This window comes from Glycine max, chromosome 12 (genome assembly GCF_000004515.6).
Source record: "Glycine max cultivar Williams 82 chromosome 12, Glycine_max_v4.0, whole genome shotgun sequence".
In the NCBI taxonomy this organism is placed as follows: Eukaryota; Viridiplantae; Streptophyta; class Magnoliopsida; order Fabales; family Fabaceae; genus Glycine; species Glycine max.
Window position 1 is genome coordinate 10,500,720 of NC_038248.2, and position 144,179 is coordinate 10,644,898.

At 31.2% G+C, this 144,179-nt stretch overlaps 8 protein-coding genes, 2 long non-coding RNA genes and 3 pseudogenes across 19 annotated transcripts; 6 read left to right on the forward strand and 7 right to left on the reverse strand.

Annotated features, from left to right (window-relative positions):
* The first annotated feature begins 8,544 nt into the window (after positions 1-8,544).
* LOC100801882 (ethylene-responsive transcription factor ERF054) lies at positions 8,545-19,801 on the forward strand. 8 transcript variants are annotated; one of them, XM_041007498.1, is made up of 10 exons: positions 8,545-10,626; positions 15,032-15,168; positions 15,274-15,363; positions 15,449-15,608; positions 16,328-16,376; positions 16,906-16,987; positions 18,498-18,640; positions 18,792-18,964; positions 19,215-19,327; positions 19,680-19,801. In XM_041007498.1, exons 1-2 carry the CDS (start codon positions 9,447-9,449, stop codon positions 15,073-15,075), a joined length of 1,224 nt encoding a protein of 407 aa, XP_040863432.1. In that variant the 5' UTR covers positions 8,545-9,446; the 3' UTR covers positions 15,076-15,168; positions 15,274-15,363; positions 15,449-15,608; positions 16,328-16,376; positions 16,906-16,987; positions 18,498-18,640; positions 18,792-18,964; positions 19,215-19,327; positions 19,680-19,801. The 8 variants fall into 8 exon arrangements, with proteins under 8 accessions (XP_040863432.1, XP_040863431.1, XP_040863433.1 ...); XM_041007497.1 differs by having other exon boundaries at positions 18,792-19,327; XM_041007499.1 differs by lacking the exon at positions 18,792-18,964.
* Positions 18,883-19,792, reverse strand: LOC102662848 (uncharacterized). Its single transcript, XM_006592361.4, has 3 exons — positions 19,681-19,792; positions 19,150-19,328; positions 18,883-18,987 (listed from the first exon to the last, which is right to left on the reverse strand). Exons 1-3 carry the CDS (start codon positions 19,790-19,792, stop codon positions 18,883-18,885), a joined length of 396 nt encoding a protein of 131 aa, XP_006592424.2.
* Positions 19,802-35,403: 15,602 nt separating the features above from the next.
* On the reverse strand, positions 35,404-40,212 carry LOC121173196 (uncharacterized). The gene is made up of 4 exons (XR_005887606.1): positions 38,443-40,212; positions 38,260-38,357; positions 36,224-36,654; positions 35,404-36,142 (listed from the first exon to the last, which is right to left on the reverse strand). It is a non-coding gene; the product is annotated as an uncharacterized lncRNA (long non-coding RNA).
* Positions 40,213-43,070: 2,858 nt separating this feature from the next.
* On the forward strand, positions 43,071-46,403 carry LOC100802411 (probable polyol transporter 4). The gene is made up of 2 exons (XM_003539860.5): positions 43,071-44,052; positions 44,606-46,403. The coding sequence occupies exons 1-2, from the start codon at positions 43,839-43,841 to the stop codon at positions 45,982-45,984; spliced, it is 1,593 nt and encodes a 530-aa protein (XP_003539908.1). The 5' UTR covers positions 43,071-43,838; the 3' UTR covers positions 45,985-46,403.
* Positions 46,404-51,203: 4,800 nt separating this feature from the next.
* LOC100802931 (bifunctional epoxide hydrolase 2) lies at positions 51,204-54,534 on the forward strand. 3 transcript variants are annotated; one of them, XM_041007503.1, is made up of 6 exons: positions 51,204-51,400; positions 51,496-51,710; positions 52,082-52,255; positions 52,636-52,871; positions 53,417-53,687; positions 54,242-54,534. In XM_041007503.1, the coding sequence occupies exons 1-5, from the start codon at positions 51,256-51,258 to the stop codon at positions 53,664-53,666; spliced, it is 1,020 nt and encodes a 339-aa protein (XP_040863437.1). In that variant the 5' UTR covers positions 51,204-51,255; the 3' UTR covers positions 53,667-53,687; positions 54,242-54,534. The 3 variants fall into 3 exon arrangements, with proteins under 3 accessions (XP_040863437.1, XP_040863438.1, XP_006592426.1); XM_041007504.1 differs by having other exon boundaries at positions 53,417-53,621; XM_006592363.4 differs by lacking the exon at positions 54,242-54,534 and having other exon boundaries at positions 51,206-51,400; positions 53,417-53,929.
* Positions 54,535-60,431: 5,897 nt separating this feature from the next.
* On the forward strand, positions 60,432-61,320 carry LOC121173197 (uncharacterized). Its single transcript, XR_005887607.1, has 5 exons — positions 60,432-60,490; positions 60,563-60,667; positions 60,748-60,801; positions 60,966-61,061; positions 61,143-61,320. It is a non-coding gene; the product is annotated as an uncharacterized lncRNA (long non-coding RNA).
* Positions 61,321-63,086: 1,766 nt separating this feature from the next.
* LOC100800813 (epoxide hydrolase A-like) lies at positions 63,087-64,801 on the forward strand (annotated as a pseudogene).
* Positions 64,802-64,950: 149 nt separating this feature from the next.
* Positions 64,951-73,621, forward strand: LOC100801354 (epoxide hydrolase A-like; annotated as a pseudogene).
* An 11,744-nt stretch (positions 73,622-85,365) lies between these two features.
* LOC100803464 (lanC-like protein GCL2) lies at positions 85,366-88,657 on the reverse strand. Its single transcript, XM_003539862.5, has 6 exons — positions 88,252-88,657; positions 87,562-87,740; positions 87,351-87,462; positions 86,708-86,824; positions 86,284-86,601; positions 85,366-85,854 (listed from the first exon to the last, which is right to left on the reverse strand). The coding sequence occupies exons 1-6, from the start codon at positions 88,429-88,431 to the stop codon at positions 85,516-85,518; spliced, it is 1,245 nt and encodes a 414-aa protein (XP_003539910.1). The 5' UTR covers positions 88,432-88,657; the 3' UTR covers positions 85,366-85,515.
* Positions 88,658-90,859: 2,202 nt separating this feature from the next.
* Positions 90,860-93,018, reverse strand: LOC100804002 (expansin-A20). The gene is made up of 3 exons (XM_003539863.5): positions 92,784-93,018; positions 92,370-92,688; positions 90,860-92,051 (listed from the first exon to the last, which is right to left on the reverse strand). The coding sequence occupies exons 1-3, from the start codon at positions 92,914-92,916 to the stop codon at positions 91,739-91,741; spliced, it is 765 nt and encodes a 254-aa protein (XP_003539911.1). The 5' UTR covers positions 92,917-93,018; the 3' UTR covers positions 90,860-91,738.
* Positions 93,019-101,727: 8,709 nt separating this feature from the next.
* LOC102669136 (uncharacterized) lies at positions 101,728-104,207 on the reverse strand. The gene is made up of 2 exons (XM_006593005.1): positions 103,674-104,207; positions 101,728-102,186 (listed from the first exon to the last, which is right to left on the reverse strand). The coding sequence occupies exons 1-2, from the start codon at positions 104,205-104,207 to the stop codon at positions 101,728-101,730; spliced, it is 993 nt and encodes a 330-aa protein (XP_006593068.1).
* A 13,717-nt stretch (positions 104,208-117,924) lies between these two features.
* EXPB7 (expansin-B3-like) lies at positions 117,925-122,859 on the reverse strand. Its single transcript, NM_001267069.1, has 4 exons — positions 122,682-122,859; positions 121,756-122,056; positions 119,279-119,408; positions 117,925-118,119 (listed from the first exon to the last, which is right to left on the reverse strand). Exons 1-4 carry the CDS (start codon positions 122,857-122,859, stop codon positions 117,925-117,927), a joined length of 804 nt encoding a protein of 267 aa, NP_001253998.1.
* Positions 122,860-135,033: 12,174 nt separating this feature from the next.
* Positions 135,034-139,284, reverse strand: LOC106795267 (ATP-dependent DNA helicase PIF1-like; annotated as a pseudogene).
* Positions 139,285-144,179: the final 4,895 nt, after the last annotated feature.

Below are 144,179 nucleotides of genomic sequence, written 5' to 3' on the forward strand. Positions count from 1 at the left end.
TGATATAAAAGAATAAATAGATCGATAGTAATTTGTATATTTTTCTTCATAAAATTATTGTATGCATATAATTAAATATTTACAATTTATTTTTTTAAGGAAATATTTACAATTCATAGTAATAATTGCATAAGCTTTCAGACAAAGATTAATCCACATACCAGAAACTTCAAGAAGTTTATAAGCCATACTCAACCACAGTTTCTGTTTGTAAAGTTAAGAACCTAGACTTTTTTTTATGTCTCTGATAGTGGAATATAATGAACTTTAATTAAAATAATTCGTATATTTTTTTTTTACAGAATAATTTGTATATTTTCTTAATCATATATATCCTCAACTGTAAAGAAGATCGATGTTGTTCATATTTAATTTATGCATAATTAATTACATTCTGACTCTTCCATGAAATCAAGTGAAACAGTTTTTAAACAGGTCCTCGTAGGGCTGGAAGAGCTAAGAAAGTCTGGTTTTGACATTTGTGTACAATGTTTATGGAATTTAGGAGTAATATATAGTAAACTTATCATACATGCATGGCTGATTGTAATTAAAATGATAGGATAAAAAATCTTTATATTATCCATACATATATTAATTCTATTCTAATACAATGGATTGAATTTTTTACATCAAGTTGATTGATAATATTTTATCATAAAACATTAATTTTCAACTGAAAATTAACGTTCCCATCTAAGTTTACGGAACAAGACTTTAACTCGGACCTGGAAAAATAATATTATTACAATAGTATGATTATACTTGAAGAACAAAATGATAGAGATTCAGTGTGGACCCCCACACGTGCGGATTTTCGCCGACATGTTTTGGGGACACCCTTGTGGTGGTTACTTTGTTACGACAAAGCATATCCGAGCTTGAAACCCTTTGCATTGCACCGAAAGTGAAAAGAGGGAGCATTACATGGATCCTTTACCAGACGCAAATTTGCACTGCTTACCTCACACAATTTATCATTAACCCACTTCAACAATTGTTACTCTCAAAAAATAAAAAATAAATGATATTCTTCATGTTTCTTGGGTAGTTTATTGTTCAGTCATTTAGTACTATAGCAAAGGAATTACCGGGACCAACCATTCTTCATGCATTTGTTTGACTTTCTTCATCAATTCAAAATACCTCGTGGTTCCATAGCTCTTTCTTTCTTTATTTTTTCCTTTTTAAACTTAAATTAATGCACGCAGGATTTAGTACATAAGTTTAGAGATTTGGGTCTTTATTGTTTGTCGTCTTGAAAGTTGTTTGAAAGAAACAGCCGTAATGAAGTTTTTAATTAGTTTAGTAAATTTGATGAAGTATGTGATCTCAATCAGGAGAAATATATATAATTGATCAGAGTATAGTAATTAATCATCTACAATGAGGAGTATTATATTGATACGATTATAGTAAATCATCTAATTGATTGGAGTGCTAGCCGACCTTTCGTACTATATTTTTCTTCTTATTTTCTATCTACCATTTGTTCCTACGGGAAGATATATCATTTGATTGGAGGGAACATAATTGCGTTAACTTTTGAAGATACGAAAAATTTGGACTATTAACAAAGTTAGTGACATAAAAATATATGAAATTAGACCTTTTTTCTCAAAATGGGTTAAAAATGAAAATTAATTATCATAATGAGTTGATCAATAAAATATTGATTAAAATGAGTGATTTTTGTCACATAAAATATAAGAAGTGTTAAATACCTGATAGAAAGAATCACATTAAGATGTCTCCTGCTACAAAACAAACAAAAAATATAAGATATCACTTAGGATGATGTTTTCTATGTTCTTACCTGATAAAAATCATTCATTTTAGTAAATATTTTGTTGATCAATCTATTACACTAATTAGTTTTAGTTTTTAATCTATTTTAATAAAAAAAATTCAATGAAATTGTGTAAGTATTATATATGATCATAACAAAGACAGATAAGGACGGAATGTAATCACATACTATAGTATCTTGTAAGAATGTGGGAGGTGAAGTAATTTTGAGGATCAAGCACCTCTGAAGTGAGTTATAAACTAAATAAAGTTCGGTAAAAAAAAATGAACTGAATTCAAACTCTTTTAATTAATTTTATTTTATATCAAAATAGTTAAACTGATTTGAAAATCAATTTAAAACTACATTGATTTTTAACCTTAACCTTTAAACTGGTTCTAATAACTGGACTAGTTTTGAATTATTTTTCAAATAAAAAAATTCAAGTATTTCTTAGTTTAAGAAAAAATTAATTTGATTTAGATTCGATTACAATTTAGTTTAATCAGAAGTGGTTTTTTTGCACACCTCTAGCTGCATCCACGTTGCATTTGACAAGATCAGGAGGCGGAGGGGACCATGGTCATCTTGAATGAGACGCAACAGTTGGAGAAGGAGAAAGTGTCCGCTTGCCATGTTGAATGAATTTCCAGTCTTGGACAAATTGAACAGATGTTTACATACATGTAGTAATAGGCTTTTAAACATCATCCCATACTTTGTCATTTCTATATCTCCACATGCTCCACAATACTGAAGTAAATTTGTCAAGCTGAGCTTGCGGTAGTTTATGAAGTGCAACAAATAAGGTCTTGGACCATGAAAGATAATCAAAATTTCCTAAAATGCACCATGGAAGATTTGTGTCAATAGAAAGGGACTAAATAAATCCCATGAATCCTTCCTTCTCCTTCTATTTGGAAATCCATAAAACCCTGTAAGACGCCAAAAAAATTTGTTTTGATAGTGAATCTCCATATTAATAAAATTTTGGGAAAAGTATATTAAGCGACAATCCTATGACTTTCTCCAAAATAAAGCCAAACCACCACTTCAATCGAAACAATCAACACAGAAACAATAATCAAAATTCTGCTTCAATTTTATTTCATCAATTTGTTTGGCATGAATCAAAGTTTGGCAAAGAAAAATAAGTCCAACTTATGAGCCCAAATGAGGTCACAAAGGGAATTAACTGCTGGTGGGTTGCCTAAACCTTGGTAGTTCCAGCTTAAACAACTCATTGACCTTGGTAGGCTTGGCTGCCAGGTCCTGCCATTAAAAAATGATCATCATTTCTAGATTTGCCTTGCACTTCGAGGTCAACTATGGTGGTTGTTTCGTTGATAACTGTTGCCATCTTGCTTGATGTCCCAGCAATCAATTTCTTCATTTTTTTGTCCCCCACATAAGTCTGTGTCCATATCATCATCAGTTTCAGCACCACCATTGGGATTGGCATTATTTGGTATTAATGCACGGTTGGTAGGCTGTGGCAAGAGAATATTAGGCTCTTTAAATGCTGCAATCAAGAGATCCTCACGTTTTTATTTTCCAGAATTATAGCCTCGTTATTGGTAGGTTTTGAATTCTCATTAATTGCTAATGAATTTGAAATCCCCCAATTATGAGTTGCCACGATGGACTACTGCCCTCCTTCTCTGAGATATTGTGATCTGCCGGCCATGGCTGAAGATCTAGGATCGGCAGGAATTTTTGGACCCCAAGCACGTTCACCGTCATCCTTGTCTAGCTTGAAAAGTTTGCTACAAAATTCATCCGTATGACCAATGAAACCGCAAAAGTAGCAGAAGAGACCCAAACTGTCATACTTAAAACTGATAATTTTTGCATCTCGTCCCTCCTTTCTTATCTTCTTTGTTCTCTTGAGTGGTTTGTTGACGTCCACAAGAACCCTAATTTGCATAAAATCCATCCATGGAGTCGAGTTATATATGCTTGTTGTCATAGTCCAAGAAGGTACCCCAAAAGTTACCTATATTCTGACCCACAGATATTGTTGCAAAACCCAATGGAATATTGTGCACTTGAACCCATATTGGAATTTTAGTTAAGGGGCACCTGGCTTAGGATCTCCCCCTCCTTGATAATACTTAGAATCAAGAGGTGTTTATCAAAAGTCTAGGGTTTCCCTTCACGACTCTTTGCATATCCTTGTGATTGGTAGAATTGAAACGTAAAACTCCATTGCTCGCCTCCATGATTGAAATCCCTTCAACCGGACTCCAAACTTCTGCCATAAACTCCTTCATGACATTTACTCTAATGGATTTTTATTTTTTTTGTAAAAGACCTCCCCACCAAGCACAGAGAGTAATTCAAACCCTTCGTGGTAACAGCTTCCTTCGAGAACAACATCTCCTCCTCATCTTCCAATGATAGACTTTGAATATCTGGTTGCTCCATGATAGTGCAGAGACGACAAAAACAACTCCAGAAACAAACAAGAAAATAGAAAACTCCTCACTAGAAAGGTAACCCTGGCAAGGACAGAACCAATTCACAGGGAGAAACCTTTTACATTTGGTAGATTGAAATAAATTCTGTAAATAATCAATTGTCAATGTTATATAAACGTGCATAACAAATTATGGGTGCATTAGCATTTAATTAATCGTTGGTTTTTTTTTTGGTACATAATTAATCGTTGGTTTGGTTTCACTAACAACTAAACTTAGAAATTCCAATTAAGATTATTTAATCTTTCATTAGCTGTCAAGATTATATAAAAAGTTAATTAATTGTGGAGGAACAATTAAAATATATCAAGCATGCTTAAGCATGCCGATTTAGGATTAATATTGTAAGCATGCTTAGTGAGAACACTCAATCAAAACACTAAGCATGCTCATGTTTAGTTATAATTTTCCAATAACTGAAATCTAGTTTATCATCTAATTCAAGACCCGATCAAATAATATTGTAATTGGTTATGATATTTTCCTCTAAAAAAATTAATCAATTCTATAACTTTTTTGGACAAAGGAACAAAACTTTTATTCCTGCCCATTTAAAAAATATTTTTCACTTGTACAATTAAGCTCTCATACCAATTTGTTATCCGTGGGACTTCAAAATAAAAACCCACACTCACGCACATAGAAGAAACATAAGAGAGAAGAGAAAGCATATATATATATATATATATATATATATATATATATATATATATATATATATATATATATATATATATATATATATATATATATATATATATATTCAGTTCAAATAGATGCCGGAATAAAGTTGTGTAAGAAGGATTAATATTAATTTTTTAAGAGAAAAGACTTAATTCATTTCATTCAAGATAAGATTGAGGATACAATTTGGCTACTAGTGTAAAATCTTGATATCCTAGTTAAATTAAGTGTGAGTAACATGATATTACTATTAACTTAATATACAACAAATAAAAAGTTTATTTCATTAGGCAAGATCGACTACATGGATCACATCTCGTCATTTGACAGGATTATAAATCAAAGTTTCAAAAATATTATTAAGTGTTAAGTCTCCTTTAATTTGATGAGATCCTCTAATATACTTTTAGATCTTCCTCTTTCCTTTTTTCTGGGCTAAAGATCACATCATGCATTCTTCTAATTGGAAGCTAGGCACCACTTGTGACCTTTTTTTTACATGTCCAAATTATCTTAATCAATTTTTTTGTCATTTTTTTTTCAATGGGTATTACATCAATCTTCTCTCATAATGTCATTCTATATTTTATCTTGTCTTGTATAATTACATATTTATCTTAACATTCTCATTAACTTAATGATAAATGCTAGCGACATTTTTTCTAACATCATCTTTCTAAAACTCTGTCAATTATTGATCAAAAATTATTGAAAATCATCATTTTTGATAGATTTCACTTCTCATATTATGATTTTCTTTCTTGATTTTATTTAAAAAAATAAAATCTATTAAAAATAATGATTTTCAATAAATTATAATCAATCATAAAAATAACTTTTAAGAGTGAATATATGAGAGAATGTTGCTAAAATTCATCTTAACGTAATATAGAAACAATCTTAAAGTTATCATAGTCTTGCATTTACTGTTGACATACACACAGCTATTCTAGAAATAACTCTCGATAAAGTTATTCATATCAATATTTTTCTTATACATATTAAAACTTATTGACTAATTATTGAACATGTCGATGTACTATGTATATCAAATTTTAGATAAAAAAAAATTGATATGAAATCTATTATTTACTTATATTTTAAAAAGTATATATTATATGTTAAATTAAGAGGGTGAGTCTGACATAAAGATAGATTATCAATTAATAAAATTTGATATATGGACAAAAAGTTATTGAATAAAGAAATAACTTGAACCCTCTTTTTTTATATATTTTTTATTTTACCAAAAATTAAAAATTATCCTAGCGATATACTGGAAACTTTGCTGGTTGAAGTTTATGGTCGATAATTTAGTGGAAAACAAAAATGCCCGAATTGAATGGTTACTTTCTATGCCGGAAATAAGTAAGGGTATCAATTGAAAGGTGATCTAAAAGCTGTTCCCGACACAGCCTTTGGGCCATTGTTTCCCTGTCTACGTACCTTGAAGACCCTTTGAGGCATAACTCATATATGCATAGATACATAGCATAAAAGCAGCCAAACAAAACATATGGATGTTTTCTACCTTGCATCACAAACACAGGCACGGGGAGAGAGAGAAGGAAATCAATGAAACTATATATTAAAATTAATTCAATTAATAAGGTCGTGTATATGGATCGAGTGGTTGGGAGAGAAAATTTGACAGAAGGAGCACCAAGACACATGCCATGTGATCAGCGATAAACATAAAACTCATGTTGGAGACATAACATAAATTAGATGGTTAAAAAAATTAAGAATTTTGATCTCTGTTAAAAAAATTAACATTTTAACAGACTAATATTTATCAATGAAAAAAAACAATACAAAATTCATGTGATTTAATAAGGCTCAACTTAAAATTTACTTAAGTAAAATCACACATAATTTTTTTATTTATAAAAATCAAAGTGAAGTATCACCAAGTTTACAACAACATACTGAAGTGACGTGCATTGAATTTAGACCCCTTGATATATAAAGTTATCAATGTCTTTTTGGTAAAAATATAAAATCATAAATATGTCACAAAATTAAGAAGTAAAAAGAGTTTTTATAAAATTAAAGAATAAAATAACCCACGATCAGATTCCCTCATTTTCAAAAAACAGCCAAACAAGTTTTGAAAGACAAAATCACATTCACAACCAAGTATACCATTATTAGTATCTGACCCCATGAACCACCTCACTTAAGCACTCGACTTCCACCAACCATAGCAAGTCATTGCCTCAGGAAAGGGTATGGTAGAAGTTTACAATCTGTCACCAAAAATAGCTACTGGATTTTTTATCCTTTATAATTATTTTAGCACAGTGAATTATCATATTAGTATGTTTCCCCTGTTTTTCGTCAAGTGCGAGTGAGCTGCCACATTAACATGTCTTTCCTTAACGCAGAAGTCTCTTCAAATAAACGAGTCAATAGGATTTTTAGCAAAGAGAAGTATTTACAACGTGCTCCACAAACATGCGTTTGGTTCCCATCTCATGTCACCTGACGCGTGTATTTTCTGAAACAATGAAGAATTGTTTTATGTTTTTATCATGTGAATTTTAGCATAAAGGTAATCAACGATCAACTTTATATAGGTTTAAATGTAAGAGGGTTCAAATTCTTAAAAAACGTTTTAAACTTAAGTCTTCTAGAAAAAAATGATTAAAAAAATTTCTCTAAATGGTAAGTCATATTCTAAAAAAAAATAATCATTCATAAAATTTTTAAATTTGTCACATTTATTTTATTTTAATCGACAAAATGATACTTTATGCAGATCTAGTTATAAGTAAATTAGACTCATGAATTAAAGTATTCAGTTAATAACATTTAATTCAAAAAATCTTCATAAAATATTAGTGCTTGTAGAATAAAAATAAATAATTCACTGGAAACAAGATTTTATTAAATGAAAACATATAATAAAAATATTATCATTGAGATAAAAGTTAGTTGACATTTATTTATATTTAAGTCCAAAATTATTATTATTTTACCTATATTAAGGTCCTAAGAGAGTATATATACAGGCACAATGAGTACCAAAAGTCATTTACAAAGGCAGCAAACCCGCTAAGATGCTACTATGAACATATGGTTACACAATATTAACATGGTAGCATATAAATATAACCAAGGCAAAGCTCCCAATACATGACCATATGTGCACACAATATGCTAATTATCACTTCAATATGCTAATATTTTAAGCTCTTTAGGTAAACAAGAAGCTATATTCACCTTGGTGAAATATTAACATTTGGACATGCTAGGAAGAAGCAGAACACTCTTGAATGAACCAAGTATAGGCCATTTTTTATTTTTTAAATTGATAGTATTTCTTGACTAGAACATATATCTATAAGAAGTTGGAAGAATCCAAAAGAAGACATGCATCAATAATCAATCAACAAATAGATTATAAGAATAAAAGTAACAGAATATAAATTTATTTTATCATATTATCTTCATTAAATTCATTTTCAACTAATGCTGCAAGATCTGAAACTCAAATTTTAATCTCGACTCATACTTATGCTTCAAGATAGGAAATTGAATGCAACAGTGCATACAATACACCAGAGAGGTGCATTAGATTGGAGAAGTCAATCGAAGAAAAAAGAAATCCCTGTTTGCCGCTCCATCCCACTGACACAAACAGTTAATAACTGTTTTTTCCCTCCAACCTCTGTTTGTGATGTGCAACAGTTGGAAAGGCTAATAAGAGGGAAAAAGATATATTCCCAAAGCGAAAGGGATAGAGTGTGAGTGAGTGAAACGTAACCACACAGGTGACTCAGCCCAATTGAGAGAAAAAAAAAAATGATGTTCAAGCAATAGATGGAGCGCGTGGGACCCACGCTAGCCAACCAGTGACGAGACTTGTTCCAACTCTTGCTGCATTAACTCGAAAAAGTTTGATTTTAACACCTTTCTGCCCTCTCTCATATAAACCCCTCCACTCGCACACCCTTTTGCTCGCATAGTTCTAAATTTCCCCTGGTTTCACCACTTGTGAGTTGTGAGTCTCTGAATACACACGTTGACACCCCCAAAAGCAAAAACCCACCATAAACCTTCACGTATGCATATACCACTCTCCCCTTTGATTACACAAAACAAATTTTGAGATGGGTCCTTCCAAATTTACAAGCTTTGCCATCCGATTCTGTTTTTTATTCTGATCGGATCAGCTTTGAAATTAATCACAACCCACACTCCAAAATTCTGTTTTTTTTTTTTTCCCACCTTTTCAACTACCTATCTCAAGATCAATCGGTAAAAATTATTCCAATTTAATTAGTAGTCTTCAATTCGAATCTTGAATAACATCAAATACTGACGAGACAAACTCTTACTCAAAATGGCCCTACTTGATTCGAGTAAGCTTGTTTTTCATGAAAGATACTTATAGTTTGTATCAAAATTATCTATCTCAATTTGGCTTTTGAGATAGTGAGTGGAAGAAGGGTCAGTTTTTGATTTTGGTATTGGTGGTGGTGGTGGTCATGGCAAACAACAGTGGAAAATCCAACAAGGAGGGTGTTGAAGGGACTCAACTCAAGGTGATTGGTGAAAGTGAAGGCCAAGATTGGGAGAAAGAGAAGGGAAAGCGTCTTGATTTGAGCTCAGGGAGGAGACAATGGAAGCCAGTTTTTGATGATGCTTCCGTGTCACATAGGCCTCTCAAGAAAATCCGCAGCCCCGAACCCGAAAACCCGAATCAACAACAACAACAACAGCCATCCTCTATGCTGTCTCTTCAACCTCCTTCATCAAGAATAGTGTTTCCTTTTGCTTTTGAAGGCTCTCAACATCCAATGCCATTCCCACACCCTTTTGGAACCACAAACTTGCCTCTTTTTCGTCCACCTCTTCATCCAACTCAACAAATGATATCTTTTTTGCCCTCACAGAACATGGGGTATCCACCATTCCTAGCCCCAGAATCCACCATGCCACACGAACACCAACAACACCATCATCAACAGCTTCTTCAGTATTGGAGTGATGCACTGAATTTGAGTCCAAGAGGGAGGATGATGATGATGAATAGGACTGAAGGGAGACAAATGTTAAGGCCCCAAGCACAGCCTTTGAATGCTACCAAGCTCTATAGGGGAGTGAGGCAACGCCATTGGGGCAAATGGGTCGCTGAGATTCGTCTTCCTCGCAATCGAACTCGCCTTTGGCTTGGAACCTTTGACACTGCTGAAGATGCTGCTATGGCTTATGATCGAGAGGCCTTTAAGCTTAGAGGGGAAAATGCAAAGCTCAATTTCCCTGAACTCTTTCTCAACAAGGATAAAGCAGAACAATCCACAACTGCTCCTGCATCTTCTTCTAATGAAGGTTCAACATCGAGCCAGAACACAAAGCAACCTGAACCAATACCAGAAGGGACGACTAACACTGAGAGTGAGGACATGCCACCAACAGAGACATTTGCAGTAGAAAACGCTGTAACCGAAGAAGGAATTTCACAGCCTCAGGAATTGGTTTGGGGTGAATGGTTCAATGCAATTCCTGCAGGTTGGGGACCTGGAAGTCCTGTGTGGGATGACTTGGACCCCAACAACAATCTTCTTTTGCATTCACAACTTCCCTTTGTGAATCCAAATCAGCAAGAGTTCCATGATGCTGGTGCTTCTTCTCGGACACAACAAGAAGATAACAACACAGAACCAGGTTCTTCTTCTCCCTCTTGTCCCATGAGGCCCTTCTTCTGAATGGTTAAGATTAAAATCATGTCTAAAATTAGCATCTTTTAGTCTTTCTCTTTGGTTAGTATAAGAGAATTATGAAGTCTCTCATTGGATAAAGAAAGACACTTTTTGGACAATACGCGTCTTCTGCTTGATACAGTTTTAGTTTAAATGGATTTCCTCAATGAATCAGTCATTGGCTCTCAGCAGAGGAATAATCTAAATTTACTATAAAAAAATTCAGCCCACTCCTCACTCATTTCTTATTGAGCCTGTGCAAAAATTCAAAGTGTTGAGAGATTCCTCTTAGTTTTCTTTCTTCTCCTGAATTGATAACTATCTTGGTCGGATACTGAAGCTTCCACACGTTCACATATCAGGACAAGAGTGATAACCACACCCCACCAATTTTATTTTGTTCTCAATGGTTGCAGATATTTTCAACAACAACAACCTGTGAATCATGGATGTTTGAAGTATATAATAATTTTCATTTCCTGAAAAATTCTGCTGCAACAAGGCTACATATTTTAACAGGCCTTTCAGCATCTGGCTCATACTTGGTGGGCCTTACCTTAATTTGTTCCTAGTGATAATAGTTTAGTTTTCTAAATTTTTGGGTAATTTATTTTAATAATAGTATTATTCTCTTTGCTCTCTTGTACTATATGTTGTTTTTAATTAAATTATGCAGCGGTGGCTGTAGTTTAGCATGACCAAGAAGGAAACGTTTTTGTGATTTCCTTTTTAATGGTCCATAATGATAATGTTCCGTTATGAGCTTCCTTTTTCAGGTCAACGGCTGTATTATATTATTATTATTATTATTATTATTATTATTATTATTATTATTATCATTATTATTATTATTATTCCGTTTGTAGTTTGTTATGCACATTGTTTAAACTCATATTATCTATTTGGTAACAATTCCAGTAGAATATGATATTAAATTCATATTAGTATTTTTCTATCTTGAAATGTGTATAGCAAATTATATTTTAATTGTAGTTTTATGTTTCTTTAATTCTATAATTTATTATATATAATATCAAGATTGATTTATTATGTTAAAAAATCAGGTTAATAAAAATAAACATAATCATATACAACTGGGACTTAATCAAGCCAAGTTTAAATTCAAGTATCCTATCAAAATTATGAGTCACATTAATTAGAATAGAAGTAAACTCATGCCAAGTCTTCCTATGATCACCCCTAATAATATTATTCTGGTTTTGATTTGCCTCCACTGTCATTCATAAATAAAAATATTGATAAAATAAAAGTTGATTTTTTTTAAAGCATCGTGTAGGCACCATTTGGACACCATTTAATTAGGCATTACTTGGGCACCATTTAGGCATCATGTAGGCATATTTGGGCATCACTCAGGAATCACACATAGAAAGTAGACATTAACATACGACTTAGGCACCACACCGACCTAGGCATTAATATTACATTGGAAACAGTGAATAATTATACATAAACTCGTGTGTTATGTGATACTTTGAGAGAAAAAGAGAAAAGTATAATAAGTTTGATGAGTGATATGATTTGAGTGAAAGAAAGATATAATAGAAGAAAAAACAAAAGGGTCAATTAGGTGTTTATAATTTGTGGGTGTCTAAATATAAGCACTTGGAAACAAATTTCATATTTTGCCACTTAGACATCACAGAGTCATCCCACCACTTAGGTGTCAAACTGACTTGACGCATGTTTGAAAATCCTATAGAAAAGTATGTTTGAGGCAAAACTACTTTTACAAAAGCATTACAACTTACATTCAATGATCTGTGACAAAAGATTCATAAATACAATCATAAAAGTGCTATAAAAAACTGTCAACAAAATGCTATCAAAACTAAAAGGTATTAGATGTCAATTAGGGCAAAATATTTAGATTATTGGATTCTGATTGGAGGCATAGTCATTGTGCTCTAGTGAGAAAGAAACATTGGCTTTCAATTAATTGATTCTCCTTCGTTAAAAACAAAGTCAACACCACCTTTGGTTTATTTTTAACTCATCTCATCTTAGCTGATCAAACTGAAATATAATTTTTTTATAACTAAGATCGTCTTTCAAGAGCAACCGACCCACATTATATACCCATTTGTTAATTAATTGAAAAAACTACACAATTCTGATAAATAAAAAAAATGATAGAAAGTACTATTTCTAAATCGTGTATTCTGATTTATTTATTTTTCACTCTTGTCCAAGTAGACACATTGAAACAATCATTCTCATGAAAGAGAATTCAACTAGAACAATTTGTCAATGCTCATGGGATGTAAGATATATGCAAGTTAGCATGTGCTAATCATATTTGTTTCTTTAATTACATATTAAGCATAAAAATAAGTCAAAATTGTATAAGATCATTAAAACAATTTTAATTTCATTCATTATTTTTTACAGATTTCTTGTGATGGTGCATGGTACACAAAATATGTTGTTTTTTATGAGATTTGTTAACTGAAGTGATTGTAAAATCATATTTTATTGAAATTCAACTACAACAAGAGGTTAAATACATTGACACATGAGAAGTCGTTCACTATTTATATGATTAAAGAGATGAGAATCTGGTCCTTATGAAATATTATTTAAGTTAATTTCAACATCTAAGTTCTTTATTTTCATTGTTAAATTGCTTAGTTAACATATTCTCTCGGCTGAAATTGAATATTTCATTATTCTTTTGGACTAAGATTTTATAATATCTGAAAGTCTAATGTAATCTTTGTACATTCATTGAATGCCTTTAATTGCTAGCTAGAGTCTATATATACTACTAAAAAAAATAAGTTTTAAGATCGCCTTATTAACATCGATTATTTGAAAATCGATGTCGTTAAGTACTTACAACATCGATTTTCAAATAACCGATGTTAACAACTCGATTTAATGCAATTTTAACATCGATTATTTTAAAACCGATGTTGTAAGTGCTTGACGACATCGATTTTCAAATAATCGATGTTAACCGCTCGATTTAGTGCGATTTTAACATCGGTTATTTTAAAATCGATATCGTCTCAGCACTTACAACATTGGTTTTAAAATAACCGATGTTAATATATAAGCTCTTTTTCTTTAATTATTTATATATTTTTTAAAAAATCATATATTGAGTTATTAATTATATTTTAATTAAAAAATATAATAACTAATAAACAATAACAAATTCAAAAGGTAAGCATTTAAAAATTAAACTAAATTTTTAAAATAAATTTTATAATTTTAATTTTATTATTTCATGATTATCATTTAAATAAAACACACATTTATATTAATTATTGCATATTAGTACATTTGAAAATAAAATAAAAAACTATTTTTAATAGTAGAACTTAACTTTTATAGAATTTTTATAGAATGTTGGTAAAAAAAATTATATCATCAAACAATTAAAATTTATTATTAATATATTTTATTTAATTATTATAAAAAAAAAAATTATCATACAAAAACATTTATACAGACAATGTATATATTATTTATTATCAAAATGTCTAATAAATATTTAAAAAGTATATTTTATGAGATATTTGTCACCATTCAATAAATAAATATTAAATCATCATTATATTTTAAAATCTCTACAAACTTATACCTATGAGTACTTTTACTTATGGATATAATTAACTATAAATTAAATATATATAATTTATTATTTTAAAAAATTATATTTTTTATTGATGTAAATATGTTTTGATTTTAATTTTAACATGTATAAATAATTATTAAGATTATTTATTTAATTTATTATTTTATAGAAAAATATAAAATTTGTAACTTAGTTATAATATTTTATTTATTTAAATAATTTATTTCAATGAAAAAAACAAATTCCATAAAAACATTTTCAAAAACATATGCTAACTAACCCCTCTATGTGTAGCCTCATTTCATATTTTAAATTTTATTTATTATATGAAAATGAAAAAAGGATAAGTTATACTTTGGTAAATCCCTAATGAGCCAAAATCATTCTAATTATGCGGTGACGTTGTTCAGACTTCGAATTAATTAGGGAAATGGATAAATTTTTTTAAAAAATTATCATAAATGATATTTTTTTAAATTACAAAAATAGATAAGTTATACTTTGGTATACAATTTCATAATAAAGAAATCATATATCTAAATACGTTTTTGCTTTTTATTTGCTTAAAATGTTTTTCTTCTTCTAAAAACTGAAATAGTATGTTAAATTATGATTTTAGTTTTTTTTTTTATTTTTTCTAATGAAATATATATTAAAATATGATACTTAAATAATTATAAAAAATATTATTTGCTAATATATAGTTAATATTAAGAGAATAGTTAATTTTGGGCCCGACCAGTTTTGATTGAAGACATGATAATAGGTGCCTGCAGTAACATTTCCATTTCATTTGGAGAGATAGAGTAGTTAGTAGTGAGTAATGAGAGGGAGGAAGCAAAAGTGAAGCGATGAATGCTCCAAATCATTACGAGCGTTTCGTCGTCCTGAAGGCACCAAAAAGTAACTATCTATTCTCTCAATCTTCAATTCTTCTCTTCTCTTTCTTTCATTTTTTTCACTTTCTCATTCTCTTTTTTCCTTTCAATTTCGGGAAAAAAAAAACAGGGTTTCTTATGAAAGGGACACGAAGATCATCAATGCGACATCCTTCACCATCGAGAGATAGGAGCACACTATCGGCAACATCCTCCGCATGTACCCCCGTTCTACTTCCTCCTTGCTCTCACTTCCCAGTGTCACCGCGAAACCCTAACTTTTCTTTGTTTTTTATGTTCTTCAGGCAGCTGCACAGAGACCCCAATGTCTTATTTGCCGAATACAAGCTTCTTCATCCTCTTCAATACAAAATTATTGTCAGGGTTTGCGATATGGATGCTATGTTATCTTCTGTGTTTTCTGGATATTGTGCACCTTATAGCCCCGCTAAGTTTTTTATACAGGTCTGTATATGGTGATGGCTTGATTTGGTTTATACAACAAATTATTTTCTGGATAAATTCAAGTCTTCCATCCTTCCTTGCTTAACATTTGTTTTGTAGTTTTTGTCTAACTTCAGTGGAAGCTGTTGTGGCTTCTTTGTGTCTTTCACTCAAAATTTTAACTAGTGTTTATTTTTGTGTATTTTAATCATGGTTCATAGGGCTAAGGTACTATCTTTTAAAAAATATAGGGAATATTAGAACACGTGTCTTTTTGTCCTCTTATTGCCGTCAAGGAACTTCTTTGATGACCGAAATCTATGTTTACCTAACTCGATCCCATTTTGTAGGCAAAAACTTACTGTATGGCTTAGTTGTTATGAGAGAAGATGCTGATAGTGATCTCTATGGTAGTGGGCATAATAGTATTTTTTATATTTTTTTTCTTAATTATATAATAACTAACTTAAAACTCATTATAGCATGACTTATGATTAGTTCAATATATAAAATTAATATATAGCTGCCTTAGTTAGATTAAATTAGTGAAAATTTATAGTTTCTGTTAATTACATAGTGCATTAGTAGTCCCTTTTAAAAAGTTTCAAGATAGGTGGAACGTGATCCCTTTTGATGGAATGAATCTTGAACTGTTTTAACACTTAAACATATTGAGTTGTTGGCTTGTTTCATAAAGTGGTGTGCTACTCATGTTAATCTTTTCTCTCCCACTTGGACAGTCGTTCTAGATGTGACCCTGACTTGGAAAGCACAATGGAGTATGTCACTGTATGTTAAGTTAAGATACATTCTAAAAGTTGTTTCAGCTGTAGCATGAATTATTGGTACTTTCATATTAGTTCATATTTTCTGAGAAAATTTTGTAAGTGTTGAGTGAAGCTATTGGCTACATCCATTTCCTTCACCAACAAATTCATGTGAATATTTAGACATTATTATAGATCAATTGTTATTAATATAGCTGGTAATTAAGCTGCGCTGTTTTAAGTGTCGTACGAACCTTGGGCTTGTTAACTAAAGGCCCTTTAACTATATTTCTTCCACAAATATAGAAAGAAATAAATTCACAAATTACGATGATATATTTCTTTCACACTTACTCACAATATTCTCTTTGTTCACTGCAGACTTTGAGCATCCCTTACATTAAATAAGGAGCAAGACTTTTGTAATTTTTAATAAATTTCGGCAAGTATTAGAGAGTGTTATATAGAATATTTTGTTAGTATTTCTCTTGTTTGTAGTTTTCTTCTGATATGTATGGCTGAAACTGAATTGTGATTTTGAGTTGTTGCAGGTATCAGAGAGAAGAAGCAAAAATACAAGCTTCGGTAAACCTCCAAAATGCTAAAGCAGAGTCCAGGCCAAGAAAGCTTGAGGTATTTCATTGCCATTCATAGATTATATTCTGTATAACAAATTTGTACAGTTTCTTGCACAATAAGAGAAATAGGTAGAAATGTGAAACAAAATAAGTGTAATAAAAGAAGATAAAGAGAAAAAATACTATAAAAAGTGTGTTACCTATAATATACTCAAAATGCTAGTATCAAAATGTTATTCTAAGCCATAGATGTAATGGCATAATATAACTAGTATTAAAATGCTATTCTAACTTCTAAGTCATAATAGTTGTAATAGCTGTAATTGTTGAATGTTTATTCAAATGGTAGTTGTTTAATCCCTTCTCTTAAATTAAATATTCAATATCAAGACAAGTTAATCTCCAATCTCGAGATTGATTCCACTTAAAAGATTTATTTGGAGTCAAGTAATTTTTTTAGTTTTTATCTCTCTAAAATCTAAAACAATATTTTTAGATTTATACTAATAATCATATGAAATCGGTTAAAGGAATGTAAAAAAAAAAAAAAAAAGAGTTACTGAAACTAAAATTAACTTATTTTACAAAGACCAATAATGATAATTTCAAATTTTAAGGAAATGAAAATTAAATAAAAATATTTTAGAGACTAAAGATAAAACTTGTTCATTTTACAATACCAAAACATATAGTATAATCCAATATTTTTTAATTTTAATATTTTAACATATAAAGGCTGTTTTCCCGCTGGTTGTATGTCTGACCCTCCATTTGTTTGGTACTTGACTTGTTGGTTTTGAGTTTTGGCATTGAAATTAAGCATTTTTTCCTGCATGTTAAAATTCTAATATTATATTTTAATGGGCGAGCATTTGAGTAATTGCAATCATATAGCATCAACAAGTAATTTTAACATATGGTAGAGAAGTTTACTTTTAGCTGTCCGGGAAATGGAAACTAAGAGCAATCATTTAAATAAGGAGTATGTCATCCCTGTGTACTTTACTATTTTCTTATTCACCATTTGGTTCTGCAATCATGGAAGACTAGCTTTTTTTGGTATTTTTGTGTATTTATTCCTCCTGCTTGCCACTTGTTACTTCTATGTTATAGTCACAATTTAATAATTTACATGTTTTTCTTTAGCTTTAGAATCTTGCAGAGTCACTATATGCCTTTAGAGTTTGGATCTAATTTATTGCTTATCATGCATATGAACTTGAAGTATAAAAGTTTATAAAGTACGGCAGGTTGGTTATGCTAGCCAGAGTTGATTCTTGCTATGCTATCTATGCCCAAGTGCATGCTTGACCTCAAGAGTTAATCTCATTGTTGTAAATTTATCATATTTATCAAGTTTTCCTGTTTGGAAATCATTTCCTGACAACAAATAAACCTGTTAACACAAAAATTGTGAAGTGCTTTTTAATTTTTTTTTGAATTTTTAGCAATTTCAACAATGTGACCAGGCATTCTGGTGCCTGATTTCCTGTGTAAAATAAATTAGCTTGTGTCTTTTCTTTTTAGTTTTAAACATTTTTGACATTTAGGACTTTTGTTTTAAGGGAATGCCTGGAGTAATTGGAGTAGTGATGTGGGATAGTGGAGTTGTACTAGGAAAGTTTCTAGAGCATGTTGTTGACTCAGGGATGCTTGTCCTTCATGGAAAGAAGATTGTTGAATTGGGTTCTAGTTATGGATTGGTTGGGTAAGTTCAATTGCAATCTCATTCTATTCGACTTGTTCATGCTAAATGGCTATACTTTGTCCATAATTTCTTGAATAGCTCTAAGTTGTCTAGCAAATGACGAGGAATTATGTTGAAGTTTGTTCTTACTCATTCTATGATACACCTGCAGCCCTTTTGGGTAGTGAGGTCATTGTTACTGATCTGCCAGATAGGCTTAGGCTATTGAGAAAGAACATTGAGATCAATATGGAAATGTTTCTCTACGGGGTTCTGTAACAGCAACTGAACTCACGTGGGGAGATGATCCAAACCCAGAACTCATTGACCCCACACCCAATTTTGGTAATATTTCTCTCCCTCAACTCCTTCAAGTGAGAAGGAGCAAACAACATTCAATTATTGGCATCAGAAACTTTTGACGTTTTGCTATGAACTATGATTATTGTAATCATTCTAATCATAGGTTTGTAGTCAATTGTATCTTTTTCTTCCTTTGACTTGCATGCCTTGTCAAATATTTGAATTACCTGCATCTCATATGATATTTTGCTAGCCTTCCTTATTGATTCAATACTTGACTTCTTGTTTTCAGTGATAGGATTTGATGTAGTGTACACTGAGGGGGTAGTTGTGCATCTACTGGAGACACTTATGCAACTCTCTGGACCTAATACAACAATATTTTTGGCTAGAGAATCCGAAATGGTAAAGAATACCATTCCTTTTTCTTTTCTTTTGGGAGCACAATTTATACGATTTCAAAGAAGTAATTGCATAATGCAAATGCAGCGTGTTGTAATCATTTGTCATAGTAATGTAAATTATTATGCATGTTTCTCGGGAAAGGTTGTCTTGAAAGTATTGAATGAGCAATTATTTTTTCTATTCTTAAACATTTATTTCTTATTCTTCATTTTTAATGTGATTTATACACTGAAGATGAATGTTCCTTGTCTTTCTGTTTGTACAGTCATGATAATGATGCTAGAGATACACTTGGACTGAAATCCCTCCTCTCTAATTTTCTTTAATTTAGATGTAGTTTTTTTCATTGCAGGGCTCACATATTACAGGCTTCCTTAGCTGATATACTGACCCTAAGAAAAATATTGAATTGCTACAAAATGTTGTTATTGCTACTACTCTCTTAGGAAGCATAATCATGTTCATCCATTTATCGATTTACCAATCAATTATGGCAGCAAATCTATAAATACGAAGATGTGCACAGTTTAAAATTGTGTAATTTGAAGGACTTTGCAATACTTAAGAGACTAGTATTTATACAATTACTTTGTTATCTTAAAATTTCTAATACTTAGGAACTATTCATATAATTTCCCATACTTTTGGCACTGTTTATAAAAAAGTAATAGTTTAGGGACCAAATTGATGGTCATTCAGATTATCATTGTATAATGGTTTTTGAGTAGTTTAATTACTCTATTGCAATATTATTATTAGTCAGTGTTGGCATGTGTTTCTAGAATATAGTGTGACATCTTTGCATGTCTAGTTTTTTGTTAAGAAAAATATTAGAATAACATTAATATATTTTTTGTAAGTTAGTTATGGTTAGTTCATTGTAAAAATAAATAAAATATTTTAAAATTTTGCAAAAAAATAACATCGGTTGGTTTATAACCGATGCAAAGAGTGCATTTACAACATTGATTATGATCAAAATCGATGTTGTAAAGACACTTTCTGCATCGAATCTGTATAAGCACATTCAACATCAGTTTTTACAAAACCAATGTAGAAAGTATTTCAGAATATCCAATTCAACATCGGTTTTTTGAAGAAAAAAAACAAATGTTATTTTTTGCAATACAACATCGGTTTTTTCTAAAAACCGGTGTTTTTTTGCATGATAACATTGGTTTTAAAAAAAATAGATGTCATATAGTGTATTTTAACATCGGTTTTTATAACCGATGTTAATGTTTATACTTTTAGCATTAATACTTTCAACATCGATCCCAAACCAATGTTGAATTTCTAAAATAATCGATGTTAAAAGTGTTTTTTTTCTAGTAGTGATAGTAAGAGAGTGGAAGTAGAGGATTTTCACTCAATAAGTTGGATGATTTATTTCTTTCATAAAATGTATATCACTTTTGCAATCTCAAATCATGTTTACAAGATAAATGTTAGTAACTTACTTTTTTGAAAATATTTTTTTATTTGATGAAATTTATTTAAAATGATAAAATTTTATAGGTTTCATATCATATTTAATAATTTTTCTTTTGATTCTATAGTTTTCAACAAATATTATCACATATAGTGTGTTAGAAGGAGTGTCTTAAATAATATGTTCCTCACACTTTTCTCTTTGTAATCATTCAAAGTTGATGCACTAGTCTTTAGTCTTCCTTTTGGAAAGAATGTGTTTTATGAAATGTGTAGACAGGATGATGTGAGAAGGAAGAAATATATGTTTATTTATCTCTTATAATATTTTTATATTTGTTTACTGCACTGGTATGAATTGAATTGTGAATTTTGTGGAAAAAAAATTATAAAATTATATTTCATAGTTGCAAGTGGAAGAAGGAGAACAACATATGTTCAAAATATATTTATTTTGGAAAATTTTAAGCATTTTGAGAGGAATGACTATTTTATCTCTTATAAATCTATATATATATATATATATATATATATATATATATATATATATATATATATATATATATATATATAATTTGAAGAAGAGCATGCTTAATAATTTAATGTTTTGTAAGTTAAATGTTTGATTGTTGGCTAAATAAATTTTTTTTGTAACGAGTAAATTAAAAAACAAAAAATAAACTTATGATAAGTTAAGTTAAACTCCACTAAATTGGAAGAAAAAAAAAAGTGTTGGGTGCTTAAAAATTCAAAATTCAAAGGATATGAAAAAGACATCTACTAATAGTTGCAAATGGAATGCCTAATCACCAGATGGTTAGTTGTCAATCTAATTTTAAAGTTGTGGGATCTATATATTTTTATATATCATTCAAAGTGCATGATAGGATATATATCTAGAAGATATACACACACTCAATTTATATAACTATTGTCATAGTAAAGTTTAGTCCCTCCTCGACATGTGCATGCAAATTATCTTTTTGTTTTTCACAAAACAAAAGTTTTTTTATGAAAAAAAGTTTTTTTTTGTTGATCTTAGTATTTAAACCAATTCCTATTGACACATAAATACACATGTATATACAACCAATACTTTAATTTATAAAAAAAGGACGTTAGGCCTATATATTTTGTACTAACTAGTTTTAAATTTATTAGTAGGTTTCTAATTATTTGGAAACTTTTAATTAGTTTCCTTAACTATTTTTTTTTATTGAGTCTTGAACTTGTATTTTTTTATTTAGGTCTTTTCGCCTCATTGTTGTCACCGGAAATAACCACAAGTATCTAATTAGTCCAAAAATTCAATATTATCACTTCTACAATTTTGTATTGACTATTCTCACCACTTTAGATCATTATTATTGCCTCTTCTTATGAGTATTTTCATCTTTGTAGGTTTTGAATCAAATATTTTCAACTAGGTTCTTTGATTAGTATTTCTTAACTCTATAGGTGTACTCAGGGAGTTAATTTTCATAATGATAGTTAGACAAAAAAGACCAATTATATAACTGAACCCATGTTTGTATATATCTTTTGGTTACTAATCTATGTTTATTTTTCATTATTAAATCTTCTCTTTTATGTATTAATGTTTGCTTTGGCTTGACCACCATTTGCTTGATGTTGTGATTTGAATTGTCATTGTAAAATGAATTTGAACCTAGAAATGGAGAGAAAGACCTAATAGATTTTGTGTCTAGGGATGGAGTAAGACTTGTTAGTCATCTTTTAAACTTATTTTCTTAAAGTAAGTCATTTTGTTAGACTAGTCAAGGGATTGATAGTTTGGTCATGAGGTTTAGATTCTTTCCATCTAAGGGATCAAGGTTTGAGTATTTTTCCAAGTTAATGATAATAATTGGGTTTGAACAAGATAAGTGCTCACTACTAGAAAATAGGATTTTAGCATCGATTTTTTTTACTTTCAACATCGGTTGTTAACTGATATTGAAACCACCGACATTAATGAACTCAATGTTAACATTAGTTTTTTGAAAATTGATGTTAACATACAATACATAACATCATTTTTTTTTAAAAAAAAAATTGATGTCATATAATAAGCAATAAACCAAAAAAATATAAAATATGCAACAAATAACATCAGTTTTCCTAAAAACCGATGTTGTGTTGCACATGACAACATCGATTTTTTGGAAAACGGATGTTGTCAAGTGTACCACAACATCAGTTGTTATGAAAAACCAATGTTGTGATGCATTGACAACATCGGTTTTTTATTTATACACGACAACATCGATTTTTATATAACAATGTTTTTTTTGTAATTTTTTAATATTCTGTATGTTTTTTTAATATTACCTAAACCTGCAAATTAAAAAATATACCAATCCAAATAGTTTGACGGTACAAATTTTTATATTATTAATGAATAATTACTATCAATTATAAGAAATAGTTAAAGAAAAAAATAATATGAATCCAAAAAATCATCTACTATAGTCAAATCTAATTAAACTATCTATACAATTATAAAATTCCTTAGACACTTAGTGTTTCATTTTTAACTTTGAGATAACATCTTGCCTACTAAATGCAAATTGTCTTTAATCTCTTGGTGTGAATGATCTTAGATCAGTAAAATACCACATAATATAATAAAACATAACTTAATCAATATAAATAATAACAAGTATAACAAATGAAATTAGTTTAGAAATAAACAATTACCATTTCTCAATTATCCTTGAAACCTCCTAGGACTATCGTTAACATCCAACGCATCACATAATAGTCACACTTAGTGCTTTCTCTTTGCTTATTACACTAAATTCAATAAGATATTGAAAGTTAACCGAAAATCTATTAACACAATAATAAAATGCAATTTTTAAGACATCAATCATTGTTTAAATGACTTACTTTAACTGGAATTCACTTAGCAGTAGCCTTGGATTTACTTCCTTGAATATCATTGAATCCCTTTAAAGCACTGGTTAAGAGAAACATGCATACATATTACACAATTAAAATGCTGATGTCTTACAAATGATAAACTAAATGTCTTACAAATTACAACTATCCTGTTAATAATTCCTTTCAATTAGTTGTCAGGCTTATTATGCAAAGAACAAAACCGGACAACAACATTGTCCTTAGGACATATAGCGACCAATGACTAATGCGCACTGCATTGGAGAACATTAAGTTATTATAGTGCATATATTATTTAAATTGATTTGTTCGGTTTTACTTACTCATTCAAGTAGGCTCCTATTATAGACATCTCTTTGTGAATTATGCATATATTTCTTAATATAATCCTCATATTCAAACTGTGATTGTCCATATCTCTGTATGGACTGTAGCTCAAGGAATCCATACACAGAGGAATTCTCCAATCACATACTTAACTCATTCATATGCCTATTATTGTTAAAATAAAGTACATTATGCATCAATTTAAAACAATCAGTTATGTAGTGGATTGTAATGCAAAGTGACTTACAGAATCCATATTTTTATAACAAAGATGTTAAGACATTGACCACCATGTGCCATTTCAAAAAGATCTTCATGCTTTATGTACAAGGGGACATTATCATTATACACCCCGAACATAGTTAAATCCCACGACACTTGCATAACCTTGAGGAAAAGCTCTGGGATCGTCAACATCATCGGGTATAGGGGATCGTCATCAGGTTCTAGGATCGTCAATGTGATCAGGTATAAGGGATCATCAATGTTTCAGTTGTATGTAACTTGTGTCTTCTTCACAGATAGGGCACGCACGATGACTCTTAACACTGTATCCACTCAAATTCTCATATGTTGGAAAGTCATTAATGGTACAAAATAGCATTACACGCAACTTGAATGTCTCATTTTGATACCCATCAAACACGGCAATCCCTTCGTCCCATAACTTTGTCAAGTCTTCAGTCAAGGGACCGAGATAAACATTGATGTCATTTCCTGGTTGTCTTGGGTACGATATCATCATAGACAACATCATGTATTTTCTCTTCATTCACATCCAATGAGGCAAGTTGTAAATTACTAGCAAAACATGTCACGAATTATGCTGAGTGCTTAAACTGCCATAGGGATTCATTTCAACAGTGGAAAGTCCAAGCCTAAGATTTTTTACCTCTTTGCTGAAATCTAGATACAAACCATTAATATTTTTCCACTGGGAGGAATTGACTGGATGACGAAGCATTCGATCATAGTTTCTCCCATCTGCATGCAATGTAAGGTCTTTTGCGTTATCTCCATTCGCAAACAAACGCTTAAACCTTGGAATGATCAGAAGATACCATAACACTTTCATAGGGGGGATTTCTTTGTGCTTTCGTCACTGCTACACTCGTCATCATCCTTCACTTTGTACCATGATACCCCACACTTGAGGTATTTCTGCATTTTTTCAAACTCATGTCTGTACAATATGCAATCATTAGGGCATGCATGAATTTTTTGATACTTCATACCCATCGGACATAGTATCTGCTTCGCCTGATAGTAACTTGTTGACAACATATTTTCCTATGGAAGCATATCCTGCACTACCTAAATCAGGGAATTAAAGATTTTGTCACTCCACCCATATATGGCCTTAACATTAACCAGACCTAACACTGCTGACAACAACGTTAAAGACTTCTTGCACCCTAGATACAAAGGCATCTTCGAATAATTTTCCAATGTATGATACATAGGGGCATGTGCTTGTTGAAAAGACTCTTGTCCATGATCACGAATCATATCCTCTAATCAATCTCCTATTTCTACATCAACTGGTTCCGTTTGAGACCCATTCTGCATGTTTGTCAATTCACCATGTCATATCCATGTCGTATAATTTTTCTTAATCCCATCACAGAGAAAATTTTCTAGTATGTTGTCTAGTACTTTTCATCTCCGATTCAAACAATTTATACAAGGACATAAATATTTTCCATCCTTATTCGATCAACTTCTTTTGGAGGCAAATTGTAAGAATTGTTCAACGTCTTCCTCATATGCAAGGCTCAAGCAACTTGCATTCATCCAACTTCGGTCCATCTATTTAATAACTCTATGAAACTCACAAAGTTATTCCATGCATGAAAATCTCACTTTTTTCATTAAAGGTGTGGCCTTATCCCATTCAAGAAGACATCTTTTTTTAATAGATTTATACGTAAAGGTTAAGTCTCTTTTATTAAATTTGACGAAATTTTGGCAGCATTTGGCATTGATCTCCAAGTACATGACATGAAAGCGGTGACATGAATTTCACCACAATCAAGTATGCACTCAGAGAATAAAATGAAATGCATTGTACCGAAATTTCATCAAATTTAAGAAAAGAAAGTTAACCTAAACGTATGAATCTACTATAAAAAAATGATTCTTCCTAAACTGTCCAAACGAACAATTTAAGATTCAATACAATGATTAATCCAAACTATTCGAAAGAATCACTGTATTGAATTTCAAATGAAAAACTAAGGTTCACTCATAATGAACATAACTTATACATAAAACAATAGTCATTAATCACATAACACAAGTTATAAAAGTATTCATAACAAAAAAGACCGTGAAAGACATTCCTACCTCTGAAGATGGTCACTAACAATAATAATCAATGTCTTGATGACAATGCAAACAACAAAAGGAAAAGTGCCTACAAATTATAATTACAACTACAAAATGTTATTTAAGGGACTTAAAAAAAAACAAAAAATTTAAAGGACTAAAATAAAAAAAACTCTTATTTTATAGGGACCAAAATAAAAAATAAATTACAAAACTATAAAATATTTTCATAAGGTCAAGTGAATTTTATATAATTATTTTGATAATGATAAAGAATTCAAATAATTTGTATGAATTCTAAAATTTAAATTAATTATTTTTATACGCTAAAAAATGTATTTGAAGGGGGGGAAATAGAGAAATTATCGCAATGCCAATTGAATATGGGGAATAATTATGTTCTTTCGTCAAATTTCATACACTAAAAAATTTATTTGAAGGAAAATGTATATTGATAGTATTATAGAGTTGGTGCAGTTTGAGTCACACATAAATATTGCATGAAGTGAATTGTCACTAGGCAAATTAGGTAAGTACCTAAGTGTCTAACAAACTTTCTTGTCAAAACTTAAGGTATTTAAGCAAAGTCATCATTAGGTACACATCATCAATGATAATTCATTACTTTCACTCTTTCACATACGGATTAATTATCAAATTCTCCATAGGTAATCACCATTGGAATGTCGAGTCACTGTATATATCATTGTTAAAGTCCATATCTCTATTATCAAATCATATGTTTCAACCAACACTGTTTTTATATCATTATTTAAACCAACACTATTTTTATTTGTTCATATGTTTCAACCACAACCTTTTTTTTATTCAATGTGAAGGATCAAATGCAATCTTGTATTTTTTTCATAGCTAGCTACAACAATGTGGAATAGTTATAGCACAAAGTTTTCAATGGTAAAAAGAAGGCAAAAATTACTATTAATTCTCACTAAATAACGAGAAGCACCAAAACTTAAGAAAAAAAAAAGGTAAAAGAAAGACAGTGTTGCCAAAATCCAATGTAGCTAACCAAAATCCAATAAATAAAACTTAATTACAAATTACTGAACATTAAAGAAGGGGGACCCTAACATAGCATTGAAATCGAAGTTGTCAAAGGTAAGAGAAAGGCATACCTCGTTGTCGAGACCGCCAGTAAGATCAACAACTCTCCTTTTGTACACTCGTCGCCGCCTCAGAGAGGTGGCCATTGAGAGCTAGAGCACAATTGAGACCAAGAGTGGCTGCAAGTGGGAGTGAGAGTGGCTGCGAGCTTCATACCGAGAGAGAGTACGAGTGCGAGTGCTGAGACGGAGGAGACTGAGAGTGTGAGTGTGAGTTGCAGTGCCGCAAAAGTGACAAGGTCAAAGTGAGAGTGAGTAGACCGAGAGTGGGTGCGAGAAGAGGGCCAAATTCAATTGTGTGTGTGTGTGTGTGTGTGTGTGTGTATATATATATATATATATATATATATAAACAACGCCAATTTTTATGAAAACCAATATTGGTTTTTTAAAAAAATGATGTTAACATCCATTTTCCAATAGTAGATCTTAAAGGTCTTTTTTAGTAGTAGATCTTTGTTTGTATGAGAAGCTGATTTAGTAAAATCTATCTTAACTCTTTTATTATTTGTTATTTTTCTTATTTTTATCGCATTCTATATTTATAAAAATACAAAAAACATTTTTTGTTTATTTATGCTATTGATTACATTTTCGTATTTCAATTAAAATCACTATCATCCCAATATTTTAAGAACCAGGTCAATCATCGAATCAATCACAACATTAGATTAGTAGGCCACTAGACCGGTGAATTACATATCAAACTAATTTTACTCTATATATATTAAAAAAATAAAATATAATATAATTGATATTATTTAATCCTTCCATATTCCAAATTTAACTTTTGAGGTTTTCTACGTCTCCCGCTAAATAATTTACTATGATAATTTTAACTTTTAATTTTAGTTATGTTAGTGACAGATTGCCTCAATATTAACAGTTAAGGGCAAATTTTTCCATCTGGGATAGTTTTACAAACTATTTCCCCAGATGGGGCTGTTTTCAAACATTTTCCAGCATGGGGCAGTTTTGGACGTGTTTTGCATGCATGCAGCACCCAAACCGCCAGAACCACTGGCGAGTTTGGTGTCGGTGAGCAAATCGTCATTCACACTGGCGATACGTGCATGCATAGTGAAGGAACCGCCAGCACTACTGGCGATATCAGTATCCATGGGAACCGCCAGTCAAACTGGCGAGTTCCAAGTGGCTGAAAACCAGGCTTTTTCCAGGCGCGTACAGGCTTTTTTCATGTGCTTTTTCAGGTAGGGTAGCTTTTTCTGAGTAAGGGAAGTTGCAACTGCCATTGGCGATTTAAGGGCAAGTTGCAACTCCAACTGGCGAGTTAGGGCAGAAGGAATAGCCATTCCAGATGGCGATTTAGGGCCTTTATATACGCGAAAATTGTTTCAGTGTTCCTGTGTGTTCACAAGTAAGTTTGAGTTTCAAAACTGTAAGCGTTTAGGGTTTATTCAAATTTGCTTCTTGAGGCTTCAATATCTGAATCAGGTTCGTAGGAATAATTTGTTTTAAGTCATTTTTTATAGCAGTTTGAATGCATAGTTTTTATTAATTTTTTAATTAAATTAGTTTTATAATTTTAATTAAATTAGTTTTATATTTTATATTTTATACTGTGTGGTTGCTATTCTTCATACGTGCTTTGTATTATAATTTTTTTAAGTAATTTTTTGTAGAAGTTTGAATGTATAGTTTTTATGAAATTTGTAATTAAATTAGTTTTATATTTTATATGGTTATTTATGTATAAAATAGAAGAAATTTGTCATCAAATTTTTAATTAAATTACTTCAGTGTTGGTGTGTGTTCAAAAGTATATTTAAAAACTAGATTTAAGCTTTAAAAAACTGTGAGTGTTCTTGAGATATAAATTTGTCCGCATAAGGTTTGAAATTTGCTTCTTGAGTGTTATGAATGAGGTTCGTAATTTTTAGCCAAATAATTTGTATTATAAAATATTTTATAAGTAATTTTTTAGAGCAGTTTGAATTTATAGTTTTTAATAATTTTTTAATTAAATTAGTTTTATATTTTATATGCTTGTTTGTGTGTATAAAATAGAAGAAATTTGTCATGATATTTTTTTAAAGAAATTATTTGAGTCCCGAAAATATTTGGTAAATATGAAATTTTTAGTATATTTTTAATTAGATTAGGTTGGTGTTGATACTTTGTTAGTGTGTTAAAAATTGATCAAGCGTGTATTGTCAAAAGTGTGTGAAAGTAAAAAAAATTGTAACATCATAATTATTTGAAGTAAGTATTTTGAGTGTGGAAATTTATTTTAATATAAAGTTATAGTAATTTTTTAATTAGATAAGGTTGATGTTCATGATTTGTTGGTGTGTGTTAAAAATTTATGAGCATTCAACTTGAATAGTATTTAAAAATAATTTTTTTCCCATTATATTTATTTGAAGTACGTATGTTGAAGTTATTATTGTGAAAATGAATTATTTATAAATAATATTAAGTTTGTTTATGGTTTATTTGGGCTTTAAAATTACTACCTTGGAATCGTTTATTTTTTTAAGTGTTTACCATAAAAAATATTTAAAGTTAATAATTTTTTTATAGAATAAAGTTTTAATGTCAAATTGTGTTAAAGAGACTTTTTGTGATTACATTTTACTATTTTGAATTTATTATGATTAATTAATTAAAATATTATTTTTGTAGGTACACGATGAATTCGGTTATAACAGTGTTGTATTTCAATGGACGGGTATATGAAGATAATGATGGTGTAATATTTGAAGGCAGTAAAAAAGTGATTTAGATTAAACGTGGAATTAGTTTCAATGCTTTGAAGAAAAAAATTGGAGACAATGCAAAGTTAGAAAATAATGAAATTATTTCTGCTATCAGTTGTAGATTTTTAGTGTCAGGAAAATATATTGCCTTGCAAATTTGTGATGACGAAGACGTTGAAACGATGTTGGAAAGTTTTAAACAACAACAAGAAATGTCAGTTCTAGAATTGTACATAGAAAAGGATGTGGCTGGTGGTTCAATGTTTCATTCTGCAAATTCGCTTACATCATGTGGAAATTATTTATCTAATGATGAGACACAACCGCCAACAAATATGAGCAATTTACATCTTGACGAAGATGATGATGATGATTATCTTGTTTCTAACTCATACGTTGAAGAGTCTTTAGACGAAGATGACAGTGTTGACGGTATATCTGATACAGACAATAAAGTCACCGAGATGATTCCACCAGTAGGAATTGTTCACCCAGCAGAAGGTATAATTTCCTCTTAAAAAATATGTCAATACATTTATTATTTCACGACAATTGTATTTAATGCCAAATAAGTATGATTTGAATTTATTTTTTTTGGACTATAAGGTGTACAAGGAATTCAAAATCCATTTTGGAATGATGTTTTGCATTATAATAATATCAACTGGAGTCATCATCATGAGGAGGACATTTGTGGTTTGGAGATGCCATCCAGTTTTAATGTTGGCCAAGAATTATATGTTGGCATGGATTTTGATAGTAAAGATGTGGTCAAGAATGCAGTCAAACAATATGTTATGAAGGTGCATCAAAGTTTCAAAGTGGTTGAAAGCAAATGGGACAAGTATGTCGTTTGTTGCTTGAATAAAAATGCATATCGTCCTTGCCCTTTCTATATGAGGGCAATTCTATCTAAAAAAACTTATTCATGGAAAGTCACTCAATGGGGTGGACCACACACATGTCTCAATATGACCATGACCCAAGATCACGAGAAACTTGATTCAGATTTAATTGCCACTCGTGTAGTAGGTACGTATTTTATGTTCATATTATGTTATTGTTTAGCCTTAATTGTCATTTAAATTTTGTTATTCTATTGACAGGCATGATCAGAGAAGATCCATCGATAAAAATTTCATTGATTCAAGAGAGGATTAACAGTCAATTTGCGTACAAGGTGTCGTACAAAAAAGCTTGGTTGGCGAAACAGAAAGCCATTGCTATTGAATATGGCGATTGGGATGAGTCATATGCGAAACTTTCGTCGTGGCTAACACACATGCAAAATCATTCTCCTGGATCGTATTTTCAAATACTACATGACGATTTTATCGTTGGGAATACGGTTAGTCACGAACACCGCCAATTTCATAGAGTTTTTTGGACTTTTGGCCAATGTAAAGAGGCTTTCAAGTACTGTAAGCCAATCATACAAGTTGGCGGCACACATTTGTACGGCAAATACCGTGGGACCCTCTTAATGCCCACATCACAAGATGGAAATGGTGGTGTCCTTCCTCTAGCATTTGCGGTGGTCCAAGGTGATGTAAATCATGAAGATTTTGATGATGTCAAGAAGAATTAAGAATTTGCTTGAGAAAGGGGGAGAATGTAAATCATGCAAACTTTGATGGTGTTGAGAAGAAATCACATGTTTGTCATCATCAAAAAGGGGGAGAATGTGAATGTATGTATACATGATTTTGATGATGTCAAAAGAAGAATTAAACAAGGCTCATTTTGCTTCAAGATTAATACAAGATTGTTTCAACAAACAAAGCCTTGATTCAAGATTTCTTCAAGATCAAGCCTTGCCTCACAATGAAAGGTTTCAAGTCATTTAAGGCACATGTAATCGATTACCAATACATGTAATCGATTACCAATGGTTTGAAAGTGTGTAATCGATTACACATCATATGTAATCGATTACCAGAGACTCTGAACGTTAGGAATTCAAATTTTAAATGAAGGGTCACAACTGTTCAAGAAAAACAACTGTGTAATCGATTACACTAATTCTGTAATCGATTACCAGAGAGGATTTTCAAGGAATATCGCCAACAGTCACATCTTTTCATTAGATTTGTGAATGGCCATCAAAGGCCTATAAATAGGTGACTTGGGCACGAATTTTATAGAGAGAGTTTTGCTTGGCAAAAATGTCTTATCCTCTCAAAAGACAATGAGAGAGATTCCAAAAGAACTTCATTGTCAAATGCTCTCTCAAAAGAAATCCTTGGCCAAACACTTGCCAAATCTATAAGGATTCCTACATGATCTTTATTGTAATATTCTTCTCTTGAAAAGAGAATTCTTCTTATTCAATGAGATTGGTTAAGAGACTGTGAGTCTCTTGTTGTAAAGGATTCCTGAACACAAGGGATGGGTTGTCCCTGTGTGGTTCAGACTTTGTAATGGATTTTACAAAGATAGTGGAAATCTCAAGTGGGTTGCTTGAGTACTGGACGTAGGCACAGGTTGTGGCCGAACCAGTATAAAACTGTGTTTGCATTCTCTCTTCCCTTATCTCATTTATGTTATTGCAATCAATTTTGTCTTGCATGTTTATAGAACATTATTAAATTGATTGTTGTTGCTTCTTCTGCATTCTAAGCCTATCCCTCTTAAGATTATTGAGGCCACAAGGTCCAACAGGTGAGACGTTGACAGCGTGGTCATGGTTTTTGGCACACTTGCGTGAACATGTGACAGATAAAAATTGTATTTGTCTGATATCTGATCGACACGCGAGTATAAAGTCCGTTGTCGCTAACGAAGCACTTGGTTGGCAACCTCCCCACGATTATCATGTCTACTGCGTGCGACACATAGCAAGCAACTTCAATCGAAAATTCAATAATGCCAAACAAAAAGAAATGTTGAAGAAATTGGGTAAGATATAATAAATTGATGGTCACGTTTATTTAACTTTCATATATACTTAAAATTGTTATTCATAACTAATTTTATGCAGCCTACACTCCTTGCAAGCACATTTTTGATCAAAATTTAGAAAAATTTCGTCAACTGAGTCCAGCCATAGCAACATGGATTGATCGCATTTCAAAGGAAAAATGGACGAAGGCTTATGATAGAGAAGGACGTCGATATGGCCACATGACAACCAACCTCTCGAAAGTACTTTGTTGAGCGTGGCCGCCAAGCCCAAAGACAGTTAAATGAAGGACAAGTATATTGTTCAAAGCTTGTTAAAGAACTGAGGAAAAATCAAGAACAAGCTTGTACGCACATCGTTCGCGTGTATGATATCCACTCCACAAGGTTTGAAGTAGAGGAGAGCTTTAACCCTATAACGCAACGTGGCGGACAAAAGTGGGCAGTTAACTTGAATGATCATCATTGTCAATGCGGAAGGTATTATGCGCTTTACTATCAAAGACAGTTAAATGAAGGACAGGTATATTGTTCAAAGCTTGTTAAAGAACTGAGGAAAAATCAAGAACAAGCTTGTACGCACATCGTTCGCGTGTATGATATCCACTCCACAAGGTTTGAAGTAGAGGAGAGCTTCAACCCTATAACACAACGTGGCGGACAAAAGTGGGCAGTTAACTTGAATGATCATCATTGTCAATGCGGAAGGTATTATGCGCTTCACTATCCATGTTCACACATTATTGTAGCTTATGGTTATGTGAGCATGAACTACTACCAATATATATATGTTGTTTATACAAACGAGCACATCTTAAAAGCTTACTCCGCACAATGGTGGCCTCTTGGGAATGAAGCGGCTATTCCTCTTTTGATGACGCATGGACACTTATCCCTGACCCAACTACAATTCGTGCGAAAAGTCGGCCAAAATCAACAAGGATAAGAAATGAGATGGATTGGGTCAAACCATCTAAGCACCGACAAAAATGTAGTAGATGTGGAGCCGAAGGGCATAATAGGCGTCGCTGTCCAATGCAATCTGAGCGTGGAGTTGTTCAAATCGTTGATTTATGTATGTTAGTCGAGTGACTTGTATTTGTTTAAGTTCTGTTCAATGTATTGAATTTTTGGGGTTCAATGAATTCGGTAGTTAAAAAACATTTTGGCTTCTGTACATTACTTATTTGTGGGGTTCAATGAATTCGTTAGTTAAAAACATAAACATAAACCTTAACCCTAAACTCAACCTAAACCAAACCTAATCACTAACACTAAACCCTAAACCATAAAACCAAACCCAAAACCTTAAACCCCAAACCCTAACCCCTAAACCCTAAACCTTAAGGCGATTGATGAACTAACGGGTATTCAAATGATGTCCAATGCTGTAGTTAAGGGTATTCAAATTGATACTAAAGGAGAACTATCTACAATGATGAACTATGGACTTAGTTAAAAACATAAACATCAACCCAAACCCTAAACCCTAACCCTAAACCATAACCCCTAAACCCTAAACCTAACTCCTAAATCCTAAGTCCTAAACCTAACTCATAACCCTAACCCATAACTCATAAACCCTAAACCTAATTCATAAACCATAAGTCATAAACCTAAACCTAACTCATAAACCTAGCCCATAACCCCTAAACCCTAAACCCTAAACCTAACTCCTAAACCCTAAGTCACAAAACATAACCCTAAAAAAAAAAAACTCCTAAACCTAAACCTAACCCTAAACCAACTAACTCCAAACCCTAAACTAACCATAACCCTAACCCCTAAACCTAATATAACCTAACCCATAACCCCTAAATCCTAAACCTAACTCATACCCTAACCCATAACCCATAAACCCTAAACCTAACTCCTAAACCCTAAACCTAACCCATAACCCCTAAACCCTAAACCCTAAACCTAACTCATAAACCCTAAGTCCTAAACCTAACTCCTAAACCCTAAACCTAACTCATAACCCTAACCCATAACCCATAAACCCTAAACCTACCTCATAAACCATAAGTCCTAAACCTAACTCCTAAACCCTAAACGTAACTCATAACCCTAACCCATAACCCCTACACCCTAAACCCTACTTATTTTAATTTGTCTACTTTAATTTTTCATTTAGAAGTTGAAATTGGTGTTTGTCGTTAGTTAGTACCATTACTTATTTTCATTTGTCTACTTTAATTTTTCTTTATGACTTTATTTATTATTCTAGTTTGATGTGCGACATAAAAATAGTCATTATGGTGTCCGCGATGGTGATTCCATAACAAGTAGTCATTGAAAATGAAATTCCATAACAAATTCCATAACAAGTAGTATGAGATACCATAAATTAAGTCTGAAATTAAAATTACAAAGATACAACACAAATTTTAAATAGAGACATCAAAATCAGTCATTATGGTGTCCGTGATGGCATGAGGATGTACCACATGGTCGATCCCACCTTCGGGCTTGACGATCTGGATTTCTTCTTGCGCGCTGTCTCCGCCCTTGTTGCTCAGCCTCTGCAGAAAACTCGTGACACAAATCAACACCTAATAAGTCACCCATATCAGGTATTGCTCCGGGTACATTCCATTGCGAAGCTAATGGGGCATTAGGTGTTGCCATTGGGGCATCATGTTGCTGCGAATGGGTCATGGTCGGCCATGAAAAATGAGGATGTGTTTCTGCAACACCACCAAACGAATGTTCGCTTGCAGACATATCAGTGTCATGACCTTCAAATGGATACTGATACATTTGCGAAGGATACTGAGAAAATGTTGATGGCGTGTAATACATTCCATGGCCACGCTGCTCCATTTGTTGGGAAAAATCTTCCGCTTGAACAGTCTCCCTTCGTCAAAACCTTGAGTTTCAACACTTGACTGAAGCATGTGAAACTGTTGTAGGAGAAATCGATGCTCTAATGCTGGACCATGTGCCACAGGCTCAATGATCCTCTCTTGCTCTTGGGATAAAATCGCTAACTTTTCCACATAAGGCACGAGATCATCAACTGTCCATGTGTTTCGCCCTTGTGGTGACACCATATACTGCAATGTCTCCGCAACTTCACCCTGCAATTATTAGGGTAAGCAAATTAATGTCGATGCTTTAAAAAATAAATTGAAGTTAAATAATTAAAAAGAAATAAATACCAATGTAGCCGTGTTTGCATTGTTTGGGTCGATAAACATTTTTGGTGTCCCCTCAGTACGAAGACCCTAACAAGACTGACACATCTTGAAGAGTAATCGTAGCCTCTCCGCATCTTAAGTGAAACGTGTGTGTCTCGGGCCTCCATCTTTCAATCAAGGCTGTAATTAATGAAGAATTAATTTTTAGGTACCTCATCTTCATCATCCAATAAAATCCAGATTGGCGAAGTAGATGAATAATTTCCTCTGGTATTTCTTCTTGTCCTTGATAGATGGGGACAGCTCGTCTGATATGTAGTTTTCTGTCTGGTTCCCCATTCCAAACATGTTCTGAAACATGTTTAGGTTGCATCCATAAAACGTCTCCATCTATTGGACCAGACTTAATTTGTATACTTGATGAAGATGACGATGAAGATGTCATTGATACTCTGCAATAAAATATAATACAAAAAATTGACAACAAAAATTTAACATAAAAAAAATTAATTTTACTTACAACAAATTAAGTAAAATCTCAATAAATAACAAAATACATAAATTTGAACAACAAAATACTATACAAATAACAAAATTATAAATTAAATTACATAAAAACAATAAAAACATAAAATACTAACTAAAATACTATACAAATAACAAATTTAAAAATTTAAATACATACATAAAATTAAATAAATACATCAATTTAAATAAATTACCAAGTTTTTTCCGATTAATAAAATTTAAATTAAATTACATATATTACACAAATAAATTAAAATAAATCTAAAAAATACTATGGAAATAAAAATTTAAACAATATATATATATATATATATATATATATATATATATATATATATATAATTAACAACGTATCAAATATTCAAATAAAAATTAAAAATAAGTAAACTAAATAATATTAACATTCTAACAAAATTATAAATTATATTACATAAAAAACATAAAATACCAACTAAAATTCTATACAAATAACAAAATTAAAAATTTAAATACATACAGAAATTTAAATAAATTACCAAAGTTTTTTCCAATTAATAAATTTTAAATTAAATTACATATATTAGACAAATAAATTAAAATAAATACAAAAAATACTATGGAAACAAAAATTTAAACTATATATATATATATATATATATATATATATATATATATATATATATATATATAATTAACAACACATCATATATTCCAATAAAAAAAATAAGTAAACTAAATAATATTAATATTCTAACAAAATTATAAATTGTATTACATAAAAAACATAAAATACTAACTAAAATTCTATACAAATAACAAAATTAAAAATTTAAATACATACAAAAATTTAAATATATTACCAATTTTTTTTCCGATTAATAAAATTTTAATGAAATTACATATATTACACAAATAAATTCAAATAAATCCAAAAAATACTATCAAAACAAAAATTTAAATATATATAATTAACAACGTATCATATATTCCAATAAAAAAATTAAGTAAACTAAATAATATTAACATTCTAACTAAATCTAACATATCATATATATAACATAAATAATACCATACAAATCTAAAAAATCTAAACCAAATAATAATAACATACCAATTTAAAAAACTTCAACAAATTCATATTAACAAATTAACTACAACTAATGTACCGTATAACACAAATAATTAGATACCAACTAAAATTATAAAATACACATATAACACAAATCATTTTCTTATTTTAAGGTATTACTTAAAATTTGAAATTACCACCTAAACTAAACAAATGTAACATTTGTATACTAATCAACATCTACACATATATAAAACAAATAATACCATACTAATTTATAAAATCTAAACAAAATAATATTATCAAAAAACTAACCGAAAGCACAATTAATACTAACTTAACATATGTATACTAACCTAACTAATATTCTTAAAATAATATTTATAAATCAACTAAAACTAACCTAACATAAACCTAACCTAACCTAAATAATATTAATATGTCAACTGAAATTATTTTAACACATGTATATATAACTTACCCGAAGCGCGTATTAAAAATAGCAACCCAAAGCACGTATGAAGAATAGCAACCACACAATGTAGTGTAGGACAACGCAAATAGGATTCAAAACTTTACCTAGAACACATAAAAAATTTCTCAATTAACTTAACATATATATAACACAAAAAAAATTAAAATTTTCAGTTAACACAATACTTACAAGAACACGTAGTACCAAGAGAAGAAAGAATGCAATGGAAGCAGGAATATGAGAAGAAACGAATGCAGTGAGGGAGATACAAACAGAAGAAAGGAATACACACACACGGGAGCCACATATGTTGCGTTTTATAAAAAAAAATTTGAACTTCAACTCGCCAATCAAATTGGCGAGTTCTTCTTGCATCTCGCCTGCACCAATGACGATTCGTGCTTCCCTGCTGTGTCAAGCCTGCATTCCTACACGTAGCCTTGCACGTAACCCTGCAACTAGCTGCCCTCTCCTGCCATGAACTCGCTAGTTTGATTGACGATTCCTCCATGCATGGCAAAATCGCCAATGGGGATGACGACTTCTTCACTGCCAGCGAATTTGCCAGTTTGACTGGCAGTTTGCTTGGAACTTACATGTAATTTACGTGTAAAATACTCCCCTAGAGAAAAATGTTTGCAAATAACCCCATCTAAAAAAAAGTTTATAAAAGTGCGCCGACAATTTGCCAACAGTTAAGATGTGTTAACGTCTTGCCTCAATGTTAAAAATCTCTAGCTTTTTTGGTAATAAAAAGGTATATTAGTAATATGACTAGGCAAAAAAGAAAGAGAGAAAGTATGACATAGGATAGTGTGAAATTATGGTGTTGTATAGAGAGAAAGTGACAAAGAAGCAACAGGGACTTTGGGCAGTGTGCATAGCAAGTGAAGAGATTTTGAACCGTACAAATGGAATGATGACTAACAAAGCAAATTTTTTATACTTAAAAACCGGTTCAACCAATGGATGAGTCTAACGATTTTAACTGGTTTAGAGCCGAGTCCACCAGTTTTAAGCGGTTCAAATGCATTTTTGATCTGATTACAGAAGAGACCGGCCACTAATCCGGTTTCCGATTGAACCGGTCGGATCGGTCTGTTCGATCAGGTTTTTAAAATATGCTATCCCCTACCACTACACTAAATGATTAATTATTGTCCACGAGAACAAATATACACAGCATAAGACTCAACTAAACATGTTTTCACAGAGAAACCCAATCAATCTTGTAAGAAGGAACTTGAGTAGAATAAAATGTGTTTGAGCATCTTCCCATTACGACTCAGTGGTGTCAAAGGTAAAGATTAGGCAGTGGAGAAGAACCAACAGAACCCTCACTTACAGTCATAAAAAACAACAAACGCTGAAGGTTCAAACTTGCGAGAAAGGTCTAGGTTCGGATTTGGAGCGAATTAGACAGAAGACAATCATTTTAGAGTTCCTGAAACGTCATACCATAACCCTGTTGCGTGGAAACGAGAAAAGAATAATCCATTCCAAGTTATCAAAGCGAATTGGTCGTAACGTAAGTTAGGTACTAAGTTGAAATCATATGACCTGGTATTCCACGAACACCATGGTTGAAAATGAAACCAAAAATCCCGAGTAAGAGCCAAGAAAAAATTATAATAAAATGTCTGTGCTTGAATTTTTATTTAATTACGGCTTGCCCATTAAACAAATATTCCGAGCATGTAAAAGTTCGAGCTTTTTAGCCTTCGATTTCCTAGGTTTGTTTTGAAATATGCGAACTTTAGTCGATTTTTTTTGCCAAAAAAAAAATCAAATTTTGTGTCTAAAAACCAAAGAAATTTAAATTTTTTTAATCAAAAAGTCAATTTTGATGCAACGAAGAAAAACAAATTTGTAACTTTACTCTTTTCCAAATCATACCAATAAAACATACCCACTCCATTTTTGTTTTAAATAAAATATCTCTCACTTTGGAATCAGACACCGTCTCAATGTGCGGGAATGACTTATCTATAGTTATTTATTAAAATGGAAATATTAGTTTTAATTTATAAGAAATATTATATTCTCTCTGCTCACAAATATATATATATATATATATATATATATATATATATATATATATATATATATATATATATATATATATATGTATGTATTATGTTATAACATCTATGCTAAATATTTGATAATAAAAAATATATGATAAATATTTTCATTAAATAGATATTTTTTATTTTATTAATTAATATTTATTTTTTATTAGCATTAAATATAGTAAAATGTTTATAAACCACTAGTAAAATATTTTTTATTAAGCATAATTTTTTATATTTATAAATTTTAAATATCTATACTATGTATTTATACTTCTAAAAAGATTATATTTACTATCATTGAAATATGTTTTTACCTATTACATTAATTTAAAATATTTTATTGAATTTTTATTAAATAACTTAATTGATAATTTTTAGTAGAGTTTCTCTTGATAATCATTCTTTTTATTTAGAAGTGTCGAATTTGAAATCTTATTTAGAAAAATTGAGTATGCTACCTCTCATATTATTGACTTGTTAATTTGTTATCATTGAAATAATTATTTATTAATAAAATTAATTTAATATTTTACATTTTATCAATGTATGCGTGCAACACTTATTAATATTATTTTCATTCTTGCCCTTTCTCTACATGACGGGACATGTTTTCATGGCAGACAACTCATCTAATTTTATATTTTTTTTTTATGAGGATGCCATTATTTATATATGGTCATACTTGATGTCTTCTTTAATTAGATCCAAAGCCACGTCATGTGCGTACCAATTTCAATAGCATTTGTGCGTATCTTAGATTAACTACTTATTAGTCAAATTTGGACCTAAAATAAATTAAATTTCAATACATAAAATAGTTTTAGATCCAAATGTAAGAGAAACTAGTTTTTTTAATAAGGTTTAAGTTTATTGCATACAAAAAATTGTAACGTGCTTCAATTAGTAAACCTCGTTAAATTTAATTCCATATTAAAAAGGTTTAATTTAATTGCACACAAAAATTATAACATGTTTTAAAAGAGTATTAATTAATAATATGTAAAATATATATTTTTAAATTAACCATATACTGTTTTTGTCTTGTGAGGATCCGAAACATCAAATTTAAGCTTAAGCTGATTTACCACATCAGGTACACATTTAAACTCAAACAATAAAACACAATTTTTTTTTTACATTTAACCACGTGATATTATTCATATTTTTAATTATTATATAGCGGCAAAATTAATTGTATTATAGGTTTTATAAGTTTGATTAAATAAATAAATTTATTTTTTAATATTATCATTCATGTTCGATGCATGGATTTTGATTGTTATGATCAACCTTTGGTTATAACTTTTTTTAAAAAAAATTAAATATATTAGTTGGCAGTTTGTAGTAGTGTTAAGGCCCAGCTAGAGGACAATAAAATTGTCGGTGCCCATTGTTGATGTGAAGGAATGAATCACAAATTCCAGAAAAGAAAAAAGCAAGATTCCATTAGATTACAGTTAGCCGACAACACGGTATATATATGCTTATTTCTTTAACAAAGCTTAATAACGTTTTTAATTTTTAAATTTCAATTTATGTACTATTTTAATTCCTGAAATATTTTTCTTTTACAGAAATTCCTGAAATCTTAATTATATATCTTTAGTTTTTATAATATTTTAATTATTAAAAATGAGTCTCACATTCTATATATAATTTAATGACTAAAATGTAAGTGAAATAAAACATGACATTAATTTATATAGATTGACAAAGAAAAATATTTTTTAAAAAAAATGAAATTTTTAATCAATATTTTTTTTTTATCATTTTACGTAAATTAATATCGCATCAAGAACTTAGATTTAATGATTGTAAAATTATAAAAATTACAATAATAGACTCACTAGATGAAAGCTAAAATTATAGGAATTAGATACAAAATTAAAATTAAGATGATTAAAGTCACGCACAAACTAAAATATGAATATAAAGGTAAAATTAAAATTTTATATTATAATATCAATAATATTTAACTTTATTTAATAACAATGTAAAAGTTAAATAGTTTTATATAATTATCTAGTCGTAACATTTTGATATATTATTAAATGAATTTAAAAATTCAAATTATTATTGGAAACAATTGACATTTTTAATAATATAAACATATTGCCAAATGATATTTTAAAAACCTTTAACATACATGTAAATACAGTGTTTCTACCCGATTTGGATAGAATTGCTTCTAATAATGGATATATATGTGGTAAAGAGAACAAAAAAATTATAAATTTGTTTACCCGAGGAATGAAATGCCAATAATTAAACAATATATGTAAATTATGTTGCCGAGTAAAGTCAACAAGACATTGTTTATGCTAATTGCCTAATTTTATATTTTCAGATGTCTACAACTCACCAACCATCTTAAATTAATATAGACTTTAAAAATAAATGAATTTACAAAATATTACAGTCATTAAAGCAATACAAGAAGCTGGCCAAATAATTAAGAATGTGGTCTCCATCATTAAATTTGAACCTTAACTGCCCATTTAAATAATTTCTTTAGACGTGAAAATTGACCAGAAAAATTGTATAAGTCCTGAGCTCTCACAATTTAGAATTATCATCACCATTATATATTCAAAGCAATAAGTCAACTATCATTCATCGAGACTGAGAAGCCGAGAAACTTATCTTGAGAAATAAAAAAGATATTTTTTTCCTGTTGAATTTGTTAGAAAAACAGTTTATATAAAACCACGCATGTTTGGTTAAGGAAAGTCCCTTCACAACTAAATCGACAATTATAACACTAATACAGAATAAATTACTCAATCTTTCACATCAAATTTTCTCCTTGAAAGCTGTTTTATTTCTAATGAATAGAGTCCGCGTCAGCTTCTAAATTAAGGTGATTTCTTTTTTCCCTTCCCCAGCACATTCGACTAGGCGATTATCACGAAATAATTCAAGTTACCATTGCGCCCTCTAATTATGAATTTTAATTTTCTCTTTTTTTTTTACTATAATGTTTTGTATAGATAAAAACATAGTTTGTAGTATATTTTTCTCAAATAACAATAAACAATAGTGCTATAGTTTAGAAAGTTACAATCATATTTGTTGCGCTGAAAGCGCCATTTAAGCTTAATAAAGTGGGGGGTCAAATCCTCAAATCTTGTGAATTGTGAATTTGTGATGCATGAAATGAAATAAAAATATTGAAGAAAGATTTCAACTTGGGTTGCTTGAGCTTTTAATTTGCTTGCGTGACAAAAAGGGGTTGGTCCCTCTTGTTGCCTAGTCCCACCCTTTAATTTCGGGAGGTTATTCTTTCATTCTTTTAGTTTCAGTTTCAGACTTTCAGATCCAAAGGCCAAATCTTAGGGTCATGATTTTGGTGTTGGTGAGTCTTGGATATGTCATGTGATAGTCCAACCAAACCAAACAACAAACAAAAGAACAGCACCCTTCTGACTCAAAGGTAGCAACTTGAGACAGTTTCTCAGGTTTGAACATCAAAGAGCACACAAGGGTCCAATTGGATTCCTAAGCAGAGAGATGGGGTTCCAAGAAAACGGGAATGGGGAAATGGGGTTGTCTGGAATCCCCTTGGGAGTAAAGAACAAGTACAAGAGGATGAACTCTGAGCTTCCTGAGGACAACGATGATGTGTTGCACCAACAGCAAGTGGATGAAAGGAGGAGCAGTACCAGGAAATATGTTCTTGCCTGTGCCATCTTTGCTTCTCTCAACAATGTCCTTCTTGGCTATGGTATGTTTGAAAAAGCCTCTGATTTTTTTTTTTTTTCAGTTTTGTGGAAACCATCTGCAGCTACCTCTTTGATTTCGTTGCTGCATTTTCCATTGACTATTCTATTTAATTAGAATCAGATTGTGTTGGTGTGATGGTTTTTAACAATCCATTCATTTCCCACCTTGTCGTTTGTTCTGTGGTTCATCTAGATCAACTTTGTTCATATGTGATTTATCTTTTCATTTCTAGTATCTATGAAACAGATCTACCAAACTTTGGGTTCAGGGCTGGCAAGCTGAGAGAAGTCAACTGTATATGTATTTATCAGTGAGTTTAATTTCTAAAAAAAAAAAAAATTACATTACACTAATCATTGGTATAACTTTTAAAGTAGTTATTGTATAAATCAACAAACATTGGGGATTGAATGACAGAGTGTCAGTACATAGATTATTTACTCTTTATCTATTATGGGGATTTTAGTGTGGAGATTGTTTTGATCTTGAATTTTAATTCCGGAGCCATTTGGAATGAGTCAAAGTTGACATGATTTGTTCTGTGGATTTTGCAGATGTAGGTGTCATGAGTGGAGCTGTTATATTTATCAAAGAAGATCTGAAGATATCTGAGGTTCAGGTAGAGTTTTTGATTGGTATTCTTAGCATTATTTCTCTATTTGGTAGCCTTGGTGGTGGAAGAACATCAGATATTATTGGTAGAAAATGGACAATGGCCTTAGCTGCAGTTGTCTTCCAAGTGGGTGGACTCACAATGACTCTTGCCCCTTCATATGCAATACTAATGGTTGGAAGATTTCTAGCTGGAATTGGAATAGGATTTGGAGTTATGATATCCCCTATATATATTGCTGAGATATCACCAAATCTAAATAGAGGCTCTCTCACTGCCTTCCCGGAGATTTTTATAAATGTAGGAATTATGCTTGGTTATGTGTCAAATTATGCGTTTTCTGGCCTTTCAGCACACATAAGTTGGAGAGTGATGTTAGCAGTGGGAATTTTGCCCTCAGTGTTAATTGGCTTTGCGCTTTTCATTATTCCTGAGTCCCCAAGGTGGTTGGTAATGCAGAACCGCATAGAAGAAGCAAGATCAGTGCTGTTGAAGACAAATGAAGATGAGAAAGAAGTGGAGGAGAGGCTTGCAGAAATACAGCAAGCTGCTGGATGTGCCAATTCTGATAAGTATGATGAGATACCGGTGTGGCGCGAGCTGCTATTTCCTCCTCCTCCTCTTCGCCGAATGCTGATCACTGGCCTTGGAATTCAGTGTTTCCAACAGATCTCAGGAATTGATGCAACTGTGTATTACAGTCCTGAAATTTTCCAAGCAGCTGGTATTGAGGACAATTCAAAACTTCTAGCTGCTACTGTTGCTGTAGGCGTAGCAAAGACTATTTTTATTTTGGTAGCAATCATTCTCATTGATAAACTAGGTAGGAAGCCCCTTCTCATGATAAGCACAATTGGGATGACAGTTTGTTTGTTCTGTATGGGGGCTACTCTTGCTTTACTTGGAAAAGGGTCATTTGCAATTGCATTGGCTATTCTGTTTGTTTGTGGGAATGTAGCATTCTTCTCAGTTGGATTAGGACCAGTGTGCTGGGTTTTGACATCTGAAATCTTTCCTTTGCGTGTGCGTGCTCAAGCATCTGCACTTGGAGCTGTGGCTAATAGGGTCTGCAGTGGCCTTGTGGCCATGTCTTTTCTTTCTGTGTCTGAGGCTATTAGTGTTGCTGGAACGTTCTTTGTGTTTGCTGCTATTTCTGCTCTTGCCATTGCCTTTGTTGTCACATTAGTTCCTGAAACTAAAGGGAAGTCGTTGGAGCAGATAGAGATGATGTTTCAGAATGAGTATGAGATTCAAGGGAAAGAAATGGAGCTTGGAGATGTTGAACAACTTGTGCAGAACAAAACTGGTTTAACAAATTAATTGATTAATTAGCCCCTGCCTTTATGTGACTCTTATGGATTTGTTATTCCATGGTTACACATCTTCCACTTGTTATGTCTAAGGCTCTATGCATGCTACTACTCGTGATTCTGTAGAGGACATTCCTGGCATGGATATATGATCTTCTGCACCAGAAAATTTGAGATATGTGAGTTGGGGACACAAGGAAACATGAAGATAAAATGCACTCTAAACTTTTCCTAGTTGTACAATTATTCTTTTATTTTTATTTTTTTATCTACATTAAAGTCAATTATAGCATTGTATATGGAAGGACATTTTTGGTGGAGATGATCATGTGTCCACATGGTCCTTTCGGATGTCCTGAGACAGATTATAGTTCCATTATTACAATGTATTCATGAGGAATGTATGTAATTCAGATGAAAATTCTTTAACAGGTTATATTCTTTTCAACTCCGGTATCTGAATTGTGATCATCTTGAGATATAAAAGCATACATAAGTTTCAGTTTATAATGTGATTGGCACCAAGCTCTCGTTTTTCTTTTATCAAACAATTTAAGTGAACAAATAGTATTCAGTATGGCTTCGTCTTGTAAGTACAGATTTTTTAATCTGTAAGAATCGAAAACATGTACTAAGAAATTTACAAAAATTAATGCATTTTGCTCAGTCGACTGAATCAGATTCCTTTATCTTGTAAGTACAGTTTGAAAGTTACAATCGAATTATTAAGTAAAAACTATCCAATAAGAAATCTTTGTAAATTCAGAGGTTGATTTACAAGAGAACTGCAGACCCTGTTTTGTCACTGCTGCTAACTCCTAAAAGTTGTATAAATGAACGTCCAGAATGTACAAATGAACTTACAGCTCCAACACTTATGCAGATATTAGTACTATTATATATCTACTCTAGAGACTTTTTTACAGGTACAGATGAAACTCTCTTTTTTATTGGAAGGTTCCCGTGATGGACATGAATATCCTCTTACCTGTCATGGTAGTTGCGATATGAAAAGAATGGTTGATGACTTCAATTGCTGTCATATGTTTTTATTCTTCAGTTGTTGCTGAATCAGATTTGTGGTCCTATTAGACACTCCGAATAATGTTTTGATAGGCGTTGACAAAATTAATTTTAAATGTAATTGATTTTGTAAAATTGATTTTAAAGTGACATGATTTATGTTTGAATGTTTTATTATAAAATCAAGTTAGGAGTAAAATGTATTATAAAATGTAGTTGCTTCAAATCAAAATCAATTATGATTTCTTCACCAACGTGAAATTAAATACGTGAAAATATATTCAAAATCAATTCTTGACTTGGAATCAATTTTTCAACGTCAAACCAAACACACACTAAAATATAAAAGGAGAAAGAATATATAAGGTGAGTTAGATAATTAAAGAAGAGAAGACCACCGTTCGATTTTTTTGTCAACAACAAACCTGATATTTTAACCATTAACATTGATAAATAAAAAAAAAACTGTATCCATTGCAATTAGAGATTCTAAGGTGATACCCACATAAAGTTCTGTTTTAGTCAGATTATATAAATATAAAAATATATATGAAAGCATATTAAATTTTAAATCTTAACAGTATATATCTAAAAGACTAAAAACATATATAAAAATGAAAATTTTACATAAAATATGTTCATATATCATGGAAGAAGAATATAGAATCTATGTTATGAGTGTAATATTTACAGCAAATGGTGATACCGATCATCTTTACTTGAAATAATATTAATATCCAAATTAGAAGAATAAATATAGAAAACAATAAAGCTAAATAAAATTCGATAATTACTATTAACAATAAAACTAATTAATATACACATGATGTTTATCAAGATAAAATAATGGGGTCGTTTCAAATTGTGGGAAACACTATTACTTATGGTTTGGTAATTGAGCATAATTCTAATTCTTTGCAATTGGACAAAATCACAGGTAAGTGCTATGATATATATAGGTAATTCTTGTATCTCAAAAATAATTATCATTTTAAATTATTTTATAGTAATAAAAAACAATAAATAAATAAAAAAGTAAAAATTTTATAAAAAATTAACTTTATATCATTATTAATTCATTTATAGATTCTATTGTCATGATTAACATTATATTTTTAAAAAATTAATATTACATCAAAAATTAAATTGACAATTATTTTAAAACAATATCTTTTTTATCCGATAATTATAATAGAATGACAAAAGGGATCATGCAATCAAGAGTTGTGGCATGACATTTAGCTAAGCCTAGCAAGAAATTATCAGAAGAAAATTTACTATAAGAAGCTAACAAATGAGTGTAGAGTCAGGAACTACATGATAGTATCAGATAGATGGTACGTAACGATGATCTCCAACTCTAGGGAATCACCAATCTTGTTAAAGCAGGAATAAACCACATTAATTGTGTGAATCTATCTCAACGTCCACGCTATCCACATGTACCGTGCTATATAAAGAATTACAGATTGAAGACGCCACACCTCAATATGCCACTTCAACTGTGTCAGGAAATTAATGTTTCTTTTTTATCTAAAAAAATCAAACTAAGTATAAGAAATTTACAAGAGTCACAAGATGTTTCAATACACAGAGAATAAATACAATATGGTGAAAATGAGAAAAAGTTAGATTAAAGATTACGTGTATAGCCGTTCAAAAAAAAATATTACGTGTATATATGTTATTTAAATAATAGGTTTAAGAATGTTCGACTTAATTACTTGATATACTAATTTTTTTAAGGTTCAATTATATCTTTTTAAAAGTTTATATGACTTTTGAAAATAATAAGTTTTAAAATTAAATTATGTTTTTTTTTTCTTTACTCAAAAGAATAAAAGTTGGATTGGCCTGAAAAAAATTCTTTGAATAAGTCTATAAACTTACTCTAAATATGCTCTAATAAAAGGCATATAATCTCATAATATTTTTTTAATTATAATCATAATAATATAATATATTAATAAAAATATGTGCAAAAACAGTAGACTTTTCCTTTATTTTTCTTTTCTTTTTGCACCCAAGTTAATCTTCTTGTGAGTCTATAAGATATGACTTACTAAATTATATGACTGAATCAACAAATAACGAACTATATAGATTACCACATGAATGTGCACTAATATTACTACATTAGACATTTTCTTTTTTTGGAATCAAGTTATTTCTATAGTTGAGAGTCACAAGATTAAATCATCAACACATAAAAAGATCACTAAACTAAATTTTATCTTTTCAAATAAAATCTTTTTTATATACGCAATCAGAAAATGAAAACTCTATCAATATGTTTAAAGAAACTAACCATCTACCAATCGGAGTTGACCTCGTTACTGCATCAATTAGACTTATAATTAACTTGAAATTATGAAAAGTTCCCGTCATGCTTATAATGTTTTATAATTATTTTGCAATGCTTTATACTTAATTATCTTAAAAGTGTTTTAATTGAATTATAGTTATATTTATAATAATTGTTTTTATTTAATTAAATTACTATTAAAAAATGCATACATAAACACTTAGTACTAGCCCAACAAGTAAAAGTACAACTACTAAAACAACTATTTCATTAAAAAAAAACTACCGTTTTAAAAAAAAACAACTATTAAAACTATTACCCACTCAAAAGTATGTCTAGGTGTAGTATTTATATAGACGGATAGAATAGTATCCAACCCATGCATAGCTATTGCCATCCCAATTAGTTGACCGTCCACTAAATTTTTATACATTAAATACTTAGGGTTGTTGTATACTAATTAATAATTTTTGGTATACTTCCATAAATTATGTCCTTGCATTTCGGACTTCTTCGTCTTGGAACTAATTTTACATGTCCTTGCTTGAAAGTTATGCAAAAGAAAGTTATTAATTGACGAGAGGATCAATTTCTTCTCCGAATATAGCTTATGTGATGTGACGTATAATTTTGTTTTTTTCTTAATCTTTCCATTCATCATAAAAAATAAAGTTTATTCGAAAAGTAAATAGAATCTGATTACTGAATTTTTTAGGTGCATAATTAAATACCTGTTTGAAATTTTTTAAGTTTTAACTTCTTAATGCCTCCCGTTATAAAAATTAAAAATACTTAATGCCAACTTTTTTTTTTTGACTTCTGATAGGAGAGAAATGTGCATGAAATAGTTTAATGATAAAAAAAGTAAATAGGCACCATTATTCATATCAAAATAAATAAAAATAATAGTTTATATATGATATTTTATAATTAAAATAATTATTGATTCAATATGAAAATGTATGTTTTAACAATTTTTAAAATATTTTTTTCATTTTTAACAATTTTATTAAAAAGTTTAGTCGAAAAAAGTGGCTATTTTCTGAAAACAAATTAATAAATTCAAATAGGACAGAGAACATTAATTTTAAAAAAAAAATGTTTTATTTTGAAAAAAGTTACTACTACAACATGGGCCGACCTAATTGATGGTAGGGGATTCGATAATAGCTTGCACAAGTTATTATAATCTTGTTGCTATCATTGTAAAAAAAAAAAGTTATTAACATGAGTTACAAAATGCAAATAAAAAGTGATAATCAAAATATATAATATGTTTTAAAGTATTCAATAATATTAAATCTATAGTTATTAAAAATTAAAAAGAAGGGGTGAATCATAAATAATTTTATGAACACCCAAGTTTTCTTTTTAAGTATTTAACATATTTATAAATCTAAATATTATATTTAAGATCACTGTTAAATTAAAATAATCCTGAATCAGTTCATCTCATGTCGAATGATTGTAATCTGTCTAATTTATCAATAAGATGCATTAAAAAAACAAAATACATATAATATTAAGTCAATAATTAACTTATATATAATTTTATAAATAATATGGAATAATTATAATCGTACATATACTTCCTTCATGTAATTTTCATTCTACTTTTTTATTCACAACTTGTTATATTTATTATCTCTTTCAATTTTTTTTTCTTCTTTTTCCTATCTTTTCCCCTCCACTCCACTCTATTTGGGTTGGATTGATACTTCTACAAATTACAAAATAGAAAATGATGATGAGTAGGCCTTATTTTTGGGAAAAGATAGAAGAGAAGAGATAGATAAAAAATAATAAATATAAAATGATGTAATAGGATAAAATGAGATATAAATAAGATGAATGAGAAAGTAAATGTAAAATAATAATAACTCACAAAATTTCCTCAACCACACCACACTGCCACATTACAAGATCTTTATATTTGACAGTCTAGTGTTCCTTATGTTCTCGGTTCTCACCCATTTCCTTACTCTTTCACTCTACTTTTCAGACAACACTCTTACCCCTCCTTGTATGATGGAGAAGATCCAGCACAGTGAGGTGGAAGTAAAGGGACTGAAGCTGCACGTGGCAGAGATTGGAAGTGGTCATTTTCTGAGTGCATATTGGAACACACTTCAAAACAGTTAGTTAATACTCATTTGCATCAAATTCAGGTTAATGATCCTTTTGTTTGTGCAGGCTCCAAGGCAGTGGTGTTCTTGCATGGATTCCCAGAGATCTGGTACACATGGAGGCACCAAATGATTGCTGTGGCAAATGCTGGTTATAGGGCAATTGCCTTTGATTTCAGAGGCTATGGACTCTCTGAGCAACCAGCAGAGCCTGAAAAGGAAACCATGTTTGATCTGGTTCATGAAATAGTGGGTCTTTTGGATGCTTTAAGCATCAGCAAGGTAAGAAGAAGCTAGATATGCAACAGTGCATGTCTCATGATGAATTTGTCAAATTTTATAATTATATATATGTGGATCAGTTCTAGAAATTTTAGTTAGATGTTACAGTACACGTGCCTCTAATGTACCTCCATCATGCATGTAACTTAAATTGAAGAAATATTTTAAAGATAATCCAATTCTTATGCAAGTATGAATAAGGCTGGGTAGTATAATTTCTATACCTGCACATTTACTTGCAAATTTTATAAATAAACTTGTACTCAGACCAAGATTCATTTAATAAGGAAATACCTTAACAACTAAGTTTGAGTCTAATAGAAATATTCATCCTTCCTAATTGCATATGCAATTTTGCTTGTTTATATCAGGCTTTCCTTGTTGGCAAGGATTTTGGTGCCATCCCAGGACATCTTACTACTGCAGTACACCCAGAAAGAGTAGCTGGTATCATAACTTTAGGCATTCCTTTCATGCTCCCGGGTCCCTCTGCAGTGGAGAGCCACCTTCTGCTCCCCAAAGGGTTTTATATTACTAGGTGGCGGGTACAAATTCCATCTTGCACTATAGATTTTATTTTTCACTGGAATGTTTTAGTAGTAGTTATTGACTAGTAAAGCATCGATTTCATCCTTAAATTATTACCTTCTTTCCTAAATGATCCTTAAAGTAAAAAATACAACTTAAGTAGTCTCGTAAGTATAGAAAATTATGCTAAGTAGTTCTCCAAATATTGAAACCTCCCTCAAATTAGTCCTTAAACTTTACTAAACTAAACCAACTTAAGGACTAAAATGATGAATATTCAGTACTTCAGGAATTACTTAAATGGTTTTATAGCTTTCGGGACTACTTAGGAAAAAGGATAATACTTTGAGGACTAAATTGATGATTTATTCAATTATTGACTGATTTCAATTTTCAGGAGCCTGGGAGGGCAGAAGCAGATTTTGGCCGCTTTCCTGTGAAATCAGTGATAAGGAACATCTACATTCTCTTCTCTAGAAGTGAGGTTCCAATAGCAGCTGATGATCAAGAAATCATGGACTTGTTTGACCCATCTACTGCCCTACCTCCATGGTTCTCTGAGGAAGACCTTGCAACATATGCATCATTATATGAAAAATCTGGATTCAAATATGCATTGCAGGTTCCTTACAGGTAAATAGAAAAAATTCTCACTTCCCCCCTTTTAAATTGAAATGCTACTCCAAATGTTTTTATTTTCCCTCAACTTAGGTTATTTCTAGACTATAATATCAATTTATCCTTCCAGTTAGTTTTATTCCTAAATCCTAATATCACAAAATGGTAAATTTAGTGTCTGATCTATATTCCTAAATCCCTAAAGTTAACATCATCGGTCGGTATGGTCCATAATTTGGTACCTACCATAATGTTAGGTACCTCATAAAAAATATTAGGTACCAAATTAACTTATACACATTAGAATTTTGAAAAAAATTGGTTGATAATAGACTGATAGTTAAAATCAAGGATTAGTTGCTTTCGACTAAATTAACTTATTATTGTCAAAGATTAAATTTGCTTTTTCAAATTGTCAAAGACAAATTTGAAGGATGGAGATTGATGTTTGTGAAAGCTGGCATTTTCCCAACTCTTTAAAATAAAACAAAATGTTATAAATAGTCTTGAGGGTACAGATTTCTCCAACATTACATTTGAAATGTTTATGATGCATGCAGGAGTATTAATGTGGATGCTGGCTTAAGTGATGTAAAAGTTACTATTCCATCACTTCTGATCATGGGTGAGAAAGATTATGTGTTCAAGTTTCCAGGCATGGAGGACTATATTCGAAGTGGGGCAGTGAAAAATTTTGTGCCGGACTTGGAAATCGTGTATATTCCAGAAGGAAGCCATTTTGTGCATGAACAAATGCCAGAGAAGGTGAACCAGTTCATCATTGAGTTCCTTGACAAACAAAATATATGAACGTTTGCTTTCAGGCTAAAGGTTTGGTGTAATAAAGTTTGATTCACGTTATTTTTCTTTATAACCCTTACAGCTTGTATTATGTCAAATTATTTGACATGGAGAGATGAGAGAGTATGTATATTTGATAATTGGCGTAAGCAAATCTAAATGATGTGGAAAATTCAGGACTCTTTCGATGCTGCTTAATCTGCCCTAGTTGTAATGTCTGGTTCTAAAACTTTAAGCTTATTAATGGAATAATAGAAAGATTTGTAAGGGTATAACATTACTCATTTTGCATATACAATACAAAATTCACATTTTATTGTCAACAAAAAATTGACAGTAAAACACAAAATGGACGATAAATAGACATTATCATAGGCTTTGCATCTACCTTAGCTCCAACGCTACAAATCCGGAAGTTGTGTACATGTTTCTAGCCAACACTACCGAATGTTGGCCAAAACATGAATGCTAACTTGAAAGTAAAAAATAAAAAAAAAAAAACAGGTTGAGTCTACTTTTTTATCGGCCATATTAGTGTCATCAATTACATGGCTATTACTAATGGTTTTTTTTTTTTTTAACAGGAAAGATATGTATATATAAATTAACTTTCTAGAAGGCCTATCAACCACACAAGGTGTACAGAGATGTCTATACAAAATATGGGACCAGCAAAAAATGAAGCTTTTGTTAATTGGGGATAATCTTTTTTGGAAATTATCAAATGGAGGTGCATTTTGAAAAATTATCCGAAGGGTAAGTTGCACATGGTGTCTACGACTTTGTGATCATAGATGGATTTTAGACTTGAAGTTTTGATTTTTTTTTTTTTTCAAACAGAAGTTGTAAGTCTTGTTGCGACTTATTAATTCTTTTTTTAATTGTTCATGTTAGAAGTCATAAAACATGCATCGACTTCATGATTGTCTTAAAATAAGAATTAATTTGTTTTCTAGTTGCAAAGAAATTCTGATTTTATCACTATTATAAAAAGCAATTTTAACATCGGCTTATTAACATTGGTTTGTCCAAAACCGATGTTAAGCATTAACATCGGTTTTTTGAAAAACCGATGACGTGTATGCATTAACATCGGTTTTTTGAAAAATCGATGTTAATATAAACTTTTTTGTAATTATTTATATATTTTTAAAAAAAATCATATATTGCGTTATTAATTATATTTTAATTAAAAAATAAAAAAATTAATAAAAAATAATAAATTCAAAAGGTAAACATTTAAAAATTTAACTAAATTTTTAAAATGAATTTTGTAATTTTAATTTTATTATTTCATGATTATCATTTAAATATAACATACATTTATATAAATTATTTGATATTAGTTAATTTGAAAATATAAAAAAACTTTTTTTTAATAATAGAATTTAACTTTAATAGAATTTTTATAGAATGTTGGTAAAAATAATTATATCATAAAAAAAATTAAAATCTTTTATTAATATATTTTTATTTAATTATTATAAAAATAAAAAATTAGTTTTTTTCTACAGAGTCAGCGTCAGCATCATTAAAATTTTTAGAAGTCATCTATTAGGGTTTTATTTTTCTGCAAAAATAAAGCCAAATACTGTTTATTAAGATATGTAGTAATAATTATATAATACATATTTATTCACTGACGCACAAGACTATAAAATTACCATTTTTTTGGAATTTAATTAGATTAGAAATTGACTCCCTCCAAAAATAAAAGGGCTTAAATACAAAATACATGGGTTCCTGCAATTTAATATTTTATTTTTATGTTTAATTTTTTTTGTTTTAGTTTTTAAAAATGTGTTTGTTTTATTTTTGGTTTTTAAAATATTTTAAATAATATTTTTTTAATGTTTAAAGTGTTATTTAAAATATTTTAAAGATAAAAATAAACAAATAAATTTGATAAGAGAAAAAAAATGTATTTTAAGGTAAAAGAAAATATCACTTGGTAATCATATCTTCATTTAAAATCCAAATGTTCAAATGTAAAAAACGCCTCTACAGTCCAAATGTTCTAAGAAAATTCAAATTCCAAATATAAATAAATAAAAAAAGTCAAAACGAGGTCGTTTTTCGGTATGTGAGCTTTATTTTTAAGTGTGTGAGTGGTAAAGTGCGTTTTTGTGAACTCAAAATTCCCAAAAGCAAAGAACACAACGCCACGAAGAAAACGCCACAAAGTGGTAAAGTGCTAGTTTTGTGAACACAACATCATTTTACTTAATTTATTTTTTTTCTTCTATAAAATAGATCCAACTTATATTTAACTTTAGTTTTTTTTTCTTTTATCTTTAGGATCGAACAAGATATAAAAACTCTTTTGCTGGTTTTGGAGGCTTTGACACCTTTAGACCTCTCTGGATGGATTGCTAGTGTAGGTGAGTTTCCATTCTGCTACTTGAGGATTATGTAGGTTCATCATTGATATTTATATATGGTGAATGATGATTTTTCTATAGACTCTGTGAGAAAAATGCCTCAAGTTAGGGTTTGCGTTTTTATGCTGATTTTATTGACTCTGTGAGGAAGAAAATAATATATTAAAAAATGATACTATGAGATTTATATCTTTTATATTTTATTTTGATCTAAAAGTTTATCTTGTATTTTATTTTTCTTCTCTGATTCTCTTGTGTAAATCAAACACACCTAAATGGACCATTTATATTTATTTATTTATTCACATTTTGATACGGCATGGCGCATGTACATGGAATTAATTTATAGCATTTACTAAACCAAGCACTATCCATGGCGATGGTGGGTCTCTTTTTATTAATAATAATAAAATCGTACAAAGCTGGATGGGAAGCACCTTGGCATGCACACCATAGAAACGTAACCACAAGGCACACACACAAGCATTAGGAAATTGACAACTTTTGTTCCTTGTATATCAATTAGTTAAAAATAGTTCCCAGATTCACGTTGCAAGTATATATACATATAGTAATAAAGCAGTATTTTCATTCCATGCCTAAGCAATGTTGGCATGGCAACCACCTCATGTTGTTGCCTCACGTGTCTCACGGCACACCACTTTCATGGATAAGATCTCATTGTTGCCTCATATTGCTCTTTCATTTTCTAATTGACAGCTACTACCAACCCTGTTTTTAAATTCATATGAAAATCTCCTTAAAAAAATTGAGATGAAAACTATAAACAAGAGGTACCCATGTCACCCAATAAGCAAAAAGTTACATTAATGATTAAAATGATAAATATAAAAATGTAACTTTTTTACTGAGAATTAGATAAATTATTAAACTACTTCGAAGTAAATTTATTTTAATTTAATAATTAATAATTTAATTGATTGAATTGCCTAATTTTTGTGATTGAACATTAAATTTATGCTGGGGAAAAAAAGACGTCTCATATTTTGATAGATAATTTGTGTAATTAATGTTTTGAAACATTATATTATCAAGATTTTATATAAAAATTTATATATATATATATGTTTAGACAAATTTTTGTTTACATATTCCGTTTTCTTGACATTGAATACTGGTTTCGTCCCTTTATTATGTACTTATCTTTTCTGAGTTGGTTGGATTTCACTCCATGCAATTTTCAACTCACTCTTATGAATATATATATATATATATATATATATATATATATATATATATATATATATATATATATATATATATTACCTGTTGATTTGTCTTCCAACAAAATGATAACATTAAAAATGATAATAAACATTCAATTTAATTTATTAAAGTTTGGTATTGGAATGTGTGATTCTATAGCGTTCTAGTCCTCTGTCCTTGTGTGTGCTCCATATGTATAAGTCTCATCTCTCTCAGAATCCAGTGCCTACTACTATCTACCGACTCTACCGTCAATCATCACTAACACTTGTATATTCTCCCTTGGCTTCCTTACTATTTCCATAGCCAGGTGTGCCAATGCTTTTCATTTTTCTTTCAACGCATTATCATCCTATGCCATCTTTACATCACATACATATCACTAGTGGAGCTCCCATCTATACTACAGAGCAAATAGTCACTCCGTGAGAAAAATGCCTCAAGTTAGACATATAGTAGCATCATATGATTCACATCCCTTCTCTTCTCTATGTAGCTTGTAATGGACTCAACATTTTCGTGAAACTTCCGTATATTGAATTACTAAGTGAGTAAAGATAAATTTACACTCAAAATAATATTTACCAAACATGTACTAAATATCAAGCTACAAAAACTTATATATTTGAATTACTAAGCTTCTTATTATTAAAATTTGTATCCTACATAAAATACAATTATTTAATGCTAATAAAAATTTACTATCATGAGGCTTATATTTTTGTTAAGATTACATTTTTCTTGTCATTTGGTTTTTCAATTTAGGTACCTATTATGTTTTATTTCATGACAATTTCCATAGTTGCCATGATGCAGGGAATATGAGCCTGTACTTTTTCTAATTCTTCCACAGGGAAGAACCCTATTTTGTTCATTGTTATTATTTTTTCATCTCATTTTTTTTTCTTTTTACAAATTTTAGGAAGTGCAGTATTAGATTGTACATGTGGTAGAGTAGATATATTAAATTGAAAACGACCATATTAGTGAGATCTAAATAGGATGTCTTTTGTTGAGACAATTGGTTTTCAGTGTGATGGTTTAAAACTGTTGACCATTTTCTTTTAGTCTAATTCCCTAGTAGTGGCGAGAGTAGCCACTGTTGACCAATGGTGTCTTATGCTCGCAAGGTAGCCATTGCTTATGGAATGTCTTAATCATCAATCACTTATTTAGTCTGCTTGAAATGATTGCATGAAGCATGGAGGGACCTAGTTAGTTAGGTAATCTCACCCCAGCACTTCGCGCTAGGTAGGGATCTTATTGAGCATGAATGGATATTCTAATGTGTCATGTGAACAATGTATATATCTATTTTTCGTCATTAATTAAGTGAGATATAATCTAAATTTATATAAAAAAATTAAAAGTAAATGCAAAACATTCACGTGAGAAAATAGATGAAAAGGTCAAGTCTTGTATAAAGCATATGCCTATTGACAATTCTAATTATGTGCTCAAAGTAGCGTATGACTCACAAAGAAAGTTTATTGCACTCCATTTTAGTCAATGTCTAATGTGGTTGTTCCTATGATGATGAATCTATCAACACGCGCGTAATTTGGGTACAAAAAAAGAAAAATAAAATTAAAGTATAGTGATTTTTTTAGATCTCCCTTGACTTGTTTATATGTTGATGCAAGAAGAATTTGGGAACGTGCCACGTGCTACCATTTATATTCTCTAACGCTGACAAGAATAAAAAGTTAATTAGCATGTGCTCTCTGCGTGAGTTTGTTCAAGATTTGAGAACTGTATCTGATTAATTAATTTGAATATCGTATCCATACAAGAACAAAGGGTTAATCATATCATATATATGCTCAAGTGCAATGATGCAAGTTGAAACAAAATAATAAATACGTGCAAAAGTAAATATCATTTACTTGCACGTATTTATTATTTTGTAGCTTACTTTCAGAGCTATTCGAGTTTATGTTTATACTTGATTAATGTTAAGAATCCATTTTTATTACTTTTGTAGCTTACTTCAAATAATTTGGGGAGGAAAGAGACAAAGGACCACACTTGTCCTTTTTCCATATACGCCTCTCATTCTTTTGTTAGGTAAATGTTTGTCTCCAGTTTTATAGTTAATAAAGATGTTTAGTTTCATTTTACAAAATAAAAATAGTTTCTATGCAAAATTATAGAAATATATATATATATATATATATATATATATATATATATATTTCATATTTATTTGTTAATTCATTTATTAATTATTTATAATCTAATTAAGTTTCTTAATTAATAATAGTAATATATTACTTTTTATGCATTAACATTCTTCACCTGTATGGTAATTGTCTTAGATACTATGTTCAAATGAATGCTGGCTCGTAACATCCAAAAATGTTTATGCATGTATTGAATATGAATTTTTTATTGGGTTTGGAAATAAATCGAATATGAATTGTCTTAGACACTCTATTTTTTTTTCAAATGTAACACTCACTTTCTATTTGTTTTTTTTATTGCACTCAATTTCTATTTGTATTAATGGATAATTTTAAACCTTCCCTTCCTATATATAACCTAAGGCAATTTATAGCTTCTTGACAAATTCATAGCACCGGCAGGGACAGATAAAGGGGATAAGCAGGGCTTCAGCCCCCTCCCTCAAAAGCTTTTTATGTCTATTTTTCCATGTGAAGTTAGTGGCATTTGAATTTGGAAATAATAGCCTGGATGGGGATGGGGAGATTGCAGGAGGTGGCATTATTGTGATACAACCAAATGTGACTTTTTGATGATACTTCATAGCATAGGATCTCCATCATTCAATGTGGCCATAATTAGCAATTTGGATGGAGCACTTTCTACTCAAATAGAGAGGGAATTTTTTTCTGAGTGGCAATTAAACTAACTTTGAGTAGCAATTACATGAGTCGATACTATAGAGTTTTGCTTCTGAGTGTAGCATTCATATTGATATTTGTTTTTCGGAATGATGATTGATGTAGGTGTTCATTCAGTCATTTTAGATTACTATTAATTACCAAAGTAATTGTTTTAAATTCATACATAATTAACTTTGACTTAACAACACAGCCATCTGACTGAGACAAGTGTGCGAGCGGGGAATTCTGATGTGTATGGATTCCTCGAGCGACAGTCCATTCAGAGATCTGGGCAATCACAATTTGAATCTGAAAGTTACATCAAGAGTTGGATACAGAGTTCAAAACGAGATGTTTACCTTGGAGCCTACCTGAATGGGTAAGTCAAACACAATAATTGAATTTAAATAATCTATACTACTACAATAACCCATATTCGTCTCTACTGCAGCGGACACTGGCAAATGGTTGTCATTCTGCCTAAGGAAAACCTAGTTGTCTGATTTTGTTCTTTACATAACAGGTCAAACAACTACCTTAAGGGAATAATTAACAGGTCAGTATTGTTTTCAATACATTTTCATTGACATAACTCAAGAACATCAATATTTTAATGTTCCTCATATTCAACACTAGTGCTTTGAAGGGACTTGATGATGCTCCACAACCAAAATCCAAGGCTGCTGCTAGGTGGATTGTTGTTAAGATACGTGATTTAAATAAAAGTTCTACTTATATATATATATATATATATATATATATATATATATATATATATATATATATATATTATGTGTGTGTACACTAATTGTAGTTAACGTTTAATTAATATCCAAATTTCATTATGTATTTAGTGTAATAGACAAAAAGGAATCACTGAATGTGGCTACTACGTGATGCACTGAATGTTCATGATAATCTTAGGATCTTTCAGGAATAATTGGGAGACGGTAATTGTTTATTTCAAACAAAGTTGGTTTTCTTATAATTGTTATTACATTATTAATTTATTTTTTTATTTGATCATGCAGTATTTTAATGAAGTTAGACCATTGGAAGCAGAGAGATTCAAGGCGTTTCGCATCCAGTGAGCACAGTATTATCTAAAAGTTAGAAATCAAACATAGGATGTTAGGCAACTATGTAACTTTAGGTTACTTAATTAGTTTACATACTTTGCATTACATTTTTTATAATTGTTGTTTCATCTTAACATTGAATAACCTTTGTTGATAGCTAGTTTTTTGCTAAAACCTATTTGAAACAGAATGCAAATGATATATGTTGTGTGCTGTGTGGTCTGATTTTAAATTTACAGGTTAAATTTTGGTTTTTTTTGTAAAAAAGAGACATTATTTAAAAAAAATTCCTGAAAACAACATCAGTTTTTTATAACATTAGTTAACATCGGTTTTTTGAAAAAACTGATGTTAATTGTCAATAGTAACACATTCGTTAACATCGGTTTTTTATAAAAAAAACTGATGTTAACTGTCAATAGGAACACATTCGTTAACATCAATTTTTTACAGAAAACCGATGTTAACTGTCAATAATAGCACATTCGTTAACATTTACAGAAAACCAATGTTAACTGTCAATAGTAACACATTCGTTAACATCGGTTTTTTACAAACAACCAATGTTAACTGTCAACATTAACAAATTTGTTAACATCGGTTTTTTTACAAAAAATCGATGTTAACTAATGTTAACATTGGTTTTTTAAAAAAACTGATGTTAAATGTCAATAGTAACACATTCGTTAACATCGGTTTTTTACAAACAACCGATGTTAACTGTCAACATTAACAAATTCGTTAACATCGGTTTTTTTTTTTACAGAAAACCGATGTTAACTAATGTTAACATCAGTTTTTTAAAAAACCGATGTTAACTTTCAACATTAATATACATTTTTTAGGTGTAATTCATATTAGCAACATCGGTTATTTATATAACCGATGTTGATAATTTTACGTTAACATCGGTTTTTAAAAAACTGATATTAACGATAATACTATCAACGTCAGTACTTTCAACATCGGTTCAAAAACCGATGTTGAAAGTAAAAAATAACCGATGTAGAAAGCATATTTTTTTAATAGTGTATCCACTACGTTTGTGTTTTCTACTCTTTTTCTTTTCATTTTGACGTAAGTTTTAGTTTAATTTTTTTGTTTAATATTTGTAAAATTTATATTCTGTCTTTAAAATAAGTATTATAAAAGTTAAATTATTAAATTTATTTAATAAATTGATTTTAATATTAAGGATAAGAAATTATTTACTAATAAAATAACTTCTTAAAATCAAAACAACATAATACGTTAATATTTTTGAAATAAATAATAATTCATAATATTAAAAATAAAATAAAAATTCACCACTTTTTAATATAAATTAAAAATATCACCATAAAGAAAATTTTAAAACAAAATGTTTTAAAATAACCAAACAACTCCTCCACAATAAAAAAAAATTGTAAGAAAAATAGTATTTTTTTTATAAAAAAAGCGTAACAATGTTCACGACTTTGCTTAGGAATATATATATATATATATTTATATATATATATATATATATATATATATATATATATATATATATATATATAAACAAATTCATGTAAATTTCAGAAACAGTAAAATAATGTTCGACTTCATGCACAAAGTTGTGTTTGACATCCATGACGCCTCTACTAAAAAATCACAGGACACCATGAACACCAACCAGTTCAGGAATAAAGACACTAAATTGGGTTCATACACCATCCTCTGGATCCTATATCCAGTTTTGGACCTTTCCTATACAAGAACCATTGCCATGAAATGACCTTAATACAATATAAAAGTTGTCCAATTTCTACAAACCCTCCTCTAAAAGCTATTCTATTCCTCAAATTCCATAAACACCAACTCGTAACATGTCAAAACAACAACCTCCATCTGCTCATTCGAACCCTCTAAAGAAATATGTCACCTGTTGATACAGCTATGTAATATGTTGTGGTAACACGGTGATGAACCTAAGCCATTTGAAAACTTGATACCAAACAAAGTTAGAAACCGGACATAGCAAGAATAAATGGTTATTATCTTCCGGGAACCTTCTACAGAAGTAGCATGATTGCTCAAAATTAATGATCTGGATACTAATAGTTGATGACACTAGTAGGTGCTAAACCGATGCTAATAGCGTCATCAACTATGTGACCAATACTAATAGTGTTGGCTACCTAATCGACGCTAAAAGTGTCAGGACTTAAATTAACCCAACTCAAATCTTTTGCCACAACTTGAATTCCTGCCTATGCTGACCATTACCAAATCATCGCATTAAACTCATACAGGTTAACAGTTTAGCCATGGTGGAAGAAAATGAAGAACACAATAATAAACTATTGTAGCACTTCTGATTTACACTAGTGGAAAAATAGCACTTTAGGACTCTTTCAATATGCTGCTTAATCTGACAAACGTTGTAATATCCGGTTCTAAAACGTCCAGCTCGTGAAAGAAGTATATTATATACTAAAATCTGCAACTGCACATCGAATAACTCTACCTTTGGTCCAAACAGAAGAGGGGACAAAGTACATATTAAATTCATCGTTATTTTAACAGAGAAAATATATAGTGCCAATGGGGACATGGGATCCCTAAGTATCACAAATGTGTGATTTTAGTCCTCTAAATTCTAATTGTTACAATTGAATCTCATAATCACAATTTTGTAATTTTAATCCCTAGGAATATATATTATATCATATATATGTGTATATATATTAACAAGAATGATGTCAGTCTGTTAAACGAAAGGATTAAAATTGTACAATTATGATAAGTAGAACTTAATTGGCTCAATTGAAACTTGAGAGACTAAAATTGCTTAATTACAATATGTGGACATGATTGGTACAATTGAAATTTGAAAGACTAAAATCACATAATTATTATGCAATTAAGCCATAACTATTTTAAAAGTCATACTAAACATGATTTCTGATTGGTGGCAGTGGAAAACATTTTTTATACCCCTTCCATGTTGACAATTTTCGGGAACCAGGCAGAGTAGAAGCAGATTTTGACCGCTTTCCTGTGAAATCAATGATAAGAAACATCTACACTATCTTCTCTAGAAGTGAGATTCCAATAGCAGCAGATGATCAAGAAATCATGGACTTGTTTGACCCATCTACTCCCCTACCACCATGGTTCTCAGAGGAAGACCCTGAAACCTATGCATCATAATATGAAAAATCTGGATTTAGATATGCATTGCAGGTTCCTTACAAGTAAACAGACCTGGCATTTTCCTAGTTCCTTAGAAATTAAAATTAGAAATGTTATTATTTATAAATAATCTTTAGACTACAGATTTCTATAACATTATATATGGTCATATGGACTATTTATGCAGGACTTCTAAGGTGGAAACTGGCTTAAGTGACGTGAAAGTTACTGTTCCTGCACTTCCTTATCATGGGTGAGAAAGATTATTTCTTAATGTTTCTAGGCATGGAGGACTATATCCGAAATGGGGCAGTGACAAATTTTGTTCCTGACTTGGAAACCGTATATATTCCAGAAGGAAGCCATTTTGTGCATGAACAAATTCCAGAGAAGGTGAACCAGCAAATCATTGAGTTCCTTGACAAACAAAGTATCTGATTCTGTTCTACAATCGAAAGCTTGTTTGTTTTAAGGTCTGGGTAAATTCTACTAGACAAACGTTGTAATAAACAGGCACAATTCTGAAAATTCCATTTCATGAAGTGGTATATTCCGTAAGGGTGTATGGAGTTACATATCAAATAAAAGTTGAAACTATGTAGCAATGCTTTTAAAATTGGACAGGTAATTGATCCAGTGAAAGCATTAGTTCACAATTTATTGGTTTAACTGTTGTTAAATCATAGTCGAATAGGTAATAACTAAAAATTAGTAATAATATTCACAATGTCAGTTTGAAAAATCATTTTATAATTTTTAAGTATATTGCGTGAGCATTACATGTTATTCTTATAATATTTATTTATTATTAAGTGTTTACAATGAAACTGGTATTAGAAGTCCTTGATTTTATTATCAAGCACCAGAGAACAAAGCACATTATAGGCCTCTTGTGTAGGATGGAAATTGTCCCAGAATATGTAGTTTAAACATATGTGCAAGATGAAACGGTTGCACAATAAGCTTACTTCAAAATTTCCTGTGCCACAGCATCCTTGGTCTATTACTTCAAAACCTAAACCACTAAATACCATTAAAATGGGCAATGAATGAATCAGACAAACAAAAATCTACTAATCAAATTTTAGGCCTTAACTAGTCAAGTCTCTGAATCCTATTCATTGTTGCTTTATGGACATTTTCATGCTTAAGGTGTAGATATCATGGGAAGAGGATGATGAACCTAAGCTAAAAGTTTAAGACAAACAACCCAACTATTATATGAACGTGCAAATGAATTTTCTAGTTATTACTATTTTTCTTTTGAAAGAAAAATCTCTGAATATAATGTGTGTTGAATCATTGCTGTAACATCGCATTTTTTCGTAAAATAAATTAAAAAAAAAATTATTTTAAAATAAATAAAGTTTTAAGAAAATAATGAGATTTTTGTAATTAAATAAATAAGGAGAAATAGTTTTATTAATTAAAATAATGGTTTTAAGGTAAATAAAATAAATAAATGTTCTTAAAAAATAAAAATAATATTTTATTTATTCATTTGATAGACAGCAAAATAAAATTCTCTTTTATAAAATAATAAAATAAAGAAAAATTAGTGTAAATAATATATCAAGGGTACCGTAGTTATAAATAGAGACATATTAGATCAGTTTTTACATTTATGATACGTCTCTATCTCTTCTCTCAAATTCGTTTTCTCTTCCCCCTCTCTTATAACCTACTCTTTTTTCCGCATACACTTAAACTTATCACAATAAAACTACGATCACAGACTCGTTAACCGTTGGATTATCGTGAAATTTCAACACCAAGTTCGAAACTCATTTTCTCGCATCCCCACCATTGCTATTTGGGAAATAATGTTTGTGGTGAGAGAAATGTCCCTTGCACATAGCTCTTTTTCTCCTGCATACACTCAAACATGTCTCAGTAAAACTACGATCTCGGACTCGTTAACTGTTGCATCATCGTGAAATTTGAACACCGAGTTTGGAACTCATTTTTGAACATTCTCACTATAGGGATTTGCGAAATAATGTCTGTGGTGAGAGAAATGTCCCTCACACGGAGATAGTGAAATAGAGGTTTCAATTTTTTCTCCTTCTCTCTAACGCTTGGAAACCCTAGCAGAGCAAACAGATGAAAAGCTTGATGAATTTTAAGGAATTGCTAGAGATGTTACTATCACTGTCGGACTACACACGTGAATCCGCTTAATGGTAAGGGATGGTTTTATCGCAATTGAGGTTAGAATGAACATTAGTAGGGATTCTTAGAGGATCAAATTGGGATTTATTTTGAGATGTTTACTATATTGTAATTCTCCCTTTATGATTATAATTATGAGATTGTTGTGTTTGACAGACCAATTGATACCTTGATGCGAATTGGTTGATAAAATTGAGTGCTTTTGGTGTTTTCATGTTTTTAACCTATGATTTTGATTCCTTTGATTTTATATGGTTATGTGAAATTGTTTGAGGGTTTTAATTGTATGAACATAACATATTAATAATATTATTGTAAGACATGTATATAATGCCTGAGGTATGATAACATGTTGTCTTAGGATTATGGAAGTGAGATGAACTATGTGTAAGTGACAAGTTGAGTATGTGTTAAATTGTGAGATCACACATATGTATTGAGATGTTGTGTGTATTGAGTTGTGAGCTATGAACCGTACAATCAAACGACTGTAAGAGCCTTTAAGAGCTATGAGTTAATGCGCGACGAGTATTGTGATGGGTTTCATTGTGGGAACTCGACGAGTTTAATCACTTTGAGACATGACGAGTTAAAATATTTTGAGAACAATTGAGGAGTTTTATGTTTTGTACAGTTCATAGATAGAGTCTGTGTGCTAAAATATTTTTTGGGTTGGAGTTGAATCAATAGGGAGAGGCCCTGACGAACTCTTCAGAATGTAGGCCTTGGGGGTAAATACACTCGATTTGAATATTCCTTGAAGATTATGTTGATCTCATATAGTTTGAGCGTTCTCGCAAAATAGAGTAACCCTGACTGGTCTTCCTATGGTTTTACCGAGTGAAAGTGACTTGACTTACCAATGTGTAGTTTGTCCTGTCATGTACTCTTGGGCGCTCGACGAGGTTTTTCATTGACATGGTACCACATTACATATAGGATTGAGTCTTAGTATATTTGTTGCATAACACTTGTGTATTGATCGATATTGATTGGTTGAGTGATATTGTGTTTTGATCTTGAGTATGTGAATGATGTGAAAATGTGTGAGACGTGTAGTGTTGAGATGTGATGTTACACAATAAGTGATGAAATGACGTGAGTTGTGTTAAAGTAAGTTGTATTTCATTTATATGATATGTATATCTATGTTGTCTCGTTTCTCTCTATTATTTAGGAATGTGATAACTCACTCCCTGTGTGTTTTTTATGTTTGAATCTTGTGATGATCTCAAACTTTGTATTTATGGGAGCAGATGATTAGGTGTATGACTATGGAGAACCTCATGCTAGAGGACGCTATAACACAATGGTCTAATAGGATGTGGCATTGGGACATGAGATTCTGTATTAATTGCATGAAGTTCTGGACATGTAGTTTGTATCTTTTTGTTTCGCATGCTTAAGTTTTTAGTTCATTCTTTGGAGTTTTGGACGACCTTGTTTTGAGCCGGAGATGTTTATAATAAGTTTTATTTAGTAACAGTGAAGTGAATGTAACCCTGTTACCTATGTGAATTTATTTAAGTGATTTGAATAAAATTGATTTAATTAAATTCCATATTTTTATATGTTTTTCTTAAGTATATGTATGTCAGGGTAGAGGGTGTTACAATTGGCATCAAACAATTGGTGTATATAGGCTAAATATTCAAAAGGTATAACTATAAATTGAGCTAGCTAATTGTAAATGGTATACAATGGTAATAGATATGTTTGATTACCATATTTAGTAGGGTTTTGAATCATATAGAATAATGGGTTGTAAATATCAAGGTAGACAAATCTAGCCTCTGGAAACTGTTTTTAAAGGGAATTCATTAGGGATGAGAGCTTGTTGTTGAAGAGCATTGTAGCTTGGTTTTCAAAATCTGAAACATGCTTTGTATATGCCTCCATGAATTGTTCTCTATGAGGGCATGCACCCTAGTAGCCGCAAACCAATTACTCTAATTCGTCTAGCTCCTAGTCCATAAAGTTCCTGCATTGATAATTTTTATGCAAAGATATATGATATGAAATAAGTTCTAAGAAACGATGCTCTAATACAAAAGTCTAAACCAAACTGATCATTTGTGCATGTGGTTCACATAAATACACACATCAATGTTTATTAGGATTTTTCCACTTTAGTGCTTAAGTAGGCCTCACAGTTAGTCGTGATTAAGGGAATAGATGGCCTTGTGGCCCACATGTGTATGGCCTAGGTCTTCCTTCTAGAGTCAATGTTTTAACATCAAGTCTATTATGGTCATCGCAATTAAGATAATTTTCGCTTTGGTGTTCATGTAAGCCTCACAGTTTGGTCCTTCAAAGGTGTTTTGATGGCTTAAGGGAGGAAGGTGTTTATAAATTACCCTTAGCCTCAAATTTCTAAACAACTTTTTGGTGTTAAAGTAGAATTGTCATGTCATGAGTTTTGACTCAATAAAAAAATGGTACAATTGGTTGTTTAACAACCTTTCAACATAAAAAGCCAATTGCCAACTACAACTAAGGACTAACAACAATGTCATTTGTCTTTGAGCTCTGTGTTGGGGTAACAACTGCATGTGCTATGATTGAAAAGTTATCACTTAGACCGTATATTAGTTCTTTTAAGTCGGTCAACTTCAAAATTTATAGGAAAATGCACACATGATGATGCTCAGCAAAGAAATATGCATGTTTCTAAGTTCTAACTTTATCTTTTGGTCCTTTAATAGAGCATACCTGCAAGAAGGCACACATGTCAACCAATGGGAATAAAAGCAAGCACTTCCTTTTTGCACCTTATTTTTCTTTATACTACTTTTTCTAAAAAAATAAATACCCAAAATATCTTTCCCTCTCCCTTCACTTTCAACCCAACACCTCCCCCTTTTTCCCTATTACCAGAACCCATTATCTACCCATCTATCGTTTCCTTCTTCCTCCCACGCAACCTTCTCTTTCTTTGGTGTTTCCTTCACCCATCGTCTTCATTGAATTTAACCTTTATTTTCATCCATCAAACAATACAAAAACTAGTTTATGTAATATAATTATGTTTTAATGCATTCTAAAAACTATTTTTGTAATGTATTAAAACATAACTTTATTATGAAAATTGTTTTTAGTAGTGTTGAAGCAGTGTTGGTCACAATTTTTTATAAATACATTATGAAAAATTGTTTTCAAAAATGTTAAAATATATTTTCCTTTCTCATAAATATAAAAACGCTTAGAATTCCTTTCTCATGAAATTGAATGGAAGCATGTAGAAATTGAACATAAGCAGAAAAAAGTTATGTGAGGAAGAAGAAAGAGAATTTGGGATAGACAATCAACTTTTATTCAATGAATTATTGCTTCAATTTAGTCTAATTGTTAGTACAAGCTTTTATACATAGAGGAAGTTAGTTACAAGTTTAACTAACTACCAACAACCATAACCAACTACCAACTACTTTCTAACCATAGTTGACTCTTTAATGATTGTCTTCTAACATGGCTAATACTTTATTTTCATCGGTCAAACATTACAAAAACTAGTTTATGTAATATAATTATGTTTTAATGCATTCTAAAAACTATTTTTTGTAATGTATTCAAACATAACTTTATTATGAAAAATATTTTTAGTAGTGTTGAAGCATTGCCCATGCTTTTTATAAATACAATATGAAATTTTTTTTTCAAAAAGGCTAAAATGTTTTTCTTTCTCATAAATATAAAAATGTTTAGAATTTGTTTCTGTAAAATTTTTAATATGTTTTTCGTCCTCAATAAATTAAAATGTGTCACATTTTTGCTAAGACGTAGATTCGGATAACTTTAAATTTATAATGATAGTTGTTTACTATGAAGAGTGATTTGTATATGATTACTCTTTTTATATTTATGAAGACAAAATAAATATTTTAGCCTTTCAAAAAAATATTTTTGTTAAAAGATACATATGAAGGGTGCAAAAAGAAAAAGGTAAAGTGCAAATAGAATTCACCTTAAAAACATTCAGATGTACTGAAGGGAAAATAGTGAACTATAAGCCAATCATCCTCAAGACAAGTTAGATCGAGAGTATAAACAAAATGCATAGTGGAGCCAGGTTCAAACTAACATTGATAAATTTATTGGGAATAGATAAAAAAAAAACAAGGACAACTTCAAAGTGAATAAATTATTAATTTAATCCATTGATAATATTGGTTAAATGAATTCTTGATATTGTGGAAATATATAATTTGATTGCTATAATAGCAATCAATTTGGTTCTTAACATTACAACAAGAAGTAAATCCTCGAGAAACTGAAATGGCATTCATAATGAGACAAATTAATTAAGATTCAGGGCATGGTCCAACGGTAACGAAGTCTAAAGCAAATTTAAAAAAAAAACATATTTTTTTAAATAAAACAATTATATGTTGTGTATTTTTTTCTTTTTTTCCTTATATATGGTATGTGAGAGAGAGGCTTTTTGGCTGTAAATAATCACAACAATGGGATGGAAATGAGCGGAGTTGCTTGTCAAGGGTCTATGACTCGACCTATTTAAGACTTGGCTTGGCTCGGCTCGGCTAGGCTTGTTTATTATAAAGACTAAATTCAAACTTTTTTAAAAGTTTTTTTTAGATAAAAAGACCAAAGTCAAATTATAAAAAAAAGCGTGTTAAGCTTGACAAACCAGCTTGTTTAAATAATAATAATAAGAAGAAGAAGAATAATAATTATTATTATCTATACCATTTTTATGGCATTATGAATGACAGTATGAAGTAGCATAATGTGCTTAGAGAGTTCACTTGCATTGGAAAATTTTCAAAAAGAAAAAGACTTAAGTTAAAAGGATAATGCAACCAGATTAATACTTCCAAAGAAAAAAATGTTTTGTAAAGACATTTTCAGATAATTTAAATACTTTTATTTGGTTATATTAGTATAAATCATCTCTAATCCATATATTTTTTAATATTATGTTCTTTTTTTTTTCATTTTCTTTTGATATACTTTGTTTTTTAATAACTTGAATTCAATATGATTTTGTTTATCAATTATTTTTGGATTTGTACATTACTTATACGAAATTTTATAAGTTCTTTCTTTTGGTTAGTATTTCACGAGGTTTTAAAATATTTAATTGGTTAAAGACGTCTTTAAGCAGACTTTTAAATAGGTTCGTAGGCCTATAAGCCGAGCCGAACCTTTAAAAAAAGCCTATGACAGATAATGAGTCAAACTCAAATCTTACGTATTTAACTCGATCAAGCCTAATAAAATTTGACTTGACTTAATTCATTTCCACCCGTCACCTATTATATATCACTAAATATTATTACCACTCTAGACTTATGAAATATTTTAGCACTGCAGATTAGCAGAATCTTGATTCGTATGTTTGGGTCGGTGAAGTATATATGATCCCTTGATCATACTACTTTGTCGTTACAATGCATTGCCTTGCTCCTTGCATAATGTGTTGATTGGTCTCGTGTCATGTGATTGTATTTTGCGGTGATTGAATTGATTTACATGTTGTAATTTCACGTTTAAAATCAATGTATTTTATATCTAAATCCTATAATTAGCTGCCCATGTGTAGCGAAAAGATTCTTACCTCATAAAAATTTCTATTTGTTCTCTTTTCCTTTCTCTTTTAGTTAGTGTAATTCATTATAATATATTTAATAAACATAATATTTGTTTCATGCATTAAAATATTTACTATTTTTAATGTTGAAAATAATTACTTGATAAAAACATATTTTAAAGTAGAAAAATTTGAATATATATTGATAAAATTTGAATAAATTGATAAACATATATAATATTTTATTTCATAATATTTTTATAATGTCCAAGATATCTCTTAGCTGAGACCTAGAGACTAATCTCTTAACTTATAGACATTTATTTAATAGACTAACCTCTGCCATCACAGGGTTTATACACATGGACGTCATGATCTAGTCCATCTTAACATACTTAACTATGTGATAATTTTTTATATATATTATTTTGTTATTTTTTATAAATATATTGAAATTACTATCTTGTATCGTGACTCCTTTTTTATGTTTAAATTAAATGTAACATGTGATTATGAAGTGTATTTGTAACATATCATTTTTCGTAGACTAAATTAAAAAATATTATTATTTATAAATAAATAGAGTTTATTTTGGACAAATAGAAAGTGAGTGTTACATTTGAAAAAAAAATAGAGTGTCTAAGACAATTCATATTCGATTTATTTCCAAACCCAATAAAAAATTCATATTCAATACATGCATAAACATTTTTGGATGTTACGAGCCAGCATTCATTTGAACATAGTATCTAAGACAATTACAATATGTGGACATGATTGGTACAATTGAAATTTGAAAGACTAAAATCACATAATTATTATGCAATTAAGCCATAACTATTTTAAAAGTCATACTAAACATGATTTCTGATTGGTGGCAGTGGAAAACATTTTTTATACCCCTTCCATGTTGACAATTTTCGGGAACCAGGCAGAGTAGAAGCAGATTTTGACCGCTTTCCTGTGAAATCAATGATAAGAAACATCTACACTATCTTCTCTAGAAGTGAGATTCCAATAGCAGCAGATGATCAAGAAATCATGGACTTGTTTGACCCATCTACTCCCCTACCACCATGGTTCTCAGAGGAAGACCCTGAAACCTATGCATCATAATATGAAAAATCTGGATTTAGATATGCATTGCAGGTTCCTTACAAGTAAACAGACCTGGCATTTTCCTAGTTCCTTAGAAATTAAAATTAGAAATGTTATTATTTATAAATAATCTTTAGACTACAGATTTCTATAACATTATATATGGTCATATGGACTATTTATGCAGGACTTCTAAGGTGGAAACTGGCTTAAGTGACGTGAAAGTTACTGTTCCTGCACTTCTTATCATGGGTGAGAAAGATTATTTCTTAATGTTTCTAGGCATGGAGGACTATATCCGAAATGGGGCAGTGACAAATTTTGTTCCTGACTTGGAAACCGTATATATTCCAGAAGGAAGCCATTTTGTGCATGAACAAATTCCAGAGAAGGTGAACCAGCAAATCATTGAGTTCCTTGACAAACAAAGTATCTGATTCTGTTCTACAATCGAAAGCTTGTTTGTTTTAAGGTCTGGGTAAATTCTACTAGACAAACGTTGTAATAAACAGGCACAATTCTGAAAATTCCATTTCATGAAGTGGTATATTCTGTAAGGGTGTATGCAGTTACATATCAAATAAAAGTTGAAACTATGTAGCAATGCTTTTAAAATTGGACAGGTAATTGATCCAGTGAAAGCATTAGTTTAACTGTTGTTAAATCATAGTCAAATAGGTAATAACTAAAAATTAGTAATAATATTCACAATGTCAGTTTGAAAAATCATTTTATAATTTTTAAGTATATTGCGTGAGCATTACATGTTATTATTATAATATTTATTTATTATTGAGTGTTTACAATGAAACTGGTATTAGAAGTCCTTGATTTTATTATCAAGCACCAGAGAACAAAGCACATTATAGGCCTCTTGTGTCGAATGGAAACTGTCCTAGAATATGTAGTTTAAACATATGTGCAAGATGAAACGGTTGCACAGTAAGCTTACTACAAAATTTCCTGTGCCACAACATCCTTGGTCTATTACTTCAAAACCTAAACCACTAAATACCATTAAAATGGGCAATGAATGAATCAGACAAACAAAAATCTACTAATCAAATTTTAGGCCTTAACTAGTCAAGTCTCTAAATCCTATTCATTGTTGCTTTATGGACATTTTCATGCTTAACGTGTAGATATCATGGGAAGAGGATGATGAACCTAAGCTAAAAGTTTAAGACAAACAACCCGACTATTATATGAACGTGCAAATGAATTTTCTAGTTATTACTATTTTTCTTTTGAAAGAAAAATCTCTGAATATAATGTGTGTTGAATCATTGTTGTAACATCGCATTTTTTCGTAAAATAAATTAAAAAGAATTTTATTTTAAAATAAATAAAGTTTTAAGAAAATAATGAGATTTTTGTAATTAAATAAATAAAGAGAAATAATTTTATTAATTAAAATAATGGTTTTAAGGTAAATAAAATAAATATATGTTCTTAAAAAATAAAAATAATATTTTATTTATTCATTTGATAGACAGCAAAATAGAATTCTCTTTTATAAAATAATAAAATAAAGAAAAAGTAGAGTAAATAATAGATCGAGAGTACCCTAGTTATAAATAGAGACATGTTAGATCAGTTTTTACATTTATGATACGTCTCTATCTCTTCTCTCAAATTTGTTTTCTCTTCCCCCTCTCTCATAACCTACTCTTTTTTCCGCATACACTTAAACCTATCACAATAAAACTACGATCACAGACTTGTTAACCGTTGGATTATGGTGAAATTTCAACACCAAGTTTGAAACTCATTTTCTCGCATCCCCACCATTGCTATTTGTGAAATAATGTTTGTGGTGAGAGAAATGTCCCTTGCACGTAGCTCTTTTTCTCCTGCATACACCCAAACATGTCTCAGTAAAACTACGATCTCAGACTCGTTAACCGTTGCATCATCGTGAAATTTGAACACCGAGTTTGGAACTCATTTTTGAACATTCTCACTATAGGGATTTGCAAAATAATGTCTGTGGTGAGAGAAATGTCCCTCACACGGAGATAGTGAAATAGAGGTTTCATTTTTTTCTCTTTCTCTCTAACGCTTGGAAACCCTAGCAGAGCAAACAGATGAAAAGCTTGATGAATTTTAGGGAATTGCTAGAGACGTTACTATCACTGTCGGACTACACACGTGAACCCGCTTAAAGGTAAGGGATGGTTTTATCGCAATTGAGGTTACAATGAACATGTGTAGGGATCCTTAGAGGATCAAATTGGGATTTATTTTGAGATGTTTACTATATTGTAATTCTCCCTTTATGATTATAATTATGAGATTGTTGTGTTTGACAGACCAATTGATACCTTGATGCGAATTGGTTGATAAAATTGAGTGTTTTTGGTGTTTTCATGTTTTTAACCTATGATTTTGATTCCTTTGATTTTATATGGTTATGTGAAATTGTTTGAGGGTTTTAATTGTATGAACATAACATAATAATATTATTATTGTAAGACATGTATATAATGCCTGAGGTATGATAACATGTTGTCTTAGGATTATGGAAGTGAGATGAACTATGTGTAAGTGACAAGTTGAGTATGTGTTAAATTGTGAGATCACACATATGTATTGAGATGTTGTGAGCTATGAACCGTACAATCAAACGACTGTAAGAGCCTTTAAGAGCTATGAGTTAATGCGTGACGAGTATTGTGATGAGATTCACTGTGGGAACTCGACGAGTTTAATCACTTTAAGACACGACGAGTTAAAATATTTTGAGAACAATTGAGGAGTTGTATGTTTTGTATAGTTCATAGATAGAGTCTGTGTGCTAAAATATTTTTTGGGTTGGAGTTGAATCAATAGGGAGAGGCCGTGACGAACTCTTCAGAATGTAGGCCTTGGGGGTAAATACACTCGATTTGAATATTCCTTGAAGATTATGTTGATCTCATATAGTTTGAGCGTTCTCGCAAAATAGAGTAACCCTGACTGGTCTTCCTATGGTTTTACCGAGTGAAAGTGACTTCACTTACCAATGTGTAGTTTGTCCTGTCATGTACTCTTGGGCGCTCGACGAGGTTTTTCATTGATATGATATCACATTACATATAGGATTGAGTCTTAGTATATTTGTTGCATAACACTTGTGTATTGATCGATATTGATTGGTTGAGTGATATTGTGTTTTGATCTTGAGTATGTGAATGATGTGAAAATGTGTGAGACGTGTAGTGTTGAGATGTGATGTTACGCAATAAGTGATGAAATGACGTGAGTTGTGTTAAAGTAAGTTGTATTTCATTTATATGATATGTATATCTATATTGTCTCGTTTCTCTCTATTATTTAGGAATGTGATAACTCACTCCCTGTGTGTTTTTTGTGTTTGAATCTTGTGATGATCTCAAACTTTGTGTTTATGTGAGCAGATGATTAGGTGGATGACTATGGAGAACCTCATGCTAAAGGACGCTATAACACAATGGTCTAATAGGATGTGGCATTGGGACATGAGATTCTGTATTAATTGCATGAAGTTCTGGACATGTAGTTTGTATCTTTTTGTTTCACATGCTTAAGTTTTTAGTTCATTCTTTGGAGTTTTGGACGACCTTGTTTTGAGCCGGAGATGTTTATAATAAGTTTTATTTGGTAACAGTGAAGTGAATGTAACCCTGTTACCTATGTGAATTTATTTAAGTGATTTGAATAAAATTGATTTAATTAAATTCCATATTTTTATATGTTTTTCTTAAGTATATGTATGTCAGGGTAGAGGGTGTTACAATTGGCATCAAACAATTGGTGTATATAGGCTAAATATTCTAAAGGTATAACTATAAATTGAGCTAGCTAATTGTAAATGGTATACAATGGTAATAGATATGTTTGATTACCATATTTAGTAGGGTTTTGAATCATATAGGATAATGGGTTGTAAATATCAAGGTAGACAAATCTAGCCTCTGAAAACTGTTTTTAAAGGGAATTCATTAGGGATGAGAGCTTGCTGTTGAAGAGCATTGTAGCCTGGTTTTCAAAATCTGAAACATGCTTTGTATATGCCTCCATGAATTGTTCTCTGTGAGGGCATGCACCCTAGTAGCCGCAAACCAATTACTCTAATTCGTCTAGCTCCTAGTCCATAAAGTTCCTGCATTGATAATTTTTATGCAAAGATATATGATATGAAATAAATTCTAAGAAACAATGCTCTAATACAAAAGTCTAAACCAAATTGATCATTTGTGCATGTGGTTCACATAAATACACACATCAATGTTTATTAGGATTTTTCCACTTTAGTGCTTAAGTAGGCCTCACAGTTAGTCGTGATTAAGGGAATAGATGGCCTTGTGGCCCACATGTGTATGGCCTAGGTCTTCCTTCTAGAGTCAATGTTTTAACATCAAGTCTATTATGGTCATCGCAATTAAGATAATTTTCGCTTTGGTGTTCATGTAAGCCTCACAATTTGGTCCTTCAAAGGTGTTTTGATGGCTTAAGGGAGGAGGGTGTTTATAAATTACCCTTAGCCTCAAATTTCTAAACAACTTTTTGGTGTTAAAGTAGAATTGCCATGTCATGAGTTTTGACTCAATAAAAAAATGGTACAATTGGTTGTTTAACAACCTTTCAACATAAAAAGCCAATTGCCAACTACAACTAAGGACTAACAACAATGTCATTTGTCTTTGAGCTCTGTGTTGGGGTAACAACTGCATGTGCTATGATTGAAAAGTTATCACTTAGACCGTATTTTAGTTCTTTTAAGTCGGTCAACTTCAAAATTTATAGGAAAATGCACACATGATGATGCTCAGCAAAGAAATATGCATGTTTCTAAGTTCTAACTTTATCTTTTGGTCCTTTAATAGAGCATACCTGCAAGAAGGCACACATGTCAACCAATGGGAATAAAAGCAAGCACTTCCTTTTTGCACCTTATTTTTCTTTATACTACTTTTTTTAAAAAAAATAAATACCCAAAATATCTTTCCCTCTCCCTTCACTTTCAACCCAACACCTCCCTCTTTTTCCCTATTACCAGAACCCATTATCTACCCATCTATCGTTTCCTTCTTCCTCCCACGCAACCTTCTCTTTCTTTGGTGTTTCCTTCACCCATCGTCTTCATTGAATTTAACCTTTATTTTCATCCGTCAAACAATACAAAAACTAGTTTATGTAATATAATTATGTTTTAATGCATTCTAAAAACTATTTTTGTAATGTATTAAAACATAACTTTATTATGAAAATTGTTTTTAGTAGTGTTGAAGCAGTGTTGGTCACAATTTTTTATAAATACATTATGAAAAATTGTTTTCAAAAATGTTAAAATATATTTTCCTTTCTCATAAATATAAAAACGCTTAGAATTCCTTTCTCATGAAATTGAATGGAAGCATGTAGAAATTGAACATAAGCATAAAAAAGTTGTGAGGAAGAAGAAAGAGAATTTGGGATAGACAATCAACTTTTATTCAATGAATTATTGCTTCAATTTAGTCTAATTGTTAGTACAAGCTTTTATACATAGAGGAAGTTAGTTACAAGTTTAACTAACTATCAACAACCATAACCAACTACCAACTACCAACTACTTTCTAACCATAGTTGACTCTTTAATGATTGTCTTCTAACATGGCTAATACTTTATTTTCATCGGTCAAACATTACAAAAACTAGTTTATGTAATATAATTATGTTTTAATGCATTCTAAAAACTATTTTTTGTAATGTATTCAAACATAACTTTATTATGAAAAATATTTTTAGTAGTGTTGAAGCATTGCCCATGCTTTTTATAAATACAATATGAAATTTTTTTTTCAAAAAGGCTAAAATGTTTTTCTTTCTCATAAATATAAAAATGTTTAGAATTCGTTTCTGTAAAATTTTTAATATGTTTTTCGTCCTCAATAAATTAAAATGTGTCACATTTTTGCTAAGACGTAGATTCGGATAAATTTAAATTTATAATGATAGTTGTTTACTATGAAGAGTGATTTGTATATGATTACTCTTTTTATATTTATGAAGACAAAATAAATATTTTAGCCTTTCAAAAAAATATTTTTGTTAAAAGATAATATGAAGGGTGCAAAAAGAAAAAGGTAAAGTGCAAATAGAATTCACCTTAAAAACATTCAGATGTACTGAAGGGAAAATAGTGAACTATAAGTCAATCATCCTCAAGACAAGTTAGATCGAGAGTATAAACAAAATGCATAGTGGAGCCAGGTTCAAACTAACATTGATAAATTTATTGGGAATAGATAAAAAAAAAAAAACAAGGACAACTTCAAAGTGAATAAATTATTAATTTAATCCATTGATAATATTGGTTAAATGAATTCTTGATATTGTGGAAATATATAATTTGATTGCTATATTAGCAATCAATTTGGTTCTTAACATTACAACAAGAAGGAAATCCTCGAGAAACTGAAATGGCATTCATTATGAGACAAATTAATTAAGATTCAGGGCATGGTCCAACGGTAACGAAGTCTAAAGCAAATTTAAAAAAAAAACATATTTTTTTAAATAAAACAATTATAAGTTGTGAATTTTTTTCTTTTTTTTCCTTATATATGGTATGTGAGAGAGAGGTTTTTTTGGTGTAAATAATCACAACAATGGGATGGAAATGAACCGAGTCGCTTGTCAAGGGCCTATGACTCGGCCTATTTAAGACTTGGTTCGGCTCGGCTCGGTTTGCCTTGTTTACTATAAAGACCAAGTTCAAACTTTTTAAAAAGTTTTTTTTAGATAAAAAGACCAAAGTCAAATTATAAAAAAAGCGTGTTAAGCTTGACAAACTAGCTTGTTTAAATAATAATAATAATAATAAGAATAATTATTATTATCTATACCATTTTTATGGCATTATGAATGACAGTATGAAGTAGCATAATGTGCTTAGAGAGTTCACTTGCATTGGAAAATTTTCAAAAAGAAAAAAACTTAAGTTAAAAGGATAATGCAACCAGATTAATACTTCCAAAGAAAAAAATGTTTTGTAAAAACATTTTCAGACAATTTAAATATTTTTATTTGACTATATTAGTATAAATCATCTCTAATCCATATATTTTTAATATTATGTTCTTTTTTTTTCATTTTCTTTTGATATACTTTGTGTTTTAATAACTTGAATTCAATATGATTTTGTTTATCAATTATTTTTGGATTTGTGCATTACTTATACGAAATTTTATAAGTTTCTTCTTTTGGTTAGTATGTTAGTATTTCACGAGGTTTTAAAATAATTAATTGATTAAAGACGTCTTTAAGCAGACTTTTAAATAGGTTCGTAGGCCGATAAGCCGAGTCGAGCCTTTAAAAAAAGTCTATGACAGATAATGAGTCGAACTCAAATCTTACGTAGTTAACTTAAGTCAAACTCAAATCTAATAAAATTTGGCTTGACTTAACTCATTTCCACCCGTCACGAACCTATTATATATCACTAAATATTATTACCACTCTAGACTTATGAAATATTTTAGCACGGTAGATTAGCAGAATCTTGATTCGTATGTTTGGGTCGGTGAAGTATATATGATCCCTTGATCATACTACTTTGTCGTTACAATGCATTACCTTGCTCCTTGCATAATGTGTTGATTGGTCTCGTGTCATGTGATTGTATTTTGCGGTGATTGAATTGATTTACATGTTGTAATTTCACGTTTAAAATCAATGTATTTTATATCTAAATCCTATAATTAGCTGCCCATGTGTAGCGAAAAGATTCTTACCTCATAAAAATTTCTATTTGTTCTCTTTTCCTTTCTCTTTTAGTTAGTGTAATTCATTATAATATATTTAATAAACATAATATTTGTTTCATGCATTAAAATATTTACTATTTTTAATGTTGAAAATAATTACTTGATAAAAACATATTTTAAAGTAGAAAAATTTGAATATATATTGATAAAATTTGAATAAATTGATAAACATATATAATATTTTATTTCATAATATTTTTATAATGTCCAAGATATCTCTTAGCTGCGACCTAGAGACTAATCTCTCAACTTATAGACATTTATTTAAAAGACTAACCTCTGGACGACATGGACGTCAAGATCTAGTCCATCTTAACATACTTAACTGTGTGATAATTTTTTATATATATTATTTTGTTATCTTTTATAAATATATTGAAATTACTATCTTGTATCGTGACTCCTTTTTTTATGTCTAAATTAAATGTAACATGTGATTATGAAGTGTATTTGTAACATTATTTTTCGTAGACTAAATTAAAAAAGATTATTATTTATAAATAAATAGAGTTTTATAAAATGATAAAGTTTTTTTATAATTAAATAAATAAGGAGAAATAACTTTATTAATTAAAATAATGATTTTAAAGAAAATAAAGAATGTATTTTATTTATTCATTTGATAGAGAATAAAATATAGCTTGTTTTTATAAAGTTATAAAAATAATTAAATAGAGTAAATAATAAGTTATGAGTACCTAACTGTAACTAACGATGTTAGGTCAGTTTTCATACCAACGATATCTTCTCTTCTCATTCTCGTTTTTTCCCTTCTCTTCTCAAAACTCTTTCTTCTTCTCGGAGACCACCAAACCTGTCTAAACAAATATGATGATCTCGGACTCATTTGCCGTTGGATCGTCATGAAATTTAAGCACCAGGCTTACAACTCAATTCCGAGTCTTTTGACCGTTGAGAATTATGAGAAAATGTCGGATCTGAGAGAAATATAATTCTCATTGTAGCCTTTTCTTTTCTCACAAAAATCTAAAATTGTCTTGGTAAAATTACGATCCCGGATTCTTTAACCGTTGGATTATTGTAACATTTTGATATGTTGTTCAAGATTCAATTACCCACACCTTCACCGTTGGAATTTGCAAGATAATATTCAGGGAGGGAGATAACGGAATCGTACGAAGATAGTACAAATGGAGTCTTCAATCCCTTCTCCTTCTCTCTAACGTTTGTGAACCCTATCAGAGTAATAAGAGAAAAAAAATTGAGGAATCTCAGGAAATTGCTAGAGATGCCGCTATCGCTATTGAAAGACATGTGAGCTCGCTTAGAGGTAATGGATGAGTTATTCACAATTGGGGATTAGTGAGAACATGTATAGGGATACTTAGAGGATTAAATTGAGATTTATTTTGGGGTGTTTATTAAATTATAATTTTTCCTTTACAATTATAAATACAATATTATTTTCCTTACGTATCAATTGATATTCTGATAAGAATTAATTGATAAACTTGAGTACTCTTAATGTTTTGTGTTTTGACCCATGATTTTGATATAATTGTGTGAAATTATTTGAGGGGTTTTACTACCCATGTTATGATAAACCTTTTGTATAAATTATTATAGTGAGATTATGAAATGGTGATTTAAATTGTGAGTATATAATGAATTAAACCTGTGATGAATGGTGAAATAAATGTGTATTGAGATGTGTATATTGAGTTGTGAGCTATGAACTGTGCAATCACACAATTGTAAGACCTTTTAAGGGCGACGAGTATTGTGATGGGATCCACTGTGGGAACCCGACGAGATAAAATGATTTTGAAAAATAATTGAGTAGTTGTGTGTATTGCATAGTTCATAGGTAAAGTGTATATGGTTCATGAGGTGTGATAATGTGTTAATTTGAGATTATACCATTGTGATTGAGATCGAATATAAGTGATAAATTGAGTATGTATATGATTGAGATATATATGTGCGTTGAGATGTTGTGTGCATTGAGTTGTGAACTATGAATTTTACAATCACATGACCATAAGACCCTTTAAGGGCGACGAGTTAATGGTAAGACCCTTTAAGGGCGACGAGTTAATGCTAAGTCCCTTTTAGGGCGACGAGTTAATGCTAAGACCCTTTAAAGGCGACGAGTTAATGCTAAGACCCTTAAAGGGCAACGAGTTAAAACTATTTTGAGAACAACTGAGGAGTCGTGTGTTTTGTACAGTTCATAGATAGAGCCTGTGTGCTAAAATGTTTTCTGGGTTGGACTTGAATCAGGAGGGAGAAGCCCTGACAGACTCTTCGGAGTGTAGGCCTTGGAGGTCACCCGGTTTGAGTGCTCCTTTAAGCCTATGTTGATCCCATATGGTTAGAGCATTCTCGCAAAACACTGTGACCATGACTAGTCTCCCTATGATTTTACCTAGTGAGAGTAATCTGACGTGCTAGTGTGTGGTTTGTCTTGTCATGTACTCCTAGGTGTCCGACGAGATTTTTCACTGACATGGTACCACATTGCATATAAGATTGAGTCTTAGTGTATATGTTGCATAACGCTTATGTATTGATCGATATTGATTGACTTGGTGATATTGTGTGTTGATCCTTGAGTAAGTGAATGTTGTGAAAATGAATGAAATGAGACGTGTTGTGTTATGATGTGATGTTGGGTGACAAAGTGGTGAAATGATGTGAGCTATGTTTAAGTAAGTTTTATTTTGTTTTTATGATATTTATACCTACATGTTGTCTCGTTATTCTTCATTAGTTAGGAATGTGATAACTTACTCTCGGTGTGCTATTTGTATTTGGATCCTGTGATGATCTCGAACCTTGTATTTGTGGGAGCAGATGAATAGGTGGATGACTATGAAGAACCTGATGCTAGAGGACACAAGAACACAATGCTCTGATAGGATGTGACATTAGGGTATAGGTTCTATATTAATTGTATGAAGTTTTATACGACATTGTTTTGAGCCAAAGTGAATTTATTATTTATTTAGACAAGTTTTATTATGATGCTAGAAAGATGAATGCGAGCCTTCTACCCTCTTGAAAGGCTTGTATTTAAATGTGTTTTAAAAACTTTTAATTAAGTTTAATTTCTTATTTTTTTTTATTATTAGTACATATATGTATGGTATAGAGGATGTCACAGTATTTGCTTGATTTTTTTTTCTAATGTGTTGCATGCATAAATTCTTGTTAAAGAATTTCAAATAAAAAGTTTGTGTTAAAAAAAATATAACTTATTGTGACATTTCAACATGTAATGATCATATGATAATAGATAGATTAAAATATTTTGTTTTCCAATAATATAAGTAACACAAACTTGGATTAAAAAAAATACAAACTAAAAAATAATTATAATTATAAATTAAAATCTTTCAATCATCTCATACTATCTATGTCAAAATAGTGTTACTAATACTCTTAATCAATTTAATGTTTGAGGTTAATGTACAACATAAGTCAATTTTGTCCCTATTCTCACTACTCTCTCTATTCCACTCAAATGTTAAGGTTGTTAAAGTGAGTGTTTAAATTAATTTTGTGGGTTTTATAATGGTTAAAAAATATTATTTATAATAATGTTGTTAAACAATGGTTGCTTATATAAGCAACTATGCTCATATAAATAACTCCAAATTTGCTCTAATGGAAGAAAAAAATTAAATAACTCATAAGTATTTGACCGAAGATGTTTTAATTGGTTGATTTAAATGCTTCTTTTAACGCCTTAAATAAGGATAATTAGTTTCTATTTTAATTCATATCAAGTACTCCAGGTGCTATTGATTTAAAAAAAAAAAAAAAGACTATGTACTTAGAAACAATTGTCATTGGTTTAGTATTACATATTTATAAAAATTAATAGCAGATGAATTCCATTGTTTTGAAGAAAAATACCTCGCACCTTAATACGGAGTATTACTTATAACTCCTTTATTTTATTTTTTAATAAAAATTCTAAGTTTCTATACATGCTTTATTTCCCAGTTTCAATATTTTTTTATACTAAGGATATTACTTTAATTATGATGTTTTAGCCCTTTTATTCATTTAGTAGTAAATATGATTGTCGACTTAATTAAAACTATTATTGGCAATCAAAAAACATATTTTTATCCATTAGATCGTTTTTCCCGTCTTAATCATTTAATAATTATGTTTATCCATGACATGAACGAAGTTGCTTATCCAACAATCTTTTGTCCAATGCCCATGTCTGAGCTCCGCATATCATTGTGCCCTATGGCTGTGACATCATATAAGTACACGAACCTGAAACTCAACCCAAATTCTAAGAACCCAACTCCGCTTTAATAAGACTCCAAACATTTTCCACTAAATAAACAGTAGTATTCTGTACAACTGTCTGTTAAGAGGAAAGGCATGCAAAACAAGTATATGCAAACGACAAGCAAAATATAGAGGAAATTGACACAATTGCTTAAAAAGCACAAGGTTCTCACATAACTCAAACTTCATAAAAAGTATATATATATCCCTACCAAGACTGACTCATTTTATTTTGACAACATTTACATTGGTCATATGAGATACGGTTATACATAGTCTCCTTTCCAAAACATGTAGATTCTCAGAGTTCATAAGCTGGAAATTTAGACAAGGAAGGATCACTCATATCCAAAAAGAGGTAAGCCATGCCCCCTAGCCCTTCAAACATTGAATATGGTCTATCACCCCCATGCATTTCCCCTCGAGATATCAGCTTATGAGCTCTGTCAAGCAAAAAGCAAGCAAAAGCTTTGGCCCTGTATAAGTACTTCACATCCCCGGTAAGTTGGTACAGTGACAGAAAGACATATGCATTCCCACTAATACCATGGCATATCCCAACTTTCTTAAGCAGACCACGATTCCAAACCACTTCTGCTGCTTCTATAGCTGCATCCAGGAATTCTTTATCTCCAAAAACCTATGCATTTTTTTTCCAAATGAAAAAAGAAACAAGTGGTCCACAATAGCAAAAACATTTATCAAAATTCAATTTGGGAAAAATATATCTAATTCTGTTATATGATACACAAATCATGCATTCGTCCTGAGACAACATTGGCATCCGGTGTATGTACAATTGTATATGACAATGCTCAACATGAAAAACAGATGACATTTGTAATGGCATAGACATCACTCAAAAGTGCTTCTACAATGCTGCCATCTTACAAAAGCAAGACGCAAAATTGATCAAGAAAAGGAATAAATTAATCAATGCCATAAAAGTTATTCTTTCAAGGATCATTGATCCATAAGTAAATATATAAATTTTGCAACTCCCAAAATGATCATAAAGATTTCATATGAGAAAACATATGTTACCAAGTGAGTGAAAGTTATCTATCACCTTAGCTGCTTTGACAAGTGTGAGTGCCATTCCAGGAGCTCCATGACACCAATGCACAAGAGCATCGCTCTTCCTATCATCTTCACTAACAGGATAGTTTCCACTGCGAAAGCGGTTGCTTATCATGTACTTGAGAGTTCCCCTGACGTCCTCAAGCTCATCTGGCTTCAACTCCATATCCATCAGCACATGCATAATCCCAGCCAATCCATGCGCAGCACCCCAGTACTTCTCTCCATACCATTCAAACATCAACGGGCATCTTCCCTTCCTACCCAATGCCCTTCCATTTTTAATGACTTCATCGACAACCACAGCCTGAAAAAAATTCACAAACACAACCCCATTGTATTTGTTGACTCCTCTCCCAATTCAAAACACAACAAAGTCAAAAATCACATGAATAGTTGGAGACCAAACCCACAGTATAATTGGAAGGAACTGTCCCCAGACCAAGATGCTTGTTTAAGAACAAACACGCCCATAGAAAACCAACCCTTCCATATAACAACTCGTCAGGAAGATCTTTTGACAGCTTAATCTGCACCACACAAGGCTTAGTCATCAGTTACAGTTGCTAAAGCTTTGGTTAATCAAGATTCAACTTCCCTAAAGTGAATAACTCACATTATGTTGATATTATGTACACATTCCAAACAAATCATGGATCTGTTTAGAATATCAACCTTCAATTTTTTTTTTCTCCAACTACTAAAATTATTTACTTTATCCTTACTCACTTTAGAAGATCTAAATCTGGTTAACAAAGTTATTTGACATAAAAAAAATCAATACACTACAGTTAAAAACAGTCAAGTAGTGATGATCTTTCACTACTCAGCTGTAAATTACCACTCATACACCTGTAATCACATGTATTATTATATTCTGATTCTGAACTAAGTTAATAAATAAACGATCCCAACTCATTTTAGAGGGTAAAATAAGTAATTCCGATTGTTTGATAAAAAAACCAATACAATGATTACTTACTTTAATCAACCCAAATCACCAAAACGATAACTTCAAAAACAAATAAATGCAATTCTAGATAAATAAAGTAGTACCTTTTTGAACTGAGCCAAGTAATACTTTAGGGACTCGTCATCACCAGCGTGTTTCGCAGCGACAGCTCCGAGAGAGCACACACCAGCACGCCCACAAATGAACGTGACGTCCCTGTCAACAGTTCATTCATTCAAAGTCTGAAACTCTACACTTAACCATTACGCAGAAACACGAAAAAGAGTAAACGGTAATAGCGAAACAAGAGAGAACCTGGAACGAGCCGAAGCGGCATCGCAAGCCTTTACAATCTCGGAGCAGAGAGACAGGTCGTTCCCGTTGCCGGTCACTCGGTAAGACTTGAAGAGCAGAAACGCGGTGCCCAGAACGCCGCAATAGAGAGTGAAGTCGCGCACCTGCTGCCCGGACAGCCCCCACGTTTCTATCACTATCTGACTCGAAACCACACACGTGTGAGAATGTAGATGCGTGCGTTAGAAGGAGAAGAAAAGAAAAACTGTAAGTTCAAATTTTTCATTATTAAAAAATTAATAATTAATATTTATTAACAAAAATTAGACTTAAATATATTTTTTATTTTTAATAAATATTTAATTTTATATTTATTTTATTATTGCCTCTAATAAAATAATAATTTTATTTTTAATCCATAATTCTTATTTTTAGTTCTAATAAATTAATAAATTTTATATTTATTCTGTAATAAATATTTTTCATTTATTTTGATGTTAATACAAATTAAAATAAAATTTACTAATTTATTAAAAATAAATATAAATTTTTTAATTTATCAAAAAAGATAAAAATAAAATATTAAAAATAAAAATATTATTTTATTATGAATTCCACAAACATAAAAATCAAATATTTATTAAAAATAAAAAATATATTAAAGTCCGAATATAAGTTAAAAATAACGAAATAATGGGTAGGAATCGGTACGGTTTCTTTGAGGTCGAGAGCGGCGCGTTTGAGACGCTCCAAGAGTGGCGCGTGGGGCATGGCGAGGAGCTTCGGGAGCGAGTCGCCCACTGTGAGGGCTTCTTCTTCTTCCTGAGGAGTGGACGGCGTCGTTTCGGGTACGAACTCGGGCATCGGGTTGGGGAAGAACCGATCCGCCATGGCTTCGGTTCTGAAGTGAAGATTCTAGAAAGCTTAGAAGAAGAATGAAGAGAAGAAATGTGGCGAGGTTTGGTTTATTTCAAAGCGACGCTGTTTCGGTTGTCGTTGGGTTGCTAACGCTGTGATTTTGATCTCTGAGTTTCACATGTCAAGCTATCATCCTTACACCTCATCGCCATCTGTGCGTTCGTGGCACTCAAAAGTTTTAGAATGTTTATCGGTTGTTCTTCTGTAAGGAAATAAAAAATAAAATAATTTCAAGTTTACAGGTAGTATTTTTTAAAAATAAAATAATTTCAAGTTTACAGGTAGTATTTTTTAAAAATAAAATAAAAATATTAAATATAGTAAACGTTTGTTTATTTAAAATTTTTTTTAATTTTCTATGCTGTGTAATTATATATGATTCGGGATTTTGTTAAAATTTAAATTCAACTTTCAAAAGATATTTAAATTATAGGCTAAGATATTGGAAGAGTTCCTTATCTTATTATTTTTTAAGAGACCCTTAATTTTAAAAAAATTTAAAATGATGTTCCTATTTATTTAATTTATGACAAGTTAATTCTTTTAAAAAATTAATCATTTTTTACTTGTAACACGATTTTAAATCTTTTTTTTTATGGATTTAATATATAATTTTTTTCATTAGATTAGATTTACCTATATGAAAATTATAGAAATTAACTAATGTTCAAAACCAAAAAAATTATAAATATAGTAAAAATCGTATGAAAAAGAGTTTGATAAATAATAAAAAAAAATGTAATACTAGATTTTTATATTTTTATTAATCATTAAACTTACTTCTCATACATTTTTATTTTCTTTATGTCTCTTTTTAGTTCTAACATTAGTTATTTTGTTATTTTCATAATCTTTATGTAAATGAATCTAATGAAATAAATTTATTATCTTAAATCAATAAAAAAAATGTTTAAAATTATGTCCAAAAATTGAAAATGAACAATTTTTAAAAAGGACTCATTTATCATAAATTAAATAAGTTAAGTGACTATTTTGAAATTTTTTAAAGTTAGGGACCAATTTAGAAGAAAAAAATAAGTCAAGGGACCATTAGTATATATTAGTCTAAATTACATTAATTTTTATTTTTAAAAGATGTTTTGTTTTATTAAACTAATATATATTAGATTTTAATTTATTTAATATAATTACTACGGGATTACTCCCATATAGTTTCCTCTTATGTACTTTGGTTATCTAGATTTTAGACTTGTCTTCTGACTCTTCTCCATAGATGTAGCTCAGTTCTTATAATTATGATATCTGTGGCTCTGACTGTATGATAGAACTCAAACATTTTAGTGATGAAAAGTATAATTCTCATGTGTGGGTGTGTGTTTTTTTATCGGATTCAATCTTTGTTCGATCGATGAAAATGTACAATTCTCGTATGTTTTGTGGGTGTGTATAGAAATGAGTCCTTTATGCCTATTACATTGGCATTTAATTTTAGGCATTTTGATATTTGATAAATACTTGATTTTTTATTTTATTTTTTTCTTAATAAATTTATATTTTCTATTAAATTTCTAATAAAAAATATTTTTATTTTTTAGTATTTGATATTTTATTTTAATTCATGATAAATTAACGAATTTTGTATTTGTTTTTAAATAGATCAATAAATTTTATTTTAATATCAAATAATAAAAAATGAAAAAATATTTAAGGGTTAAACACAAAATTCACTGATTCATTAGACTAAAAATAAATGTGAATGACCAAAAATTTTATTAGAAATTCAATAATACAAAATAAAAATTTATTAAAAAATAAACATAAAAATTAAATATTTATTAGAAATAAAAACATATTTAATTATTAATTCTATTATTGCAATCTTCTTGATTTCCACTGATGCAGTGAATATAAATATACCATACCATTCATCTTGAGGAAAAGGAGAATAGACACCCCTATAGTGCTATAGTGAATATAATGCATAACGAATGCGGATCCTCTGCTGCCTCTGCAGCTATTGATCACAATTCACACACCTCTCACTCTGTTAACAACATAGTATTTTTATTCTTTTGAATGCACTTAAGTCTGTGCTTCCATTCAAGGAGAATAAGCTACGGGTAAAGGACAATTCTTCAGGCTTAGCAGCTTGTCTTGAATAGCATTGGACTACATTGTTAGAGTAATCACTCTGTATCAGCTTAATGTTAGGAACCATTGACAAGTTAGCTTCATTCTGTTGTGAATTGTTGATGTTAATCGGAAATGGCATTCTGTAACGGTGGTAGTTTAGAATTAGGCTGCTAAAAAGACTGAACTGATGCCGAACTATGCTAAAAAGAATGAAATGTTTTAAATAAAAAAAAATAGAACTTAATTGTTCCATAAAACTGAACTGTTTGAACGAATCGAACTGTAACTTCAATAAAAAAAAATGTGAAAAAACTGCGTCAAAATAAGATGTTTATTGAGAACAATTTACACAATTCAATACAGTTCAGAATAGTTCGGAAGCATTTCAATTCAGTTCAATTCGCCCAAACTGTTTTTACAGTTCATTTCAGTTATTTAGTAGTTCAGTTCATCTATTTTGCTCACCCCTAGTTAGGATAAGTGTGGACTGTATCTTCCCTCCTACTTAGCCTCTATTCTCTTTTCCGGTAAATAGTTGTATCAGTTCTCCCATCAGTAATATGGAATTGCATTTTATGCATATAGGCACTTTGCCTATCCTTCTAGTTCATCTTTCTCTTTCTCTAATGAGGAGCTTCTTATTCCTAAGATTATTGTCCACAGATTTGGAGGCTTTAGATGCAAATCTTTTCGCTGTCATCTTATGATATTCTCTAGTAGAATTTCATGAATATGGAAGTGGAACTTTATAAGATGCACTTAGAAGAAATGGAATTAGTTGAAACTGCAGGAATTTCTTGTCCTCAGAGCAGTGACTTCAAATCAAACTAAGCCTTACCATGGAGAAGTTTGGTGGAAGAAAAAACTCAAGCAACTAAAATAAATCACAAGATGTTCTTCATATGACTACTCATACAGGACATTTCTTTTCAAATAATTACATGTTCCGTCAATGACTGCCTTTTGATCAACGGAATCTTAAGGGTAGGGATCATAAGTTACCCTTTGCTCAACTTTTTTCCCATCATTTTCAGCTTAGGCTAGAACCAATGTTTGATCATGAATCATGAGCAAATATACAATTAAGCTTGTGCTCTTTCACAACTGATTTCACTGATCATAGTTTACAATTACAGCTTCAAGTTACAAATCCAACCCTCCCGTTGTCCTATTTAGACTCTTGAATCTACTCATGCTCAAATTGTTTTCCTTCAAATGTCTGTCCAAACATCCAGTTTGTGGGTGCTACATTGTAAGATGTGAGTGTCTTTCCACTACTGCTGGTTACCTCAAAGGACAAAGGCTGATTTTGGAAGTTGAAATTGCAATGCCAGTTTTGTCCCCAGTTCCTTGCCATTGGTATCCATCCTGTTCTAGATCCTTTCACTTTCACAGCAAACACTTCACCATCCAGACCAACATTGGAAATCAGAACTTGATAGAAGTGAGAACTCCCACACATTGTGAATCTCATGCCACCACTCCTTGCACACTTCACTCTGCAAGAAAATGTGTTTTAGGTTTCTCTGTTTTTTTTTCTCAAAATTAGTGTTAGGATGCATATTTTAAAAATGATGATTTTGGTCCCTATAACAGTGAATTATGCTTAGTAAATTTCGTCCCTATAACAGCTAACAAAAGAGTTAGGGTGATGGATGAAAATTTCAAAATACCAAAAATATAAAAGATCCAAAGTCATCATTTTTAAAGTATAAGTATTGACCCATTTTGACTGAGAATAGAGGACCTAAAAGGCTAAAACACATTTTGCCCTCAATTTAATCAATCTTTAGCATTGGAGCTTTTATTTTGGTTACCTTCTATACTGAACCGGCACTATATCAGCTTTATTCTTGGCAATTTCAGCAAATGCAGCCCGTGACATCTCAAAATGTTCTCTTGGAAAATTGCACCAGCCACCATAATCAACAGAAAGCCCATAATTTGGAGCACAGAAATCTGTAACAGTAACAACAACAGAAGGGCTTCCCATCACACACCACAAGATGTGATCAACACACCTGATTTCATAGCAAGCCCCACATGTGCTCCCTCTGTTGAACAAAATGGTGCTTAACCCAGCACTGTGTTTCCCATAACTTGCCCTGTGGAGGTCTCCATAACCACAAGCTCCTTCTGCAACACATAGCACAACCACATTGTCAAAAAACATGATGCTGTTTTCATCCTGAGATTACGTAAGAAGAACCAAGGAGAAAGTGAAGTAGTACCGGTAATAAGAGACCCCTCTGTGTCATTGGCATAAGTTGCAGTGGCTTTTTTCCACTCTTGGTCTTTGTAAGCAACAATCTTGCATGAATGTACTAAGATCAAGTAGAGAAGTGTAGATTGAAGAACACCCATCTGAGATAATAGCGTTTAGAAACTGATTATTACTTCAAATTGAAATACTTTATGTTTTTGTGATATGTGGGGCTAAGAGACTTAACAAATAGGGAAAAGGGGTTCTTTTTTGTAACTGCAAATGATGATGATCTTGCTAAAGATGGAGATATAGCCTATCTTTGAATAAAAGTTGAAAATATGTTTTTGGAAAATTTAATACACATTTTTGAATTCTTAATTTAAGACATGGAATAAAGAATAAAAAAATTGTTATCTTAATGTTTATTTTAAGGATTTAATCGGTATATATGGATAATATAATTTTTTATACATTATTAACCAATTACAAAATGTCATATTTTTACAAATTTAAGTCTATAATTTTTTAAAAGTTATACATTATGAATTGTGATTGATTGATAGTATATAAAATTTTATGTTGATAATATATAACAATTAAATTCATTTTTAATTATCCCAATTTCATCCCAGCAAACAAAATTAGATGTTTGAATGACAAGAAGTTTTTAAAGTATTTTACCTTTCAAAAACAACAATTTATTTTATTTTATTTTGTGTGTTGAAAACTTGAAATGTATGTTGAAAATTTTAAAGCTATATTTTCTACTTTTATCTAAACATAGTCATATATGTTTAGATTAAAATTGGTAAACTTAAATTTAAATATATTTTATTTTGTAGGAGATTTTGTAAAAAGAAAAATCTAAATTGATTGAAGACAAAGTAAAGCAAAACTTAGTTTACAGTTGAACCCAACTGAAACCAATAAAAAAACTTGAGGCCTCCCAACCGAAAATTAAACCTGGAGATACCATTAAAAAAACTCGAGGCTTCCCAGCTGAAAATGAAACCTAGGTATAAGCATTGACAAATTTTAGCAATGGATGATTAATTTCAAAATTGTGGGGACATGAAATAAGCCGAGAAATAAGGTAATTTGTTGCTCATTCCAAGGAGCCTGCCTGCTCTTTCTTTTGTTTGCTTTGATGCTTTTCTATTGTCTCTTCTTTTTAGGAGGAGAATGGAATGGAGACTCCAAAAGGTGGGTTTGGAGCCTGCAATTTGGATGTAGTTCATACTAAAACCCTTTTTTGTGATGGTGGCGGACACACTAATTGGAAAGCTCTACTACTCTTCAGTGTGGAACCTTGACTGCCAAAGGGATGCTTTATTAATCATTTTGTTTCTGGGACATGCAGTGTTTCTAGGATTTGGTTAGTAGTTGATTTATGCTTTATATCCTTTTAATTTATGATCACTATAATGTTATATTTTAAGTAATTTAATGAAGTATCTATTGATGAGTAATTTTGATTGATTATTTCTAGTAAATTTTTCCTTATAATAACATTTTTGACAAATGACTTGTTTATTTAAAATCATTTTTTATTATGAAAATTAAAAAAGTGAATTCCTATAAAAAAATTAAATCATTAGTGGCTTCGCAGCTTCCAAGAAAAGAAATGTTAATAAGTATTAGAGTAAATATTTCATACACGATGATTAATATTTCAATATATTCATAATTTATAATTTATTATACCTGTGCATGTAACATTGATCATTAGTTTTCCATTAATTGATATTATTATTTAGACTATGGTATAACTAACTTATAAAATTAGTTGAAAGCTTATAAGTTACGAAATGAAATAAATTATTAAAATTATATTGTTTAAAATTATTTTTTTACATTTAAATATTTTATTAATGATATTATTTTAAAATAAAAAGTGTTTTTCTTTATAATTTTTTAAAGCATTTTTTTATTTATATAAAAATAACTTAGATGTATATGTCTTTCACTTGTAAGATTATGAAACATGATACAAATAAGATTTTTTGTTTAAAACTAATCATATATGTTTGAAATTTCATTTAAATTATGCCATATAATTGAAAAAACATAAATAATTCAACTAATAATTGTAAAATTAATATGATTTAAATAATTTTTAATCTTAAGGAACGATGTGATGATGACAATTAGCAAGTTGATTATCGCATGCATGAAAGAATGGTAAATTAGATAAAAAAAAAAGTTTTTCAAATAAGTAAAAACACAAAATAATTCTTAAATTAAATAAAAGGATAAAATATAATTTCAAATTAAATAATAAGAATAAATTGAGAATAAAATACGTTAATTCAAGTAGCTTATCAAAATAAGCTAATTGTGATAGCTTAAGGAAAATAATTAAGCTATTAAAATAAGCTTGTGTATTATGTAAACTTTTAATTAAAATAGCTTATAAGTTAATCAAAGAAGTTTATATGCTCTCAAAATCTTGCCAAACATAAAATCAAGTTGCATACTTAAGAAAAATCATATGCAATTAAATAATATAGACTTAACTTTATTGAAAATTCTAGTATAAAATTTTTAGTTCAACATAAAAATTATAATTTTATAATTTTAAAACTCCTTGCAAGTTAGTTTAAACTTATCTCTGACATTTTTGTTATTATAAGTCTTTCACTTGAGCTATATTAATTCTTTTGCTAAAGTTTCCTTCCAAAGCATAGGTGAAAGCTATAATTAATAGAGATTTTCACCCATTAATTAAATGACTCACAAAATATGACGAGTTAGTGGATTGCCATGCTTAAACTAAACAACACAAGAAGTTGGTTGGCACGCAAGTGATCCATATTTAAAATAATTAAAAAAGGAAGAAGAATTCAAACATACATTTATGCAAACATTATCTGTGTTCTAAAATATTTCTAATAAAAATACATTATAAGAAAAAAATTATAAAATACTACTAATATAATATAACTATTAAATAATAAACCTAAAAAAAAGATTGGCTGGTTAATAAACCTAAATAATAAACCTAAAAAACATACACTTGGTGTTAGTGTCCTCTAAAGTACTTGGTACCTATCTCTAGATTTACACCATCTTCACCTTTTGCCATTCCTTGGATTTTTACCATAATACTCTTATCATATAAAGTTTAGCTAGTTCTTTGTTATTTTTGTTATTGTAATGAGTTCATTTATATACAATTTTTTATCGCGACTACCTTTATTGAAGAAAATGTGTGAAACGAGCTAAAAAAGGGATGATCCTAAATGTAAGGTAGCCATTTTTCCCCCAATGTTCCAAGTTTGTTATTTTCCTAAGTTAATGTAGCTAGTTTTGGTATTTATATTTTATGGATTTTAATAATAAAACCAAATTTTGTTACATGTGTTTATCATCTTTCTTTTTTATGTTGTTACAATTATATATATCAAATGGATTGATCCAACCTAGTCTTATCCTTAACCTATAAAATTAGGGTCAAATAACGCAATGTTTATCCTAAGGCATGTTTAGAGGTGCGATGATAATGAGTTCATGATTGAAGGCCCTAAAAAATATTTCAATGCAAGGAGGAAAAAGTTTTCAATTCTTTTTGGTAATAACTTAATTTTATTGGTTTTTGTCAAAAACTTTTTAATTATTAGTTTCAACTTATCAAAACATTAAAGTTAACAAAATTTTAATTTGTTCCAAAAAAAAAAGTCTATTCACATGTAATATTTTGCATTTGTATGTTTTTCTTAGTTGAGAAAATATTTTGTAAATAATAAAAGGATAAATAATCAAATTTGTCCCTCAAAGTGTGATGCAGTGACAAATTGGTTCCTAAAGAATAAAAAATATATATTTAGTCTCTAAATATGTAAAAAGTGCAACAAATTTATCTTGACATTAAGTTGTAATGTTCAATAACCAATTTGGCAATAAATATTTTTGAGGACTATTTGACAATAAGTTACAAAGTTTAAGAACCAAATTGTCATTAAATTGTCCGCAGGACTAATTTGACGCATTTTTTTTTTACATATTTAGATATTAAATTTGAATTTTTATCTTTTCGAGACCAATTTGTTAGCACCTTACACTTTCAGAGACGATTTTTTCTATTTATCCATGATAAAATATATTATTTATTAAAATTAAATGTATATTTTTTTTGTGGAAGGCATGTTTAAATTTTACAATAGACTTAAATATATTTTGGTCTATCAAATTTGAGCCACTATTAGTTTTGGTCTCCTAATTATGAAAAATGTTCCTTTAGTTTTCCTTATTGATTTTTGGGAGTTTGAATGCACAATTTGTGATAGCTTTTAACTAAAGGAGGGACTAAAAAAGTATTTTTTTTAAAAAAAAATAGTGGCCTAAAAAATAAATTTAGACCTCATTTAAGGTCGTTGTAAATTTTTGTTTTAAAATTCAGTTTTCAAAATATATTTAAGATTTTACAATACTTGTATATAAATGGTTCATGTTTATTGGTATGCTGGTATTTGGGTAACAAAATAATATCTCACAGTTAAAATAAGAAATGAGAAAAATAGAAATTGACATAATATTTTAACATGGAAAACCTTCAACAGATAAGGAAAAAATCATGGATAAGATCAGAGAAATATTTTGACTAAGTGGAAGAGAAATTACAACCTCTCTAAATATAGGGAGAACAATTACACACTCTATCTTATAATAGGAGAATACAACACTCACTCAAAGATCTCTCCAAGAATGAGATACTACAAATTATAGTGGGATGCAAATATGATGGAATGAAGGTGTTATTTATAATCAACGGATGGAGCTTGGTCATTAAATGCATTATAGAAATTTTTCTACCCTCCAACCAATTCTTGTGCCTAGCTACATATAGGTAATTTTTTGTCATCCACCCTTTGTTGACTTACATGCCAACAAAGTGGCTTTACATGTTTGGTGGTTTCACAATCTCCCACTTAAAGCTACTTTTGTGTGTTTTCAAATATCTCTCTACCTTATAATTTCCTTGATGCTTACATTTTTTATAGTCCAAATGAGGATCGATACCATGCAAACTTGTTTGAATTGATTCGCTTGGTCATGACATTTGCTAGGTTATGTTTGGTGTGAATCTTCTGCATATCTATACTTCCTTCCTCAACTACTTGTTTGACAAAGTGATATTGAACACCTATGTGCTTTGTCATGGAATGAAAAGTTGGATTCCTTGCAATGTGCAAGGCACTTTGGCTGTCATAATACACAATAATCTTATGTTGTTCCCCAGGCCTTCTATTAACCTTTGAATCCAAATAGCTTCCTTGCAAGCTTCAGTAGTTGCCATGTATTCAGCTTCTCTAATAGACAAAGCCATAACAATTTGTAATGTGGACAACTAGCTCACTGCCCCTCCTACAACTGTAAACACATAGTTGTTAATAGATTTTCTCTTATCAAGATCACTTGCAAAATCTGAATCGATATAGCCCTTGACAAAATTTTTTGATCCTTCAAAACATAATGCAACACCTAAGGTTCCTTTGATGTATCTAAGGATCCTCTTCACATCATCCTAGTGCTCTCTACCAAAATTTTCCATGAACCTACTAGTTGCTCCCACTGCTTTTGCAGTATCTGGTCTAGTACAAATCATGGAATACATCAGGCTTTCCACCGCTAATGCATATAGTACTCGAGACATTTCCATCCTCTTTACTTCATTGCTAGGACTCATACTTGAGGATAACTTATAATTGACAAGACTTTTAATAAGTAATTCTTTTAAGAAAGTCAAACCTTCCTTTTTTTTCTATCTTGGTGAATTTGCATTCCTAAAATTTGTTTGTAGGTCCCATGTCCTTTTAATATTCTTTGCACAAAAACTTAAATGATGTTAATTTAACAATTATTTGCTAAAAAAGAAAGAATTAAGAAATAAAATTTACAAATTCCTATATAATTTAACCCCAAAATATACTCATAATTAGCAGTTATCAAACTTCCCCCAATTTAAAACTTTGCTTGTCCTCAAGCAAAAAGAAAAAGTTCATAGTTTACCAATCACAATTCATGAGATACCTGCATGCATTCAAAAAAGCTTCATTGGCCAATTCTCAAGTTCATAGTTGTCATAAGTTCATGAAAGGAGCAGAACAAGATGCACTTCAAATGAAATGGTTAGCAAAAATGATAGATCACAAGGAATAATCACCAAACTTCAGTCCTCACAAGGCTAGTGTTTCTATTAATCCTGTAAGTGCCTCGGTAAAAATGTTTCAATTATAACATCTGAATAGTAAAATTCCCAACTTTACACATCATCTCAGTCAATGCAATTATACATGCACAAAGAAATCATGATTTTTCTAGGATTCAAAGCTTAGAATCTAGGAGAGCATTCATTCACCCTAATTAACAACAAACCACAACTTATAAATTTTTACAACTCCAACCTTATTACTTTGCTACTCTTTTCAGCACAACTATTCTCTTTGATGATGGTTTACCCCAACTTTTATTCTTTAATTTTTTTTTTTTTGCAAATGTAACTAAACATTCATGTTGAGCTAGAGTAATACTATATTTTATAACTCAATTTAACTTGTGTTGTTTATTCATTTTCCTGCAATAAAAAATCACCCAAAAATATTCCCCCAAATTTGGGACAAATTTGTCTGGATCCATGAGTACTCTCCTACAACTTAAGAAAAGGTAGTTAGAAAATATCACATTTTGGGCTTGGGTTCCAATAACAAAAATTTTACATTAGGCTCAAAAAGGGTGCAAGGGATGCATTCATTCACATGATGACTTTTTGGCTAAGTAGCTGAATAATAACAAACAAGGCCTTGATAATCTCCACATCATACATACATTTCAAGCAATTCAAGAATCATGCAAAATCAGAAAATTAAAACCAGTTGTTCTTTCACAATTTAAAGTTCACACAACTTACCGATTTTCATTGAAGTATAAAGGTTCTCATTTTATGTTTTTCTATCAGAAATACTAACCTTTTCACTCTTGTACTATTAGTTCACACTCCATCACTTACATTTGTTGGAACAAGTGACCTCAGAATAATTAAGAAGGGGGATGGGGGTTGAATTAATTATGAATGTGTCTTGACTAATTAAAATTTATCCTTCTTAATGTTACTAGATTCAATTAGGCTTTACTACTAAGTTATGAGAAAGTAAAGAACAAAAACAATAACTTAGACAAAAGTAAAGCAGAAATAAAAAGTGCACAATGGAAAAGTAAAGAGCGTAGGGAAGAAGAAAGCAAACACAAGTTTTATACTGGTTCAGCAACGATCCGTGCCTACATCTAGTCCCCAATCAACCCACGGTTCTTGAGATTTCCAATAACCTTGTAAAAATCCTTTACAAGCAAAGAGCCACAAAGGATGTACCCTCCCTTGTTCTCTTTGAACAACCAAGTAAATGTACCCTCTACTTGAAGCGAACCACAAAGGATGTACCCTCCCTTGTATTCACTATTACTACCAAGAAGTTACCCGCTTCTTACACAGAATTCTCAGACGATTAGTTCTTTGAATTCAGTGTTTGGGCAAAGAATTCTTAGATGGTTAGTTCTTTGAATTCTTTTGGCAAGAGGGAGAAGAAAAGAAAAAGAAGAGAAAAACAGAAGGATAGCACAATTTTTGTTTTTGCAAAATTTTCCTTTCTTCAAGGAAAGATTGAACAAAAACTTAGAATGGATTTGGCAAAGGTTTTGCAAGAGAAAGTAATGGAAAGTTCTATGTAATCAGATGTGTTTTTCTTTGTGTTATTATATATAAAATGCGTGCCAAGGTCTTATATTTATAGAACCTTGATACCTTTTGAGAAAACCATGTTAAGAGTTATAACTCTTAACATTTTCTTCAAAAACATTCACTGGTAATTGATTACCATAATGGTGTAATCGATTACACAATGTATTTTATGAAAAGTTGTGACTCTTGATAATTGGATTTGAATTCCAACGTTCAGATTCACTTGTAATCGATTACTAATATAGAGTAATCGATTACACTATTTGAAAATAATTTTGGAGCGTTGCAAAGCACTGAAACTAGTTTGAAAACCATCCTGGTCACTGGTAATCAATTACTACCAAATGGTAATCGATTACCAGAGAGTAAAAACTCTGGTAACTTAGAATATTTCAGAAAATCCTTTTTCAAACAAAAAGTGTGCTATTTGATGTTTTTTGAAAAATACTTTTTACTACCTACTTTGACTTGGCTTAATGCTTCTTGATTTCTTCATTTGATTCTTAAATCTTTGAGTGGAATCTTGAATGCTTGATTCTTTAATCTTGAAACAACTCTTTGAGCTTTGGCATCACCAAAACATCTTGGTGAATAATCATGGTAGCTTTGCTTCCACAACATTGATGCCTGCTTGCACGAGAATCAACAATTCACAAAAATATCCATTAGTACGCAGTACATCTTACTTATGCAATTGATTCACTCTAAATGTGTTGCAACCAATCAATAAGTACCTACTTAAAAAATTATTAAATGAAAATAAAATAAATTGAAACTATTAAATGACTGAATTTAACTACTGAAATTAAAATTAAAATAAAATAAACTAACAGAAAATAAGTTAAAACTAAAAATAAAGAAAAATCCTGATCAAAATGGACCTCAATTTTGTGGTGGCCCTGGATCCCAAGCTTCCTATGCAGCAGTAATGTCCACAATGTAATCATCATCAACTCTATTGTTACCCACGCCAGACATGTCACCCCCTACAGAAGAGGGGTTGGACTCTTGGCCAGGTAACCTACTGTAGAAAAGCCTCTGGCGTCATCAGTGGAGGCTCCATAGAAAGGTGAATGGATAGTTAGTGCATGTTTTGGATAATGAGGTGATGGAGGCTCTGCATCATCTAGACTAGATTCTCTTGTTGGGAGGAGGAGGAAAATGGTTTGTCGACTATAGAAGAGGTGGTTGGAGAAGAGATTACCGAAGGTGGAGCTGGTGGAGCGTTTGGAGTGGTTCAAGCTTTAACTCCCCTTGGCCCCGGGAGGACAATGGAAGGGGCTACTGGATTCACAACTGGCTTGACTTCATCTTCTTCTAGAAACACAGACTTTAGGTGCCGCCCAGCAAGGTCAGCTTCTTGCTCAATTGCCTCCACCTTAAAGTAGTTCTTGTTATAACTGTGATGCTTTATTGCCTCAAACAAGTTGAAGGTGGCTTTCTGGTCCTCCACACTCATCTCCAAGTTACCATTCCCCATGTCCATAACACATTTTGTAGTAAGCATGAATGGATGGCCCAATATTAGAGGAATATCATAATTCTCTTCTATATTCATTATCACAAAGTCCATCAGAAAAGTGAATTGGCGAACCTTGACAATGATGTCTTCAATTACACCATATGGTCTGGTGATTGAACGGTCTGCTAGCTGAAGCATCATTCTGTTGGGAGCAATCTTCAAATTCTCAATCCTCTGGCACATAGATAGGGGCATTAGATTGATGTTTGCCCTCAAATCAAGGCAAGCTTTACCCATCGACATCTCCCCAATAGAATTGATGGAACAAGTGGCCTCAGAATAATTAAGAAGGGGGTGTGGAATTAATTATGAACGTGTTTTGACTAATTAAAAATTTATCCTTCTTAATGTTACTAGATTCAATTAGGATTTACTACTAAGTTATGAGAAAGTAAAGAACAGAAACAATAACTTAGACAAAAGTAAAGTGGAAATAAAAGGTGCACAACGGAAAACTAAAGAGCGTAGGGAAGAAAAAAGTAAACACAAGTTTTATACTGGTTCGGCAACGACTCGTGCCTACATCCAGTCTCCAAGCAACCTGCGGTTCTTGAGATTTCCAATAACCTTATAAAAATCCTTTACAAGCAAAGAGCCACAAAGGATGTACCCTCTCTTGTTTTCTTTGAACAACTAAGTAGATGTACCCTCTACTTGAAGCGAACCACAAAGGATGTACCCTTCCTTGTGTTCACTATTACAACCAAGAAGTTACCCGCTTCTTACACAAAATTCTCAGATGGTTAGTTCTTTGAATTCAGTGTTTGGACAAAGAATTCTCAGACGGTTAGTTCTTTGAATTCTTTTGGCAAGAGTGAGAAGGAAAGAAGAATAAGAAAATAGAATAAGCACAAGTTTTTGCCCAATGAACTTTTCTTGACAAAGCAAGTATTGAACAAAAACTCTTAGAAAGATGTTGAGAGTAATTGAATGACATCCTTTTAAATTCATGCCATGGTCACATATTTATAGCCATTTGATGGCTCAAGTTAAAAGTGTGTGACTCTTGGCAATTTCTTCAAAACTGGTCACTTTAAAAGTTGTGACTTCTTTTGAAAATCTAGTCACTTTAAAAATTGTAACCTTTGGCAATTTATTTTTCAAAATCAGTCACGGGTAATCGATTACCATTGTAGTGTAATCGATTACACATCAACAGATGTGATTTTTCATGTTTAAATTTGAAAACCAACGTTTAGAAACACTGGTAATCGATTACACAAGTTTGAAAATGTTTTATCACAAGTTGTGACTTGAAATTTCAAATCCAACGTTTAAAAACATTGACAATCGATTACATGCCCATAGTAATCGATTACTACTTTGTAAAATAGTTATAAAACTGTTTGGGCTTCTGGTAATCGATTACTGCCTTCTGGTAATCGATTACCAAAGAGTAAAAACTCTGGTAAAAGATTTTTCTTTGAAAAATTCTTTTAGACAAATTGTGCTATTCAATCTTTTCTTTTGAAAAAGTCTTTTTATACTTATCTTGATGTTTTTCTTAAATTTCTTGCATATCTTGAGTCTTCTCTTGAATCTTAATTGAACGACTCTTTGATTCTTGAAACTTGTTTGACACTTGATTCTTGACTTGAGTTTTTGGCATCATCAAAATAAACTTGGAAAGCTTTGTTTCCACAAGAACATGGGATGGTTACACTCCCTGGATCTTTGAACTTTTGTGGTAGAATTCTTTGGGTCACAACATCGCAGTTACCTTTCACCACGACGCTCTCATTGTTGATGTATTTACCTTTCTTTGTGAGCAGGTCCATTAGAAATTTTTTATACATAGGCATTTGCTGCAAGGCCTCTCCGAAGAGTATGGTGATTTCCAACTTCTTGAATATGTCGAGGAAGCGGGCAAAGTAGCACTCCCTCTCCTTCTTTGATGGCACCAAAGGATAAGGGATGTTCTTCACTAGGGCTATAGGTATCTCCCTCTTAGTCTCCCTTGCCAACTGACTCTTGGTCTTAACGGGTAAGACCTTTTCACCCCTCTTATTGTTCTTTTCTTTCTCTTTATCACCTTCTTCTATCTTTTTATTCTCTCCTTCCTCAGTGCTCACATCCTTCATTGCTCCCTTGTCTCTCTTTTCTTTCTCAACATTCTTCCTCATTTGGCTTTTAGTAAAAATTACCTTGCACTCCTCCTTAGGATTCTTCTCCGTGTTGGCCATAAAACTGCCCATAGACGTTTCAGCCAACTGCTTAGTTAATTAGCCCACTTGTACCTCTAGATTCCTGATGGCAGACTTAGTGCTCTTGTGATTCGATAGAGAAACATGTATAAACTGAGTCAAACTATCCTCCAGCTTGGTGGTCCTCTCATATAGATTAAGCCCTTGATTGGGAGGCCGAATAGATGGACCACCTTGATCTTTGTTGAAGTTATTCCTAGGATGGGATCTCTAACCTTGACCTTGATTTTGAGAGAAATTTCCCCCTTGATGGTATCCTGGAGGCCCTTCTTGATGGAACCCTTGACGGTGTGGATTGGTCATATAGTTGACCTCTTTAGATGAATTATCTTGAGCCATGCACATGCATGACTCATGGGCCCCACCACAAATGTTGCATCCCCCAATTTGCATGGTTGAAGAATGATCAGGTTGCATTGCATGCAACTGTTGAAGAAGCTTGCTCCATGTCTCTGTGAGGGTCTCTAGTTGCTTGGCTATGAGCTTGTTTTGGTCTAGTAGTATGTCTTTTGTTAAACAAGTGGCCTCAATAACTTAAGAAGGGGGTGAATTAAGTTTAAAAAATTTCCCCTAATCAAATTTTAACTCTCTTGAATTAGAATATGCACATTAATATAAATTAAGTAAAGAATGATTCAAATAAAACTTCTTCAAAGCAAAAATAACATGCAATAAATTAAAGAAGTTTGAGGGAAGAGAGAATGCAAACTCAATTTTTATACTAGTTTGGCCATGCCCAGTGCTTACGTCCAGTCCCCAAGCAACCCGCTTGAGATTTCCACTATCTTGTACAATCCTTTTACAAAGTCTGAACCACATAGGGACACCCTTCCCTTGTGTTCAGAAATCTTTACAACTTGAGAGACTCACAGTCTCTTGAACAACAATCATTTACTTTTGAGTAAGAAGATTATTTCTCACTTGAAGAGAAGAATATTACAAGATGAAGATCTTATAAGAATCCTTATAGATTTTGCAAGTGTTTGCTCAAGGCTTTCTTTTGAGAGGATAGGACAATTATTGTTCTGTAAAACTTTGAGGAAATTTGAACCCAAGTCACCTATTTATAGGCCTTTGGTGACCTTTCAAAATCTTCTGAACAGTTTCAACTCTTAGCAGTTATTTTTAAAATTTCATCACTGATAATCGATTACAAATATGTGGTAATCAATTACATAGTTAGTTTTGAAGAGTTATGACTCTTCAGATTTGAAATTCAAAATTTTCGTGTCTGGTAATTGATTACATAACTATTGTAATCGATTACAGGCTTTTAAAATTCAAATTCAAAATTTCTAAAAGCTGCTAAAAACAATTTTATCTTCTGGTAATCGATTACACCTTCTATGTAATCAAAAACAAAGTTTTCACTTTAAACCTTTGTAAAATGTTTTGAGGAGTTAACCCAAGGCCAAACCTGTGCAACCTCATTTAAGGAATTATTTTAACACAATATGGACTAATTGTTCATCATTTCTCTTGAATTCTTGTGATCTTGACTTTGATCAAACTTGAATAGCTTTTATCTTTGGCATCATTAAAACTTCATATAACTTATGCTTATATAATCTTTCCCTTTTTGATGATGACAATAATCTGAAAACAAGATAAACGATACAATTTGTAATGTGTTCTCTCAACCTTACTCCCCCTTAGGATTGGATTTTATGGCCTAGTTTTTAGATAAATTCTACCCTTAGGTTCTCTCCCCCTTTGGCAACATCAAAAAGCCAAAAACGATCGGAGAAAAGAACAAGGACATTCAATAACCTAATCAAACACAACATAGGGCAAGCAAATTTAAGTCACTCAAATTCTAAATAACCAAGCCAAGTCAAAAGCCAATCAAGGGTTAAATATCCAAACAAAAGAAACCCATAAACTAAATATCCAAGGCACATAGCAAACAAAAAATAGAATATCCAAAAATAACCAAAGTACTAAGTAGCTAAAGCCAAAATACAAGGGTACAAATAACCATAAAACAAATGACATAAAACATGAGAAACATAACTAAGAATCTACAGGTGGATCAAAGCAACGCCTAATGAAACTCATATCATCTTCAAGTCGAGTGATACGAGTATCCATCGCATCAATGCGCTCACCAACAAACGCTCGAAGATCACGAAGCTCGGCGAGGACTTCAGTCAACAAAGAAGAGGAAGCATCCCGTTGTGGTGGTGGAGATGGCGTACGCTCGTCGGGAATAGGGAGTGGCATATCTTGCTTGCAGACCCACTGACCATCCATGTCTTTCCGGTAACCAAAAGATGTAACAACACCGACACCAATATAAAAGGAACGTTTGACTTTAAAAAAAGGTTCATCATCCAAGGGAACATGGAAATGCTGAAGAAAGAGGGTAACAAGATGGGGATATGGTAGAGGTGCATTGGTCCATAATGCCTTATGCATCTGGTACCTAACAAGATGGGCCTAGTCGATCTGACGACCAGTTTGAAGGGCTCATAATAGGATCAAATCCTCCTCAGAGGCTTGGGAAAGGTTAGTGGACCTAGGAAGCAAAATGCGACAAATAATACAGTACATGATGCGATAGTCAAAAGTAAATGACCCAGCAAGCAATTTGCCGGACATGTCAGCATGGTCATTGCAGACCATTTTTTGAGCATCATGACTTGAATAATCATGTTTCCAATCATCAACAAGAGTGCCCTCAAAAGGAACACCTTGACTGGGCAGTTTAGTCAATGAATAAAATAAGGACTGATCAACAATGATAGGAATTTTGTGCACCTCAAAATAAAGAACACCATCCTGAATTTTCAAATTGTTATAGAAGACTCTAACTAATTCAGGAAAATAAGGCAATTTGAGAGACATGAATTCAACCAATTTAGAGTTTTGAAACACTTGGAAATAATCAAATGTTTCACCATCAAAGAATTCAAGGTCTAGGTACTTAGGATCAAGAATAATGCGATTACAAAATTGAGAGTGGTACCTCTGACGCTGATCAATGGAGGAAAATAAGGTGGATGACCGGGGAGATGAAAGAGAATGAGGAATTGGTGTTGGTGGGTCTCCGGAGGTTCCGTGGCAATGGTGGCCTGCAGCAGTGGTGGTGGAAGAGGATTCCTTTCATTTCTTAGACGATTCTACCATTTGAGATTGTTTCAACTGATTTTAATCGGTGGGCTTTGTAGAGGATTGAAAAAGATGAAGATTAGGCTTTGTTTGAAGTAATTTGGTTAAGAAACGAAGAAGATATGATGATTTGAAGTTTGAGAAAGCTTGGGCACCATCACAAAGATGGGAGGAATGAGGGTTCTGCCAAAAAGAGGTATATATAGTCAGGCATGATCTGTAATCAATTACAACCTCTTGTAATCGATTACAGGCATATCTTGTAACTACCAAGGCTTGCTGGTAAAATATTACAGGCTTGTGTAATCGATTACAGCCTGTTGTTCCATGGTAATCGATTACCTCCCTAAAGCAAGGCTTTTTCTATAGAATCAAACTATGACTAAGTTAGAAAACCTACACATTCATTGTAACTAATGTCAATCACAATCAAAGATCAAAAGTAAGCATTATAAATTTCTTAGCTACAAACATCAATCACAAACAAAGACAATCAATAAAAAATCATTAAGCTACTAACAACAATTAACATGACTATCAAACACAAACAAAAACCAATCAAAGACAATCATGCATACTACAAACAACAACACAAACAAAGACAATTAGTAAACTACAAACAACAATTAATTATTAGAAACAAACTTAATCATAAAGAAAAAAGATTATATTCAATCTAGTTTCCTATTTATCTAAATCATTGATATCTAAAAGTCCTAATTCTCTCCTAATAGCAAAAAAGGTTTCTTTAGGGAAAGATTTTGTAAATATATCAGCTAACTGATTCTTTGTATCAACAAATTCTAGTACACAATCTTTCTTTTGAACATTATCTCTCAAGAAATGGTGTTTTATCTCTATATGTTTGGTTCTTGAGTGCTGAATAGGATTCTTAAATAGATATATAGCACTCGTGTTATCACATCTTATGGGAATATGATCAAGAAATATTCCATAATCAAAAAGTTGTTGTTTCATCCAAAGAATCTGGGCAGAACAATTGCCAGCAGAGATGTATTCCACCTTAGTAGTGAATAAAGCAACATTATTCTGTTTCTTACTATGCCAAGAAACTAGAGCAGATCCAATGAAATGACAAGTTCCACTAGTGCTCTTTCTATCAGTTTTAGAACCGACAAAATCAAAATCAGAGTATCCTATTAAATTGCAAGTGGAATTTTTAGGATACCATAATCTTATATTAATAATGCCTAATAGATATCTCATAATTCTCTTAACTGCACTAAGATGTGATTCTTTGGGATTTGCTTGAAATCTAGCACACATACAAACACTAAACATGATATCAGGTCTGTAGCAGATAAATAAAGAAGAGATCCGATTATACCGCGATATTTCTTAATGTCTATTGATTGACCGGTTTCATCTTTATCCAAATAGCAAGTAGTACTCATTGGAGTAGCCATATGTTTAGCATTTTCCATCCCAAATCCGTGAATCAAATCTTTGCAATATTTTGGTTGATTGACAAATATTCCATTCTTGGTTTGCTTGATTTGCAACCCAAGAAAGAAATGTAACTCACCCATCATTGACATTTCAAATTCACTTTGCATGCCTTGAGAGAATTCTTTGCATAGAGAATCATTAGTGGATCCAAAGATAATATCATCAACATAGATTTGTACTAATAATATATCATTCAACTTTCTTTTAATAAAAAAATTAGTATTAACTTTACCTCTAGAAAATTCCTTTTCTAAAAGGAACTTACTCAGACGTTCATACCAAGCCCTAGGGGCTTGTTTTAAACCATATAAAGCCTTTTTCAATTAAAAAACATGATTAGGCTTATCTGAGTTTTCAAAACCAGGGGGTTAATCTACATATACTTCCTCTTGGATAAAGACATTCAAAAAGACACTCTTCACATCCATTTGATAAAGTTTAAAATCCATTATGGACGCAAAGGCTAATAACATTCTAATGGCTTCTAATTTGGCAACTGGAGCATATGTTTCCTCATAATCTATCCTTTCTTCCTGGTTGTATCCTTTGGCTACTAACCTAGCCTTATTTCTAATGACTGCCATTTTCATCTAATTTGTTTCTAAATATCCATTTTGTTCCAATAACTAGGTAATTATCAGGCTTCTCAACTAATTCCCAAACATTATTTCTTTCAAATTGATTCAACTCTTCTTGCATAGCTATTATCCAATGTTCATTAATTATGGCTTCTTTCAAATTTTTAGGTTCAATCATAGAAACAAAAGTCATATTATTGCAAATATCTTTGAGAGAGTGTCTAGTGGTTATCCCTTTTGATATATCACCAATAATGTTGTCAAGAGGATGGTATCTAGAAGTTCTCCACTCTCTTGGAAGATCAGCATTTGTTTTTATTTCATCAATGTGAAGATCTTCATCATTTCCTTCTTTTTTGCCTTTGTGATCTTCACCATGAATATGCTTTTCTTCTAAAGATTCTGAAATATCATCTAGTATATCTTTTCTTGGCAAAATTGTATTAGTTTCATCAAAAGCAACATGAATGGATTCTTCAATAATCATGGTTCTTTTGTTATAAATTCTAAATGCTTTACTGTGCAATGAATAGCCAACAAAAATACCTTCATCGGATTTAGCATCAAACTTTCCTAAATTGTCTTTGTCGTTGTTTAGCACAAAACATTTACATTCGAACACATGAAGATGTGAAATGTTAGGTTTTCTTCCATTATATAATTCATATGGAGTTTTCTTCAAGATGGGTCTAATTAAAGCTCTATTCATCATGCAACATGCAGTATTTACAACTTCAACCCAAAAATATTTTGGAAGAAATATATCATTTAGCAAAGTTCTGGCAATCTCTTCTAAGGATCTATTTTTCCTCTCAACAACTCCATTTTGTTAAGGGGTTCTAGGTGTAGAAAAATTATGTTCAATGCCATGTTCATCACAAAATGATTTAAAATCTTTATTTACAAATTCTCCTCCATGATCACTCCTAATAGATGCAATTTTGAGATTTTTCTTATTTTGAATAATTCTAGCAAGTTTCTTGAAAGTGTGAAAAACATCTCTTTTATGAGTGAGAAATAATGTTCATGTATATCTAGAGTAATCATCAACAATAACAAGAGCATAATAGTTTTCTCCAGAACTAATAGTTCTAGAGGGACCAAAGAGATCCATATGCAAAAGTTGTAAGGGTTGAGTTGTAAATACAATATTCTTTGATTTGAAATAAACCCTTACTTGTTTTCCTTTTTGACAGACTTCACACAATCTATCTTTTTCAAACTTAAGTTTCGGTAAACCAATAACTAAATCTTTAGAAATTAGTTTACTTAAATGTTTCATGTTTATATGAGCAATTCTTCTATGCTACAACCAAGGGTCATCATCTTTACTAAGAAAACATTGATCATGATTTTGTTGTTTTATCTAAATTTATCATGTAAACATTATTTGTTCTGTAGCCTATATGCTTTATATTTCTATCATGTTTGTTTTCAATAAAACAGTGATGAGAATCAAATGATATTAGATAGCCTTTATCACATAATTGACTAACACTAAGCAAACTATGCTTAAGACCATCAACAAGTAGAACATTTTCAATGGAGGTAGATGAATTTGTACCTATTTTTCTGACTCCAAGAATTCTACCTTTATTTTTGTCGCCATAAGTCACATGTCCGCTTTTCTTGGGAGAGATATGAGTGAACTTTGATGCATCTCCCTTCATGTGTTTAGAGCATCCGTTATCTATGTATCAACTCTTCTTCAAGGAAACCTATATGATCATATTTGTGACTTAGGTACCCAAACTTTCTTGGGTTCTTGTGTGTTAGTTTTAATAAAAGATCCTTTTGGGACCCATATCATTTTAATATTATTGCTATTTTTCTTAAAATAACATGTAGATGAACCATGTACTTTCTTTCCACAATAAAAAAAAGTTAAGAAAGGAGAACTATATTTTTGTGTGGATGCAAAGAAATTTTTATAAAATTTTTGTTGTTTATCAGGTTTATATCTGAATTCTGCCTTATCAAAGACACATCTTTGCTTTCCTAATATAAAATCTAAGTTACTTTTGCCAATAGAAAATTTTGCAAGAGAATTTTTCAAATCCTTGATTTCTTCTATATACTTGTTACAACAATTACAAGAGATAGATGCTTCTATATTATCATGCATTTTTTTTATGGTAGAAGAATGATTTGTGTCATTTGATCTTAAAGTTATAACTTCAGTCTTAAGATTTTCTAATTCTTCATTTAACTTTAAAACTTCTTTTTTTAAATTTGAAATAGTTTTCTTAAAAGATAAATCTAGTTTTGCAAGTTTGATTGATTCTTTATGTAAATTAGTAAATGCATCTTGTAATTCATCAAGTGAAATAGATAAGTTGTTGTCAGAAGATGTTACCTCTTCATCGCTTTCATAATTCTTGGCCATTAGACTCAGGTTTACAACTTCATTTTTTGAATCTTCAGATGAGTCCATATCGTTGTCATCCCAAGTAATGTAGGCCTTCCTGGTTTTCTTGTCATTAAAAGTTTTCTTTTCCGATCTCTCTATTTTTTTCTTGAAAATTGGGCAATCAACCCTCATATGTCCTGGTTGATTGCATTCATAACATTTTGGAATAGAGGATGGATCTTCTGCCCTTTTCTTTGATTTGAAATATGATCTTCTTTGATTTCCTCAGTTTTTTAGAAATTTGTTGAATCTTTTTACAAAAAGACTAAGATCATCATCATCGTCTATTTCATTTGAATCCTCTTTATCACTTCCTTCTTGGATTGATGATGAAGCTTTAAGAGCAATTCCTTTCTTTTTCTTATCCTTCTCTTCATGCTGATTCAATCTCATTAATTCCATTTCATGTTCTTGTAACTTTCCAAACCAAGTAGCAAGAAACATATTAGAAAGATCCTTTGATTCAGTAATGGTCGTTACCTTTGGTTGTCATTCCCTGCTTAAACATCTCAAAAATTTATTAATAAGATCTTCATTTGGAAATATCTTTCCTAAGGATGCAAGATGATTTACTATGTGTGTGAATCTCTTTTGCATGTCCTGTATAGTTTCATTAGGATTCATTCTAAATAATTCATATTCATGAGTTATGGTATTTATTCTAGACCTTTTCACATCTGTTGTTCCTTCATGGGTTACTTGTAAGGTATCCCACGTATCTTTTGCACTTTTGCAATCTGACACCCTAAAGTATTCATCCATTCCTAATGCAGATGTAATTATATTTTTGGCTTTTAGATTATATTGTACTAACTTCTTTTCCTCCCCATCCCATTGATCCCTAGGTTTTTCTATGATTGTATTTCCTACCACCATAGTAGGGATGTAAGGTCCAATTTCTATGACATCCCAGATATTTAAATCTATAGCCTCTATGAAAATTTGCATGCGGGTTTTTCAATAATGATAACCCACACCATTGAAAATAAGAGGCCTATTTATAAAGTTCCTTTCGGGAAATAAATAGTTTGATGAGGCCATATTCTTGAAGTTTTTAAACCTTGTACATGAATTAAGCTCTGATACCACTTGCTAAACAAATGGCCTCAATAACTTAAGAGATGGGTGAATTAAGTTTAAAAAAACTTCCCCTAATCAAATTTTAATTCTCTCTTGAATTAGAATATGCACACTTAATATAAATTAAGTAAAGAATGATTCAAATAAAACTTTTTCAAAGCAAAAATAACATGCAATAAATTAAAGAAGTTTGAGAGAAGAGAGAATGCAAACTCATTTTTTATACTGGTTCAGCCACGCCCTGTGCCTACGTCTAGTCCCCAAGCAACCCGCTTGGGATTTTCACTATCTTGTATAATCTTTTTACAAAGTTTGAACCACGCAGGGACACCCTTCCCTTGTGTTCAGAAATCTTTACAACTTAAGAAACTCACAATCTCTTGAACAATAATTGTTTGCTTTTGAGTAAGAAGATTATTTCTCTCTTGATGAGAAGAATATTACAAGATGAAGATCTTATAAGAATCCTTATAGATTTTGCAAGTGTTTGGCCAAGGCTTTCTTTTGAGAGGATAGGACAATTATTCTGTAAAACTCTGAGGAAATTTGAACAAAAGCCACCTATTTATAGGCCTTTGGTGGCCTTTCAAAATCTTGTGAATAGTTGTGACTCTTGGGAGTTATTTTTAAAATTTTCTCACTGGTAATCAATTACAAATATGTGGTAATCGATTACACAATTAGTTTTGAAGAGTTATGATTCTTCATATTTAAAATTCAAAATTTTTGTGTCTGGTAATCGATTACACAAATGTTGTAATCGATTATAGGCTTTTAAAATTCAAAATTTCTAAAAACGGTTAAAAACAGTTTTATCTTTTGGTAATTGATTACATCTTCTATGTAATGGATTACACAGTTTAAAATTCAAATTCAAATATTTATAAACTATTTTAAAACTCATTTAGCTTCTGGTAATCGATTACCAGAGAGAAAAACATTTATTTCAAAAACAAAGTTTTCACTTTAAACCTTTGTAAAATGTTTTGAGGAGTTAACCTAAGGCCAAACCTGTGCAACCTCATTTAAAGAATTCTTTTAACAAACTATAGACTAATTGTTCATCCTTTCTCTTGAATTCTTGTGATCTTGACTTTGATCAAACTTGAATAGCTTTCATCTTTGATATCATCAAAACTTCATATAGCATATGCTTCTACATCTTGTGATGTGAGCTCAAGAAGAATCTTCTTTATAGGTGTGTAGGCTCTATCACAAAGGATGGCATGGTCACTGACTGTCATATTTTCAATCAACTTCATAACTTCATCAGGAGTCTTCAGTTTGATCTTCCCACCAGCTGAGACATCAAGTAACTACTTCTAATGGGGTCGCAAGTCATCAATGAAGATATTGAGTTGAACCAACTCAATGAACCCGTGGTGGGAGTCTTCCGGAGTAAACTATGGAAGCAGTCAAGAGCTTCACTAAGTGATTCATAAGGGAATTAGTGGAATGAAGAGATCTCCACCTTTCCCTCAGCGGTCTTGGACTCTTGAAAATATTTCCTCAAAAATTTCTCCACCACCTCTTCCCATGTCCGCAAGTTATTTCCTTTGAATGAATACAACCATCTTTTTGCTTCACCAGCCAAGGAGAAGGATAATAGGTTGAGGCGGACGACATCTTTAGGAACTCCAGCTATTTTCACTGTGTTGCAAGTCTCTATGTATGTAGAAAGGTAAGCATATGGATCTTCATTGGGTAGTCCATCAAAGAGATTTCCTTGAATCAATTGGATGAGAGAATATGGATAAGTGATGTTGGCAGCTTGAACTTCGGGCGGAGCCATGCTTGTGAAATACTAAGGTGTAGAGGTACTAGAGTAGTCCTCCAAGGTGATCCTATGTGGCTGATCTTCTGCCATGATGTGCTCATCAAAGTTGGGATGTGGAAAAGAAGAATATGATATAAAGGATGATGGTTCTTGATTCCCTTGTGGTTCTCTTTTTCTTACTGTATCAATGTTTCTTCTACACGTTGCTTCAATCTCTAGATCCAATGGAACAAGATTGTTTCCTCATATATAAGAAAGAAAAACACTATCGTGCACGTTATCACAGAAAAGTAAAAATTAAAAACTTAAGATCAAAATTAAGAGTGAAAAAGAAAATTTGAATATTAAATATTTTACTTATTTATTTTTTTGAAAAATTAATTAAAAATACAATTAGAGAAAAATCAATTGCTAAAAAAATAGAATATCCAAAATACCATGTACAAAGAACAAAGTCTCCGGCAACGACGCAAAAAACTTGTTGATGGATTGACAAGTGCATTAATTCATCCCAAGTAGTAAAGTTAAAATGGAAGTCCGAGTGTCGAATCCACATGGACTTTGTTTGTACTTAGGTAGATGAATATTGTATTATAAAAGAAGTTAAAGAAAATTGACTTGAAAAACTTGTGAGAAAAACATTAATTTAAATTGGCAGAAAATTAAATCAAACAAGAGAAGAAATTAAACAAGAATTTAAATTGATTAATTAAAGACAGAAAAATTAGAGAATCCAATAATATTGTAGAAGTAAATTCAGAAGATGAGAATGTTGGGAACTTAACCTTTTAGAGCTACTCTTTGATGTATTGTTAATGATTTTTTTTATATTAATAATTATTCTAATTTACACCTGCATCTATTAGTATACTCTAACTTTGATCCCTCGCATGAAATAACCTAATCTATCTATTTTTCTCTCAAATCCCTTTACAAAGCTAAAATAGTAAATTGCTGATGTGCCATCATTTTCTCCTATTTCTTAACCCTTTTTGCCCCATTTTAAATACTGATTAGTCTTAATTGTCAATTAATTAGACAGTTTTATTATTTGGGCCCATTCAGCTAATTTGATGTTTTTAATCTAATTTCAGGAATTAATGAAACATTGGGCTTGGGCTTGAATCTAGAATTGGGCTTGGACTTGAAGAGGGCAGACTAATTTATTCTATAAAATTAGATCTTATCTTATCTAGATATTATTTAGATTTGATCTCATCTAGATATTATTTCATCTAGATCTTATCTTATCTAGATTTGATTTTACTTATGGGCTTGAATTTAAAACATATTTGTAAGCTTTGGGGCTGAAAAAAAAACTATATAACAGCACCAAGGTTCTAGTTTAGAGGGCCCCCTCTCTCCCTCGCGGGAGACTCTCTCTCTCTTCTCTCTCTCTTCTATTTTTCGTTTTTAGTTTTAGTCTCTCTTCTCTTTCTCTTTTATTTTCGTTTTTTTACAATTCCAGTTCAGACTTTTAGTTTTATCAATAAAATTTCATTCTCTATTTGATTAATGGAAGGCTAAGTCCGCAGCGTTGTTTTCCCTTGAGGATCAAGCACAGTTCTCTATGGATCAAGCTGGCGAGGAAAGGAAGTTGCAACTTTTTCCTCTTCACTAACTACTTTGAATTTGTTGCTTTTAATTCATGCATGCTTAGTGCTTGATTAATTGTCTCTGCGCTTAATTTACGTTCATGCTTAATGATCGTTTATGAGTAATTGGTGTATGTGATGCTTAATCACATAATGAATGCCTTATGTTGAATTTCGCTTAGTAATTTAATTTAGGGTTGGATTAAGTGGTTAAACTGATAAAGGATAAACTCTCGTAACCTAGGATAAGAGACTTGCTTGTGAATCAAGGGGAAGCAACATGTTTTAATTCTGATATTTTCTAATTCACATATATTCGCTGTTTAATTTACAAAAGCAAACAACCCCCCCATCGTTACTGTTACTGTTATACATTTGGCTTGTCACTGCTCGTTGGGAAACGACCTAGGATCACTTCCTAGTTACTACATTTTAATGTTTATTTGATTCGGGTACGGCCTCGATCAATTGCATTAAGAATAAATATCTATAACAGACTAAACAAATATCGTCAATGAAGAGGACTCGCTCATTCGAAGAGTGTAGACTTTAGAATTTAAAATAATCATTTAAAAATATTTTTAATAAAAAATGAAGAAAATATTAAAAATAGAGGATTTAAAAAAAGGTAAATGTTTTACTTTCATTTCTTCTTTTTCTTTCTTTTTTCAAATCCTAAAATTCAAGAATAACACTAGCCAAAAAAAATTAATTTAAAAATAAATTTTAGGTTAGCAACTCAAATTTGAACCTCTTATTTTTATCTTTTAAATTTAAATAGCTTATAAGCTAAAAAATGTCTAACTATTTTAGACTAAGCTTGATTTAGTCTAAAATCACTAAAATTTCTTATTTCATTTTAACACCAAATTCTCTAAAAATTACTTAGAACTGGACATGTTGGGTTGACTAATTTCAATTGGCCATTGTAGATTCATTCCTAGGGGTTTAGTGCATGAAAAACTAATTTGTTTTGAGCTGGCATGACAAAATATAGCATTGAAAGTTGTGTATATATTAATTAAAAGCCACATTATTTATAGTTCTGATTTATAACTGTAAAAAGTTTCATAAAGTACGATCTTCCGAAGGGAATCACCTTTTCTTTTGGTCAAAATGGAAAATAATTGATGCAATAAGAGCTTACAAGGATACTAGCCATGAGGACCCACAATGTAGGTTTTATCACGAGATCATCACAATGAAAGTTAAGACATTCGTGGGTCCAGAGAAAATATCCATTAAAAAAAACAATGGAATCACTACACACATTCAACCCCATGAGGAATTAAAGGATGCTAAACTACACGCTCTCTCTCCGATTTGGAGAGGGCTACATTACATTTACTACCAGCAGTTACAACACACCAGAAAAGTAGGTATACCAAAGCAATATAAAAAAAAAAAATATTAAGAAAGAAGAAGGACCATTGGATGCCCTTGTGCACTCCAAATGGCTACTTTTCATAAAAAAAAGGGGGAAGGGGTAATAAAAAGAAGAGAAACTAATGTATACATAGCAAAGAGAGGGAAAAAAAGAGAAAGTTGGAAGCCCATGAAGCCTATTTTTGCGTTATGGGACGTGACCAACTTTAACTAGTTAAAATGTACTTATTAGTTACCCTCTTTGGGAAGAAGCCTTGGGTGTACTAGAGCTTGTACCAATTGCACCAAAGGTTGTGACTGACTAGGGGTAGAAATTTAGGCGAGAGGTGTAAGTGGCCTTTGGAACCCAATTGGTTGGAATAACATCTCTTGCAGAGAGGCTTCTCCCAGTGGAAGAGCTCAATTTCACTGAGAATGGTCCCCTTAAAGGTCCTCCAATAATGCACCAATTTGCACCCCAAAGGTGATTCATTTGTAGCCACTCAGTAGACCCTGCCTGGCAATAGCAAAATACAATAACAATGTTAAGACTTAAGAATAAAATAAAGTAACAAGCTTCTTTTTTAAATAAGTAAAATTTGCAAATAATACAAATTGGGGTTAACCCCAGCTATTTACTAGAGACTATATGTAGGGATTACAAGCATAGGCACTATTTAATAATCTGTTTGTAAACAGAAATCAAATCCATCACTTGTCCACTTGGTTGTTTAGTTTGTTTTGGTAATTTAGTTGCCAAATGTTCCTAAACTTTAAGTCCTTTCATACAGTGAGGGAGAAATGAGGAATGTTACTGTTTAACATTGGTCCCATATCACATGCTTTGAGATCTGAAAATACAGAAAAGCACTACCATAGCAAGTTGCCAATGGGCACCATAATGTATATCAGGAATAACTCGCTGATAATATATTTAATAGGAGAGAAGATAGTCTACCTTTGGAAGATAATCTATCTATCCTAAAGTGCCAATGATGATAGTGTTGAGGCACGTGTTCTAAGGAGACACGTCCCCAGAATTTGGAATTGTCATACTTGGGACAAAGGACTATAATAACTGACCATGCTAGTTCCTTCATTATCAGTAAAAAATGTGAATGACCATAATGCTTTATTTTACCGTTGGGCAGTTACTTTCGGTCAAATCTGCAACACTTTTCAAGAAGCAGGGTCCCAGAGATGCAATTTATTATCATCCGTTGCACTTTATTAGTAAAATAAATCAAGTGTACATTCTAGATATTAAAATATACTATTAAGAATCTATCCACTTTCATATATTTCACATTACCACATTAGAGAATAGAGACCATTAGCTGTAACGGCATCTGATTCTCTGCGAGATCAGAAGTTAAAGATTCTTCTCTCGTGCAATTTTTTTTTCTATTCTCCTATTTCTTTACTCTTTGTTATTGTAACTTATTCATATAAATATAAATATGGGATCCTTGAGGAATATCAAGTGAAAACTATTAGTTATTGTAAAAAATAAAAATTGTACATCTAGATCATATACAAATAATCAAAATTAAAAGTTGTATGTATTTTTTTAAAAACTTTTATCATTCAAATATGATTTAATAGTTTAAATTTATAATTTTATTTTTAATAACAAGAAATCTAATGGGAATAAATATCAGAAGAAAGAAGCATACTTCTCGTATATGCATGGAGCCAATATCTCCCTCTGCGTCCTCAAATTCAACCAGAAGTGATAGCCAAAATGGGGTGGAGCCTTCGTTAACATGAAAGGCAATTTTTCTTCCTGGATATTTACAAGGTGTTCTGCAAAAGATACAATCACAGAGGACAAATTTCATTCAATAGAAAATTATAATATTTAAAATGTTCCTATCCTTTAATCCACAAAACAAATGGCCGGTACATCACTCGGGACTCAACAACAAGGGTACACACAGATGCAGATCATGTAGTACTCTGATATATAGAAACAAACAGGGAAACACAAACAGAAAGTAACCTTTTTCCTTTAAAGGGTAGCTGGGTTAATAATAATATTTTAAGCTGGAAAAAGAGTCAAAAAGCCAAATCTTCACACCAAATAAAAGAAGGGAAAAAAATGATACTAATATTAGTCAAAAAGTCAATGCTACATAACAAAGTCCCCCTCCAAAAAAAAGTAATATAATCAGCAGAACAATGTTCACAATTACAGTATATTACTATATGTAATAGCAGTAAATCACTTCAGCTATCTTAGACCTTTATTTATAATTTATGATTTTTCACGTACTAAACTTCACTCTCATCTTCACTTTTTTTTTAATAAATATTAATTTTAATCTATTATATTTTAATATTTTTTATTTTTATACATTAAATTTTAAAAATTTTATTTTACTTATTTATATTTTTGAAAATTACATTTTCATCTTTAATATTTTTTAAATTTTTATTTTAGTCTTTTCTTTTGATTTTCTCTTAACAAACGTAAGTGTTCTATTAATTTATAAAGTTTTAAATAATTAATTTAAAATAATGACGATTAAAAATTAAAACAAGACCTAAAATTATCCCCATAACGTCAAATTTGAAACCTTCTCATCATTGCTGGAATCCAACATTTTTAATTTATGTTAGTGATGGGTCGGAATGTGGCAATAAGGGGAGGTGATGGTATTGTTTGGTGGAAGGTTGCAAATCTAATTTGTTTGGTGATGATGGTTGTAGTGCTCGGAGGTTGCAGAAGATGAAGTACACCAAAAAAAATAGGTGGTTACATTTTAAAAAGATGATAGAGATTTTTAGTCATTATTATTTTAAATTAATTATTTAAAAATTTAAAATTAATGACATATCAACATTTGCTAACCGTAATAAGAAGAAATAATCAAAATAAAATTTTCAAAAGCATAAAGGATTAAAAGTAAAACTTTTAAAAACATAAAATATCAAAATAAAATTTTTAAACACATAAAAGATTAAAATAAATCTTGAAAAACGTAAAGAACCAAAATAAATTTTTTAAAATTTAATGTATCAAAATAAAATAACATTAAAACATAAACCAAAAGTGATATTTATTGTTTTTTTTCTTAATCATCCTGAAAAAAAATATTTTCCTCTCTCCTATAACATATAGACACTCAGACGTGAGGAAAAAAGCATTTTATAAAATAGATAATGCAACATAACAATTACTCCATAATGAAAAAAAAAATAACCACCCACTTGGGTATTCTTATTTTCCTAAAAAGGAAAGTAAAGACAACTTATCAACTATCAATCATTCTGTTACAGATTAAAAAAAAATGAAAAACTCACTGTAAAAATAGCAATGCTTTTTTTTTAAATTTTATTTTAAATGAAATCTTTTAACTCAGGATAACAACACTTAATAATAACTGTTTTTTTTTAACACAGGAGTCAGGATGTCCCCTATGGTAAACAAGTGACTAATCTTTTGAGAGATTAATCTCTCCTTATCACTATTTTTTATAGGTTTAAATATGTTTATATGTTTTTATTCATTTAAATTTGACTAATTATTTTTTTAAGTTCCTAAAAAGATCCTTTTTATTAATTTCTTAATTTTTTTGAAAAGTTACCTTTTAGTCTCTTTATTTCCTTATACTAATAATATCATAATTTGTGGTGATTCTTAGTCTCATAATTTTTTAATTTAATTTTTTTAAAATTTATTTACATTTATTAAAAATAACCAAAATATATAAAAAAATTGCTGCAATTAAACATCCATCATTTTATTTTTTTTCTTTAAAACCGTAAAATTATGTTAAAAAAAGACGATAAATTCATACAAGTCAAATATTTTAACAACTTAAAATCGTCATTTATTATTTTTTAAAAATTAAATTAAAAATATTTATTATAACATTTAAAATTATCACAAATTGTAAAACCATAAACATGAATAAAAAAAAACTAGTAGTTTTTAAAAAATTTGATAGACTAATAAAAAGAAATATTATTTTTGAAGAATTAAAAATAATAACTATCCAAATTTAAAGCTCTAAAAATATATTTAATTCATTTTACACACAAACCTAAAAATAAACTTTTAAGCACAGTTCAAACAGTAAAAAATTATCTACCAAACCATATTGGCAACACTGTAATCATGAAAGACATGGAGCAGTGGACTACATACCTGCGGTAAATGACGGGGATTTGACCACGGTCTCTGAGTGGACCGTTCTCGCCAGCAATAGCCATGCGGCCAAACGCGGCACCACTGAGATCGAAGTGTGTTTGGTCAGAGGGGCAACCGGGGCACTCGTCCGTAATTATCACTGTCACTGCTCTTCTCGAACATATGCTCTTGTCCAAACACTTCACCTTGTAGCACGCACCACACCCTTCCCCCTTCATGAACAGCAATGGCCCCAAAGCTCCCACCCGCGCCCTGAACGGCTTCACATCCACCATCGTACCATACCCACATGCCCCACCTTCACACACACACAACATAATCAAAATCTACATTTTTTAACTCATCTCAAACAAATTTTCTAATTCAATTCTTTTTACAATGAATCTATTTTCAACTTATGATTTCATAAGTATTATTCCAAATTCCAACTATTAGACCCAGTTTTATTGGAATTTTATCTACGTGAACCTTTCATGTGTATATTTATTACTTGAGTTTTTAAAGTGAAACTTCAACTTTTTATATAGAAGAATATCAAATAGGGAAAAAGAATTATCCGCTCATAATGAAAAATAATTTACATAATTATTTAATTACAACTTATAAAATTATTTAATTTTTATAATAATTATTTTAAAAATTATATTAACAATAATTTATAATCAAATAAAAATATAAAACTATTTTAAATTACCTTACGCACTGTACCTATGTGACAATTAATCTCAATTCAAATTTAGAGTACAAAAGAACACCACAAAAACTAGTCAAGTGTGTGTTAATGAGTGAAATGTCAAAAGAAGGAGAAATTGGTCTTAACCCATCTTTATGTGATTATTAAAATCTTAATTATATGTCGAAGACTAATTGAACAATTTCTCGAAAAACAATAAGAGATTTTGTGAAGGGAGATAGTAAGTTACCGGTACTGCCGTCTCCTTCGGGGTCGCCGTACCAGGTGGCGGTTCCGGGGTACCAATGTAGGTCGGGGCCACGGTGCTGAAGCTGTGCCTCCGCGGCGTACAACAGCACGAGTTTCAAGGCGAGGCTGAGGCACGTGAGGCTCAGTTTCGATGCGGCGGAGACACGGTGGAGCTGCATTGTGCTCGGAAGAGAAATGAGTTGCGCGCCGCCGCGGTTTGAGCAAAACGGTTGCGTTTTGGGCGTTGCCGACAATGGTGTGGCGGCAGAATGAGTGAGTGAGTGTGGGTCTAGTTTAGTTAGACCGTTAAAGGGGGGTTTTGGGTTTCTTATAGTGCAACAGGGCGTAAACGGTTTTACCTTGTGCTCCGTTGGTTTTGAGGTTATTTACGCAAGGGTGCCATTTGAGGGTCTTAGGGTGGCTCCCACCGGTAGTTAAGGCGTTAATTTCGCATGTGCGCGGGAAAGAAGGGAGAAGGGTGTATTCGTCATTTCATTTGGAAAGGAGGAAAAGTGCAAGCGCTGTTAAATACTTAAATATGTCTTTAAAAAAGAGATTTCCTTGTTGATAGCAGTTGTAGTAAAGAGTAAAATTGTTTTCAGTAAAAGATATAAAAAGAGTTTTTGCTGTTGATAACGTTCTCGCAGTTCTACTCAAGAGTAAAATTGTTTTTAGGAAAAGATACTTATAGACTTTATGAAAAATCCGTGTATGCTTTAGATATAAAATTACAAAATTATATTTTTTACGTAATTTAATAAATTTATTGTTCATAATATATTTAAACATATTTTATCATGATTTTAACTACAAAATTTTACATTTTCATAAAAAAAATTCACATTAAAAAAATTCACAATTTTTCTAACACAAGTTAAATCCCAAAATGATTATAAAAAAGTACCGCCGTAATTTATTTGTGTATTTCGTTAGTTGAATTAAATTTTGTCCATCAAAATTGTTCTTTTAAATTAAAATCTAAAAACTAATTTTATCGAAAAGAAATATGCATACGTGCTTTTATAAACTATGTTTCAAAGTTTTCTGCCCTAGTATGCTCTCTTTTGTCTCTTCTCCTTCATGAGTGCTCCAAGTGCTAGGTTTAGATGATCCTAATGATCTATCATATCTTGAATTTTAATGACTATAAAAATATAAATTATTGATAAACTAATGAATTGTTATTAAGTGAACAAAACCTATTTGTAAAAAAACTTACTTATTATTAAATCAACATTTATAAGTTATAGTAAGTATGCGTCCATTCTTAAGTGGAAAACAATTTTCTTAAGTTCTATTTAGCATCCAATGTGCTATTAAATCAATTGCGTTCACTTATTTGTGAAAACCAGTGTTTACACATTGAATTATTTTTACATGTGTCCACTAGACTTAAATCACTTATACACTTATTTTATATCCCCTTATGTCCAACAAGGAACTAAAGGACAATGTTAACTACAAACGGAAGTACACGTTCTTGTTTTTCAAATTTTAGCTTTGCTTCTCCTTATTTAAATTGTTAATATTTGAATTTAAGGAAATGACAAAATAAAAGGAATTTGTAAAATATTCCTCTCAAGGGTCACGTTCATCATGGAAGTGGAGCACAAGCAATTGTTTGTATCTTTATTCCTATCTTCGCCATTCAGAACATGCCACGTGGTATCATCTCCAGCTATGAGACAACAATCATATTAAGGCTCAACATTGATATTGTAAGGAATTCTTCACTGAAGTCTATAAAAGACATTTCTTGCTCAAGAAATGAAGTAAAAAAATTATCAAGTAAAAAGTGAGCATGAGTTCTTTGGAGCGAAACTCTACTAAAATAGTCAACAACACACTCAACATTTAATCTTTTCATTTAATTGTTTATCCACTCTTTGAGTGTTATTGAATCATTGTATTATTTCAAACTTTTATTTGTGAAAACAAAAAATGACTTAGTGTTAAACAATACTTTGGTGTTCTTAGATTTAGAAGGAGTCTAAGGGTGTACCAAAATAAAATATTTGTTTGTAATCAAAGTTCTGATTAGTGGAGCCCTTTATAGTTATGAAAAGGAGAATTGGACACAACTTTGTTTGAGTGAATCCATATAAACCAAGTGTTTCTGCTTCTTTCTTAAGCTATTTAATTAAGTATTCTTTTAAGCTTATCTTGACACACTTCCTTACCAAGTGTTTACCTGAAAAACATTGTGAAAATCATATTTTCTTTTTACTAGACGATCAAACTTTGTTTTCCATTAAAAGTCATTTTTCAACTCAATAGACAACACTATTTGCATCTATCCTTTTAAATTGGTGATAAAAGTCATTATTTTCAAAAAAACTTATTATCTTTGATTAACACACTATTCAATCCCCCTTCTAGTGTGATTGTTGATATTTCACCAAGCAATCCAAAGAAATCAGCAAAACCCTCATTGAAGGATAAGGATCCCAAACAAAAGTGTACGAAAAAAGTCAAGATGATAAATAGTTTTGATTAACCTAACCTTAATATCACCATTCCTTCTCCAATAAGGAAGACTTTTCCTCCTACAAGGACTTGGTTGCTGATTTGGACACTACTCAAGTGGTCCCGAAGGTAGACTATGTCATGATCCCAGTTGATATCATCAATGTTGTGACAGAGGAAGTTTGTCCCTACTCTTATTTGGAAGATCAGGGAACAAAGTCAAACAAGCCCTTCAACCCTTGCCCAACATTGATGTGTCTACTGAGCAATACGAACATTAGTGCAGTCAATGAAAACTTTCTCTAATCGACAAATTGATGGGTAAGAAAGTTAACTTAAAGTTCCTATCTATGATACTACAAAAGCTCAAGGGATGTATGGGCATCAGATATGGAAGTATATGCATTGGATTTCTCAATGCCCTAATACTCCTCCCCAAACTGATGGCGACACCACTTAACCAGGAGGACGATTAAGTGATGGCACCGCAAGGGGAAGATCCTTTAAACCTTAAACCTAATTTTGATGCAACAACTATGATGCTCATGACTGACGGGGTGGATCAACCATACCTGGCTAGTACTGAGAATAGTTCGTTTGGGATTTCAATGCTTGCCAAGAAGACTGCAAGATGTAAGCCCAATAGCGCCAAACAAAACAAATCGAGCCAAAGTGAGTCCAATACTAATAAACCTCATCAAGAAGGTAGGAAAAAGACCCACCAGAAAGATAAATGTGGGCCAAACAAGGGGAAAGGCTCTAAATTTTCCACTTTTCAAAAAGATATTCATGAATCTTCCTCCCCCATGGAAAAGGAATCCAACATGGTCACTAAAACCCTGACTACTCCAAATCATCCTTTTTCCAAGCTCGATACATGGCTTTTTCTTCCAGCCACCAACCTGCTTTTGGGATTGAGAGTTACCTTCATCCTAATGAATCTACATAATTTGATTTGATGATAAAAGAGACTATGGGTGAGCCCATGAGTTATGAGAACCAATTTACTATGTTTCTTCAGGTCAACCATGATAGAGGATCCTCTTTAATTGCAAGTGAGACGAACTTTGAAAGTAATGAAACAAAGGATTCCTACCATATGGGTAATGGATCCTGGCTCTATATCTTGAGACCCAGTTGGTCTCTTTTCCTTCTTCTATCCAGTTTATTCATGAAGTGCCTTATTTGGAATGTTTATGGTGTAGGGAAGAGAGCTTTTCCAATCTGATTAAAGACTTGCTCAAAATGTATCAGCTTGATTTCATTGCTATTTTGGAACCTTGTATTAGTGGGCCTAATGCTGATAAGGTCATCAACAAGATTGGTTTGGATGGGTGTTTTCGTGTTGATGCTAATGGCTTCTTAGGGGGCAATTGGTGTCTTTGGAGAACTTCTGGCACCAATATCTCTGTCATGGGATCCTTCCCTTATCATGTGCACCTCCATATTAACCCTAAATTGCATAAACCGTGGTTCCTAACTATTTTTTGTGTTATCCCCTAGTCAGGAAATCACATTGTTTTATGGGATGAACTTAGAAATATTAATTCTAATATGAATTCTCCTTGGTTGGTTGCAGGTGATTTTAATATCGTTCTATTCCAGCATGAGAAGCAAAGAAGTGGTCATATGAATATGGGGGATAAGCAAGCTTTTGATGGAGTGTCTTAGTGAATGTAACTTAAAAGATTTGGGGTTTAGTGGTCCTCCTTTCACTTGCCAATGGGTACTCTTTACGAATGTCTTGATAGAGTTATTGCCAACCTTTTTTAGTATCATCAATTTATGAACTCTAGAGTCATGAATCTTGTTTTCCCCTCTTTTGACCATTATGGGATTTGGCTGAGTGTTAATGATGATCTTAATAGAAGGTCTAAAAACTATTTCAAATTTATGGGTCCTTGGTTATATCACCTTGATTTTCCCTATCGAGTTCGTAATGTGTGGCACTTTTCCATGCCTTAGGATCAAAACATTGAAGCTCTAACTGTTACCCTGAAAATGTGGAACAATGATACTTTTGGAAACATTTTTCAGAAAAAGGAAAAGATTCTTGTGAGATTAGAAGAAGTCAACAAGGAGATATTCATTAATCCCAATAACAACGTGTTACAACTTCGCCAAAAACTGTGGATTAATTATACTAAGATTCTCAAGCATTAGGAAGCTTATCGGTTCTAACTGGTTAGAGTTAAGTGGTCGAACCATGGGGATAGAAACACAAGATCCTTCCATCAATCCTTTCTCAACAGACGCAAAAGGAACATAGTTGGTGGCCTTCTGAATTCTGATAATCAATAGGTCTATAATGATGATCAAGTTAAAAATATGGTGATAGGGCACTTTAAATCCCTCTTCTCTTCTAACCACTAAGACACTAGGTTGTTGCACTTTATTGCTTCATTCCCCTTCTTCCTCAAGATTACATTCAATTGCTTCAAATGGACTTGGCAAAAGATGAAGCTAGGACAACTTTGTTCTTTGTAGGAAATGATAAAAGCCCCCAACCTTGACAAATGCCATCTAACTTTCTTTAAATCCAATGGAATATTGTTGGAGACTCCATTTATGAGCTTATGAAGTTTGTTCAACAGAATCCCATTGTTATTAAGGATGTGAGCCAAACGTGCCTTACTCTTCTTCCTAAGTGTGAGGACCCATCGACCATCTCCCAATTTCGGCCTATATCTTTATGTCATGCTATTGATAAAATCATTACAAAAGCTATAGCCAATAGAATCAAGAAGATCTTCCCTACGATGGTTAGTTTGCTCCAAGCTAGTTTTATCCAGGGGCAAAATTCTGTTGATAATTCAATCATTCTCTTAGAGCTTACTAACTCTATAAATCATCCATATACTAAGAAAGGATTCATAGGGATGAAACTAGACCTGCAAAAAGCCTACACCAGGTTGGAGTGAGATTTTATTAGGGAAACCTTAATCATGGTTGGCCTACCTCCTTGGATGATGGATACTATTTCCTAATGTATGAGTTCCTCTTCTTTCTCAATTAATTGGAATGTGAACCATTCAGAGTACTTCTCTCCTACAAGAGGGCTAAGATAGGGGGACCCTTTGTCCCCCTACCTCTTTGTTTTATGCCTTGATAGACTCGCTTACCTTATCCAAGATTTTACAAATGAGGGCAAGTGGAAACCTTTTTTCTTTGGTAAGGCTAATGGCATTCCTATCTCCCACCTTTTTTTTGCCAACAACATCATCCTAGCAGTGGAGGAAACTTTTAAAGAGAATTCTAGATATCTTATGTTTGGCTTATGGGAAAAAAATTAATGATAAAAAATCCATAGTCATGTTCTCTCAAAATGTTTCCCGAGCATTGAGTACCCAACTTAGCTCTGATCTGAATATCCCTTTGACAAATTCTCTCGATTCCTACTTGGGGTTTCCTATTCTGAATCAAAGGAAATATGTTTGCCAGATTCAGAAATGTTGTTGACAAGCTTAAGAAGAAGCTTTCGAGCTAGAAGTCCAAGAATTTATCTATGGTAGGTAGGATTATCTCACCCAATCCTCCTTGATGAGCATTCCCTCCCGTATCACGCAGACAACTTCCTTCCTTATTCTATTAGTGGTGAGATCAAAAAGTTGTGTAGAGATTTCATTTCGGGAAGCTCCCATGATAGGCACAAAGTCCATCTTATTTCGTGGATACCATTTGTAAACCCAAGGAAAAAATTGTCTTGGTTTTAGGAATATCTACCTCCTCAATAAGTATTATGTTATGAAGTTGGCTTGGAACCTTATTGTTGATAAATATACCCTTTGGGTTCATATTCTTTGCACCAAGTACTCTTGTGGAGATATGACACTCCCTAAGGTTTGTAAGAAAAACATTTCCTCCTACATCTGGAAAGTTGTATCCCATGTTTGACCCGTTGTTGACAAAAATCTCAGATGGGTCATTAATGATGGGTCATTAATGATGGGCAAACCGTGAAATTTTGGATTGATAAATAGATTTCGGGCTTGCCCTATTTGGAAGAAATGAGTCCATACATTATTCCTCCTTTTTAGTGTAATCTCTTAGTGGTAGCCTATGCAAATAAGGAGGGTTGGAATTGGGAAGTCCTCAACCTACTACTTCCTTCTCACATTTGTGATAAGATAAAAGGCATCTCTCTCCCTAATTGTCAGTACGAGGACTTTTTTTTTTGGTGCAATTCAAATGATGACACCTTTTTCCGTAAATGGGCTTACTCGTACCTTTCTGATGATGATGCTTATTCAAATCCTATGACTCATGATTTTAACCATATTTGGGAATGGGTCCCAACACATCAAAGCATTCCTTTGGAAGTTGTCTCATCACATACTTCTTACAAATGTGAAGCGCAAGAAGAGGCATATGACCCACTCAGATACCTGTCCTAATTATCAAATGGCTCGAGTCTATTATTCATGTCCTTCGGGATTGAGTTTAATAATCTGTTTTGGCAAAAAGTTATAAAGCTTGATCATTGGGCCAAATTCACAAGTCTTAGGTAGGATGCTTGGTTGCATTTGAACCTCTTAATTGACCTGGTTTCGCCTTTGGGTAATGTTAGACTATTGGCAAGTGCACCAAATTATCACAAGTAGTAAAGTTAAAGTAGAAGTCTGAGTGTCGAGTCCACAGAAACTTTATTTGTACTTAGGTATGTGAATATTTAATTAGTAAATTAATTTAAAGAAATTGATTTGAAAAGGTTGTGAGAAAACAGTAAAATAAATTGGCAGAAAATTAAAATAAACAAGGAAAGAAATTAAACATGAATTTAAATTAATTAATTAAAAACAGAAAAGATGAGAAAAACCAATATTATAGAAGTTAAATTCAGAAGATGAGAAAGTTGGGGACTTAGCCTAAGAGAGCTACTCTTGATATAATATTAATGATTTTTCTCTAATTATGTTTATTCCAATTTTACACCTACACCTACTCATATACTCTAACGAAGATCACTCAAGTGAAGGAGCATAATTTATCTATCTTCTCTCCCAAATCCCTTTACAGAGATAAAATAGTTAAATTGCATTAAGAATAGATATGTATAACAGGCTAAATAAAATCAACTTATCCCTAGTGATGAAGTTATTTAGATACCCTTTTCCAATTCTCTTAAAAAATAACGCTTTCCAACGCTACCCAATTTATCATGCAAATGGGTGATCAAGCCATAAACAATAAAATTAAGCACAGGAAAGAATAATGCAAAAGTAATATTCATAGTAGATAGGAAGAAAAATTACATCAAGAGCAGTTGGCTACCAAGTTCCCAACAAAAGGGGGGTTTAGTCTCTTATTAACAAAGGAGGTCCTATAATTGCAAGAGGGGAATATTTAGAAAAATGGGGAATTCAGAAAGGGAATGAATGACTCGTTATGCTTGTTTCTCCTTCTTCCAGCCTTTACCTTCTATAAGGAATTGTATTCTTTTAAATTTTTTGTGTGTTTTTTTCTTCTTCTCTCCTTCTTTTATAGGTGCAGATCAACTTACTTTTCACGCAAACTTCACGCTAAGCGCCCTTGTCGTGCTTAGCAAGTATGGCAGCATTCCCGCTCAGCGCGTGTCTCGCACTAAGCGCACCTTCACTTTCCTAAATCATCCTTCACTTTCCAGGATTATACTGGCGCTAAGCGAGAGTTGCCCGCTGAGCTTGTGCATCGTGCTTAGCACTTGAGATGCGCTTAGCGAGCAACTTCAAATATTCAATTTACTTCTTGGGTTTTACTTTGTTTTCCTCTGCCAATTATTCACTAAGCATCATAAATTCATCAACTTTTAATATTTTCTGCATAAAAACTTAAATGATGTTAAAATTGTAATTATTTGCACAAAAAGAAAGAAATAAGACAGAAAAAAATACTAATTCTTATATAATTTAATCCCAAAATATACCTATACATAACGTTATTAGGTAACAATTGAAAAACTCTTTTTGACGTGGTTGTCTACCATTTATGGGGAGAGAGGAATAATGTGATGTTTGCCTTGAAAGCTTCAACCTCTGATGATTTTATTCATAAGGTTCTGACTCTTTGTGTTTCTATTGATAATGACACCATTAACCCATCTACCACCCTTGGTAGTTCTAATAAGGAGATTCACATTAGCTGGTTTGCCCCTCAACATCCTTTTTATAAGATTAATGTTGATGGGTCTTTTTAGAAAATCTACCTCTGTTGTTGCCTATTGTGGCTTAATTAGAGATCATATTGGCAGGTTTATCAAGGGATTCTCTTCAAATCTGGGTTTCTGTAATGCCATCTATGTTGAGTTGTGGGGTCTGTACAAAGGTATTATTTTAGCTAGGGATCTCTCCCTTTCTCATGTCCATTTTAAAATGGATTCTCTACTGGTAGTCCATCTTGTTACCATGAACAAGACTCAATCCAACTTACTCTAGCAGCTTGTCAATGATATCTATTCTTGCTCAACAAGATAGATTGGACTACTAAGTGGACTCATGCCTATAGGGAGGCAAATAGACCTGCGAATTTCCTAGCTAGCCAACCATTGTCACAACCACGACTTTTTGTTTTTGGTTATTGATAACCCTCTTCCTGCCCTAGCTAGCCAGATTGCTGAGGATGCTAAGGGGTTGGTTTTCCCGTGCTCTGTAGTGTTGTAGTCTCTATTTTTTTCTTACCCCTTAATTAAAAAAATGCATTCATGCATTCCAAATATAATTTTGACAAGAGTTTAAGTTTGTATATGTTAGAATGTTTTTTTTTTAAGATCATCATTATAAAAATTAATAAATTTATTATATATCATATCAATTTATGGTTTGATGACTGATAAATAAAATAAAATTATGTTTTGATGGGTATGTTTTGAATGGGAGATTCTGCTGCCATGCCATATAGTTAGCAATAGAGGACCTTCTTATCCCTGTGCCCCAATTCTCCAAATTAAGTTTCTAAGGAGGTGTTTGGTTTAGTTGTTTTCTGTTTTTATTTTCACTGGAACTAGAAAATGATGATGAAAATATGTTTGGTTGGATTTCTGTTTTCATTTTCAGTGAAAATATTTTCTGAAACGAATCAAAAACTGAAAACAATAAAATCTCGTTTTCAGTTAAAACCAGGAACTTCATTTTTGGTAAAATGAAAACGCGGTAGCAAGGAATGTAATTTTAAACAAATCTAAAAATACATTTCCTTTTGAAAACACATTTTCAGTGTTTTTATTTCTTGAAAGCAGAAAACAAGAAGTCAAACCAAACTTGTTTTCAGAATTTTAATCTTTTGAAAATAAAAACAGTTTTCAGAAAATGAAAAAAGGGAATTAAAACAGGAAATAAAAATGCAAACCAAACACACCCTAAATATCCCCATTTTCAAATTAAATACATAAATATCTTTTGTTTTGTATGGTGTGAACCCGGGTCCTTACCCACCGAATTCACAAATTATTTTCAACAAAATATTGTGCATTCACGTTAAGAATTTGATTTTCTGTAAATCGAATTCTTAACATTTTTTTTTGTTTTTTGCTTTTTCTATTGAAAAAATCATTAAAAATATTTTTATTAGGTAAATTATTTTTTTCTCTTTTTTTTTAACTATTTTTTTGATCTTATACTTTTAAAACATCAATTTTGAAAATTGACTTAGTAAAGTTATTAAAATTTTAGTTTTGATATTGTTGGAGGGGCTTTGCATGATTTTTTTTAATGTTTTGGAAGTTTTTTGTTTCAAAAATCAGTTAAGTATGATGGTTTTTATGTGGATGAATATTACGACAATCAGTATAAAAAGGTTTGACAAATGTGTTTCAAAACGTAAAAATTCATGTTTTGAATTTTAATAATTTTTTATGGTCTTTTTTTAAACATTATTCTCATTATTTTTATGTTGATGAATATAATGGTACAACTATCACAACTTGAATTGGTTTAAAAAAACTTGAAAATTATGTTCGTAAATTGTAAAAATTAGTTTTTTACACTTTAAAATTTTAATAACTTTACTAAGTCAAATTTCCCAATTAAGAAACCAAAATGAATGTTTTGAAATGTATAAGACAAAAAAATTAGTAAAAAAAGAAGGGAAAAAATAATTTATTTAATTAAAAATATTTTTTAAATAAAAAAGAAACAAACAACAAAAAAAAAATGTTAAGAAATCGGTTATGGGAAAAGCGAATTCTTAACGTGAGTGCAAAACTTTTTTTTGAAAACAAGTTATGAATTCGGTGGATAAGGACCCAAATTCACAGCGCAAAAAAAATATAAAAAAAAAAATCTATGTACTTAATTTAATTGTGAGAATTGGGACACAGATAAAAAGATCAGCAGTAGAGCCTGTTCTCACCCATACCTGCTCGGTGTGAACTTTAAAAAGGATTTTGTTGACAAATGTGTTAGGATCGTTGTCTTCTTTTGCAATAAAAAAAATCCATCCGTTTAAAACGTTTTTTTATATTGAAATTATATATAGAAAAATTAGCTGTAAAATTTGAAATATAATTTTTACTAGAATACATTCAAATTGTAAAATATTTTTAAATTTTCATCAAATTATACCAAAGGATCTAACTGAGTTGTTTGAGTAAAATGCATAAATGTTATAAATTTTTTGATTTCGTCTTCGCTTGGTATGAATAAAAAATATTATTATCTAATTATAAATTATCAACAATAAAATCTATCAGCATGTATGCTTGGATTAAAATTTTTAAGCTTAAGCTTAAATTAAAAGTATGTTATAAACTTGGGTTTAGTATAACAACTAGTGGAGTGTCCGTGTGATGCACGGGTCAGTATTTTACTGTAAGCGAAATAAATACTATTTGTTAGGGTGCTGTTTGTATCATCAGACTGTAAGTGAAAAAATAATATTTGTCAGGATGTTGTTTGTATATTTTTACTGTAAGTGATAGAAATACTATCTGTCAGCATGCTGTGTGTATATAACATAAAGATAATTTGCATGAAGACTTGATTGTGTTGAAAATATTTTAAAGTTGATTTAAATTATATAAAAGAAACATGGGAAATAAATTAAAAATATTTTGTTTTTCTGGAAAGAAATTATTTTAGATGTATTTAATTGGGAAGAGGGACTAAATTTTAAAAATAATATTGTAAAAATGTTTAGTGAGCATATGAAAACAATATTTTGATTATAAAAGATAATTTAGACTCATAAAAAAACTATGTTTTAGTCTTTTTTTTTTTAAAATGTTAAATAATTTTGTTATCTCTATAAATAATAGTATTTAATTCTGATCCTAAATAAATTTTAATTTAATTCAGCAAAAAAAATTCAAATTTTTAGTTATCTGTTACAGGTGGTGGCAGTATTGAGCTATGTGATTTTTTGTATAAAGCCGAAAACGGACTACACACAGACGTGGGTAAAAAAAAAACATAATAGAAACAACAGTGTGTATGAGAACGAAATCAGACAAAGCTGACACATGTTTTTAGTGTTTCAGTGCAAAGGAAACCGAAAAAGGTAAAGACACAAGAATGACAGCAGCATACAAATAGAAGGTTTAATCCTGCGGCTACACTTTTGATCAAAATAGTTTTACTAATTGCAACCATTTATTTGAAATAGAAATTCAAACCATTATATTATTATGGAATAATATAATCTAAACTTAAATGTTCATTTGATTTCATCATTTAATCTAATTTAGAAGTCAATATTGACCTATCTTTTTTTTCGTTTAAATACCAACAATATTGACCTATCGGTTCAACGTAGTTCGCAAAATCAATATAAAAATCAAACGACAAACAAAGCGCTGAGAAAAATTAACGGAACGTAAATATTTGTAATATTGAAATGATGAAATTGTCTGGTGGTTGTAGCAAGAAACAAAAAACATAAAATATTAAACTTTAAAAAAAAGATGAATATAAAAAAACTTATTCATCAAAGTCAAGGTCGGTGTTGCTGTTGTTCCATTCGATGGCTTTCCTTATGAGCAGCTCCAATGCATGGTCATGAAAAGGGTAGTAAAAGACTACCTCATCTCCGGGTCTTAAATTTTTTTCATGAATCAGGTTGAACCATGGTTGTGTAATGGCAGGGATGTCATGGTGGATGGTGAGTGGCCATTTGGTGGATTTTGAAAGTCCGTGGTGGATGGTAATACTTTTTTTGGAGCCATACACAAATTTGGAAGCCGCTGCAGGAAGTGTCTGTAACATCAAAAGAAAGGATGGCTAAACAAATTGATGAGGAAACCACAAAGTATGATAGACTGAAAAAAGTGTAGTATAACGCACTAAAGGTAGGTTCTGCTGTAGCATATCATCTGGTGGTGTGCAGGTCCGTCAATATAAACGGTGAAAGTGGTGTTTTTGTCACCGGCGACCAAACGTAGAATCACGCTTTCGTTGAGGCTGTGTGCCCTTCTAAAATCATTCAAGCCATCAGCAAAAAAGCATTTAGTACCGAGTGTTCTTACCCTAATGAAATGTATCTCGCCATCGTAGTGGAATAAAACGTATTTGGGGTAGTTGCACAGCCATTGCCTTTGATAGGTGAAAGGAACTTGGAGAAGGTTCTGCAGGCAAAGAAAGTAAGGCGAGGCAGTTGAAAAAAAATGGAAATGCAGTTAAGTAGAAAATGTTTTTTTATGTGAAATGTTACCTTCTGAACCCTGAAAGGTGCGGTGAATCTTATGTTGTCCATTGGATCGTGTGGGAACTATACGAATAATGTGAAAATATTAAGTAACAAAAGGAATAGAGGAAACAAATATAAGAAAGATGAAAATGAGAAGAAGAAGAAATAAATTACAATAGTGGAGCGTGATGCGGAAGTGGCCATAAGAATGCAAAGAAGATGAATAGGGAGTCTAGTTTGGTTTGGCAGGATGCGAAGAGGATGAATATGAAGTGCAGTATAGGTATATATATGTGTATAGGAGTGTTGTAAGTGTTGGTGGTGTTATATCGATATAATGACTGATTTAATTAACAAATTAAATGGTGACTCTTGGATGCAAAGAAGATGAATAGGGAGTTTAGTTTGGTTTGGCAGAATGTGAAGAAGATGAATAGGATGTGTACTATACGTAGATATATGTGTATAGAAGTGTTGTAAGTGGCGGTGGTGTTATATCGATATAATGATTGATTTAATTAAGAAATTAAATTAAATGGTGACTCTTTGTTGTTGAACGATGCAAAAAAGAGTTGTGAAGAGTTACAACCCTATACAGCGCTGACGTCTCTCGATAATGATTACATTTGATGTAGTATAGGGAGATACAACTGCAGTAATTGTGTTTGTGCATTTATTACGATAGTGCCTTAGTGGTGTAAGTTTTATGTGGGATGGGAAAACGGTTTTTTTTTTGTAAACAAAGTGGAAGTTCAGAAGGCAATCTGATAGCAGAGTAAGCGGGGATATGAAGCGTGTAGGAAGCGTGTACGTATCGGGAAAAGTAAGGGCTGAGCAGCAGTTGTGCAGTGTATTTATTAGGAATACGGATTCGTTGGTGTAATTTTAATTTGGCAGTGAATATAAGTTGAATTTATTTGTAGAGTAAGTGGAAGTTCAAAAGGTTATGGTATAGGATTGAAAGCATGAATACAAACTGTGCATGGTTGGTCCAGCACCCCAGGGACTTCGAAAACATTTTCATTAAATTAAATCATATGATGTTTTTTCGAAAGTATGAGTTTTCTGTCCATAAACAACTGTCATACCTATTTTGTCCATAAAACATAGTATTGAGCAGATCTAATTTGGTTGAACAGTGTGTATAAATTATTATAATTTTTTTTTATATTTGTATTCAATTTCTGTAGATGAGAAAAATATCATACATATTATGAAATGTTTTATGACAATTAATCCGAAAATGAATTGTATTTTTAATAATATACTTTGGATTTTGAGTTTGAAAATTTGTATGGACATTCCTTGATTTGTTGGAATGCCTTGTTGTATTTACTTTTTTTTTTCCTTTTTATCTATAGGAACATAAGATAAATATTAAAAGATTGATAATACTCATACCATGCTTAATCAACTCAATTAGATTCTTTTTAAGGTTTGAACTTTTTGATGGAGACTAAACATATATATGTTGAATAGTCACTTTAATTTTGAAGGACATTAGTGATATTTCAAGTTTTCTTAGACATCTAGGTATGGATTTGTACGTGTATTTCGTAAATTATTGTATGATTTGTAGTTATATAAATAAATTACCATGAAATAAACAATTTGATATTGACCATGTAATATAAATTTTCAGATAACATTTGCAGCATTAAATAAATTTGTTGAAGTTGGATTGAATTCCCCGAAGTCAGTATAGGAATTTTGGAATGCAACAACATACATGGTATATGTGTTATATGTCAAACTGAACAAAAGGAGTAAAAGCGAATATAATGTAGAATTAAATAAATTAGTTGAAGTTTCATTGAATTCCCCAAAGTCAGTATAACAATTTTGGAATGCAACAACATACATAGTGCATGTGTTATATGTCAGACTGGATAAAACAAACAAACAAAAAGGTGTAATTAATGCGACAACATAATTGTATTGTATGATGGAAGGATACCTATTTATAAATTGGCAAAGACTTCGTTGTAAACAACATTAGTGGTAATATTTTTTGGATTACCATCATTGTCATGTATGAGAATATGAAGTCCATCTTTGCTTTTGACCCTTGAGAGTGCAACATATAGTTGGCCATGACTAAAAACTGGGTGTGGCAAATACAGTCCTATGTGATGTAATGATTGTCCCTGAGATTTGTTTATAGTCATAGCATAAGAAACTATGAATGGAAACTGCCTCCTTATAAGTTTGAATGGCCATGGAGATTTAGAAGGAGACATATTTATTCTGGGTATGTATGTCCTATTTCCTGAATTAGGCCCAGTAATTACTTCATCCTCAATCACATTAGATCCGAGTTTGGTGATAATGAGCCTAGTTCCATTGCATCGGCCATCAGTCTGGTCGAGATTTCGTAATAGCATGATTGGAGTTCCAACCTTAAGTTTTAATTTATGATTAGGTATACCTGATGTTTGCAATGAATATAGGAATTCAGGTGGCAATAATGCAAAAGCAGGATTGAGCAATTCATCTGATTTATCAATACTATCTGCGCTGCAATACTCTTTTTCGTGATTGGGTATAAGTGATAGGACATAATCATTTATTTTTTCAACAATTTCTTTTTTAGAGGCAAGAACAGCTCTTTTTTGCAAGTAATCTGTGTCACTGTAGTTATCTATCAAGCTGGGATAGGTGGCTTCAACAATAGCATGGATAGGATCATCATAATTTTTTATGAGAAACTCATCTGGAATAGTGATTTCTGAAAATCCGTCATTATATTGTCCAATTTTTCCATCTCCTATGTCAAGTAGCCAATGTGAAAATTGTTTGAGTTCTTCATTGTTGGGTTGTTGGGGAGCATTTGATAGCAATCTCATGTTTTTTGTAAGTTTAAGAATTTGGCAATGGTCCCAAATGTATGATGCATTTATAGTTGCATGGACGATGTCTGAGCGATTACCTCTTGGAACAATTGGCAAGATCTGTCGGAAATCTACACCAAAAACCATAATTTTCCCTCCAAAAGGCAGATTGTTTTGCATGATGTCTTTAAGACTTTTATCTAGTGCCTCAAATGCAAATTTGTGACACATTGGAGCTTCATCCCAGACTATTAGTTTTGTAACCTTTAATAATTCAGCTAACTCACTCACTACCTTGATGAATATTGCATGTTGAATTTTCTGTTGCAGGGACTAGTATAGCAAATTTGGAATGTGCGGTTCGACCACCAGGCAATAGTAATGAAGCAATTCCACTTGAAGCAACTGTACAAACAATTCCACCATTGGAGCGTATACCAGATGATAAGGTTGTCCAAACAAATGTTTTGCCAGTTCCACCATATCCATAGAGAAAGTAAACTGCAGCTGATTGAGTGTTAACCACAGACATAATGGTATCGACAATAGTTTTTTGCTCATCTGTAATTATATATTCACATATTAACAAATAGTAATATATACTATTGTGATTAAGGAATTCCTATATCAAATGTGTCATAATTTGTGAGTACTTGTGAGCAATTGGTATGCCGTGTTGTATTGTTCTGCTAACATTTCTTTGTCATATGCCATTTCATTATGGATCAGATTATTATGATGTTGGTTTCGTGCTTATCCTATTGGGTATGACATGGATGGAAAATCTCGCAAGCTTCTTCTGTTCGCTTGTAGCATATTCTCAATCTCAGTTAAGCATAAATGAATTGTTTCCTTTTCAGTAAGGCGAATACCTGTGATTAGCAAAATAATAAACATAATGATTATGAGTAAACAATATTTATTTAGAATATATAAAATCACCTTGTTTTCTATGATTGAATATGATATCATCTGCCATCCATTGCCATGTCTGTTGCCAAACATATTCTGGTTTGTCCATGGTGTTCATAAATAAAAGCTTGACAAATAATTTTCTTAGGTAGTGTGCAGTACCCCAATTATTAGCTTCCTGTAAAGCACTAATAAATTCTTGATCACTACCTAGGAAGCCTTTTGCAAAACATGCTTCCCTAAATGTAGGATATACTAGACCGTTGACTGTTCTAATGTCACTGTAAGACTGTGCACCTTTGGCAATGGATAGCATCATTCTAAGGTAAAACAGTTCACCAACTGAAGGTGGGACCCATATGAGTCTGCCTATTGTATTCCCTTGTTTTCTTGGTTGCCAGCATCTTTTGTGGGCGACATAAACAAATCTTGAGATATATTGATGATATGTAAGATCCCGTCCATAAGAATATATTTTGTTAGAATGCATCCAAGCTGTGAACATGGATTCTTTGATTGTGTTTTTTGATAGGACTTCACCTATTTGTTGATCATCTGTCCAGTAAACATGTTGTTGATTTTCAAGGTGGAAATATAGCCGCTCCACTGTCGAGGAATGCGAATGCATTGGGAATGCAAAAATTTTCCAACATGCTTCTGGGGGAGATACATATCTATTGATTCAAGCAGCACACATATATTGTTGAAGATAGAATCAGATGTTGCTAAGTTTGAGTTAAACATATAACATCAAATAAATTAATTTATGTTAAATGATTTTGTTAATCAAATCAGGTGAGAATAGAAGGATACATGCAATCAAGATATTGCTTAATTTCATCTTGATTTCCAAGAGAAGCTGTGATACGGTCAAAACCTTTGTTGATGTATTTGAACAGATATTTAATGGATGTACTTTGATTACACCATTCCATGTTTAAGTATGTTTTATACTTTAATAAGAGTTGTGGATTGTATGGTACAACAAATCTGTTATCTAGTTCAATCCCATTTTTCATCACTGTACGACCATCATTTCTTCTCCTATAAACTAGGAATCCATCCTGGTTAACAATTGTTGCTCCATGGAATTTTTTTGGAAAACATCTAATGCACTTTCCATTGACCATACATGGTGATTTTTTATTTGCAAACCCACATGGTCCATGCATCATATGGTTGGACACAATTTCAAATAATTGTGCCTGGCTCTGTTTGTCAGGTATTTCTGCTGAAATCATTTGATCAATATCGTGTGGGTTTGGTAACTTGTTTGAAGGGTGCAGAAAAATTAAAATGTGGGCATGTGGCAATCCTCTTTTTTGCCACTCAATTGTATAAATATTTGTAATAAACTTGCATCAGTGATATTATAAACATCAACTTAGAAAGTAGGGAAAAAGTCATAGAATTTTTTTTTACTTACATCCAATAATGTTGCCAAAGATATTGCCATGTTTTAAGTCATTCATTAATTGATTGAATTTTATTTTGAAAACTCGTGTGATAATATCAGGGCAATTATTGGGGGTCAGATTGGATTGTGTGACCTTGCATTGTATTTCTGGCCATGTTGGATTACATGTCATTGTTAAGAATAAGTCTGGAAATCCAAGATGTCCACAAATTGCCATACCATCAAAATACAGTTGCTCCATATATCTTTGACCACCAATAAAACTACTTGGCAGTATGATTCTCTTTCCTCTGTCCCTACCAAGTGTTTGAGGATGATCATTAGAGCCAGTTAAATTGATGTATTTGTCAACCCTGAGTTGTTGTTGATGCTGTCTGACATAGTTTAGTTTTTGAGACTCAATCATACAATATCCATCAACAATCCATTGCTGAAATAATCTTCTGGAATGAAGTATAGTCTGTGCTTCATCAGTTCTTGACTGTAGGCGGTAAGAAAAATATTCGCGCAATGTGACTTGTTTCCTCTTTGCAGCATGTATATTGGCATGATCTTTGTGAGGTATATTTAGTCTGTAACCATCTTCTCCTTTTGGGTATAAAAGTGGATATTGCAAAGGCAAATATGCAGGATGAAGTTCATGTATTCTCTTCAGAAGTCCGGACTGTTTTTCTATTATAATATCTCTTTTATCAGCTGAGTGTTCATCACCAACAATCAAGGCAGCAACTTCAGTGGTAGTTGGTAAGTTATACAACCTTCCGTCTGTTTGTCTTTAACTAATGAGTTTCATCTTCAGGTCTGGAACTGCAGTAGAATGCAATTTGTCCCTTGCCATTCGAAACTTTTGAGCATAGTGATTGTGATGATCAAGCATGTCTTTGATTGCAATGATAATCTATTCATCAAGCATATCATGCATCCTGTAAATAAAAAATTAGCCAGAACAGCATACACAACTATTTGAATATGTAATTTTTTACATGTGTGACATAAGTATGAATACTAACGGGTTTTGCAAAAGTCTGTTGATGATCTCATTGTCTGTATCATAAATATATAGTTGTGCATACTTAGGTGGGTCATTAGGCATAGGGAGGAGGCTTCCAATAAGATGATGTGTTTGTCCATGTATACAGAAAGTTGGAGGTCCTTTTCCAGTGTTATAGGATTTGTCAAATTTGATACCGAGAGATGTAAAGGCAAACATTAGATTATATATTCGTATGTACTGCTGGAAATTCTTAGCTTTAGGATCCTGGTTATTGAAAAGTAAGTGATTTAATGGATGGGGAGGTTCATGCAACAGAGGTAATTGTATTTTTCCATCAGAACAACATAATGAAAACCTTGGTTTGTTTGTTTGTTTGTCTTTATTTATCCTCTCATCATACCACATCATAGCCTTACAATGTGAGCATTCCCATACAGGATCTCCGATATCAATGTAAGTACTACCTATAAATAAGGTATGAATAATAATTAAATATATCAAACACATTTGAATAAATTTTATAGTTGGAAGATCAAACCTGTATTTTGGTATGCAGATGAGGCAGATAGAAAGGTCTGTTCATCATAATCATCAAGATCATCTATTGTTGGGTCATTTAATGAGTATTCTATGCATATTGATATGGTATAACACACATCAGCCGAAAATATTCAATTTATTTATTTGATCATCAAAGAAACAAAATATAAAAAAATATAAATGATGGATAAATACCTATATCAATGTTTTCCTGTGTCATATTTACATCATCATCACTGGAATCTGAGCTGTCATAGCCGACAAATTGATCATGCTGTGTAGTGTCAATTGGTCTCTGATGTTCATCTGGATAATAAACAGCCAATTTGGCATTCTATATATAAGTTGACTGTAGAACAAAATCTGAAAAGAATGTAATAATAAATAAAATGTGTGCATGTAGATATTTGATAATAGCTTAAGAATAAAAATTACCTCTGTGAATGTCTAACTGTGTTATATTGGAATAAGCATTACTAGCTTGGTATGTGGATGTAGAAGCAATTGTTATATTTTTTTATTGTCATAAGATGACATCAAACTTCTCTGAATGGAAGAAACATTGACTGCATGTCTTTTTGAGCATCGTTCAGAATCATCTATAGATAAAGTCCCGTGCGATGGTGGTGTAGATTGGAAGCTTGTAGCAGGGTTATTATTATGGTTAATAGTTGGACTACATTGTGAGATACACTGCAAGTTGTCTATAACAATAGTTTTTGTAAGTATAATATAATATTAATGTGATCATATGAAGAATAATAATAATTTATAAATGAATTGCAAATTACAAATTTCAAATCTGTATTAAGTATCACCATTAGTAGCTGAACGTTGTCTTTTTCGTTCTTGCAAAATAGTTTTCCTACGCTTCCTTCGTTCAGCATATATGTCCATGAGTAGTTGATTTCTGCAACAACTGCCTTATAATTGCCAAACAACAGGAAAATCAAATGTTGAAACTGAGTTAAATAAGTTGCTGTAGTAGGCTGACTTTAAAATGATACCAACATTATAGTTATTTGCATTTGCTTCACCGAGTAAAGGGATATGTATTTGCAATAGAAAAAGCAAAATAGAATAAAACAATAGAAAATTTGTATTCAAACGCATTAAATTTCATACTTTGTAAACATGTAATTTTTTATGAGGGAGGAAACAAAATGTTGGAAAATAAATGGGGCATTGCCAGATGAATCGGAAGTAAGAAAAGTTTTTAAACAATTGTTTGCATAACATTAATATGATATTGATATTGATATTGATTGATGGACATCAATGGGGAATTGGCAAAGGCGTCGAATGAGGGAAATAAGTTGGTGAGTTGGTGAATCCAACTAACCATGAAGCTTAGTCAGTGTTGCCGGTAAACGTGTATCTATATGTGTTCCATTAAATGCATCGAGTCATTGAGTGTGACATTCCAAAAAATAGTCGCCTATAAAACATAGAACAATGATACCATATATTTTCATAGCTGCACACATTAAATGCATTTGCAGATAATGAGGTCAGTAACAAAATAATAATAATTGTAAAGTATTCAAAAAATCAGTGCATGAATATTATATATATGAATATAGTATATAAATAATAATAAATTATGGAAGTCTGGCATACGCTAAGCATGGGTTAATTTTTAAAAATATTATTATTATTATATTATTATTATATTATTTATTATTATTATAATTATTAAAATAGTAATAATAATAATATTAATATAATAATAATACTAATTGAATT

What these genes read in the sequence shown, in the direction of transcription:
- LOC100801882 (XM_041007497.1), top strand. Translation starts at nt 9,447, where the DNA reads ATGGCAAACAACAGTGGAAAATCCAACAAGGAGGGTGTTGAAGGGACT. An exon ending in AGATAACAACACAGAACCAG is followed by an intron (nt 10,627 to 15,031) that starts GTTCTTCTTCTC and finishes ACATGATAATAG; the next exon opens with GTGCCTGCAGTAACATTTCC.
- LOC100802411 (XM_003539860.5), top strand. Translation starts at nt 43,839, where the DNA reads ATGGGGTTCCAAGAAAACGGGAATGGGGAAATGGGGTTGTCTGGAATC. An exon ending in CAATGTCCTTCTTGGCTATG is followed by an intron (nt 44,053 to 44,605) that starts GTATGTTTGAAA and finishes TGGATTTTGCAG; the next exon opens with ATGTAGGTGTCATGAGTGGA.
- LOC100802931 (XM_041007503.1), top strand. Translation starts at nt 51,256, where the DNA reads ATGTTCTCGGTTCTCACCCATTTCCTTACTCTTTCACTCTACTTTTCA. An exon ending in ATGCTTTAAGCATCAGCAAG is followed by an intron (nt 51,711 to 52,081) that starts GTAAGAAGAAGC and finishes TGTTTATATCAG; the next exon opens with GCTTTCCTTGTTGGCAAGGA. An exon ending in TTTATATTACTAGGTGGCGG is followed by an intron (nt 52,256 to 52,635) that starts GTACAAATTCCA and finishes TTCAATTTTCAG; the next exon opens with GAGCCTGGGAGGGCAGAAGC.
- LOC100804002 (XM_003539863.5), bottom strand. Translation starts at nt 92,916, where the DNA reads ATGGGTGTTCTTCAATCTACACTTCTCTACTTGATCTTAGTACATTCA. An exon ending in AGAGGGGTCTCTTATTACCG is followed by an intron (nt 92,689 to 92,783) that starts GTACTACTTCAC and finishes TATGTGTTGCAG; the next exon opens with AAGGAGCTTGTGGTTATGGA. An exon ending in GTGCCGGTTCAGTATAGAAG is followed by an intron (nt 92,052 to 92,369) that starts GTAACCAAAATA and finishes ATTTTCTTGCAG; the next exon opens with AGTGAAGTGTGCAAGGAGTG.
- LOC100803464 (XM_003539862.5), bottom strand. Translation starts at nt 88,431, where the DNA reads ATGGCGGATCGGTTCTTCCCCAACCCGATGCCCGAGTTCGTACCCGAA. An exon ending in GCCGCTTCGGCTCGTTCCAG is followed by an intron (nt 87,463 to 87,561) that starts GTTCTCTCTTGT and finishes AACTGTTGACAG; the next exon opens with GGACGTCACGTTCATTTGTG. An exon ending in ACTTGGCTCAGTTCAAAAAG is followed by an intron (nt 86,825 to 87,350) that starts GTACTACTTTAT and finishes TGTGTGGTGCAG; the next exon opens with ATTAAGCTGTCAAAAGATCT.
- EXPB7 (NM_001267069.1), bottom strand. Translation starts at nt 122,859, where the DNA reads ATGCAGCTCCACCGTGTCTCCGCCGCATCGAAACTGAGCCTCACGTGC. An exon ending in CGAAGGAGACGGCAGTACCG is followed by an intron (nt 122,057 to 122,681) that starts GTAACTTACTAT and finishes GTGTGTGTGAAG; the next exon opens with GTGGGGCATGTGGGTATGGT. An exon ending in ATCCCCGTCATTTACCGCAG is followed by an intron (nt 119,409 to 121,755) that starts GTATGTAGTCCA and finishes TATCTTTTGCAG; the next exon opens with AACACCTTGTAAATATCCAG.
- LOC102662848 (XM_006592361.4), bottom strand. Translation starts at nt 19,792, where the DNA reads ATGAACATGATTATGCTTCCTAAGAGAGTAGTAGCAATAACAACATTT. An exon ending in GAAGCCTGTAATATGTGAGC is followed by an intron (nt 19,329 to 19,680) that starts CCTGCAATGAAA and finishes TGGTATTCTTTA; the next exon opens with CCATTTCGGATTCTCTAGCC. An exon ending in AAATATCATATGAGATGCAG is followed by an intron (nt 18,988 to 19,149) that starts GTAATTCAAATA and finishes TCTCACTTGAAG; the next exon opens with GAGTTGAGGGAGAGAAATAT.
- LOC102669136 (XM_006593005.1), bottom strand. Translation starts at nt 104,207, where the DNA reads ATGGGCAGTTTTATGGCCAACACGGAGAAGAATCCTAAGGAGGAGTGC. An exon ending in AGTTCAAAGATCCAGGGAGT is followed by an intron (nt 102,187 to 103,673) that starts GTAACCATCCCA and finishes TCTATGTGCCAG; the next exon opens with AGGATTGAGAATTTGAAGAT.